The sequence below is a fragment of the Lepidothrix coronata genome, unplaced genomic scaffold (genome assembly GCF_001604755.1).
Source record: "Lepidothrix coronata isolate B3197 unplaced genomic scaffold, Lepidothrix_coronata-1.0 Scaffold313, whole genome shotgun sequence".
In the NCBI taxonomy this organism is placed as follows: domain Eukaryota; kingdom Metazoa; phylum Chordata; class Aves; order Passeriformes; family Pipridae; genus Lepidothrix; species Lepidothrix coronata.
The window spans coordinates 403,677-537,541 of record NW_016690493.1 but is presented as its reverse complement, the minus strand read 5'-3'; the positions used below and the strand labels follow the sequence as shown (position 1 = coordinate 537,541).

At 41.4% G+C, this 133,865-nt stretch overlaps 2 protein-coding genes and 1 long non-coding RNA gene across 4 annotated transcripts; 2 read left to right on the top strand and 1 right to left on the bottom strand.

Moving 5' to 3' along the window:
• Window positions 1-13,031: 13,031 nt before the first annotated feature.
• Window positions 13,032-36,286, top strand: MSH2 (mutS homolog 2). The gene is made up of 11 exons (XM_017837837.1): window positions 13,032-13,048; window positions 13,701-13,900; window positions 18,952-19,061; window positions 21,252-21,375; window positions 22,418-22,568; window positions 25,476-25,573; window positions 26,681-26,926; window positions 28,401-28,605; window positions 28,977-29,224; window positions 33,283-33,455; window positions 35,874-36,286. Exons 1-11 carry the CDS (start codon window positions 13,032-13,034, stop codon window positions 36,045-36,047), a joined length of 1,746 nt encoding a protein of 581 aa, XP_017693326.1. The 3' UTR covers window positions 36,048-36,286.
• Window positions 36,287-55,037: 18,751 nt separating this feature from the next.
• On the bottom strand, window positions 55,038-83,195 carry KCNK12 (potassium two pore domain channel subfamily K member 12). 2 transcript variants are annotated; one of them, XR_001878502.1, is made up of 4 exons: window positions 82,844-83,195; window positions 64,219-65,110; window positions 58,557-60,720; window positions 55,038-55,058 (listed from the first exon to the last, which is right to left on the bottom strand). XR_001878502.1 is itself a non-coding variant. In XM_017837867.1 (3 exons), the coding sequence occupies exons 1-3, from the start codon at window positions 83,193-83,195 to the stop codon at window positions 60,684-60,686; spliced, it is 1,281 nt and encodes a 426-aa protein (XP_017693356.1). In that variant the 3' UTR covers window positions 58,068-60,683. The 2 variants fall into 2 exon arrangements, 1 of the variants encoding a protein (XP_017693356.1); XM_017837867.1 differs by lacking the exon at window positions 55,038-55,058 and having other exon boundaries at window positions 58,068-60,720.
• Window positions 82,989-90,143, top strand: LOC108508778. The gene is made up of 3 exons (XR_001878503.1): window positions 82,989-83,087; window positions 89,313-89,493; window positions 89,758-90,143. It is a non-coding gene; the product is annotated as an uncharacterized LOC108508778 (long non-coding RNA).
• Window positions 90,144-133,865: the final 43,722 nt, after the last annotated feature.

The following is a 133,865-nucleotide window of genomic DNA, read 5'->3' as shown; positions in this document are numbered from 1 at the left end:
CAAGGGAACAAGAAACATAACCAAAGGCCCTGGCTCTCTTGGAGGACTCAAGTCAGCCCCAGCACCTTCTGGGGTGGAATGTGATACTTGGATCTTTGCACAGGCTGGCAGAGTCGGCTGAGCTCTGGGAGGGGTCAGCAGTGCCCTGGCAGGAGTCAAGGGCGACCCTCCACTGGGCTCCACTGGTAAGAACAGCTCAAGGAACCTGATTGTTCACATCTGCTTGGAAGCTGTGAGGCCGCATCTGGAGTAGTGTATCCAGTGTAGGGCTTTGCAGGACAGGATAGACAAAAGGAACAGGTCCAGCAGAGAGCCACTGAGCAGGTCCGTGAGCTGCTGCCCGTGTGGTGAGTGGGGAGAGGCTGAGGGAGCTGGGTTTGTAGTCTGGTGAGGAGAAGACTAAGGGGCAGCTCTAACTGCTTGTTTCAGCTGCTGAGAGAGTGGGAGTCAGAGAGAAGGCAAAGCCAGGTGCTTCTTGCAAAGGCACAGCAAAACCATGAGACAAAACAGGCACCAACTTCACCAGAGGACTCTCCAAGCTGAATAGAAAGAAAAAAAGTCTCCCCCATGAGGATGGTCAGTCTCTCTCAGAGAGATGAAGGTATCTCTGTTCTTGTTCAGTGTTCAATTGAAATTAGACTTGTTTTGAGCAAGGGCTGGACCTATAGGCCTTGAGTTCAAGGGTAAATTGTTCTGCGATAGGTCTTCACTGCTTTTGTGTTCCTTTCTAACCTGCAGTTGTCCCTGCAAAGCATGGTAGACAGGCTTTGTTGCTTTTTTCATTGTGGTTAGCAGCTCTGGAAAGACCTTCAGTACTTTTCTGAGTACAGGTCAGTACTTCTCCACAGCACAGACTGATTTCAGGCAGCTGAATTAGTATGTTGTGGCCTGTGTCCTCAGTAAGGGAGGGGAAAATGTGACCAGCCTGGAGGTTTGTCTAAATGACCTGATTCAAATGCATTTTAGATGCTCAGAGTGCTCCTAATGCCTTTAAAGAAGCTTCTGAAATACAGGTTGAATCTGAACCACTTGGAAGACAGAAGTATGATTTCTTATTGTCATGGAGATCGTGATGCAATAAATACTTCGCATAAAAGAAGTTGTCATTCCAGTGACATGAAAATGGTGTTGGCTTCCAGTAAGCCTCTAGAAATGTTAGAAAAATGTCACCTTTGTCATTCCAAAAGTTATCATCGCTAAGTTCCCTACAGAAATATTTGGAACTTGAAGCTCCGTGCTTCTTTAACCCTCTCCCCTCCTTTCACCTGTGTTTACTATTTTCAAAACTACCAGTTTTTCTGTGTTTTCTTTGGGTCTACTTGTGAAACTGAGGTTGACATTGAGTGCTGTCTAGAGACATTAAACAAAAGCTCTACTAGTCAGGCACGTGTCACACAGGCCATGTCTTTAGGAAGGAACTTCCATGAAAATGCCAGGCACTTGAAACCTTTTAAAAAGCTTAGATTCTTGTGTTGCAAAAGACTTATTTTTAGTTTTCTTGTCTGACAAGCTGAAAAAAAGACTCCTTTCATGACACCTTCAGGTGTGGGAAAGACAAGGTTGGTGTTTGTATTCTGTACATTGACCAAATAATTTGTCTTCTAGGTCAGGGATCAGCAATCAGTGTTGCAAATCAGCAAATTACAGGTGGCGTTCAGTGGTGCAGCACTGGAGCAGGTAGTCATAGTATCTTCTAGTCTCGCCCACTTCTTCCTGACAAGTCCTCACTTGGTGCAAAATGAATAGAAGGATTAAGCTTTTAGTCAGTGTCTTTTGCATCTGAATTTTGAGGCTCAACAGAAATGAAAATTAAAATTTGATTGAAATGTCAAATTGGTTTTCGGACTTTTAAGACATAATCAAATTGCTATTTATTTAGGGAAATGTGAATCTGTAGCTGCCATACTGTTCTTTGTCTCTCAGCCTGCCATTAGAGGTGGATGGCATTTACTGCCATTGTTAACTTTTGCTTAGAATCTGTGTTTAGGTGTTCAGGACTGTATGAAAACTTTTACTGTGTACAGGTGCAAAGCTCTCAGGTTGGTAACAGTGTCCTTGGTAGTCACTATTTTGAACACTGTATACAGGAAAATGGTATATTCTCTGTGAAAGAACAGTGGACACATTATTGTTTCTGCTCTATTTAATTTATATGCAAAAACAGTAGGAAGGTGGATCTTAGGACACTGCAGTGGAAGCTCTTGGCAAGATAATTTTGTCTTGACTTGCAATTTAATTTCATTTCTCATGTATGAATCTTGTAGAAGTCTTTAATGTTTTGTTGACATACAGTTTTGAGTTTCTTCTATACAGAATAAATGCAAATGAAGAAATATTTGGGTTTTTACGGCTAAGAAATAGAACTTGTTCAGTATGCTCTCAGTCTGCACAAGATTAAAGAAATGCACAGGTTAGCAATTCAAAAGAGTATTAGTGTTGATGGAGTAGTGTAATAAACTTAACCTCTTAATTTTAATAGTGTATGGCAACTTGTAAGGAATAAAGCACAAAAAAATAATAATAGAAACACCTTTCCTCAGCTGTCTCTAGTCTTTGAAGGGCATGCAGTAATATAGTTTTATCATGGGATTCGAAAATGCCATTTTTAATTAAAAGGGAAAACTGGCAGAAAACCTCTGCAGCTTTAGGCAGTAGGCTGAGAAGAAGCCCCTGCTGCTTTTCATCCTGGGTTTCTCTGGAAGGTTTTGGGTGGAGCAATTTCTCTATATGGAGCTTACAAACGTGCCTATGACTGTGTAGTACTTGATGGGTTCTTGCTCTGTTGTCTTCATTGTTCTTTGTTATCATATAAGAAACGGAGGTTTATTAATAATTCTTAAAAGATGGGCATTTGTTTTCTAGAAGCCTAAATACTGTGTTGATTGAATGACAATGTTCAAAAAAAGAAAAACTGGTTGTTCTTGTCTTTATTCAAATTAGGATCTTTTTACCCTCATGTCCTTGACACTTGCTCACACCAGCTGTTCTGTATGTAGGTTTCTTTGGTCTTCAGTGGTCAAGATTTGGTGTGAAGGTTTTTTTATTTGTTTTTGACTCCTATGCACCGTGCAGCAGCCTGTGGTACCGAGTTGTTTTGTAGATGGCTGACTGTCTGTAAGCACTTCAAATCAAAAGGTGCAGTCATACACCCCTGAGTGTGGATTGACACCAGTTCCCTTGTTATTAACACTGGCACTGGTGTTCCTGTAGCCGCCTCATTTATCTTTTGATGGGGAGTTTATCATTCTTAAATAATCAAGGATATCATGCTGTATAGCATCTAATACAATAAAACCAGGCAGTTGCCAAAAGGGGCAATCTGTACCTCCTACTAGCTTTTTTTTTGGTCTCATATCTTCAGATTAATTTGATTTGGCTTGTTCATGTGATGAAAACTAATCCATGAAAAAGTGAGGGAAGTTGTCATCTAAAATTAATCCTTTTGCTCCTCTGCATCTGGTCCATGACCTGCTATCATCATAAACATGAGAAGATTAACATCTTCTTAAGTGCAGGTCAACTAATACCAAAAGCTTGTTGTTCAGATTTAATAATCTGACTTGTAAGTGTTTGCTTTCTCTTGGTATTTTGACTTTTTAGAGCCTATGCTAATTAATTTATGTTGCAAGTTGGATTACCAAACTTGCTACAGGAGGATAGAATGGATATCTGCCTATCCTTGGACTGGAAAAGTGTCTGAATCTGTGAAATAGAGCTGTGCACTGGCATTGCTTAATAAACCTGCTGCTTTCCTGACAAATTCGCTCTGAAGATGCTATTTGACTATTTTTAGCTCCTACAGAAAGCAGACTATGAAAATTTTATGGAAAATAACGTATGCATGGAAATAAATAAATAAAATCTTTGCTAACATTGGAAAGACAAAAAACATGTCTCTGACAAGTTTTTGGGTGATACTTGGAGAACCTTGGTGTATGAGTTGTCCTCTTTTCACTTCTGTCTGTGCAGTTCCTTGAGGACAGGAGACTGTTTAGTCCAGCAGGATTGTGATGGGTTTTTGAAATTGGAAAGGATTTGCTGTGTAAAACATCTTGTATTCAAAATTCAACTTTGCTGATGGATCTTCTGGTTTTTTTTCTTGTATAAACATGCATGTATTAAAGGTTGGTAACACTTTGGCATTCTGTGCAGTATTCCCCCTCTGTATTGCTGAGAAACACAGCCTGTGAAGGGACAGATCTGTGTTGGTACCATCAGGAGCACTGCCAGCCTTGCCCCATAAATGAAGGGAAAGTGATTCCTTTCTGCTTCTCTTACTTTTTGTTGTAGGGAATTTGTGTGCATGCCTCAAGAGTCCTGCAGTTCCTCACTTTGACGTGTGTCCTGGATATAGGGGGCAAAGTGAAGCTCTGCTTGTTGTGTGATGCTGCTTTATTTGCATGTTCTTCAGCATGATGTCAGATACTCCTTTTCTTCAGAGTCTAAAAATACTGCTGTTGCATCAGTCTGCTTCAGTAGCAAGGTCTTAATTCCATCAAGTGGTACCTTGCTGGCAAGAATTAGACCAAAGATTTTGTTTTTCTGCTGAAGAATTGTTTTCTTCTTTGCCTTGCCTCATCTCCTTGGTTTAGCAAGTGTTTAAACGCTCATGCAACAATAATGAATTATTGTTAACTTATTTCAGCATACATAAGTATCTTGGGAGGAAAAAAACCCCAGTGTTACATTGGAGTTCACTGGTTTTCCTGACAATCCTGTTTTATATTTTTAATCTGAGTTTATTAGCTTGCCTCACAGTCGATTCATACAGCTTCCAAAGCTTTGCTTGGTTATCACAGAAAATAGTTACTTTGTGCCTGATACCCCTGTGATAATCTCAGGGCTTTAATGTACTATCTCTGAGCTTTGACATAATACTCAAATGGTACATTCAAGAATTCATGTAGGGTGGGAAAAAGTCTGTTGCTTCTTTAATAAATATTAATTTTATGTTGTGTGAGTATAACTGTTGTAGAGGAGTGTGAACTCTTGATTATTTGGAAGAATGCATTTATTTGAGTTAAAAATTTGTCTTTAAATGAACTATCCTGAGGTTAGAAGTATCTAGTATTGTTGGTTTGGGGACTAATTAGGAAAACTAGAAAAGGCAGGAGACTGATATTTGGATGTGGCTTTCTCTTATATTGCTTAATCTTTCAGGTTAAACAGCAGGGAGCCTGATCTGTCCAGCTGCTTAGTAGCATGCTCTGTGTACCCAGAGCTCTGGAAAGTGTGTGCAATTTGATTTCTGTGGCTCTCCTAGAGTCTAAAGCTGCTCTTCAAATCTTGGGCTCTGTGTTGCAAGGGATTACTTCAATAGAGCTGCAAAAGCAGTCATTGTATTTATGGTCGCTTCAACTTGTATTTGAGATTAAAAGACAATAGTAGTGGCTTCAATTTGAAGAGGTACCCTGTTATAGTGGAGTGAAAACCAATTTTTAATGCTTAATACATCCTGAGGGCATCAGATGTGCCTTGAGATCCCTTGATTTAGTTAATTTAAAACTTGAGGGAGAAAGTATGGCAGGTAGAAGAACAATGGGCAGCACTATTATCTCACACTTTTCATGGTGACAGTACCGGTTTCTGTCATCTTAGAAGTGTTGGTGGAACTGTGGCTTGAGGGCATATTTTCTTAGACATCTTGAGACAACATCAGGATACAACTGGGCTTGTCCACAGCTGTCAGGGCCACCCCAGGGCAAGGTGGTTCAGGGGAGCCAGAGGTGGAAAGCAAACACAGCCACAGCAAATGAAGATGTGTGTTTAAGGAGGGGACTGCAACTGGGAGCATCACCCTCAGTGTTAACCTGAGGTGTCCACAGTTCCCTTTTCCAGACTACCATCTTTTCTTCCTCCGTGCTCCGTGGCTTGCCTGTGTAAAGAGCAGGACAGCTTTCAAGCTCTACCACTGAGCCAGGTCTCTATGACTGTTTTGTTCCTGCAGGGAAGAAGTTTTGAAACTGTTTGGGTTTAGAACTGTGAATCATTGCAAAATCTTTTTAGAAGCTAGGGAGGTCATCAGAGTACAGGGATTGCTATAATCTTACTGGGATGACAGCATTGTCTTTGGAAGAACACAGACATTACAGGTAAACTGTGACATGCATCACTGTGGGGCTCTTTGTTCCTGGTTTGCTGTTGCTGTTAATGTATTATACAATTTCTTTTCATTGTTAGGAGCCTGTAATTTCCCATCCCTCACATAAAACAGTAATGCACTTTAAATTCTGCATGGAGGATGTATGTGCACTGTTGTACTTCACTGTCATCTTCAAAGTTTTGTTATGTAGGCAAGGTATATCTTTTAGTTTAGGGGTTTTTTTGTTGTTTTTAGGTTGTAACAAGTTTTCAGGGAGGGAAGCTGTGAAGTGATTGGATAACAAAGAGGCATTTATAGCATGTTAACTGAGGAAACAAAACCAACTTTTTGCTAGCATGCCAGGAAGAAACAATAACAGGTCACACGATTTGGGCAAGAGCAGGTGGGAAACAAGAACAACTTGAGCCATTTAGCATGGAGGGGAATAGCATGAATGTGCAGGCTCCTCTTTTGGCAGACAGAGTAGGGAGAAGCCTTCCTTACTGGGGCACAAGCCTCTATCCCAAGCTTGTTGGAATTGCCTGTGCTGTCTGCTTCTGAACTATGGGCACTTGTGCATACAAATTTGGGAGAGCTGAAAGAGATCTTGGGACACTCGCTCAGATGTCAGATTTTGGACCCTAATGATATTTTAGGGCCAAATTGGTACAATTTTATTAGAACAACAGGAAGATTTTGACCCCTTGTTTGGGACGTTCTGTCTTGTATGTAAGAAGTACTGGAGAGGTGTGTATACAACTCAGCCAGAGAGCAACGTTCTCAGAAGCCTGGATTCAAGTCTTGTGTTGTCGAAGTGCTGGAAGAACTGGTGCCTATGGTGAGCCCCCTGCAAGGCTGTTCCTGTGGCTTGGGTAAAAGTTGCTACCAGCTGGATGCTCACTGCCAGAAACCAGGGCAACTTCTCTCTATGCAGTTTCCAGTGTGAGCTGAGTGGGGATTGAGCAGATCACTGATCCTAAGCCTATGGTGTATGAGTAAAATAAAATGGCTTTTGATGGTATTAGTCTCTCTAAAGCTGCTGGTTCCTCATTCCTCAGGTTTTGTGTTATTTCAAATTGTTTACAGAGATTGCTCCAGTTTCATAAAAAAAGTCTTTTGTGCCTAACTTAGCACTTCGAAAAGCACGTGTGTGTTGCCTAAATATTTTGCATTGTTACTTCTTTGTGCTCGTCTGAGAAACTTGGAATGTTATTTTTATAAATGCATGCAGCAGCTCTGATTGTATTGGGCAAAATGACTCAGGATGGTCAGTGTGATTTTTATGCTGCTAAGATGTGAGCTGGACTAAAGCACTTCTCTGTATCAGGCTTCAGAGATCTGATTTAGGTTCCCATGTGCCCATCTTAGGTGTCTGTCAATACTTCAAAGGCCTGTAAAGCACACTGAGGTTCTCTGGCATGAAAAGAGAGCTTTGCAAATTTAAGGTGATATCTACTGCTTACCTGAGGCAATGAACTGGACTTTGGCTGATTTTTGTGAGAGAGATGATTGTCTAGGGAATGACTAGGTCATCAGGAGAAGTTTATAAAGGGGGCTTAGGATAGTGCCTTGCTTTTTTCTGGCTGGAAAACACAAATGCTGTTATTAATCAACTACAGCAACTTGCTCTGGTGTGGACTTCCTCCAGGGTGTCAAAATCCCAAATGCTTTGTGTGGAAAAGAAAACCCAATTAGAACAGGTAAGATGGTGTTTTATATGTTTAGGTTAAGTATGTCCAGGGAGGATTTGCCTTGGCTACATTGGATTAAGAAGAGATCTGGGTTTGAAAGAAATCCAAAGGAAAACAAAGTGGTGGTACATAAAGTGTTTTTCCACTTTCCTTTGTATAAAGAAAATATGAAATTAAACATGCACAACTGTGCATATTCTGAAACTTGTGGTGAGATGAAAGGCTCAGTATATCTTAAAGCACTCCTTAATATGTTACTTTTGTAAGTGGTGTTTCTCAATTAAAATTTGCTATAATCAAGTTGAACAGGAAAGTTTATCTTAATCTGCCGTCAAGAAACCCTTTAGCAGGCAGAGAATACAAATATGCACTCTTCAGAAGATGCAGCTGTTACATAGGGGAGTTACAAACTTTAAAATCTTCTTAAAAGTCAGCTTTCTCCTGTAAAAGAGTACATTCTTAATTTGATTTCAGTGTTAACAATTTTTTTTCCTTGTGTCACGTGGAGTTTTTAGTTAGTACGTTTTTTTCCCCATGAAAACATCTACGAGTATTTGGGATTTTAAGTCACTACCCCTGTAGTAGTAATTAAATATATATTACACATTATTAAATATATATTACTGATTTTTTATGGATCCAAGTTTCATGAAATGATAAAAAAACCTCAGAGTCCTTTTTCTGAGCAGAGGTGCTTGAGGGAAGTGTTCTTCCTCCTGCATGTACAGAGAGGCATGGAACTACCCAGGGTTTTGCAGGATGGTGGTAGAGGAGAAGTTTACATCTTAGATGCTTTATAAATGAGTGTATTGTACAGCTTATTGATTTGTTAGATTTTCTTTTTTGTGCTGGCTGATCCTGCTCAGGCATTAAAAATATTCTGTTCATTCAAACTGGTCTTTTATTTTCATATCTTAGTTTAGTTATTGTTTCTGCAAACTGACTTCTTTTCATCCTTCTATGAAATCTGTATACAAATCAGTCTTGATTAATGTTTCCCTATTAACTTAAACTTCTATATCTAGCTCTGTAAAAGTCTAGAAATATAATTAAGCCCTCCTGACAGTCTCTGTGTTGAGGCAGTATTGACTGCAATAATCTTAAAATGGTGATGAAAAATACTGCATAGCTGTAGCAAAAGAAGAAGGAATCTCTTCCAATGTCAAATGTGATGTCAGCCTCGGTGGAACAGAAGCATTGTGTTGAGACTTGGGAAAGTGTGTGACATTTATTAGATTGAAAACAGATTTTTGTTGTCTTTTTTTCAGTGTAGTGCATTAGTCTTTTGTCAATAGTAGGTTCAAGAGATGACTCTTAGTAACAGTAAAACTGGGGAAAGGTGAAATGCTTTCAGTTGGATTCCAGTATATCCAGCAGACCCTTGGAGATAGGTGGGGTTTTTTTCTCTCTCTGTCTCTCAGAGCACACTAAGCCTAATGTTACTTATTATTGCACAGAGTTCAAAGCTGATAAACAGCTGTGGTTTTGCATAGCAGGAATAAAAGGTAGTTACAATTTCCAAGTTCAAGAAAAGCACTTGTGTTGATTTTCAGTTGTATTAGTGGAACTTTTGTTTACTGTTTTTGTGGTTTAGTTTGCAAACTTAAATAACTCTCTTGAAACAAAGATTTCATTTATGTTCTAATGTGGTTTCACTACTTATAGTTTTTTCTATTGTCTTGACTGTGCTGCCTTAGATCTGTGGTGGAAAGTTTTGCCCTATTTTCCTTTCCCTTTTGGTTGTGTGGCAGAAACAAGTTATCCAGTGTTGTCAGCTGTTGTTTGATTACACTTTCTTGGATTCTTTTGTTTGTTTCTTTTTGTGTTTTCTTTTTTTTTTTTTCTCACTTGAGCTTTATATTAAAAACAAACTGTCATTTGATTTCATTATTACTTATGAGCATTATTCATGGCTTATGGTTGCATTACCTTGATGTTACCCTTTCTGTTCAGCAACCTTGTATGTGTTCTTACCAACAGGAAATTGTTATGCAAAATGTGGCGTGAACACAAACCTGTCAGACATATCTTAGTGGTTGGCAACTGTAAGGGGGAAGATAGAACAGTGCTAGTAAGGTCATGAAATGTTAGTCTAATTATCATGGTTTTGGCAGAGGAAAATTGTTCATGCCGATCTGAGACTTCTTTGAACTTGTCATTGTGGTGGACAAAAGAGGAGGGGGAAAAAAATAAATTAGAGCTTTTAAAATGCCTTTGACAAGTCCTTTTCCAAGAGGCTGTTGAACAAGCTGAGGGAGTCATGTGATGAAAGTGAAGGGTCTGTTTGTGCAAAAGGCACAAGCAAGAAAAAAAAGTCTAAATCCTGATAGAGACAAGCTCAAGAGTCCAGAAGATACTCTTTAATGATCATTATAACAGCTGTTCTGACACTTTTATAGGTGACACAAGTAAGGACCAAACTTTTAATGAAGACCAAACCAGGCCAACTGATTGGAGGGAACAGGAATGGTTTGGATTTTAATGAGAAAAAGTATAAACCAGTGTGTATAGAAAGAATGAACATATTCTGGTTGTGTCTTACAGAGGTTTACATGGATTCAGGAAGGGTGTTGGGCATCTCTGTGTCAGATTGAAGGCAAGTCTCTGTGCAGTTGGGTTTTAAAGATAAGGTACAGTGGCATTATAGAAACTGTTGCTACTGGTCTTTTCCCAGTGCAACATTTAGCAAGTTCCAAGAAATGATTCTATGTATATATATCCATACTCCAGTATTACTGATTGTGTAAAGACCTCTTGGAAGAGAAGCTAAGCGCTCTGGCTTTAAGCATAAGCTGTCAGAGGGCAAGATAGGATCTGATGTTGATGGTGAACTTGAATTTTGCACATTCTTGCATGTGTGAGATTGGCCTTCAAAATCAGAAAAAAAAAAAGTTTTTATACTGGAAAATTTAATGTTGAAATTGTGGAGTAGTCTGTAGTCTAAGCAGGTTGGATAAAACACCGAACTCTGGTTTCCTACTGCAGGCAAGAATAGTATTTTTCTAGATTAAAATTTACTTTTTTAGTGGAAAAACACTCCTAATGTGTCTTGCTTTCTTCCTAGTACTTTTTTTAAGTGATGAAAGGTTGTTTTAAACCAGAAATTTGTGGAGTTTTGCGGGTAATAGAACTTGAAGGTGTTTGCAACTAGTTCCTCTTTATGGATTGATATGTGGTGGTATTGTGATAATTGAGAAGTGATAAATATGCTTACAAATCTTAAATATTACCTGAGAAGTGAGAGCATGTAACACCAGGATAGTACAGCCTCTTGTGTGTTTGCCGTGACTGTCACTGCTAAAGACCAAGGAAGGCAACAATAACACATGGGTCTGCTTTGTGGAGAAGTTTTCAGTGAATCCCATTTTGTTTTTCCCAAAGGAATTGTTTCCAGATTACATGGCTAAAAATGACTAAAAATGACCAAGTTCCTTAGTTTCTGTGAGGAGGTACAAGTTGGCAGGATGGTTCCTTCTCTAATCCCTTGGGGACGTTAGGAAGACATCCGGTTAGTGGGCTTATATTTAGGCTGTTAAGCAGTTGTATCGGGTGTCTTTGGTTTGGTTGGGGTTTTGTTTTGTTTTTGTTTTTGTTTAATATTTAAAAGAAATCTGGTCTTTCGGGTTGCTGGTGGTGCCTTAGAGAAGACAGTTTGTGATGTGAGTCGTAAGTCAGGTCTGCTTGGTAAAATGTAGGGATTTGTCATAAACACGGCAATGTATCTGCTGTGACAAGATCACATAACTCTTATTATTCCTCCAAACCTTCTTGACAGAAGCCTGAAAGCTAGAAATTGTGCTCAGAAACACCAACAGGGATTAGAATTGAAAATTACTTGGCTTTTATCATGTTTCTTTTACAAATCTTCTGCATTCTTGCAGTAGGTATCCTATGTATATTCTTGTCTACTTATCACACGCTCTGTGTACATGCTGAAACTTGAATTCATCTTTTGGAAGGAAAGCACTATTATGTGTTAGTAATGTTGATCTCTGTATTTATTAGGGCAGTAGTTGAATGGGTAAATGTAGAGGTAGGATTCTTCTCTCATCTTTTTAATTGATTTTGTTTGGTGTAATACAGAAGGTTCATGAAGTGCTGGGGGTAGAATACTTTCTGCAACAGAAGGACATCCTTTTTGAATTTTTTATATACAGATGTGTACCACTGCCTGTCCAGGGGGTCTCTGTCTCTTGTGTTGCCTTAGCCAAAGCCTTGCTTTCTTGAGTGAGCCTTTGCTAATTACCTGAGGCAGTGTACCATGTTAACCCCTGTATACTGTTGCCAGCAACTGGCACTCTCTGCAGAACACTGCATAGTGTAATGTAGAGATTACTGCTTTCAAAATGACAAAAAAAATGTCATTTCCAATGCAGTTTGCAAGTGCAAATGTTACTGTAATTGAGACGAACACATTTTTCTGCCAGTAAGCAAACCAGGAGGAATAATATGGTGAAAGCTGTCCTTTCTTTGCTTACATGTCTCTACATGAAATTAACTTCCCTGCTGAAGCCAAGATATTGATAGATGACATGTTAATGTGATTAACCAGTAATGAGTACAGTATATAATGTGTGGAGGTCTCTGAAGGAGGCAGAGCTCTTCCTTCCTATTCTGAAAGTATGACCGAAGAAGACTGGCCTCTCCAGAACAAACAATATCTGACTTCTTTGTTTAACTGCAAATGCAAAATATGTAGAGATGATGCAAAAAAACCAAAACAAGAAATGTATGAAAGTCAGTTATATTCTAGTGAAGAAATACAATTTAATGCTCTGTCACTTCTTGTTGAGATTTACACTTGCTTTCAGCAGTGAAAGAATATTTATTTCACTATAAAAAAAAACCACATAAAAAACCCCAGCCAAACAAAAAAACACCAACAAAAATAGCCAACCCAAAATGTCAGGGAGCTGCAGTAAGGGAAGGCAAGCTGGGAGTCAGTGGTGACAACAAGGCTGGCAGACAGTACAGACGTTGATAAGAATGCAGTCCCCCAATACCTGCCATGAGACAAACAGTAGTTTGGAAGTAGTTGGCATGGATTTACAAAGGGAAGATCATGCCTGGCTAACCCAATAGCCTTCTACAACAAATTGAGGTGGTTGGATAAGGGAAGAACAGTGAATGTTGCTTATCATGATTTCAGCTGTCACTGTCTCCCATTACATCTGATTAAGTATGGACTAGGCAAGTAGACTGTGTGGTGGACTGAAAACCAGCTGAGCTGCCAGACTCAAAGGAGGGTGATTAGGGGCATGAAGTCCACTTGGAGGTCAGTCACTAGTTGTGTGTTCCAGGGGTCAATACTGGCGCTATCCTTGGCAATACCCGGAATGTGACTGGGCACTCTCCCGGGCAGTTGACTTTAGCTGTGACCCTACTTTGAGCAGAGGTTGGAGTAGTCAGTGTCCAGAGGTGCCTTCCAACCTTGAGGACTCTGATTCTGTGGTGCAGGGTTGCACAGCTGCACAGTGTAAATGTTGGCCTTGACCACAGGAAGCTAAACTCTGCCAAGAGTGAGGTTTTTTTCGTAGTTAATGCCTCTTTTTTCATAGACTACTGGAAGACTTCTTTTATGGTTCAGGGAAAGGATTGATCTCAGAGTTGATTCTGAGGGTTAACATACCTAATTGAATAGATGTTGGCATTTGTGCTCAAAACAGTTTCCCTTCAATGCTGTTCATTAGAAACTCCAACTTTTCAAAACTACCGAAGCCTGACATAGGCTAAATATCCTTGCTTTCTCAGCTCATGGGTTGTCTTAGTTTCATTTGGTTTTTTTAAATCAGGCAAGTTGGCCAATGGATACAGCCATAGGGAAAGTACAGATAAGAGCTGCCAGATAAGTGTTTTCATTCTCATTGGTGTCATAAAAGAATTATGTATTATGCCATGCTAATCATTGTTATGAACTTCTTACTTAGGTTGAATTTGGTTGAAGCGTTTGTGCTGGATCCAGAACTACGTCAGTGCCTTCAAGAAGATCTCTTACGTCGCTTTCCAGACCTCAACCGGATGGCAAAGAAATTTCAGAGACAAGCAGCAAACTTACAGGACTGTTACCGAATGTACCAGGCTATTAATCAAGTGCCTAATGTTGTAGAAGCACTAGAAAAACATGAAGGTAATACTACCCCCATCTGTTTTCAGTGTTTCGTAGTATACGGATGATGCAAAGAAAGAGTGTGTAGATTTCAAAAAATGACTTTTTTTCCCGTGTTCTTTTGCTGCAGGGATAAAGCTTAAACACATTTGAATTTGAAATGAGCTGAAATTCTGAAATGCCAGTCAGATACTTAATAATATACATAGCCAAATCCTTACATGAATAAGTGTTCCAATTAGTGTGTACCTGAAATACTAGAACTTGAATACTTGAATACTTGGGTGGTGGTGTGGTAATCTTTGATCTGGATGTGTCTCTAAGAATTTCTGACCAATTGTGTGTCATTATGATCTTACAAAAAAGATAACATTCATACGATATTGTTGTCTTCCTTTTGAAGACATTTTGCACTTTGGGTTGTAATTAAACACAAAAAAAATCAGTTTAAGCATTATTAGTATAATTGGAGTGGCTTTTTTTTTTAAATCATAGTGCTGTATTTGATACGAGTAATGTGGCAGAGTTTTGTCTGATCTTCATTAGTAGGAAGAGCAGTACTGTGACAGGCAATTCTAGAAAACATAAACGCTGCTATTTCTTTTTCTTTTCTGTGTGTAGCCAAGAAAATGCAGGATAAGATCAGCATAATGAAGGGATGATTCAATTTAGCAATAGCAGTCCCAACCTGCCAGAAAGCATATTTTTGTAGAAGCCCATTAATTTGTTTGAAAATCTCTGTGCATAAAGCAAGCACCAAGGCCTTAAAGAGAACTGTTATTTGAAATAGTATGGTTGCAAAAATTTCTCTCCTGTATTTGAGTAGGCAATAAAGCTACCCAGTGTCTTATACTTTTCTGTACTATAGTTTTATGACTTCAGGTAATGAAACTTATCTTCTAAAATATTAATCTTAAAATAAATTAATTTTTAGTTGCTGGCTGTGTTATTTCCAAAAGCAGTTAAAATCTGAAGCTGAGAAGGAACTGGCAGATACAACTTTTTTGTTTGCTTTTGTTCTTAAAGAGCTGTGCCACTCTTTAGCTGCCTCAGTCATGTCCCTTTGGCTTTTCCAAACAGGCTCTGCTTGTTTTAGCCTTGACATGGAGCTCTTGGATTCCCATCTTAAACTGAGGTATTAGGTCAGAATGCTGGCTTCCTGTCCTTATTTCTTTTTCTATTAGTTGTCATTTGGATCAACAGAGTTTCTCTGTCATCACATTGGGGTAGGAAAACAATTCCATTTTTAGAAGTTTTGAGGAACAAGCTGTGTAAGGCAAACTGCTAAGCTCACCATATGGAAAAATTAATAGACTGCAAAAGGTTCTTGCTGTTCTACATGTGAATCAGTTGGCCTTAGTAGGGCAATCACCAGCAGTATATCAAAGATAATTTAAAATAGGCGACGTGTTATTTTTATTTTTCTGTTTAAACTACATGAATGGTCTGGTAATTTTGAATGTATGTGACTGATTCAGAGTGGATCTGATAATTTTTCTGTTTGTGACTGTACAAACTGTTTTAACTCATCGAGGGATGGGAAACCAGAAAGATTTTTGACCATTCTGAGCATCTGCCAGTTTCTGAACTTCTTATCTCATGAATGGCTATGGGGAGATGGAGCAACTATACCATGAAGTGATCAGCAGTGATTGCCTTTCCCTCAGTGCAAAGCATTGCTTAATTGAGATCCTTGTTTTTATAGATGGTGAAACCTGAGGAGGGAGCTAATGAGTGAAGGTGACTTCTTCTGTTTTAGACATAAGAAATCAGCATAAGATGGGAAAGGACTCTGAGTCATCAAATCATTTTGCTATGGCTGGCAAAAGGGAGCAGCAGTTCATTACTCAAATTACTGGGGCATAAAATGTTGGTACTTAAAAGATTTTTGTCTTCAAGAAGCTACTGAAACATCTTCCTTCCTATCTCAAATGGACACTCTTTATCTTAAGGCTGTAAATATGCAGGACACAGAAATTGGATGCTGGGTTTCAGACGTATTTTTACCATTCTGTATACAATGACTTGAATCCCCCCTCCTCTGCTTTTGGAAATACCTTTTATTGCCTGTTTCAGTACTGTTCTTTCCAAGACTGTTGCACTGGTGTATTATAACCATTTTGTGATCAAAACTGGGCTTTTTCCCCTCCTTTCTCATATCCAGCTGATTATTCCCTTACTCATAGTGGAAACACATTTATATATCAGTGTCATCTTACTCCATGTTAAATTCTACTTCATTTCTATTAGCCCAGTTTTTAAGGTCAGTTAGTGCTGATCTATTTCTGATTCATCTTATTCCAATATAATCTACTGGTATCTTCCATATTGTATATTTTAGTGGCTTTTATAAGCAGCCTTCTTCTGTGCAATAATATAAATTCACACATCTTTTAAAAATAAATGCTTGTCTAAGCCCTGGAGGGACTGTATTGCTGATGTCCTTTCAGCTCTTTCATCCTTTGCAAGTGGGTGATGTCCCCTTTATCTGCCTCCTGATCATTTCATGAATCATAGACCTTGCACCTTAACATCTCCTGTGACACCTTGCTGAATGCTTTAGAACAGCCCAAATTAGGTCTGCAGATTTGCCTTTGTTTTAGGCATTCAGTATCTCAGAGAGATGTTGCATTATATGGGTATGATCTACCTCTAGTAAACTGTACTATATTTTATCCCAGTTTCCATTGTTCTTTTCCTTTTATCCCAGTTTCAATTATGATATCAAAATGGCTGGTTCACTTAGTCATGAGATTTGTCTGTATTCCCTGGGTATGTCAGTTTGTTGCCAGACTAACTGTGTTTCAAGTCTGAAGGTTAGTGCTTGATTTTAATTTCTATACAACACTTTTAAACCATATTAATAGTCACGTTTTTAATGTGTGTAATAAACACTTCTCTGTGCTTCAGTAAGTAAATTATGGTTTAAATTAAAAACTGTACCTGGGAACAGATAGGCTCTGTGATCAGTATGCATCTGTGCTTTTGACTGTACAAAGGTTCATTAGTCTTTCTCTCAATGGTTAGCTTACATGCTGATAATGTTGAGTAGGTGCAAAAGTGGTTTTTTTTTACTATGCATCTTTTCTATGAGTTTATGAATGCACGTGCAAGACATGTTGAGTTTCATTTAGAATTTTTCAATGGCGTTTCTTGCTCATGTTCTCTTAAAGACGGGTGTTATGCTTATAAGAAAGGCGTACCCATATAGCTTTTAAAAAGCCTCAGTATTTACTAACTCCACTATTTTACTTCCTTCAAATGCTGGATACTGAGTTTCAAGTTGGACTGAAAGTGTAAATAAATTTTGCAATGTATCAGTTCTAACCATCTAATAAATATGTATAAATACATTGGTATTTTATTTACTTAATACATTAATATATTTTAATCTTTGAATGTGATATTGTTCTGTGGTGTCTGAAGATGTATTCTTCAATCTTAAATAATGAAATTATATAATGAAACTTCCCTACTTAACTTACTCCTTTCACTAAAAGAAATTCTACTTCAGGTTCAAGCACAATCATTTTTCATTAATTCAGGAATACTGAAGATCATTTCATGGTGTGTGCCATGTACTCTGTCAGCTGGAGCACTGGAAACTGCTAAGTCCACTCTGAAGAGTAGATGTGAAGGTTTTCTGCTCTTCAGTCTCTTCCTTCTTCGCTTACTCCTTTTATTTTCTAGGTGTCTTCTTACTGGAGGCGAAGAAAATACTGAATGAGACCAAGCAAGAGATTTGGAATAAAAAACAAACTGTACTTTATTTCATCTCTCTCTTAATTTTTAAGATTTTAATCAGCAGAAAACTCCATTTTTACAAGTTAAATAATCTCTCAATAATATATAATTTTTTTCTCCAGTAATAGAGACTAATCAGTTTAGAGCTTTAACTTTAAAAGCTTGAGGGAGTGGGGAAGCAAAAAGGCATGGGAGGAAAAGGAATCAAACCAAACTTTTTCTTTCTACTTGAATTACACAGCTGAGAGAGAAGAGAGATTCCCTTGGGTAATCATGTCCTCACTGTGTGACTTCTATAAATTTGTATGGAAATTTTTCTTATGAAAGATTAGGACTTTTTTCCCTAGTCTGGTGAGAAATTGAGAGGCTGTGGAATAGCCAAAGCTCAATTCTGTATTTCTCTGTTAATGTGCAAAGCCTTGCCTGCAAACATTAGAGGCAAATACCATAATTCTGTACATAATCCTATGACTCTAAGCTCCTAGTATTGGATTCAGTTTGAGACATTTTCTGTAAATCACATAGTCAATAATGCTAATCTTTCTGTGATTAAATCATAACTTGAAGTGGCTGCAAAGGTGTAAACATTTATTTCCTGTCAGAATGTTTTCAGAGCTGGCTGCTGGATGTAGGTACTTTATTTGTAGGCCTGAAGAAAATACTTCTTTCACAAAATTGGCAATATTTGTGCATGTTAACTGTAAACTGCTTTTGGTGACTTCCAGCCAATATGTCACTTAGTGGCAGAGAGTATCTGTGCTAACAAAATACCTTGGAAGAGACTAATTTAATTTTGATAACTTCCCGTTTAGTGGAAACATCAGTGACTATACAAAGATCTGGGTTTTTTGTGGAAAACAAAATCAAATAACATCAAACACCTCAATTTCTATTTGTCTGTATTGTAATCTACCAAATATTCCCAAGTTTTGGTAATTTTGTCTTAGGAAAAGTTAAAAACTGAGTGTGGATGATAAGACCTACACTTTTTACTAAAGCCATTTCAGCTTTTTGTGTGCAAGAATTGGTAATATCGAGACAGCAGGTTTACTTTCAAAGTGTTGTTTGTCTGAAGTCTTACTCATAGTAGAAGGGAACGAATACAACCAGTTATGAACAAAGATGACAGAATAGGTACAAACTCGATCAGAATGTAGGTGGGATAATGCCAATTTAGGAAAAGGTACACGTGTTTCAGTGAAATAATCACAACCCATCTTAGTAAAAATCAACGAGCTATGTAGTTGTGTTGTTTACCTTGGATAAGTGAATTCTGGTAAATTTGTGGGGTTTTGTGAATGATAATTTTTCTTGTTTGTTCTTAACAGGAGCTCACCAGATGTTGTTGTTGGCAGTGTTTATAACACCCCTTAATGATATCTACTCTGACTTCTCAAAATTTCTGGAGATGATAGAGACAACATTGGATATGGAGAAGGTACGGGCTGGTGTGTGGGAGGGGTTTACTTGGCAATTAAAGTTTCTTATTGAACTTTGCAATCTGCTCTACACTCACTAAATTTAATTGATCTTCTATATTAAGCAGTTAGTGATAATTTATCTGTGGAATATATGAAGACTGTTATTAGTATAGCAGTTGAATATCAACAGGATATTCACCTGCTATCTGAAATTATCTAGCCAATAAGAAAAGACTGTATACATGGATGCTGTGGACCTGAAACTATTTTTTCAAAACCTCATCAGTATTGAAAGTGGAGAAGTGATTTTGTCATTTCTCTGCTTCTTTGTATTTTTAAAGTTACTGTGATATGTCTCATATCTAGAATGTAGCCAGAATATATTTATTACATATTTTTTTGCTTCTAAGAAGTTCATTAGACTTGGTGCTATTTAGTGGGATTAAGTCTTCATAACTAACGGTTTGCCTCTCTGAAAAATTATTGCCTTAGGCTTAAAGACTGACTTTACTTTTCTCCCATTATATTTGTTAGAGAACTGATAAGATGGATTTTGAAATGGACCTACTTGGTTAGAAATGTATTTAATGTTCCTCTCAGCAGGGTCTTTCAGTAATTTTGGTAAACTTGGGAAGTCTTTTAAGATTGCCATAAGTGTCAGTCTCAGTTGACTCTGGAAGTATGAAATCTCTCTAACCTCGTTCCAGACGTTGTGCAAGGGCAAGGTGTCGAACTTGTGGAAACTGCAGTGGCTTTAAAATTTTGAACACGTGTACTTTTCTCCAAAGGCAGAAGCACCGCATTTTATCTCTTTCTATTGTGTTATGCATCCATCAGCTGCCTTCTACTGTTTATGGAAAGACTGTTTGATTGACATGTTGCTGTAATTTGTGATATATGGTAATGAAGAAATTTATAGCTTTATACTAGTTACAGACCATCTGTTGATGCGGTTCGTGTGCCCTGGGACTCTGTTTTCTTTAACTAACAGCTGTTCTAAGCCTTCACCCTTCATAGTCCAGCTCTTTAAACTTCTTTTCAGGTTCTACTTTAAAAATGTTTTGTTGTCCTAAACAGAATAACAAGTCAGTTATTTTTAATCAAGTACCATAGAATCTGTTATGTTGGATTTGATTTTTCCTCCCCATCAAGATACTGGAAAATAGCTATAGATAAGCCAACACTGGTTTTACCAGGAGAATAACCCTTGTCTATATGAATGTTAAAACTTGCACTTTGACTTGAAATTCCCCCTAGATTTTTAGGGAGTTCAAACAAAACCAGCTCTATTCTGAGTGCAATTGAAGGATAGGTTGTCATAGCAACTAAATTATGTCAATAATCCATTCTAATATAAAAAGAAACATCTGAGTTCAAAAAGCGTGGGATGTGGTTATTCATTTACCTAGCTGTAATAAAAGTTGAGAAACTGTCACTTCCATTCCTGTCTTTCACAGAATCATAAGAGGCCTTTGAAAAACCCTCTATTACAACCTCCTCCTCAACTTGGGGCAGCTTCAGTGTTTGTTGGTGCTTTCAGTATACAGCCACCTGGCAGTGGAAGCATGGGGAAGAGAGAGAAAAAAGATGAAATACAACTTATTTAATCTGGGCCTCTGAAAATGTTAAGCTTAGAAGGAACTGTGTATGCTTTTCAACTCAAGAGCTGAGTTGAAATTGGGGAGGACTTTTGGTGATATTAAGTAGGTTCCTTCTATAACCTTTTGAATCTCCTTTGGGCAGGAATTACTGTTTCAGAAACTTCCGTTTCCAAAGGCTTCTTGTTCTGAAATGCCCCATCCTTTTACACTCTGTCTGGATTAGCTGCAGAAGTCCAGGCTAGCATACAGATTGTGTACATAACAATTTCATTTCCCCTGACTTCTCTTTTTTCTCTGCCTACTGCTCAGTTACTTGTTTGTGAATAAATAGGCAAGCAACTTCATTTCAGCAGAAAGGAGTCTGTTAAGTTGGTGTATTTTGATTGTATAAAGTATATTATTTGAGAAAATGAGTGTTTGAGGTGTATTTGTTTTGCAGTTGAATCAGACACCAACTATCATAAATAACATTGCATTACAAAATTATACGTGTTTTAAAAATTGAATAAATGATTAAGTGAATTCATTTCACTGTTTATGATCAGGGAGGTAATTTTTTTTTATTGCCTCTGTTCATGTGAATTTTTTCTTGTTATTTTTCCCTAGGTGGAGAATCATGAATTTCTTGTCAAGTCTTCTTTTGATCCTAATTTAACAGAATTAAGTGAGAAGATGAATGAACTGGAAGAGCAAATGCAGTCCTTGTTAAAGACTGCAGCCAAAGAACTAGGTAGGGTTTGGAACTGCCTTTGATTCTTACCTCCTTTGTAAAATGTTTTGCGATCAAGTGATGAAAACTGGTACAGAGGAGTTAAGGTATGTTTGTATTATTTTGTTGTGACTTTAGTTGTTGCAGTACAATCTGTTGAAAATAGAGTAATTTTTGGTTTAGAACTTGGCCTTTATTTTTTTTCGAAGACAGCATTCCGAAGCATTTCAGAAATTATCAAGCGTGTTGCAATGTACTGCAGAATTCATTTTGTAGAACTGTAACGCATCAAACTCTTGGCTAAGTCTAGTTCTGTTTTACATCCTTTGAGGACATGCATTGAAACTTTTCCCCCCCTCCTCTGTGCATTCTCCTGAGTGTCCATTCAGGACATGCTAGTTTTCTTTTTATGGTTCTTTGCAAAATGTAATGTATAAGCAAATGAGACATTTAAAGAATTGATTACCCTATGCAAAAAGTTCCATGTGCATCTGATGAATCAGGCATTCAAAGAGCAACTTAAAAAAACAAAAGCCACCAACTTTTAATGCAAATGTGGCAAGGAAAACTGGCAACACCATTTTAGGTTACACCTTTAATGGCTTGCATATTTTTTGTAGTCTTGGTACTTTTTTTAGTGTAAACAAGATACCTGGATGAAAAGAAGGAAAGAAAAGATCGTGTAGGGATGAGATGAGAAATCTCACCAGCAGAAGTATGTGTTAGTAGAAGGATCACAAGAGTACAGGTGCTGTGCTTGCAGCAGCAATGCAGAATGTCCTTGCAATTTGCTATGAACGTTTTTCACTTTTCTGGAGAATTCATAGCAATACAGTAATTGTGAGCCTGATTTGAATATGCAGTTTGAGAGCATATCAGTGTCAGAGCAGAGAATGTATCAGTGTGCTCCTATTAGGTCTGGATATTTCTCATACCTGTACGGAATCAAAGCAAGTCTGCTGAATTGGCTTATGGAAACTGGGGAATAGTGAGCAGAAATAGGACAGGCTGCTGGATTTGTGATAATACAGTTGCTTTCTTTTTCTTTCTTTTCATCCAAAAGGTTTGGAAGCTGGCAAAAGTATCAAACTGGAGACAAATTCACAGTTTGGACATCACTTTCGAATAACTTGCAAGGAGGAAAAAGTTCTCCGCAACAATTCAAAATATGCAATACTTGATACACAGAAGAATGGTGTGAAATTCACCAACAGGTATAAGGTCATCTTGGTGCTTTTTCAAGCCTATTGTGAAGTAATAGGATTGTTCCTTTTTAATTATACCGATGAACTGGTTTCCCTGCATCTTGAATGGCTGAATTTTCATGTTTTTAATTGGCTCACAGATTGAAATATTGAGCAAGACTGGCATGAAGGAAGAATAGTCATACAGTTTATGTTAAAAGCTGCATTCCCCATTGCCAACTGTTAGCTATTTTTGGTCCTTTGACTTGGGCTAATTCCTCCGTTTTAGCTGCAGCAAGTAGCATAATTGCAGTCACTCTGAAGTGTTTATACAGACACTTTTACAAGCTGCAGTAGGGAAAGAGCTATTTATGTTTATCACCAAATATGACATGGAGCAATTTTGTTGGTGATTACCTTTTCTTTGTTCCAAGTCATGCTCTAATTTCTGTTAGTCCTATGTATTGAACATCAATTCAGTGCCTCTTTTGATTAAGCTATTTAAAAATTCCAGTCTTCAGGCTGATGCTGTTTCAGTGTCTCCTTGTCTGGACAGCAGTTCTGTCACAGGTCAGCTGAGCAAAAAGTCTATTTTTTCTTTTTTAGCTCTTTTAGAGCATTCTAGAAGGAGCGAAGACTACATTGGTCATCTAATGTCTCTGTTCTTCAGTGTTTTTACTCAGAGCAAACTAAAGTAGAAAGTTAGATATGCAGAATTGAGTGATAATCTCTTAGCTCTCCCTCAAAGCACATCCACCTTGGAAATTAGATCCTATCTGCAAGTTAGATGATGTAGCCCAAGGCCTTGCCCAGGGGCCCATCCTTCAGGCATCCTTCACAGCCTAGCAGGGCACAAGTTCCAGTGCTGAATCACTCTTCGTGAAAACTTTTCTGATCTGATCTAATGAGAATTTTCCTTTCAGAAACTCGAGGTCTTAGTATCTCATCCTTTTGTTGTGCACCTCCAAGAAGAGTCTGGTGCCTCTTCCCTCTGGGCTGACTTCAGATTCTTAGCCTGGGCAGGCATCTCTGTCAGCCTGTCCTTGTGTGCCATGTGCTCCAGCTCTGTATCTTTGTGGTGACCATCTGCTCCAGGTTTGATCTGTCTCACAGGGAAGAAGAAAACAGAGACAGCTCTGCATATATGGTCTCACAAGTGCTGAATAGAGGGGAAGAATTACTTCCTTCAACATGCTGGGTCCACTCTTGCTAATGCAGCCAGCATGGGCTTGGCCTTCTCTGCCTCAAGGCACACTGCTGCCTTGTGTTCAGCTTCTTGTCCATTGGGTCCCCCAAGTATTTTATGATTTTTTTTTATTGTTTGGACTACAGTCTCTACTGTTACATGAAGTTATTTCATCCCAGGTGCAGGACTTTACGTTTGCCTTTGCTGAAATTGTTGTCCACCTATTTTTCAAGTCTGTAGGTATCCCAGTGAATGGCAGCCGTGTCCTCCCACGTACTGACAGCTCTCCTTCCTGTGGTATTGTTCACAGTCTTTGAGAGTTTATTCAGCCCCATCATTCAGGTTGTTAATCAAAGCATAAATAGTATCAGCCTCGGTATCAACCCTAAGAAATGCCTCTGATAATCAGCCACTAATTGGACTTCAGCCTTCTGACAAACCTGTCAATGGCAGGTTCCAGACAAAACTAATTTTTAAGTCTCCTGCATGTGCTACCTGGAAGGGTAAAAGCAGCAGAATTTAATATATCATGCAGTCTGTTTCAGACAAACCCTGCTTGTACTGCTCTATGTATAACTGGTCCTGCTGGAATTAGCAGGAGAGAAGGGAGTTTACTGAGAGAGAGATCTTGATTGACAAACAAGTATGAGGAGCACTGCCTACAGGGGAAGGTTGGTTTCAAGACAGGGCTATTACCAGTAGTGACTGTTTTCTGTTAATCACTCACTTTCATAGTAATAAATCCTTTGCTTTGAAAAGGAGGGCAAACATATTGGTTCACACCAACCAATGTGTTGGTGTATTTCACACCAATTTACTTAAATGAACAAAGTGTAAGCCTTAATTGCATTTTGTTTTAACATTTACTCAGAGGATATTTTTTAAAAACATCCCTGAAATTTAAAACAGCCTTTTCTGCTTCTAAATATATTATGAATCTAAATGTATGATGAAGTTAGGCTTTTCTGTAACTGAGAAGATGGTACTTAGAACCTGTTCTGTGTCATCTGTTACTTTCCCTTAGGGAAGCAGCCCATGCATCACTAATAAAACAGATTTCTCTGTGCTTACTTGAGTTATAGTTGCTTCTGTTGGTGGTGCTAGAAGCACAAGGCTGACTTCTGCTTATAGTGTGGGTACACTACTCGAGTGTGTTTCTTATTCAGTCTTGCAGACTATGTTCCTTGTTTGAGAGATGAGCTTGAGAAAACTAAAGACTTGTTTAAACTCTTGATTTCAGCTTGCCTTATTTTGAAGACTTGAACCTGTTCTTAGTGACAGTAGTTCACTGAGGTTTTTACTAAATGAAATAAGTCAATGCCTTCAGCTCTGATAAGCCTGCTGTAGGACTCTGGGCTAATTACACAGTTGCTTAGCAGCAATTCTTCTCTACCAGTTCTATAATGTGCCACATCCCATAGCAAAATGGCCAGAAATTCAGCTTTAAGCGATAGTCCTTATCACATGGAGTGTCTATAACAAACAACTACTGGAAGATTTTGAAGAATCATGTGTTGATGCTAGAATTGGTGGTTTGGCCCTTGTGGGTGTTCTTCAACTTGGAATTAATATTGCAGATATCCTGGTGTGAACGAATTGTAGATTAGTTGCTTTGTGGTCCTTGTGCTGAACCTTGCTCTTAAGACAGGTGGGAACAACTGGTATTGGCTCATAGATGAGGAGCCAGAAGTTTGGCATTGCAGGTGAAGACAGAACACCACAGGTTCTAAATATTATTGTTTTTTTCACAGCAAACTGAGCTCTGTCAATGAAGAATATAAAAGGAACAGAGAAGAGTATGAAGAGGCTCAGGATGCAATTGTTAAGGAAATCATTAGCATTGCTTCAGGTGAAAATGCCAGTTTTGATGGGTATCACAGTCTGGAATGCTGGGAGGACTTGCAGTTACTTTGAGAGCCTTCTGTAGAGGCTCTCATTCCCCACAGAATTACCATGAAAAGTGAGGTGTGGCTTTCAGACAGTTGTTGGAAGATTGAAATATGTTGTCTTCTGTGGCCAGACCCTTTCCTGGCATTGCTACAAATAGGCAGTGATGAGGTGTGTGCAAATGCTAATCCCATGGAAGGGACAAAAATAAGCCCATAAAGGCCACATCTATCCTTCACCTACCTCCCTGACTCTGGGCACCTTCAACCAAATGGCAGAAATGGTAAAGGACAACAGAGAACTGAGGGAGTGGGACCCGAGGTCTGTGAAGAACGTTGGTATGCAATATAAGATCAAGTTAGTCATTGCTTAAATGGTGCAATAAAAATATCCTTGTTTTCATAAATATTTGCCATATATTTTGCTCCAAGATTGCCTGCTGACAGAGCATTCTTTAGTATTCTTCACCAAAAGCAGAAGAGACATTGGGGAATTTGGGCTGTAGACTCCTGTACCTCATCCCTTTCACTGGAGAAAACCAAACACCAAAACTTAGAACTGTTACTGGGGATGCTGGGCCATCTAGTCTGGTTCTCTGGTATCACAGGCACTGTATCTCATAGACCTCTCCCTCCCATCATTCACATAAACATAGATGGTTGCTGTGCCTGAAGTGTCTGTGCTGTGTCTCTTTGCTCACCTGAGCATCAGAATGCAGTGTGTTATGGAGGAAAGAAAGGTACTGGATTTCCAGCCATCTGCCACTGCGAGTGTTTGCCTCCTGTACTAGGATAAGCTGTTTCTCACTGTCTGGGTGTTGAGGGAAAATAGTCAACATGGCCTCAACTCTCCCCTGTCTTAGTCTGAAGAAGTACCCTTAGTATTCAAGGCATGGGAACTTTAGGATTACATCTTGGACTCTCCCAGAAGGTGACTGCCACCATGAACAAAATTGTTAATGCAGATGAACTAATTTTATGGGCTCACTACAGGCTTTAAGACACCTCTTCAGCAAGGGCAAAAAAATTGCTAACAGTATTGAATTTGTGTATCTCCCTAATCAAAACAGGTTATGCAGAGCCAATGCAGATGATGAACGACGTGATAGCTCAGTTAGATGTGATTGTCAGTTTTGCTCACGTGTCCAACGGAGCACCGGTGCCGTATGTCCGTCCTGTCATTCTGGAAAAGGGACAGGGGAGGATTGTGCTGAAAGGTGCAAGGCATCCTTGCCTCGAAATGCAGGATGAGGTGGCTTTCATCCCCAATGACGTTACATTCGAGAAAGGCAAGCAGATGTTCCACATTATTACTGGTAAATACTTCTGTTCTCTTTTTCTGTTGTTATTTACTTTATAAATGTCTCGAGTATTTCCAATAATGATTTTTTTAAAAAAAACCTAACCAACAATAAGCAAAACAAACCAGCAATTTAATAGAACTCTGTCAAAACAATTTCTCTAATCAACAAACAGCTAGTAAAGTACTTTTCTTTCTGAATGGGGAATAAGATTTAGCTCTGTAAAAGAAGAGAGCGTGTTGGTAAGCTACTGTTGTTTATTATATTAAAAAGAAGAAAGTGTCCATAATATTCTTGTGAAATGTTACCTTTGATTATGGATATTCTACATGTTTCTGCACATACAGGCATATTTCTCATCATCCAAACTAATATTAATGGATTTGGTTATTGTGATTGTAGTTATGGTGCACTCTTTGTAGAAGGCGATCACTAATTTCGAAAGAGTCATTCATGAAGAGAGAGGCTGCTAGGACAGTAGAAAAGAAGAATTTAGTCCTTCTTTAATGTTTTCTTTGCCTTAGTGAATGTAACTCCACAAACCAGGCAACCTCAGGAGCTGGAGAACCTGAAACTGCTAGGTGATTTGGAAAATTCCACTGGGTATCAATTGTACTGTAGCCACATAGGCATCTTTTGTAGGCAAGATTTTAAGCAGCCTCTTCATTAGTGTTTTCTTTGTTAAGTATTAAGGTTGATTTTAAATGCAAAACATGTTTCAATGACGGTACTATTTTTTACCCTTTTCTCTGGTGTAATTAAGATAATTTTACTACGCAGGAAAACATTTTTAGTGTTTATAGATTTAATTGAATCTTAATTTCCATCCATATGTCCTTGACATACATTCTGAGTAGCAAAGATCTGAAATTAGAGAATGATTAACGAACACTTCTAAGATAATCAAAAAGCAAAACTAAAAATCTGAAAAAATTCATGGTAAGACACTTGTTTTTCTGGTTAGCAAAAGCATAAAACTGGTTTTAATGATCATTTTCTGGAAAATAATTTTTATTTCATTTATACTTCATTACAATTAACTTATTAATATCTGGGTTTGCTGATTTTAAATCACCCATTAGCTTGTACCCACTCTATATCTAAGCTGTTTCATTTTTACAGGGAAATTTTAATTGTTTTTTGAGGTGAAAACAAATTAATATTATTCTTGAGCAGCAATACTGATGACTTTAAAGGTTTAGGTATATTTTAGATGACTGCCTTTACTTCTGAAAAGTCCTAAAACTTATGCTCTCTGATCACTTTTCTTTTTGAAAAAGCACAGTGAGTAAGATGAACAAACCAGCCTTGTTAGTACTGGAGCCACTTGTTGCACCTGTTAGACAAGTTTGCTACTTTTTCCTGGCAAGAGAGTTATAAGTTTAAACATTCTTTGTTTTAATTTAGAGCCTGTTCTCCTCTAAAAGAACTGTTGAATTGTAAAAAGTTGATGGTTTTTTAATTATTTTTTGCAAAATTTCTTCTCTAGGCCCTAACATGGGGGGAAAATCAACCTACATCCGGCAGACAGGAGTGATTGTTCTTATGGCCCAAATTGGGTGTTTTGTTCCGTGTGACTCTGCAGAAATAACCATTGTGGATTGTATCCTGGCTCGGGTGGGAGCAGGAGACAGTCAGCTGAAAGGCGTGTCTACTTTCATGGCTGAAATGCTGGAAACTGCTTCAATCCTTAGGCAAGTCCTGTGCTTATTTGGTTGTGTTGGTTGGGGCTGATGGGGAAGGACATGCTCTAAGAAACATGCACTGATGTTTTTGTGTGGAAGAACCTCAGTGGAGGATCTCAAGGCCTTTTTATCTGGTTCCTAAGTTCTTGAAGTTGCCTTTGTTTATTTCAGCGGTCAATACAGAGCTGCTACCGGGAGGCCAAAGTCTGAACAGGACAAAGGAACTAATTTGGAATGATCTGTGTGACACTGTGTTTGCACTTTATTTGTATGTTGTTATGTAAATAGGAAAGATCTTTTGCTTCTTCATAACTTGTGATACTCCAATATCCTGAACTCATGCTGTTGTCAAGCATTATAAAATGCTCTTGTGTTTTTAGGACAGCATCTGAGAACTCCCTGATAATTATTGATGAGCTGGGAAGAGGAACTTCTACCTACGATGGCTTTGGCTTAGCATGGGCTATCTCAGAATACATTGCTACCAAAATCTGTGCTTTCACTATGTTTGCTACACATTTTCATGAACTGACAGCTCTTGCTGACGAAGTGCCAACAGTAAATAACCTACATGTTACTGCTCTGACCACTGATGACACACTGACGATGCTTTATCGTGTCAAGGAAGGTAAGACTGTGTATATGGTGAATCAGGGTAAACTTCATTTTGCCCTGAGAGAGGAAAAAGTCTTAATGGGGGGAATAAATTAATGTCATACTTCAGGCTTTGGGTTTATAATAGACACATTCTTCTCTGTCCATAGAGAGTGTGTATGGCAGGAGCTCTGACCATGTGTGAACACAGTTGGTGATGATGTTGATGATTATTTGTTAAGACTTCTAGGTTATTTCTGCCACTCAAGTTGGTGCTTTTGAGTCACTCCCTTTTCCTTTTTTAAGGACCAGAGGGAATGGTTCCAAAAGGTTATTTTCTGTTTTCTTAAATCAGCCATTTTAACGTGCTGGTCGGAAATACTTATGTTCCTTAAACTGTTCTTTTAAAAGAAATGAGTGCAACTTTTATGTACTGGCAATTTTTAATAATGTCTATTTCATTGTGATAAGATTTAGTCTTATGTTGCCCAATTTATGCAGTAGTTTGATGTAGGAAAAATCATATGGTTTATTTTTAGCAAATGGCATCATAGTGAAACAACAAGTAGCCTGTTTTGTTAGTGTAAAATCAGTTAGATGTATTTAATTAAAGCCTTTAGTGGATCCAGTTATTCCTTCAGTGTTAAATTAAACAATTTTTTATTAGGCATAAATTTAATCTGTTCACTGCAGAAAGCAGTTCCTCCTGCTTCTCTATATCCCCAATCATTTCTTGTTCCTTTCACCAGGAGCCTGTATTTATGCTACATAAAGGAGAGCTGTGTAACTGTGGCTTGCAAGGTGTGCTCGTTTATGGCCTTCTAATTTAGTTGTCAACCCTACAGTGATTTTTTTATTGTTCTCGTTAGAGCATTTCAGTCAGGTTGGCAACCTCTGGACTGATATTTTGATTTAAAATGTGGGCAGAGTACTGTAAGTCTATATTCTCACTTAAAAATACCTCTTAATTTTCCTTTTCTGAGTTCCACAATGAAGGAATGAGTTAGATGACTCTCAAATAGGTAGAACATGGCTCCTGTAGAGCACTCTGGCTAGACTGGATCTGATCAACAGCTTACCTTGTGGAGTGGTTTTGTCTCAAAAAAGGAATAATTATTCGAGGAGTTAGGCTGTTAACTTTACTAGAAGAATTACTCAGTATCATCCATCTTTGTTAAGGGTAAGGAGCTAATCCATGTCTCATCTCAAATCCTGGAGACTGACATTTACTTATCTCTTTTTTGTTAAGGATTTAATCTTAGTGGTACGATTGCTGTACTACATTCCTCATTTTAAAAGCTGTTTTGTTATGCTGACATATCAAACACTTGCTTTTGCTTACCTTGTTCATCCTAATAACTCTGCTATTTGTGAACAGTGCATGTTGAGTATGTATTATCTTGGCACTCTCTCCACTGTTTCCTCATTTTTGTAGCCAGTTTAGGACTTTTCAGTTCATTCCTTCTGGCATATATTGTTCTGAAATGTAATTAGTATGCTGCCCAGCTATCAAATTTTACTGAGATGCTTTTAAAGATATTTTTTATAATCTTCACAGGCTATCACCATACTATTAAATGCCCTTAGATAATTGGTAAATGTGGTTTTATATCCTGCTCTGAGCCTCCCTGGAGTGGTACCATGCAAGTTTTGCTCCTATGACATTACTAATTCACTATTTCTTACTCATTTCTTCTGGTTTTAAATCCATGAAATTACTTCATTTCTTGCCCTTTGATTACATGTATGACCATTTCTAATTTGGTATTCCCCTCTGGGTATAATCTTCCAGTTAGATTTTGGATACTTTTCTCTAAGATGAGGATACTGCTCTGAACAAGGGGAATCACAGCAGGACCAGAAGTACTGCTCTCCTCTGGTTTTACTGAGAGTCTGCTTACAGCTGGGTAGATCAGCTCTGGCTGCCACAGCCTTGTTTCTTTTAACCCTGAGTCCTTGCCTTTTGGGATTTTTATTCCTTAGAAATGCTCTTGGTTCATGCACTTTTCCAGGCTTCTGAGTATTGGTCCAGAGTGCTGCGGTCCTGGCACCCAGCCTTGCCCATGGAGAGGCAGTGTCTGTGGTTCTTCCCGAGTGTGCTGTTTCCCATCTTCTGCAGCATATGTTGAGCTCCTTCCACCAAGTGATGGTTCAGAGCCCTCTGAATGCGTTGCTCAAATCAGTGCTTAGAAGATGATTTAGTGTGGCATGGGAACTGAAGAAAAATATAGTAATAAGCTGCTGCAAGCACACATTGAAACTATGAGTGGTTTTGGTGCAGCGGGAGCTGGTGATGTACATTATCTTCAAACAAGCCTTCTTTATTTAGATGCCTTATTTTGAGCACGTTGGTTGGGGAGGGAATTAATATACACTGTATCAAAACCTTCTACCTTCTACATCCTTTGGAATAGCAACTCTTACGATAAAATCCCCTAATACTCCCCAGATAGTTGGGTGAATTTTCTTTCTTCAACCCACTCCTTTCGTTTTTTATACCTGTATTAATGCAACTATTCTGGTCCTGATAAAAATTCTAGAAGCCCAGTTTCATATTTTTCTTGAATCATCTTTGCCGCTTTTAGTCATACCCACCTTTTCTCTGTACGTGCAATGTCTTTCCATTCCATCCATTTTCTTGGAAGTGCTATTGAGTGTAGAGGCACAGTAGTTTGTATCTATCTACTATCTATCTATGTATCTATCTATGTATCTATCTATCTATCTATCTATCTATTTATCTATCTATCTACAGAAGAGATACAACGTTATGAAGTCTTCATCTTAAAATACCTGGTCTAAAATTGGATTTCTCTCACATAAGTTTTTGCATTTAGTGTTGTGCTCTTTCCCTTTTGGAAGTGTTAAGTTGCTCTGACAAGGATGTGAGTAGAGGCAGCTTGGATACAGCTGTGTTTTGAAACAAATAACAGGTTTCATGTCATTTGAAATGCATAACTAAATCTGAAGTGTGTGACAAGGAACTTTTTATGCAGTATGTTCAACCCTATCTTCATGCTTCAAGAGTGTGAGAAGATCTCTGAAAGAGGAGACACAGAAGGTACTGTTCTCCAGGCCTCTGCTCAGGATTCTCTGAGTGAGAACCAACTTAGCTTTGTGTCTGGGAAAGTGTGTGTTTTTAGTGTAAAATCAAAGAGACTAGTTTCTGCTTAAAAATGTTAGTCTCCTTTTGAGAAGTTTAAGAGATTACCAGGTTAATAAAACAGAAAAAAATCTAAATGCTAAGTTTTCCTTTACCTCTTCTTTGGATACTCAGTATTTAATAGATGATTAGTTAACTGTCATTTTGCATGTGTAATTCATTTATTCATAACTCTTGGCTGGAGACCAGAATTAAAAGGATGTAGTAATATTTGTGGGATGCCAAATGGAATTATGATAATGTAAACTAATGAAGTTGACAGATTTTGAAAATTGTTTTATGTAACCGTGTATAATTTAGATATTTTGAGCAATTATGAGAACTTTTCTTTCTCAACCAAGTGTTATAAACCATGTATTAATTAAAATAAGTGTAAACTTAAAGTTGAAAGGTTTTGATATAATTAGAGGGGACTCCTGGAGACTGAGGAGTTATGTGCTACAGATGCAAAGGAGAAAAGGGATGTTTGAGAATGCAACATTTTTAATATTTATGCATACACACACATATATTTATATAAATAACTAATTTATATTATATAAGTGTGAGAGATATATATTAAAAAAGAGGCAAATTACTATATACTGCAGACTGTGCTGAAGTGCTTTAATAAAAATCATTATTCAATGTCATTCAAGTAGTAGAGGGAAATTCTTTCTGCCTGAAGAATTTTCCATTTCTTCCTGAAGCACTTTGGAGCTCTGCAATTACTGCTCTAAGAGAGCTTAATTAAATAAGAGCATATTCTTTAGTCTGTGTTATCAGGTTTAGTTCAAAAGGTAAATCAGAAAGTGTTGGGGAGAACCAAATGATGATACACACTTAATTCTTCAGAACAGAGAACTATTACAAGCTTGTTCATATAATTTCTATGTAGCCATATTATCTTTTGAGCACTGTTAACTCTTGGGTTATTTCTCTGCATCCAGGTTTTTGTGACCAGAGTTTTGGAATACATGTAGCAGAGTTGGCAGCTTTCCCAAAACACGTGATAGAAAGTGCAAGAGCGAAAGCCTTGGAGCTGGAGGAGTTTCAGAACATTGGCAAGTCCAAGGACTCTGAAGGAGAACCATCAGCCAAGAAACCCTACAGAGAGAGAGAGGTTTGCTATCAGAAATGTTTTTTAAAAGTTTTTTTGCTGGAATAGCTCAAGCAAAATAGTTTGAGGATTCAGATTCCCCCAGCACTTGAGGATAATTACCTTTAATACATTTTTCCATAACAAAATGTTTTAGCTATGAGGTTTATAAGAATTGAAGAGATGTTCAGGGATAGTGGGTTTTGATTTAGATTCATTTCAACTTAACATAGGCAAGAATTTTATCTGAAGACGTAGTCGTGAGGTTGAAACTCATTTTTTTTCTTAAAGAATAGTGATCACCAGTTAGTATGATTGGTGAACAACTGGGGTCATACAAGGGACCATGTCTCTGCCTGACCTTTGGAGTTTTATTTATGCTGTGAACCAAGCCAGAATTTTGTGTTCATCACTTTTGTTGACTATTTAGTTTGTTTGCAAAGTTTCTTGGGACTTAAGACAAAGCTTTTATTATAATTGTGTAGATTATTCTTAGCTCCACAGTTGGATTGCACCTGGTTTTGCTCCCCCTTATTTGAGAGCTCATTAGTGCCAATTTCTTAAAGCTCAATGTGTTCAGATCTGTTCACATCACAGAAAAGCTGAGTACACAGCTTTCTCCTTTGTGCCTCTCTGTGTCCCATCAGTACTAAGACATCTCACAAGCTGATCATATCAAAGGACCTGGAATGTCTGATTTACAGATGTTATGAAGTTCTTCCCATTTCACATGAGAGAATTTTAGCTTGGCTTTCTCTACTCAACCTGGAAGTAAAATCTTCTTGGCTTTGCACAGTCTTTGAGCACAGGTTGAGGAAACCCACATCTCATCGTAGATCTGATCATGTCTACATTGTATAATACAATTGTATAATGTTGAGTGAACTGTTTTTTCTCCCTTTGCCTTCTTTTTAAAGAAGCTTCATTAGCAGGCAGTGTGAAAGAAAACAAGGGCTTGCAGGAAGCTTTCTCAGGATATCCTGTGTCATCTTGTTGCTGGATTAAGAATCCTTCCAGTGACATCTGTGGCAGCCTTCTAGGAAATCCATGTGCTGCCTTATGGCTTGCATTGGTTTTCACCAGTGCAGGTCCTCCTTGCTGTGTGCATAGAAATATGCTTATAGATCTTAGTTCTGTGTCCCAGCAGTCGATCTGAAACTTCACAGCCTTGCACCTCATTTATCTCTTCCTGGCAATCTTGGTAATACTCCAGTGTATGGAAGCCTTGAAGTGTTAGTCCATATCCAAAGCACTTTCTACATTTAAAAAGCCTTTGCTTTAGACAGAGGCTGTTATCTGTTACTTTATTTTCAATTTCGGAGGTCAACTGCATTTGTTCCTGACTCAGTAAGTGGATCTGATGTTGTAGATGAATGATCTCTGTTTTGTTGTACTTTTACTGCCAGGAGATTTTCTTTCCAACTACCTCAGTTGCTCCACTATTACCTTTCCTTTGTCAGCGTGCTAGATGTCATGGTGAAGAAATTTTCAGATTAGTTGGACCTGGCTGCACGGTCATACGTTGATGTAAATTAAATTGACACAGCAAACACTTGTGACAAATACAGCATCATGTTTTATTCTTGGATATTTCAGTAATACATAATATTTCATAAACTCTCTAGGCAATAGAATGGCAGAGCTTTAGATGTCTCACCCAGGCAATTTATCTGCCTTGGTTGACATCACATTTAGAGGGAAAAGTGTGCTATTACATTTCTGAGTGCTTTGGAGACTTGTGCACTGAAAACTGCATTAGCCTTAAATGATAGGGGAAAATTAAGAAAACCTTTTAGTAGAATTCTAAAATACAGAGGACTGGACAAAATTCTGTATTATGGGCAAATTGTTTCCAATACAGGGATTCTGAATACTGTTCACTGAAATGTTTGTTCTTGCTATTCAAGTCAGATTGTTTAGAAGTTCCACTTCGCCTGTTTGTATAAAAGCATATGCATAAAGCTTAATTATCATCTGTTCTCCTTGGTGACGGCCACTCTCCAGTTGCTTGGTTACAATTTGTTCTTTCCTTTTGCATATTGAAACATTGCTTTTGATTTACAGTCCCCCCTAAAAGTAACTAGTTTGGGTAATATGGCCATTCTTATGCTGTTGTTGCTGGCAATCCTCACCTCATGTGGCTGCACACTGGGATTAAATTTGGAACATATATAGGACATCTCAATGTTAAGTATTGTACTTCTGCTGATCAACTGATGCTTTTTGCTCAGGGATTGAAAGGGGAAAGAACTCCTGATGCCAGTATAACTGGATTGTTCTGGTGTTGAAAACTTGATAGCAAGTGCAAAAATAACTGTTTTTTGCCTGCACCGAGTTTCTCCTGATGAACAGTGCTTTGTATCTTTAGGGAATTTGCAAAAATCCTGCTTGCAATCTAAACATTCTTTCTGTTTTCTTTTACTTCTCTTCCCTCCATTTCAGGAAGGTGAAAAGATAATTCAGGATTTTCTTTGTCAAGTGAAAGCATTGCCCCTGACAGACATGTCAGAAGAAGACATCAAAATCAAGCTGAAACAGCTGAGAAATGATGTGCTGGCAAAGAACAACAGTTTTGTGAATGAAATAATTTCTCGAATGAAAGTTACATCATTATAGGTGTGAGAACAGCATACAGCTCTTGAAGCCTATTTTGCATTGAAAGAACTATAATTTTCTTGTCTTGTAGCTTTTATACTTTATGATACTTGTACTGATTTATGTAGGCATTTTTTTTCTTGGATTGTAATTATTTTGTAAAAAATTCTGAGCACATTATGTGCCAGATTCCTGCTTTAGTTGTGACCACTGTACTCTTCTAGAAGTTTTCAATAAAGTGCTTTTTCATATTGAGAGAATTATTGGCGGCACAAACAGAATGCGTAGCATTTTACCAGAAGTGTGCTAGAAAGTGTAACAGTTGAGGTGGTATACAGCTACCACAGCCTTAAAAAACAACAGTGCATACACAGAATTTTTGACCCATACCATGATTCTTTTCTGTGGGATGCAATTATATTAATTAATTCATCGAAGATTTAGTAAGGCTATGTTAGTGCTCCATTAGAAAAAAAACCCATCTAATCTAAGTGTGCCCAGGTGGCCAAGAAGGCCAATGGCATCCTGGCTTGTGTCAGAAATAGTTTGGCCAGCAGGACCAGGGCAGTGATTGTCCCCCTGTACTTGGCACTGGTGAGGCCGCACCTCGAATCCTGCATCCAGTTCTGGGCCCCTCACTACAAGAAGGACATTGAGGTGCTGGAGCAGGTCCAGAGAAGGGCAACAGAGCTGGTGAAGGGTCTGGAGCACAAGTCTTATGAGGAACAACTGACGGAGCTGGAGGTATTTAACCTGGAGAGAAGGAGGCTCATGGGGGGACCTTATTGCTCTCTACAGCTCCCTGAAAGAAGGGTGTAGTAAGGTGGGGGCTGGTCTCTTCTCTCAGGACAAAAAGAAACAGCCTCAGGGTACTTAAAAGATGTGTAGACTTAGGGACATGGTTTAGTAGTGGGCTTGGCAGTGCTGGGTTAATGGTTGGACTTGATGACCTTACAAGTCTTTTCCAACCAAATGTTTCTATGGTTTTCCAGAAATCTTTTACATGTGTCCTTGCACAGAGCTGAGGAGGGGTGGGATGGATAGGATTTTTTTTTTGTTTTCTCTGTGGATGGTAATGCTTGACTCACATATACTGTGGGCCTGCTCTTTATGCCTGAGTGGTGATAAGTCTTGCATATTTTGGTGGGTTTGTAATGAAAGCAGAGGCTGGAGTGAAGTTACAGTTTAACTGGAACTTGTGAGTTGGTCGTGATTTGTGAGGTCTGTCTACAAGGTAAGAATGCATTGATTTTTATCTGATGTACTTCTCTCATTGAGACAGTTTGAAAGCATGCTGGTAACAAGTTTATTTTCTCCTTGAAATTTAGCATTTTAAATTGTAGCTCAAGAGCACTACCTATATTTAAAACTGTCAGTGTTGAAAGACTAATGGGAAAAGGTGTTTATCGCATGAGATGATAGGAATAAAATCATGCTGAGGATGCTGGGCACACTTGCGGTGTTCAGAGATTGCATCAGTGGGTGTGTGCTGAGGACAGCAGCGCTGCTGTTAAAGCTGTGTTGGATTAATATGTTGCAGTGGTCTGCATTTAAACATTCCAACAATAGTCATAGAAGAGGTGTGGTGTTCAACTTACTGTTGGATAATACTTGTTTGAAGTTAGGCTAGAACTGGGACATATTAGATCTCCTTAGATCGCCAGAAGAACTAAAGGCTTGTTTGAGAGGTTTGAATGCTGCATAACACCTTTTTGGTCTTAAAATTAAAATGCCTTCTACTTAAAAAGACAAAAATAGACTTGCACTTACAAACAGCACAGTTGATGCATGGTCTGGAAAAGTGTGCGAATGGAAAAATCTGTTACATAAAGTAATGAAAAATATAGCTGGGTTTGCAATTTGATTGGTTCAGGCACAAGCTATCCAAAAATACAGCATTATACATAAAATAGACAATGAGAATCAATTTAGAGGATCAAATACTGCAGTGACACACTGCAATTTGTGTTGGATCAAGTGGCTTTAACCGTTGCTAGAAACAAGCATTTCTTGTGAGCGATTGGAATGGCTGGTACTTACAGCCTCATCCTGCATGTGCTGAGATCCCTGTGGTCTGATCAGAGATGCCCCTTGCTCAGTGCCCTGTCCATAACTGTGGGACAGGCATAAAACTGTCACTGGTTACCTCTTCTAGGAACTTCTCTGTTTTCCCCTTGACCCTGTGTGAGCCTTCAGTGTCTACAGCACTCTTAGCCAAGGAGTTGGTTGGAAAAGACTTCTAAGATCATCAAGTCCAAATGTTGGCCCTCACTGAGCTCCCACTTGCAATAGGGACCACTTCTGTGCTTTGAACCTGACTCCCAGTTTTATTCAGTCCCTCTTGTTTGTGTTCTTTGTGTCACCTCTTTCCGCTCTGGACACGGTGCATCAGTTCAGCAGGTGCAGTATGCTGAGGAAAGGCTGCTTTTATTTTTGTATTGCAATTGGAGGCTGATAGAACTGTTCCTGAGTAACCAGATTTGCCCATCTGAGGGTGAGAGCAGTACCTGTGTGTTACTTGGGAGTGATGGGGTACCCTGACTGGACCAGCTCCGTGCAGCACCTTCCCCTCTGTGCTTCAGAAAGGGAGTTGTGTATCTGCAGCAAAAATGATTCAGTTTTTCTCGTGCCCTTCAGCACTCAGAAGGAAGAAGTGTAAAAGTTAATGGGATTTTAAAACTAATCTTTTGAACTGTTTTCTCTTCTACACTACACTTCCCCCTCCCTCTGAGTGTACTGCTGCTGCCGGATATAGGCAAGAGGAGATCAGGCAGGGTTAAGTCTCCATATGTCAGTGCTGCTTTCAAACTGGGTTACAGGTAGTGTGATTTCATGTGAGCAGGCGGATGGCTATTTTTGCTAGTTCCAATTTAGCTTTTTGTTCAGAAAAATACCTATGAGACAGGAGCAATTCCAGAACTTGTCTGCTTATTACAGAGTTGTGCCAAGGATTCAGAGACTATCAAAGCTTCAAAACAAAGTTATGTGGCTATTGAGGAGCAGTGAGGCCACGTACTCTCAGCCTTGAATAAAAATGCAAGTTTCTCTTTGCTCATTCACTTGAAAAAGCTTGTCCCTGAATGCTTGCTGCAGGCAAGTGGTGTTTTTAGACTGTACCACTCCTGTTCATCTAGAAAAGCCTTTATAAAGAGAACTGCATTAGGTGGGGTAAAACAAAAGAGGGCACATGAACAAACACTGAAGGAATTATTTTCCTTTGATTGTTTTACCACCCTTTTAGTGATCAGGAATTCAAAGTTCAACCAGATTGGGTGCAGGAACACCTGGTAGCCAGCCTGATGAGAAAGTGCTGGGTTTACCTCTTGGGTTATGCAGGTGAGATGGCAGTCAGCAGGCTCCAGTAAGGACTGGGGGACTTGGAGATCAAGCTCACAAATCCAGGGAAGGCAGCCTGCTGGCTCTGGACTTGGCTGTGCCTGTTCTAACTTGCAGCTATGTGCGTTCATCTCAAGTAATAATGCAGTCACTAAAAGGCTCTTTGTCTCTTTCCTCCACTGGAGCTGAGGTGGTTTTGGAATCCGAAATGGCAGGAACATGACTGAGATGAGTCCTTGCCCACTGGCAGCTGCACTGGCACTGGTTTAAGGAGACTTTAATCCTCAGAGAAAGCTTAGGATACCTGCTGGTGAGAAGTGGGTCCGTTAGTGGCCTGGCTTTGTTAAGCGTAATGACTTTGCACTAGCTCTTAGTAGATGTAGCTGGTCTGGGTTGATAACCACTCTAAGTGACTGGGAGTGCTCATGGTCCAACTTTTCTGGATTTAGGGAAGCCTGTGCAAGAGCTCATTGCTGTGCTGGAGGAGATGCTGCCTTTGCAGCTCAGCTGAGGTCTGAGATTGTGTGAGAAGTTTCATCTTGTTTGGTGTGAGATTAGGGTGACAGTTTAAACTGGTTTTAATGGCATTTGATGAGTTTTCAAACACACGACAAACACATAGGCTGAGCAATTTCTATGAATACAAAAGTGTGACAATTGGCCTTACTATTCTGCAGTGTGGCAGATTTATTTGAAAAATCGAGGAAGAGCAGTTGCGGCTTTGCATCCGAAGTAGAGTGAGGTTGTGCATTGAATGTTTTGCATCTTGCTGACCTGGGAACAAGGAAAACAAGTGGCCTCAGGAGCCTGAAGCCTTAAAAGATAGTGGAAGAGGGTGCTGTCATTTCTGTGAAATGGCTGCAGATGAAACTTGCCTCTTGATGCTGCCTGTTTGCTGAAAAAGCCTTTTTTGCAGTTGTGTCTCAGATATTCCTGTTCCTCTCCCAGCCTTGCAGCTGCCTTTCCCAGCCTGTTGCTTTTGCTCTCCCTGTGCCTGCCAGGCTCCTGCACTGTTCCCATACACAGAGGAGCACCTTGCAGTGCTACTTTTATGTGTGTGTGTCTCTCTCAGCTGTCAGCAATGCTTTTTACCCTTTTGCATGGGGTGGGACAGGGGTAGATATATCCCTGCACGTCCTGCTTTGCCAGTCAAATTGAGAGGGACCAAACTCTGCTGTTGAAGAGGGAAGTGACAATTTCTAATCATTCTCAGTGGCAGCTGGGACTTACCCTCCTGACATGGTGTCCAGCAGCAGTGCCTGTAGCTAAGGGAAACAATACTGTAAAGCAGATGGCAGGTTGTGTTTGCTCCAGCAGCTGCAGGGAGTAGCACTTCCCGAGAGGTGAGAAATGTATTTGCCTTTTCACCACTGTGGAAAAAGGTGCCTTGGCACCTGGTTTGAGCTACTGGATGCTTGTGGCAGTTTCCGTAAGGGTGTAATCGTTCTGTCTTCATAGGGACGGTTGGAAAGCTGAAAACAGCTGTGCTGAATAACATGAGCCGAGGGAAAAGCTGAGAGTAAATAGCCTGTGCTTATGAGAACATTCCCCCTGCTGATCCACCTGGTCCTGCTGCACGCATCAAAGTCGTTGTTTGTCAGGGCAGTGCACTCTCATGAGGGGCAGCTTCAGTATGCTCTTTTTCCAAAAATTAGGCAACTGTTCCTACATGGGTTGCTGTGGGCTCTGGCAGCAGGCCTGACTGCCCTGGCAAACAGCAGACCTTTAGCTTGTTCAGGGAGGGCTGTGGCAGGTCACACTGGCAGCCTGGTCCCATCTCCAACCTGCTGCTGGATCATGCAGTGCAGGGAGGCAGGAATCTGGTCAGCACTCCTGAAGTGTCTTTGCCAGCCTGAAGTTGCTGGTTTATGCCCTGAGGAACATGAAAATTTTTCGTGTTGAGATTTTGAAGTATAATCTTGTTTTCTACTTTTCTACTCATCTTGTTTTCTACTTGTGTCTTTGTGCATAGAAGTGGCACCAAACTTCAGGACAGTATCCACCGCCATGGACTTTAGACTAGAGGTTGTCAGTCTTTTCAGCATGCCCGCCGGTTCCCCTTGCGTGGCCATTCCCACACCACTGTGATGCTTCTGACAGCAGGCAGTCCAAGCTTTTAAACCTCTCTGCATCCTCCTGACCCCATCCAGAGCTGGCTGGGGACCTGCTCTCCCTACACAGGTGCATCCAGGCTGGTGCTGTAGGGACCCAGACTGAGCCCAGTGTACCGGGCCACGTTCTGTACCTGCTCTCCAGGGTCTTTGACTTCAACAAAAAATGCTCCACAAAGGATCAGAAATGTAGCTGTCAGAATACGGTCCCAAGCCTTGCAAGGAATGACAACCTGGGTTACCATGGTGCAAGCCTTGTGGGTTTTAGGTGATTGTGGGAAATGCCGTCCAGAAGCAATTCTCTTCTGCCTGGATATTTTCAGTAATTTTTTCTAATGGTTCTGCTGTAGGTTGTTGCTGACCTTCATGTCCCTTCCTTGCTTCTCAGGGTCTCAATGTAATGGCAAGTAGTTTTCCTTATGCTTTGATGTGCTAATGAAGAAGGTAAAAATAAACAGTAAGCTTCATATCAATGTTCAACACCAAAATTACCAGCAAGATGATTCTGACGCTCATTTTAGTGCAGATAATTTGGCTGTAGTCTTTTGTTCACCATGACCTGGAAAGGCAGCGTAGGAGTTTTGATTTCTATACCTAGCAATTGCTCCTCTTTTCACCTTGGGCGGTAATAGATTTTTCAAGCTTTTGCTCTCTTTCCGCTTGCAGCCGGTCATCTTTCATATCTTCATTCTGCTGTGACATTTATCATTCAATTCAGGGATGCTGGGATGCAGTGCAGCAATTCACTCGCACATTAATAGCAATCAATGACATTAAAAGGTAAAAAAAAGCCTGCTTACTTTGTGCCTGTGCTATATAACAGGATGTGTATTCAAGTGCCAAAGGCTAGTGATGTAGGTGTGGGAGAACAAGGAGGTGCATGTGAGTTGTGTGAGATGCTCCCTCTCTGTGTGGATGTACATCCGCACTGAAACTCAAGTAGCCCCCAGGGTTTAAAACCAAAACTAAACCAGCTTCCTAAACCTGCCAGCTGTGCCTGTCGAAAGTGCCATTTTCACACAAGTCCCAACCTTGACTTGGCAGCTTTGCCGCAAGGGGTGCCAGTCTCCCAGGGTGCCAGATGTTGGCACACCATCAGCAAGGGTGAGAGGGCTTGGGAGGGGGGTTCAGTAGGTGTCTTGATACCCCAACCAGGAATCAAAACACCTACTTCTACCTCCTTCCGTGCAGTGAGCACCAGAAATGCCAACGCGGTTACTTCATCCAGGCTACTGTGACAGTAGCCTGAGCACCGCAAAACCAAACAACTGGAACAGATGGCATAGCATAGCCTGGCTGTGAGGCAGCTTTGCACTTCTCCATGCTGGCATGAAAGACTGAGATGGCAAGAGTGACTGCAACAGCTGGGAGCAGCTACCTGGGGTAGCTCTGATAGTGCTGAGTCCATAGCGTTGCCTCCTTTGGCCCAATTTGAGTGCACCCTGGTTGCTGGACCTGGTAGAAGCCCTGGTCCCCAGCACAGGTTGTCCCTTCTCTGAAAGTGTTCTGGAAGATGCTATTTCAGCAGTCCTTTGGCCACTGCCATTTTCTTCTGGTTATTCCCTTCAATTTAAATAAAGTCATCTGAGACCAAAAATGCCTGTTTGAGGTTTCCCCAGAAAATGAGTAGCACTTGCTAAGCAGGCAGTGGACCACCATGACTGTGAAACACTTGCATGGCTGGGTAGCTTGCTTAAAATATTTGGTCTTCTGAGGAGGAAGTGTGCCCTCCCCAAACACTGATGATGCTGAAGGCAATGGGTGGCCCATGCTCTGCAGCTCCCGTGGGACCCCAGCTGAGGCCTGCCCATCCCACTGCAGCAGAGCCCACTCACAGTTCAGTAACACAGCAGATGGAGCAGAGCTAAACTGGTTCTAGCAAACCTGAGTCTTATTCCTAGTCATCTGACATACAGTTTCACCTACAGTAGCATTTTAATGGCTTTTTTTTTTTTTGACTCCAGGAAGGAAATCAATTTCCAAAAGGGAAGTCTTGAAAAAGCCCCTCTTTCTGTGGTGCTGGGGCTGAATTTCAAGCATGATATGTTATGATACGACACTGGTTATGAGAAAACCGCAGTGCTGTTTATCTTTCTGCTGTAGAGAGACACAGGATTAATTCTCTGTAATCTCTCTTGTAAGAGATGTGCTCATTCAGTGTGAATTAGAGGAGCTGCATGAAGTAAATGCTTTTTCTTTGCCCTGAGATTAGACTGGCTGTTGATTTGGCCCATGAATCCACACTAATGCTGTTGTGCTCTTAGTAGTTCTCAATGGTTTAATGTCTCTCATGAGTGTAGTTTGTAGATAAAAGTGTAATTTTCTTACTGGAAAACTTTAGAAGCTGATGAGTATCTTACCCATTAGTATTGCAAAGTTCAGTTTTACTGGTTTTTTTTAAGAATGAGAACTGGTCTCCATCAGTGAGTATATGCTCATTCATCCTGTGCACATGAGAGGAAATAAAACCATCCAAAGACTTCGCTGCACCTCCCACGCATCCTGAGTAATGCACTTCTTAGGATCTTTCTTTTCCTATTTCCCTTATCAGAGGACATCAGGTAAGACATCAAGGCTGCTTTAAGATATTTTATGTGAACAAGAAGTTTTTTTGGGGAGTATGGTAACCAGTGCAGTAATCTGACATTTGCAGATAATGCCTGAAAAGTGGCACATGAAGGGTGCCTGGTACGAACTCCAAGAGCTGCTGTGCCTGCTCTGGGCCAGTCCCATTATGAGGTCTTTATCCAAATGGGGAAATTTAGTCTGGAAAATGGTTTGCAACACATCTGGTCTATAAGGAACAGGCAACCATTAATGCATTTCACAGGGCGCTCAAAGAAACCTCCATACCCATCAGTCAGGGTGGTTTTGGAAAACCTTCCCATGGTCACAGGAGTCAAGTGCCTTGTCTGCCTTTGTGATGGTGTTGGATACCTTTGGTTGCTGAAGCAAGGGATGCTCTTCTTTGCCTTTCATGCACTTAAGTGTATCCCAAAACACAGTGTCCTGCTTTGCACTGTATCATGCACATGTGCAAATGGACAATGTAAATTCCTCTGGTTTTAGTACTGTAGAATTGGATAGGGAAACAGGGAGGAAGAAGGAGCCTGTCCCAGAGGAGCATTGATGTAAACTGCAGTGGTACAAATGGAGAACAATAGGGTTTTCACTTCAGATACCACAGTCTGCTTGATTTTGCTGTTATGTGAGTTAGTGACAAAACTTGCATCGATTTGAATAGAGCAGGACGAGGTCACTGTGAGTCTGGGTGATGTTTCAATTCTCACTTCCTCGGGTAGTGAAAACAAAAGCCCTGAGCCCTTTGAAGCTGAGTGGGGTCCTAAACCTGAGGGCTGTGGTGTGGGGCTGCAGCACCCCTGTCCAACTCTGGCTGCAGAGGACCAGTGTGTGGTCAGCACAGAGACCACCACTGAAAGCATCTCGATTAGACATCAGTCTTTAATTAGTCACCGGGAGAGCTGCTGTATACCAGACCCGTTTGTATTCACTGCGCTCTCATCTCTGTTTCTCCCAGACTTTGTGACTATCACCTGTCTTCTCCATCTCATCGTTACCTGTCTCTCTTCATCTTCCCTTCCCCTCTGTAGTGACAGCACAGATATTGGTTGGGAACAGAGGCTGGTGATGAGGGAAGCACGTGCTAAGGAGGGAGTCAGTCCTCTGTGGGAGAGGGACAGACTGCGATTTTTGGATGCCCTTCACATGCTGCTCTAAAAAGGCCACACAAACAAACAAACAGAAGCTGTTTGCACTCAGAAATAGTCCAGTTTCTCCTTTTACAAAAATATATACACTAGCAAAGTCTTTCAATTCCAGCTATGGAGGAAAGTGGCTGCAAAGATTGATGCCCTTGAACGTGTGAAGGCAGAACACCTTCAGGACTCTAATGGCAGAAAGTTTGATACAATCAGGTTGTGTTGTGCCTGCTGAAAATTCAGCTTTCTAGAAATGCAATCAAGGAAAATTTAAGCTTGAGATAATGTTTGAAATAGGCAACCTGAAGGCTGTGTTAATACACAGGGGTTAGCCCGTTCCTCAAATGCCTTTGCATTCTCCCAGTGGGTGAGGTAGAGAGGAAAGCTGGCAGGAAACCTTTGGTATTTTAGGAAACTTGCATGGCCTGTTAAAATCACTTTTATAATCACCTGTTAAGATGTAACAGTAATATCAGCATGGCAGTATGTTGTGTGCTTATGTAAGTTCATATAAATGCCTTCTCATGTTTAGCTCATGACCAAAAGTTAGGAAACACTTAGAAAAGTTAATATATGTTTAAATATATAAAAATTAATATAGAGATAAGAATGTAATAAATTAATGTTTCTAGGGACAGCTTTCTGAAACAAATAATTTTTCCCCCCGTTTTTTTGCACCCTTTGTTAGGCCATGTTAAAAACATCCACGAGAGCAGACAAGTTGTGATGAGGAGGATGTGAGACCCTATGGCAGAGCATGAGCTCAGCTGTGGTAAAGCCCGGGCTGGGCTCTGCTTGTGGCAGTTTCAGAGAGACCAGCTAGAAACCAGCCTAACAGAAATAAAAGTTCTCAGCTTCAAGGTACCCCAAAAGTCAGCAGATCCTATTTTAAAGTGGACTGAGCAGCCAAAAATGGTTGCTGGAAAAACTGTTCAGAAAGATGTTGGGTTTTATCCAGTTCGAAGTGGAAAAGTACATGAATGTGGACAGGCATCCTTGCTGATGTCCTGAAAGGAAACAGGCTCTTTGCTTCCCTCCCGAAGCAGAACCAGTCACTGCTGTGGGTGGCAACACCTTAAATAAAATCATTTTGGTGTCACCCTCACCTCGTCACTCAGTACCTCTCTGGGGAGAGCAGCAGATGTTCTAACCTGTATTTTTAGTGTTTTGCAACTCTGTGCACTGTCCAGATGGAAATTCCCATCAATAATATATTGGGATTTGAATGACTAAATTTGCTCAGCAGTGGGGGATAAAAATCCACATGGGGGCCTATCACTTCCCTCTCCCTGAGGTGATTCCACAGACTGTGGTATTTAACTGCAGCAGGGAAAACCTTTGTGGTTTGAATTGAACACCACACTACTCAAAAGGCAAATGTTTGTACTCAGAGTCTTTCCTCACAGTCTCAACATGCACCTTGCAGGTGTTTTAATAGCGTCCACAACCAGTTTCCTCCCTGCATGACAAATGCTGACTGATAGCTCTCACACTCCCAGAGCTGCCTCATGGTCATATTAAACACCAAAGGGGTACACTAGAGATACATTGGAGGTTACAGGGCTGATGTTAATAACACCTAGCTGCAGTTTCTAGAGTTTTAAAAGATTTTAGAGCAAAGATGACTGACAGTGCTGAATGATGCAGTGAACATGAACATATCCTCTCCTGACTATATGGAGTGCTACTGGTGCTGACTTGAGCATATCAAAGTCAGCTCTGGTGCTGAGAAACCTTTTTCTTGACCCTGGACATCTGTGAGTACCAGCAGTGTCTTGGAATGATTTGCTTTTTGGAGGTTGCTACTCTTCTGACAGGTTGTGCAGACCCTCTATGTCATGGCATCAGATTTTCATCAGAAGTGGAGATGTGGGGATCGTTCCCACTGCTGAGCCAAAGGGCTGAAGAGCAAAGAGGAAATGTACAAGAAGAATAGGATGAGAGGAAATGGCATCAAGTTACACCAGAGGAGGTTTAAATTGGATATTAGGAAATATTTTTTCATTAAAAGGGTTGTCAAGTATTGGAACAATATTGGAACCACGTCCCGACCAGGGAAGTGGTTGAGTCACCATCCCTGTTGGCATTCAAAAGCGATGTAGATGTGGCACTCAGTGACATCCTTGAGTGGTGGGCTAGGCAGTGCTGAGTTAAGGCTTGGACTTGGTGATCTCAAAAAGGTCTTTTCTAACCTTAATGATTCTGTGAATCTATGATTCTATGAAAGAGTTGCTGCAAGCAGCAGTGTCACCCTGAACACCAGGCTCCTGCCAACCCACTATCCCTCCTCTCGTCCTGTCGGGCAAAGACAATTTCTTTAAAACCCTTTAATAAAATTACATTCTTTAAAAAAATAGCTTTTGAATCTCCTCTGCTGGAGTTGTTTTGTATTTATTTGCTTGAAGGGCATCCAGGAGGGCTTCTTTGGGCACCACTGCCAAACCATCTTCTGCTTGCAAATGGGATGGATGCTGGCAGTACTCTGGATGCTGCACCAGGGCTGACAGTGGAGCTGAGTGTTGCTGTGGCTGGTCTGTAAAACCCTTGGGCTTCTCAGCCCCAAGAGCCGTGCCTGGGGCCTGTGGCACTGCAGGTGATGCAGGGGCTCAGGAGCCACCTTGCCAGGGAGGCGTGGGCACGGTGGTGGCACCTGTTCCCCTGCTCGGAGTCCTGAGGTGGCCTGCAGGTCTGACCGAATTGAGAGAAAGGAAGGTGAGAGATGGCTAAAACATACCTGCTGATGCACCAAGACCCCCCATGGTGTTTCCATCCCTCTCTATGGATCTGTGCAGAAACAGCCCTGGGAGAAGGGTCTGCTGGACAGCCCTCGAATGCAGCCCAAATTCCCCCAGAGGCACCTGGGTCTCCCCCCACTTGGCTTAAGGGAGTCTAAATATCAGGACCTGCACTGGTGTGTGTATGATGCCAGGGATCCCACGCATTGCAGTGCACAGGGAGTTATCCCCCACCTGCATTAGCTGCTGCCTCTGCCTGTGTAAAGTCCTATTTTCTGCTGTGGAGATGCACAGAGTGTGTATGAGCCCTCTCTGATGGTATGTGCTGGCTGCAGCCATCATCAGCATCTCTACAGAAAAGCAAGCAAAAGCACCTGTGATATGAGGCAGGATTTTGCACTGGCTATTTTTCCACTTGTGTTGGAAAATAAACTGATGTGCTCTAGCAAGAAAGTGCTTATGATATTTCCAGCAGAGTCTGTGGCTCCATATTTCTCTGTTGGCTCTGCTCTTTTGTCAAAAAAGAGTGAACAATCCCTCACAGTTGTTTTCGCTTGCACTTTTGAGGTGATATTTTTACAGCAATGCAATGTAGGTCAAAATGCATTCAGGTTGAGAAGTGATAAAAAAACTTCTAAAAAGTTAGCTCATTGACTTTTTAACACTTAGATATAAAGCAAAAAATAAAGTAATTTTTAGGATAGCTTTTAAAATTGCTGAGAGATGCAGCTGTCTTTTCACTGGCAGTTTCAGAACCTAGAGCTATGCTTTTTTTAGACTACTTTCATAAATGGATATTTTGTTACAATACCACCCAGATGAGCTGCTTTCTGACTCCTGCTTCCTAATTCTGATACCTGCATGATGGGATGATTTCTTCCCATCAGCTTTTTACATGGCAACATCTGCTTTCAGTTATTTTATTTGCCTTTAATAATAATACTCTCAGTGCTGTAGCCTGATGTCTGATTTTACCACCTCCGAGTGCACAAGGGAGCTGGTTTAGTGAAAAATTCAGAAACTGCAGAATACTCTCCTTTTCTGTTGGAGCCAAGGTGCTCAAGATTTGTGGGGTTGGGACCCTGAGCATCTTCAGGAGAAACCACATAGAAAAATGTGCTGCCTACAACACTGGTCTGGGGCTCAAGGGTCTGCTGTTGATTCCTGTACTGGTCTCTCATGTTGTGATGGACAAGTCCTTGACTCTGTAGTGTCTGAGGCTCTGTGTATAGAATCACAGAATTGTTTAGGCTAGGAAAGACTTGAGACCATCAAATAATGTATATGAGATGACGATGCCAAAAACTTCTCATTCAGAGGCTTGTGGATAAGCTTACAGCTGGTCATGAGATGCTTGGAAATCACCAGCAGTAGAGAAACCAGCAACAGAAGGGAGCAAAGATGGAGTATCTGATTCATCCACAGGCTTCTCGTTATTGAGGGTTTAGAAAAAAGGTAATTGCACTTCAGATGGAAACAGTGACTAAAAAATTATTCTTGATGGTTCACTTTTTTCACTAAAGGGCTGTGGATACAGCTTCTAACTGCCTATAACGATTTTTAATATAAGGTAATTTCTGCTTAAATGAACTTGCAGATCTCAAGGATAATGCTAACGTTTATCATCATCTATTGGATCTACATAGGGCTATATCACCTCTTCAGTAATAACACAGATGATGCTCATGAGAGGTTGTGTAATTGTACCTGCATTTTGGAAGATGAAGGATAAAAATAAATCTTGGTATAAATCAAGATTTTACTTGTCGTCATGAAGAGCCAAGAGTAAAGATTCAACATGATTATATGGGTATGAACAGTCTCATCCAGTATTGACTTGTTCGTTTTCGATTGCTGGTGGTTTTTACCATCAGATTTCAGTAATGAGTGTTTCTCTCCCTGTATAATTCAGATGAATGGGTTTGATTTTGCATTGCAAATGCAGTTGATGTAATGAGACAGGGAGTTGTTGCAGCTCCTGGCACGGACATGTCTCTGGCCAAGAGTGCAGGAGAAGAATTCAGACCCTGTCTGACCAGGCAGGAGTGAGCTGGGGAGAGCCCAAGGCATGTGGATAGAGCAAAGGGACCCCTTCCTGTTATCCCAGAGGAGTCCTCCTGGGTTTGGTCCCTCCATTGATTTCATCACTGATTTTGCTATATCATGAAGCTGCAGTAGTGTGTTAGGCTCAACAGTTTTTCTTTCCTGGACATGACAGGTTAGTAGAAATTCCTCCCTGGGAAGATACTATCAAATTCCCATATATTTCCTAATGAAAGAGCAGAAACCTGGAGTCACTTGTCGCATACAGTTTCTCCAGGAAGGGGTAGGGATGGCCATTGGTCTGCGGCTCAGCAAGGGTGGAGGGTTTATCTTATTAGGAGACAGAAGAGCTGAGGAACAGCACAGAACTGGTCTATCAGTATCCAACTGCCTCTAGTGCACATGCCTGCCCGCAGTGTAATACATGGTAGGAGATAAACCATACTGAAAGCAAAGAGGCGCAACTAGGTGGCCACTCTTAGCACAGCAAACCCAAGCACATTAGTTATGGATGCACTAGATCCATTCATTTCTCTGGTTTACCAGGAGCATAAGAAGGGAGAGTATTTTACAGTATTTTGCCAACTGATTGACATTTAGGCGATGACGGATATATGGGCATAAAACTTTGCCCAACACACACCACCCGCAGCTGTCGAGGTGAGGAAGGGGGGCTTCCTCTCCTAGTTCTGCAAATATGCTTAAAGGGAAAGTGTCCCCAGTCGTTTGCCACTGCTCCAGGGCTGAATCACTCAGGAAACCATCTCTCTTGATGTTGACATGATCTGTGTGTTAGCGGTAAAAAGAAGTTTTCATGCAGGGGACTGCACAGGAAAAAAGATTTCCCTGCAAGCCCATCTGTCCCAAGGCATGCAAATATGTTGCTCCAGCTTCTGCTGGCCAAGGTTACAATAAAACAAAATAACACTGTGAGGGAAAGCAGTTTGTAACTCTGAGGAGGTGAGTCTCGAGGCCAACTCCTCTCGATTTTGGTGACTCCTAACATCTTTTTATGAGGGTCTCTCTCACGTGCTCACTTGTCCATTTGAGGACACAGCAGATGACCTCTCTCCCGGAGAGGGACCTTAAGTCTGTGCAAGATCTCATGGGCTGCAGGAGGACCAGCAGGCTCCAAGCCAATGCAGTGGTATTGCTGTGACACTCAAATGCCAATAAATTCCAAAATAAAGGGTTTGATCACAGCATTAAAAACTTCCCACATGAACCATTTTGAATGACTGGAGGGTGACAATCTAAATATAAATCTTAATTTTTTTTTTTAAACACTGGTTTGAGGCACAGAAATACAGCTTCGGTTGACTTTCAAGAGGAGTCTGTGGGAACATCTGACAGCAAAATTAAGTTATATGTTTCTTGTGGGAGTTTGTTTCCTACAAAAACTGCAAACCCCTCGTTTCCCTGGCACTTAGATTTTTAAAACTGTAATCCTAACAGGATATGAACTGTTTTCAATTACCCCCAGTGATGGTATTTCATCCTCCAAAGGAATCACCTGGGGAGTGGAGGGGAACAGGGACATTTAGTGCCAACATGAGGGTGTGATTTATTTTTAGAACCTGTGTGGTGATCAGCTCAGCCAAGGAAGTTTTGTCACTGATTTCAGCAGGTCACGAGTTCACACATAGCTTTTGAATTAGTTTGGGAGAATAAAACAGTGGGAAGGAAACGGAAGATCTGGAAACAGACAGAGGAATAAATGGGGTAAGAGACCAATTAAACTGGATAAAAGCAAAGAGACAAACAGAGGGCATGGTGAGGGCTTTAATGACTTCTATAGCACATTTCAAGGGTATTTCAGGTGAAACCTTTTTTGGATCACTCATTTAAATAGCGTCATTTCCACCAAAATAACTGGTTACATGACCAGGGTGAGGTGGATTTTAACCTTTATGTAATCTTCCTACATAAATGTAATACTTGCACAAAATGTACTTTTAGGATACGGTATAAAGAGAATCACAGAGTCATAGAAACAGTTAGGTTGGAAAAGACCTGAGATCATCAAGTCCAACTTTTGACCAATCACCACCTTGCCAACTAGACCATGGCAATAAGTGCCACATCCAGTAATTTCTTGAACACCTCCAAAGATGGTGACTCCACCACCTCTCTGGGCAGTCCATTCCAATGTTTAACAACCCTTTCTGTGAAGAAATTCCTCCTGATGTCCAGTCTGAACTTCCCCTGGCACAACATGAGGTTATGTCCTCTCAGGCTGTTGGTGGTTGCCTGGGAGAAGAGGCCAACCTGCACCTGGCTTCAACCTCCTTTCAGGGAGTGGTAGAGAGTGATAAGGTCACCCCTGAGTCTTCTGTACTCCAGGCTAAACAACCCCAGCTCCTTCAGCCTCTTCTCATAGGACTTACCCTCTAGACCCTTCGCCAGCTTTGTTGCCACCAGCTTCTGGGCTTGCTCCAGCACCTCCAAGGTGTCACAGTGTGTTCCTTTGTGTGTGATCAGATGCCCACTGGAGATGGAAGGACAATGAAACTCAGTCCCAGGAAAACCCAGCAACAGTCAACTCAGTGAAGTTTGTAGCTTGGTGGCTGGAACCACTGAAAAACCTAATACATGATTAAACCCCAAGTCCCACTGCACGGGGTCTAATGAATCACCTGTAACTGCCTCACCATGTACACACCAGCCCTTGTGCAGGGCCCTGTCCAGCACACTCGCTTCTCTCCAAATTAAGACCACACCTTTTGTCACATCTCAGGTGGGAGCAGGATGGAGGTGTCAGAAATGCACATGTACCCACTGTGGGGTATGCTGGAAAAGAGGGAAGCCAGTGTGGCACAGTGGTGACATGGTGGCAGACAGCCTGAAGAATCAGCCAGCACCAGTACATGCATGTGATAAAATCCCAAAGACACATTTGGGAATTTGAGGCAGCCCCATCATCTCAGTAAACACCTAGTAATGTAGCATAATGTAAACGTAAACATAAACACAAATATAAATGCAGCCATTAAGAGAGGGCTGAATTCTCCTTGCAATAAATTGGAGTAACAGCTATTTTTACCCTCCTGCCTCTGGAGAGGGTTTTGGGAGGCCTGTAGGCAGACATATGTTCTGGCTGGGTACTGGCAGCCTCCTGCTACACAGCAAGGCTGGATGCTTTCTCAGTGGCCTTTTGCTTACACCAGGATGAGGCCCTCGAAAGATCTTGAGAGCAATTGTTGGAGCTGCTGGTACTGCTCATCCAGGTGAGTTTCCTCTTCCCCTCAATTTCTTTGCTGCCTTCTCGGAGAGCAGAGCTCAGTGCCTCTTGTTTTCCCATCAGGAAACGAGCTGAGGTAGTGGTGGTTCCTTGTGGTTCCCCAGGAAAGGATACATTTGCAAACCAGTAAGGTACCAGAACAGTAACATCAAAATGGAGAGGTGTAGAAAGTGTAATTGTTACTTAAAAAAAAAAAAAAAGTATTTGTGGAAAATATGAGTATTTACCAAATTAGTAGAATTTTTCCCCCATACCCTATAATGGAGAACTTTATGGTTGGAATTCTGAAGAAATTAAAATATTCCAAAATCTTAACTTCTTTGAACATGGGAGGTCCTGAATAAATCCCAGAGGAATTGGAGTCCCAGCACAGCGTTTTTGGGGACACCTAACATCAGTGGAATCAGTGCTAGACAGCCAACATCTTCCCTTTCCCCTTTGCTGCTGGGCCCAGCATAACTTCTGGTGGCTGCAACTCTTCAGCCCTTATCCTTTCTGCCAGGGAAATAAGTTGTGTGTGTTTTGGCAAGAAAGGCTGTCAAACCAGCCCCTGCAGGTTGTGTGACTGGCTGGGGTGTCCCAGCAGCAGCAGGCACAGCAGGTGCCCTCCAGAGCATGTGCCCAGCAGCAGCACTCTCCAGGGCTTGTTTTTATTAGCTGAGGAACTGGGGACAGCAACAGGGGCTTTAGCTGGGTTTACAAACCAGAAAGGTTTGCACTTTGGGTCTATGTTATCTAGCAGGATTAGCAAGCCTCAGCGTTTGGTGCAGTGACATTTCTCTGTTTGTTGTGTGATTGATCTTGTAAGGGCCTTTCTAGTCAATACCAAAATTTCCAGGATTTATCTTAATACCTTGGACAGATGGATCCTATTGATTTGAATGGAAGCTGTGGAGAGGGGATATATCATGAGTTCCTTATAACTGTTTACAGAGCAAACAATTTCCATCTGCTCTCTCCTTTATTGTAAAGCAAAGGCAAAATTTAACTCAGCTGCAAAATTTAACAGGTGACCGTCCTGTACATTAGAAGCACGTCACATCGGTTATTATCCTGCCTGGCTCTGTTTGACCACACACAGTTTAGTCAGCATCTGTGGAGTTCTGGGGTCTCCCCTTATGGCTCTGAGGTCTCCAGGCCATACATTTACAAGGGAATCTCTCAGCCAGGAGGGGCTTCTGCCTTACCTCCTACTCTCCATGCTCAGAAAAAAACCAGTACTCACATACACATCCCAGGCAACATTTTTTTTTCTCCTGTTTATTTCAAAAGTCTTTGTAATAACTTAATTGCAACATTCCAAATGTCACCTGGAATTTGACATCCTCCCAGATGTACAGAATTCATACTCGACCATGTATCACAGCATTAAAACACACAGTAAGGTTCCCCAAACACCATCAGTGGGTTCTTCCACAGTGTCATTAACCACCAGCTCTAAGAATCCTTCCCCAGCCCCTCTGCACTGCTTTGCAATGTGGCTGCACATCAGCTGTCTCTGCCTCCTAGGTCTATAACCATGCTTCTGTGAATGAAGGGGTGCCAAGCCCAAAATACCCATTTTTGTTTGCAAATTGTATATAATGTACCAGTAGAAATGTGATCTGTATCTAATTGGCTTTGTATATGGTTTTTACTCCTCTTCATTCAAAGATCTTATAGCGGAAAAATCCTGAGCTGACATAAAAAATGGGACTGATTCATCAAGAGCACTCACAATTACGGTATGTATTGGAGGCAAAGTTTCTGTCAACCCAGAATTAAAGCATTTTAAAAATTGCCACTTGTTTAAACAGATTTCAGTCTTGAAATTTATTCCAGTTTAATGTTCTGCCAGGAAGCATCATCTGAAAGAGAGTAAAAATCTATGTTTTCTAATCACTAATTTACAGGAACTTATGCTTCTTCATTTTACCACTTGACTTGATAAACACAACTGAAATTGTGCTGGAAAAATGCATCTATCTCCTTTTGACTTCTAGCAGGCATTTAAAAGTCATTACATCTGTTTAATTGGGCTATTTATTACCTGCAATTCAACTAAGTTACTCCAGATTCAGGCAACAGCAGCACTTGCTTCTTAGAGCATATCATTTCTTTTGGCTTATTTAGGTAATCTCTGTATAGTTCAACTCTTTGGGAGAATGTTGAGTGATGCTGGGCACTGGAACCTGCTGCAACTGTTTCTGGCTGGCAAGATGTTATTTTTTCTGACCAATGCTCAGCTGAAATTCCTTTTGGTTGTTACAAATGTCTCTGGCTAACACCCATATGCAACAGTGGCAGTAAAAAGCAAGTGTAAGATTTGCTGCCATCCTCTTATTTCAGTACCAGTGATGAGAAATGTCCCTAACAGTGTAAAAACAGCAGCAGAAACTGGTTCAGCAAGTGCTGCAGCTGTTTGCAGGGCAACGTCCAGCACCCCAACCACCCAGCTGATGCTCTCCTGAACCCAAGCTTCTCCCACTGCTGGAGAAGCGTCAGGCTGCTGTGGACAGTGGCAGCTCTGCTCACAGCTTTTGCATGTGAGATCCTTACCACCTCATTTAGGATTATTTTGCTTTTCTGGTATGTTGGTATTGGGTGTTTGGTTTTTTTGTTTTGAGTTTTTTGTTTCTTTTTTTTTTTTTTTTTNTTTTTTTTTTTTTTTTTTGAAAAGCCATGACCACCTGAAGGTCAGCTGTCAAATGGACTGAGTTATCAGTGCAGGAAAATTGAAAATCATGACATCTTGTGTGTAGGCTGTGAATAATGGGCAACACTCTTTTGATCATTAAAATAGAAAATTATCTATTTTCCAACGTTTTTAGTCCATTAGGAAGGCAGGGATATGAGCACACTGCTGATGATTTGCACTGGTCTCCTGGCAGTACAATCACAGGGTCTGGCAGTGGGATGGATCCCACACCAGGGGAAACTTGGCCAGAGGACGCAGCTGTGGATTGCCATGACATTCAACTCCTCTCCAAAAATGACAGACACCTCGAGGCAGATCCATTTTCTACTGGGGACTGGACCACTATTCATGGTCTCTGGACCATGGACATGTTTAAATCTGTGGACAGAGGCAACTCCACCCCTGAGTGCTATGCAGACCAAGGCATGGCCTCAAATACGTTTTGCTTTCATACAGATGAAGAAAATATAAGCCTTGCCTGCCCTGGTGCTGGCAGAAACCCAGGCTTTTCCCCAAGGTACAGGTGCATTGAGCATTGGAAAAGAATGCTATTGTAATTTTGTGGTGCATGCCTGAGCTTTGGGGCCCAATTGTATATTTTAGCACCTTACTTTCTGTTCAGAGCACCACTTCTTCTGTTGTTTCACTATACTTGTAGGATGGCAAGACAATTTTCCCTTTTTTTTACTGATAAAGATCTCTTAGCAGATATAACCAGCCCTTGGTAATTGATTCATCTTGCAATATTTATATATGCTGTCATCCTATGAAAGTCTAAACAAATCTATCCATTTTATGAGGAAAGTAGATCACAGGAGGATTACTGCTTTGCCGATGCAGAGGGGGAATGTAAAATGAGTTGATAACTGCACCTGCGTCCCAAACACTCCAGTTCCAGGAAGAAACCAGGGTTCAAAGGTGGCCAGAAACAGTCTAGCACAGGCTATACACACAGCACTTCGCTGTGCTTCTCAAGAGAGGCTCAATACAACGTCAGTCTTCTTTTTCCCTTTTTTCTTTTTGCCTTTCCCTGTATTTTTGTATGTTGGTAATTCAAACAGCACAGCTGCTGTCCCTGATTCAAGGGCAGGGGCAGGCAGGTGTGTGCGTTGCCTAAAGACAGGGACTGTCCTTAAGAGCAGCAGCAGACTGGGGTGATGGCAAACACCTCCTGAGGCACAACAAAAGGGACTGCCAGCACCACCCAGCCAAGCCGCTTTAACCACCCCAGTGCCAACTCCCAGCCACCAAACCAACCTACAAAGGAACATCTTTGAGTACCAAGAGTCAGTACATTGCCCTTGATGCTGTAGCTGTGTACTCGAGGTCTTTTTGATAAAAGTGGTTAGCAGCAAGTAGAACCCCGTGATTTACATTTCTTTGCCTGAACTGGAATTACATTAGCATGCCCTTGGTTTGCAATTGCCACACAGGTACAAATATTTAAGGTTTTGAAGGTTTATACATGCAATTCTGTTTGCAGCAGTCAGACAGGCTCGGTTTTAATCCCTTTAGAAGCTCTATTCATAGGAATTAATGTACAGCACAGGGCATTTTCCAAATGGGATTTACATACTTCTGACTAAGAATTTGAAAAAAATTAGATAAAATGGGCAAATGAAACAGGAAAGTCTTTTTACATAAAACTTAATCTTTAGCATATTTCACTGGATTTCTGTTGGTAGGAAAAATATTGTTTACTAATTTCAACCATGATACGCAATTTATACTCAGGATTTAGATTTTACAAAACAATTTTTAAAAGAAAAATATTCATAAGAGTGACTAATTTTGGTGTGATTGGGAACATCTGCTGGATATTTTGCTGGTGTCAATATTTCATCTATTTGTAATTAATACAAAAAGAAAAGAGATACCAACCAGAAAACAGCACAGAACTGATCACTGTTTTATAATTCAATGTAGAAGTGAGCAAATACCAAAACCAGTGAAATAAACTGCAGAAGTAAAACTACTGAGGCTTGTAATAGGAAACAGTAATGCCAGCTCAGTTAAAGATACCTACCAAGCTGTGTTCTTTTAAAAAGAAATAAAATAAACAGGAATGTTTTTTGAGCATGTATCTTGAGACTTGAATAACTGAAATCAGTTGGAACTTTGGAACTAATATTTTTGCAGAGTACCCAACAAGGTAGGATTCCAGTGAGCTAAAAATGTGTTTGTATAAGTAGAATAATACTTTTTATTTTTGTAAATAAACAATGTTTACACACACAATCCCTCCCCACCTCCAACAATCTGCAAACCATTTTCAGATGTGCTTTCAGATACTGAGGTTTTAAAATAAAATTGGAACTGAATTATTGCACTGCCTGTGCAGTCTATTGATGTTACCACAAGCAAAAATTTTCTGGACATAATTTTACTTGCATGGAATAGGAAATTATACCCATTGAGAAAACTTGGCTGTTTGATTTGCAGAGTCAGAAATAGCAGTAATTTTTTCTCATTGTTTATTGTATGTTATAAAAGCATTACTTTTGCATTGACTCACTGGCTTCAAAAAGTACTGTTACATCTTGCCAAGTATAAAAGGAATACGGGAACACCTTCGTATTTCTTAAGACTGTTTGATAAAGCACCACCTGCTGGAAAGCCCAATCCTGAAAACACATGGGATGATGATGTTACACAATTTTAAACCTACCTGCATCCCATGCTGAGTCTGGGCTTGGGAGCTGTCTGAGACACACCTGGATCTGACTTTAGACCTCTTTTTGGCTATGCAAACTTTAGGGCAATTGCATTTTCTTTTTGATGGTTTAAAGTCTTATTCTAATTACAGGGTGGATGTTACCTATTTAATAAACAAAAAGAGAAAGAAAAAAGGCATGTGTCTTTATTGGTAGCCACAGACTGTGGCTGTGTAAACTGAAGTAGTCCTTCCTCAGTGCTGTTGCTGTACAACATATTTATCATGCATAATGAACCGCTTACTGTGTATGTACTAATATGCATATCCTTTGTGGAATCTCAGTGGAATTGTCCATTATTTTCTACAATGTAGTTTCTGTTTCCCTAGCATTCATGAAAGCAGAATTTGAGCTCAAATATGGACATATTCACACACACAAAAAGAAATTGCATATCGGTTGTACAATGAGCAATGCACAGTTCATTAGTTATTTTGTGTGAGACAAGTATTAATTTGCCCTAATTGAAGTTATTATGTAACATAGCATTTATTGTATTATTTAAATATAGCATTGCAAATGTGTATTGATTTGGAAAGGCACATTAGTAATCCAATTAGAGCAGAAGCCATACCCATAGATTTGCTAGCGATCAGCAAAATACGGTTTTGTTTAATTAGCTCCGAACATTCATTGCAATGATTTGTCACTGAATATTTTTCAATTTAAAGGCTGGAAAAATACTAAGAAGTGACAACAATCTCATTGCTACAGCTAATTTTCATATAATTATAAATTCATCCCACATAGGCAATCAGGTTTATACCGTGCCTACATACCTGGCTATATGACCTCCACTACTGCTATAAGTCTGTCTTTCAGTAGCAAGCTAAGACATGACTGAAATATGGGTGAATGGTCATAATATACCCAAATTTTCACCCGCAGAAAGCTGGGGAAGAGAAAAGACTCAGGGCCAGGGCTGAAGCAGTGCTGGGACACCATGGTCACAGAGAGCTTTGGTGTGATTCTTACATCTCTCCTGTCTTCCACCAGTAATTCTGGTTGCAATCAGAGCTCCTAATTGGGCTGCCAACTAGCATGTACATAGCAAAGAGGCACAAATACCCATCTTGCATTTTCAGTTGTGCCTCCTGCTGCATGGCCCCAACCACTGCCTAAAGAACATTTATATGTCTTGCTAGCAGTAATGGGAGTTACTTGTGCAATGCTTCTTCTGCAGGGAGACAGGCAAACTGCAGCCTCGTCCTCCAGAAACTTCCATGTGCGGCTGAGGTCACTGAGATTACTTCTCTGAACATCTATATGGTCTGAAGGACGTCCTTCCTTATTGCAAGCAAATAAAAAGCGATCTAAATTTTTTGCACAAAATGAGAACTGTGCTTTGGAGATGGGAAGAAACCAAAGAGAAACAGATGACATCTCAGTGTGACTCCAAACTTTGTCCAAGACACAAACAGGGAAGACAAACCCCAAGAAGTGAATGTAGTGACTTGCCACATGCTACAGATTTCCCAAGAAACTATTCCTTGTAATTGTTCTGCCCTGAGCTCAAGGGGAAAGAGAAGATGCTGCTTGGTCATTGTCCCTCATTAATTTTCACCTAAATTTTAATTTTCATCTGCAAGGTATTAGCACATGTGCGAGGTGAACTCGGTATCTCCTTTGTCTGACCAGCTCACACCTGTGCCATCATTGGTCTCACTAAGGGCTGGCTCACAGAGAAGTCCCAAGTCCTGTAGCTTTCTGCTGCTCCTGAATGCTCTTTCCTGGGCTCAGGCAGCAAAAGACTAATCTGGGGCATGGGGTCTGAGCTCAGGTCTGCACTGCCTGTACAACTTCTCAGCAGGCAACTGGGATGTCTTGGTCTGTGCCAGCTAGGAGTCACTGCTGCTGTTCTGCAGGGGGGGCTGAGGGGGTTGTATCAGGGAAGATGAACTTTTAAATCCTAAGTTAATTGCATTCTTTCAAGGCTATCCAAAAATAAAACCTAGGGAAAAAAGAAACATTTCAAGAATGTAATACAACTCCCAAATTACCTGAAAAGAAAGTGCAATCTAGTGCAGTGTGCTTTCACTGTCCCACTCTGTTCCTTCAGTTTCCTTCTGATTTCTTGTGCTTCAGCCTGTGTCCAGGTATTGCTGGTATCTGCTTTGTCTGTGAAAACGAAATACCAGGAGGAATTGCACTTGGTGCAATTGGTGCATGTTTAGGGGTTAATTCACAAAAGGAGCAGGTTGCCCCAGGGAATCCCGAGCTGGACCATGCACAATCAAAGAGGAGTTAGGTGCCCATGTCTGGCAAGTTTAAAGAGGAATTGTCATTAAGAAAATGCTAAAGGAAGAGCACAAGGGACTACGATTGACTGATCTCAGATCTCCTATGTCCTCTTGGCTCAGGTACTCATGCACAAAGGTGATGGGTGCCCAGGTAGTGTTAGCAGGCTAAAGAGTAGAGACTTGGAGCTTGGTTTTCATGCATCCTTGAAAAATACTTCGGCCACTGAATATGAGGGAACTGTAAGGCCACCCTTTGTCAGATGCTTCCCAGTGAGACCCAGCTCAGTAACTTTGCTCTGACCCTCTCATAAACTGGCTTTGCTGAGCCAGATGGGGATTTTTACAGGGCTTAGATACAAACTGGGGGTCCCTGTGGTTGAGCTGTATCAGCTTCTAGGGATATGTGCACTGCAAGAAATAGGGGCATTGGTAAACAACTGGGCATGCACTTTATATGCCTCTGAGGCTAAGGAGAAGCAGAATGGAGTGTATCAAGGATCTTGGGAATAAATAAACATTAGACCTAAGTGCATAGAGCAGCAATCAGATGCTCAAATCCCTTGAGAAGCCCAGCTGTAGGACCTGGTCCAACTTCCCCTGGGGTCAACAGGAACTGCAAAGGGTCCTGCAAAGGCACCACTGTAAACGATGGTACCAAACAGACTCAGAAACATTTAAATCATGTTACAACAGACTGCCTTTGCCTAAATGCAGAAAAAGTACAGAGGAGGTATGTACAATTTCATATTACATCACTGTATTTCCCAAGCAGGAATAGGTAGTTTGACAACAATTTACAAACATTTAAACAGGACCCTAATTATGGTTATATTTATCCTTTAAAAACAACTTACTGAAAAACCCCCCACCTTAATTTGCAAATTTTTCCCCACAGAGTTCTTCAGCTCACAGAATGTTAATGAATTTGAACATGGTTTTATGAGCAAAATAACAAATTCTCCTGTGGCTTGGGGTCCTATCTATTCAAACTCCTTAGTCCTTTGGGACAGAGCCCATCTGCCTTGATTTATACAACACTTCACAGAGTGGGGCTCCTTCTAATGAGTAATAGTCCTCATGATGGCAAATGTACCAAGATACAACCCTGAGAGTCTAGCTGCAGAAAGAGAGCAGGGTCTCATTCACACTTTTAATTAACGAACACATAAACCATCACAGTTATTTACCTATGGGGTAATCCCAAGGGAAAATAACAAATTTTCATTCTTTCAGTTCCCTGCCTCTGCTGTTTCCAAAGATGTCCCCGGCATCTCTGGAAGGTGCCTCCCTGAAATGGGTCTTTCAACTTCTGCAGCCAGTCTTTGAGTCTTCTCCAGACCCTGACCTGCCCCTACACAGCCTGCTTAAATTTATCCTTCAGTGGGCTTCAAGTTAGGATCACCAAACACTTTGAACTCTTCCTGCTTCAAAGAGCAGGAGTGCACAGACAGGAAGGCACTCTGACGCGTGGACCTTGGGGAGTCTCGCTACCATCAAGAAAGCTCCTGCCTCTTGAATGTGGACTCTACTATACCACATAATCTTAAGTGTGAGTCTGTGTCAGGTAGAAAGAGAACACAATCATCACTGCCTGTTTCTGGCCAAATGCATCTTGACAAAAGCTGTGACTATGTTTAGAGTGTGATACAGATCCATGTGTGATGGTTTATCTGCTGCTCTGATTCCTTTTCGTCAGGAAAAAGATACAATCATTGCCATACTTCAGCTGGCAGGCTCAAGTGTGCAAAACCTCAAATTAAAAGTTAGTTTTCCAAGGTTAAATTCCAAAACATTTTGCACCACTACAAATTTAAAGGAAAGCAAAAATGATGGCTACTCCAAACCCAGGCAAAGCAAAGTAAAGTAAGTAAACAACAGAGTAAAATATCTATATGAAACTTCATGGAAATATTTTCAATCATTTCTAATATTCCCAGTTTGTTTTCATCAGCTTCTTTAATTTATTCAGTGACCAATCTAGTTACTCATGGTCTTGCCTACAACTTCAAAAGAAGTTTCCAAGAGCAGGTCACTGTGGCTCAGAATATAAACTCAAGTTTTGTTTCTTGCCTGGAATCAGCAGAAGCCTTTTAATTAACTTCACAGCATAGTAGAGAGAATTTAGAGAAATGATCCAGAGCTGTGCATGTATTTCAAAAGAGATTTGCAGCAATTCCTCTGCACCCATTTGTTATGCTAAACTAGACACTCCAGACCAGGTTTGCTTCTGGTTTTTCAGTGGTTTGGGCTAGTGCAGATTAAATATGGCTTAAGATGGTAGCAACAGCCAAAGGCCAATTTATGACTTCACATCAGCATTCTGGGGGAAGTCAGCTTTCAGGGGGAACTCCAAAGTAGTGCTCTTCTGTATAACCTACACAGTCAGATTTGTGGGAAACAAGTACAGGGCTGGAGCCCTCAAAAAACTGCAAGGAAATCATTTGCATGAATCTCTGCAACAATATTGCAGAAGCAAAAGATGAAAATTTAGGACAACAGAGAGCCTGCGTTCATTTTAGTGACTTATTTTAATGTGAAAGTAATGAAATAAGCATTTCAGTGGTGATGCAAACATTTGATACCAGAGGTGCATACTGGCTTCTCTTGCATTACATGAAGTCAGTACTGAAGATGACAATTGCCTGTTTCCAGTTATTCAGTAGGCAGGAATAGTTTTGCACACTTTGATACGGTCCTTGATAACCCCCTGACTTTTATGAGTTAGGTGGCAGGCAGTCTTTCAGACATGACTGGCTAAAACCCATAATTTGTATGAGGGGAATCCAGCCCATTCAATCCTCTGCTGTTGAAGTCAGTAGGGTTATTGAAGGGAAGCACAATCACACTAGAGGTGGTGTGGCAGCCGTCACCTACATGTATGTTACATACAGGCCTGCTGTGAGGAATTGCTGAAGAGCATCAAGCACAAAGCTCAGGGCCAGATCTAGACTTCAACAAACTGTGAGATACTGGTTTAATCAAACCTTACCAACCCCATGTTTGAATATGGAGCCAAACTTGCCCACAACGTATTTTAACACAGAGTTTGGGTTTAGGCTCTGTTCTGAAGAACAGGCTGGTATTGACACCATCCTAACCATGCACACCATCCTTCTGTAACTGCATCAGATTCTGCATCAAAGACATCCAAGTCTCTTCCAAAAGACCCTCAGGGGAAAATTGTAACATAATGATAAATATCTCAATGCATATTAGAGAAAACTTATAAAACCCCCAGAGACTAAAATGCTGAACGCCCAATGAATACCAAGGCTGTGTCTGAATTTAAAACTTTCCAGTAGCTTACAATGATAATTCCAGCCTAGTCACCATTTCATTTTTATTAGAGAAACAAAAGGAATTTCAAAAACTCTACCTAGAATCACTCGTTTCTGCCAAGCGGTTGTTCATGATGGCTAGAGCACCCACCCCTGCAGAGAAACCGTTTTGTCTCGTATTGATACAAACATTCCTCGGGTAGCCGTTGGCCGTCTCGGACAACTGCTTTTGCAAAATGGCCAGGGAGACTTTATTGGATGCCGTGAGCTCCCTCATGGAGATCATCTCTCCAGAGAGCCTCCTCCCCTCGGTGTCACTGTCGTACTGTCCATCAGTGTCCACTGAGATGTTTTGTCGACGCAGGCGGGCTCCGGGGGTGATGGCGTTGCGACGGCTGAGGCGGGTACTTGATTTATGGCACTTTGGGCAACATCTGCATTCGAATTTCTTCAACACCCAGTTCAAAACTTGCTTGATTACAATTGAAATGACATTAAAAAGAGAGTATATGCAACATACCCCCATAAATATAAATACAAAGTTTCCGAATCTGTATAATCCCTGATTTTGGTATGCAGCGTTCTGGCTGCTTACCAAATCTCCAAAGCCGATGGTGCTGAATGTGACAAAGCAATAGTACAAGGAATCAACGTAGTTCCATCCTTCCACCGCCGTGTACATTGCGGAGGCGCAGCAGGAAAGGGTAATAGCAAATATTCCCAGAATTAGCAACACGTGGTAAACGGATGGCTTCCAGCCCACGAGGCTGCCCACCCCAGACATAGCTGGCCCCCTTCGGAAGTTGGGAGGTAGGAGACCACTTCTTCGCAGCTGTCTCTCGTGGCACGCCTTCATGATAAATGCCAGGAGGGAGATAATGCGCTCCAAGAAGAGGTTGAAGAAAAGGATAGTCCCAGCACACCCAAAAAGGCCATAAATGATGAGGAATACCTTTCCAGCCACAGTTGCGGGTGTGGTCATTCCAAAACCTGTGGTGTGGAGATAAATGGGTAATGTTAATGACATAGGTTTTCATGTGTAAGCTCAGGATATGTGTAATTTAAGAAGGGTCTCATCTCACTGGACAAAAGGAGTGCTATCTCTAAATCAGCTCAGGCCAACATAAAACTGAGTTCTGTAAAGAGCAAAGAAGGCACCAGAAAGCTCAACAAGATGACTAAAACCTGAAAGCAAGAAAAAAATCCTTGCGCATATGAACAGCAGTGTATTAACAGAGCAACACCAGTCTGTAAACGCAGGTGGAAGGATCACCGAGCCCAAACCTCTTCAAGGTGGGATGAGGCGAAGAGACCACTTCACTGCTCTCGTATGTGCCAGCCCTGCATGACCTGATGGAAAGTTTAAGCTTGCTGTTCACAAGTTGTAACCCAGTGTAACACTTCTGTTATAGAGGTCCAATTATATAATTCCTGCTGAGAAGAGGCAAGTTTTCAGGCTGTATAACTCACCTCCCATATATCGAATATTGTTTTAAACGTAACAGCATTTTAAAGTCTTATCCCAATCCCAACTGCAACTAGACCACCTGGTATCATCACAGAGGGAAGGAAAAGCCATCACACTAGAGAGCTGCCTGGCAGACTGGGAGCATTAGGAACTCTCAGACTGATAATTACACCAGGGAAAAACACTGCTGCGAAATTAAATAGAAAAATCAGAGTATAAACACTCGGGGAAGATGCAGCAACAATATTAATTCACCTCTTCTTTTTAAGAATTACTTACTGTAATATTACTTATTATTATGACATTACTCATACGCATAATTTTATGAACAAGCAGTAATATCTTGTAGCTACAGATGGTTAAATAACAGCAAAAGTGATCTTAAATTTGCATGCAAATAAATACAGTAAGTTCACTCCATGTTATTTGCTGATAGCAGTTGTATTATGGAAATGATTTACATATATTTCACATACTATCTCAGGAAGATGCTTCTGAAACTCAATTCTGCAGGTATTGCCCTTGTTCTACTACTCTTCCCTGTAAGAACACTTGGTGGTTGAGTCAAAAAGCACACTGACAGGATCGAGGTGACTGCTCATCTCCCATGAATAAGTAACTGCATGTAATCTAAACTAATGGTTTGTAAAAAATCCACATGCTGAAATTATTGTTCCACAAAAATACTGAGCAAGTAACATATTCAAGGAGGTAAATACCAATATCAGACCACATAAACAAAAGGAGCTGCTTCTAGCATAGAGCACAATGACGTAATTATAGATCATAATGAAATCATTAAATCCAGTTTATTACCATGATGCACCTTCAAACAGCAACAGGAAAATATTTCCTATATATAATGAATTGAGATTGCTGCTTGAAATCTACTGGTTCATTTTTGCAATGGCTGTATTTTTCTGGGTAGTTTACCTGTGCTCCCTTCCTACTTCACTGACAGAGAATTTCACATTGGTCGATAAAAAACATAAATGCTCATGACAAGTAAACTTGGATATATCCTTTCAATAACATGAAGGTGCACGGTGAAAAAGGTGGTCCTACTTTCACAAGAGATTTGACATGCTTGGAAACAGCTGTGTGCCAGCAATTCAGACTATACTGCGTAATTTGAGTTACTTGGTCTAGTGGAAGGTGTCTCTGCCCATAGCAGGGGTGTTGTGAATAGATGCTCTTTCAAGTCCCTTCCAACCCAAACCATTCTATTATTCTATGATTAGTACCTTCACAGTAAAAGGAGTATTTTCTGTAAAAGTCAGTGAAAAACTTGCACAGTATTACCAGAAAATATCACCAAAGAGGTAATTATATTTTGTTTTCTGGACCTACCATATCTCCACTTCGTAGTGTTAAAAAAGACCACCTGCCTTGGGGTCCCAGGTTTAACGTGGGTCATTGGGAAGCTCTTCCTAGTTCCTTCTCCTCTGTGGGGTAGACCTGTTCTTTGGATTGGGCTGGCTGCTAGCAGGAGCCGTCTCCTTTAATGATGAATAGTCCCTGGCCCTCAGAAGAAGCTGGGGAGCCTGCTGCGGTTGCCAGCTAGAGATACACAGCCAGCTTGTTATGGAAAAGGCATCTGTTCGCCTCTGCCTTGTCAGCAAAGCATTTAAACATGTGCTTCACAGCAAGCATGTGAACATCACCATCAAAATAAATGGGTTTATTGTCCCACATATGGCTAGACACATTTATTAATTAGGGAAAAAAAAAAGAGGTAGTGACAGTTTGGATCAAGTTGTAAATGTGCTGAAGCTTTTCAGTATTTTCAGTGATCATTCATGAGAGGTGTTGAATTTTTATACTCCTGATGTTTTGAGATTTTCTGAAGCATAATGTCACCAAAATTCAGTATGTAGCTGTGCAAGGTGAAAGGACCCACCACAGCAACGAGAGTGCTAAGAAACAGGTGAGACCAGGAAAACACAGAATCATAGAATCATTTAGGTTGGAAAAGACCTTTAAGATCATTGAGTCCAACTGTTAGCCCAGCACTGCCAAGCCCACCACTAAAACACGTCCCTCATGAAACTTCAGGTCAACAGCTGGCTGAGGGAAGTGCACTCACATACTCTTCACACAGGGTCTTCCTTTGCCAGCTGTGTTTGTCCCTTTGGCACCACCTGGACCACGAGGGGGTTAGTCTTGGTCTGTTCTGTACACCACCTCTGAGCTCAGCTCAAGGCTAAGGTACATCATGATGCCTGGATGAAACAAATTAATCCAGAACTGCCTGTGCCTCTGAGACAGTACAAGGAAAAAAGCGCAACGGTGCTTTACATTTTTCATGGCCCTGAGACGTATTATACAGGTACCTTGGGGTTGACTTTGTGTGGCTCAGATGCAATATTTCAACCTCCCTCATGCTAATTCTGCCTCACTCTGATTCACCAGTTCAAATATAAGCTCTATGGCAGCAATAATTTCATGTGTTTGATACTTCTCCTCCCCAAACCGAATCAGTAGAGATGAGTTGATAAAAACTCTCTTCAGCAGCCTCTCATGAGTAAGTGCTGGCAATAAATAAGACCCTCATCCTGACTTGTTTAACAGGTTCTGTGGTTACAATTCTGCTCTTCTGGAGTTTAAATTACTTAACCTGGTGATGGATTCAAGAGGTAGTACAGCTGGGCAAACTCGTGACATGCTTCCTGTTGTTCTTGCTCTCTTTTACCTATTTTCTTACCTATTTTACCTATTTTCTTATGGGTAAAAGAGATAGTTGATGCCAGAAGATAAAAAAGAATAGCAGCTTTAGTAACTATGAGCTCTTCTTTCAGGTCAATTGCTTTGTCTTACTATAGTTTGAGATTAAAAAGGTTGACAGTTTTCCAGTAAAGATGTATTTATCCAGAGATGGAATAAAGTTTTAGTCACCTCAAGAACTACGCAAAAAAAAGTCTTCCAGCCTTTACCATGGCATAATGTGTCCCTGCCTCTCTCAGGCACTCCAGTTCTTCTTATGCAGGTGTCCTGCTATGGGACTTCACTCACACAGCAAGTCAGCACACCAAAACAATAATTTTACATCCTAGAGTGAAACAGCACAGATCATCAGTGTAGCATCATCTCTACATAAATATAATGTAGCTACATTTAAAGGAATAAAAGAAACTAAAATGGCTGAATACACCTTTTTAAACAAATGATTCCTCAGAAATAAACAATAACAAGAACAACCATAACCAGAATTCTGCTTCCAGAGGGAAAGAAGTTCTTGCAACACAAAGACTAAGTTCTTGCAGGATTGGTCCCCAAGAGATGGGGGTTACAGAACACAGACAGAGAAACAAAGAGCAAGGAATTTTGTTTCACGTCTGTTCCATGCTTGCTTTACTTCACAGCTTTCCAACAGTCCTGGTTGGTCTTTATTGACTAACATGTAGGAACTAACATCAAGGAAGAAAACATCCTATTCTGAATTCCAAGTTTGGGTTCTGGTGCTTCCTTCAACCCTTTTCCACCTGTTGGCATTTCATTACTATTTCTCCTGAGAATCATACCTGTATATTTCACAACTGCCTCTCATCTATTCTATAGCTCCTCACCACCTAACATTCAGAAACAGTTGCCTTGGATACAGGGTCACAGCTGAGAGCTGACAAAACTGCTGTATCCAGTGCTTTTACCAAAGGAATGAGACTACTACAAGTCAGTTCTTCCACCTGGCTTTGCATTTTCAGACTACAAATTAAAAACTCACTTTCCCTTTAACATTCTTTCTCAGCCCGCTTTACTAAAATACTGTAAATCTTTTTAGAGCTTTTCCATTGCAAATCCTTTAATATCAAAGTTGCTCTAAAAATTCCATTTGATCTTATTTAGATTACTGTCTGGAAACAGCTCCTGAACAGTAGCAGTCTGCCTAGCACTTCACCAATTAAGACCTTTTAAGTTGGACCTATGCGATGTCTGAAGACATGAGGTACAACTGCAGTTTTTAGAGCTGGCCTAACCTGTATCATACACAAGCTCATAGTCCTTGGTGACCCATGTACTGAGCAGATATTCCATGGAGAAAATGCTGAGTGACTACGCAATTAAAAACTGAGTCCCATAAACATTCTACCTATTGATTGACCCATTCACCCATCCACCCTTGGTCATACCCATACACCAACTCAACATGAATAAGCAGGCAGTTTCTGGAATTTCCTAACTTTCTAAAAGTTATTTTAGAGACATTCCTTTAACATGCAGAACAGACTTGTTCCCAAAGCCTACAGTGAATATGTGGTCAGAATTCCTGTAAATTTCCTGTGTGAACCAGAGTGACCTAAACCAAGTGCGGGGTTTTTGGGGTTTGTTTGTTTTCCTAACTGAATGTTCAGTATATAAAAAAGTGCATACATACACCCAGAAACTTTAGGAAAAGATGCCCAGTCTATTCAGTGACCTGAAACACCACCATGATAAACTTAATGAATGTAGTTAAAACCCACCCAGGTCTCTGCTGTTGCTCCTTGTTTCATCTCCATCTGTGAAATATTAGTGAGGTGTTTGAGATAACTGCTACTAAAAAGGAGCAACGCTGGCAGAACAGAACCAGGAGATGATTAATTGAACATTAAGGAGTTTAAAGGAGCTGCAGGCAATTATTAAAGGCTTTCCACAGCACCAGTTTTATTCTGTTTACACACAGTTGTGATCAGGTTATTGGTTATCCACAGCACTGCAATGCGTAACATCAGTGAACACCAGAATCAATCACCCTCAGCATTTCTCTTCTGGACGTGATTTAAACCACAGGCTAAAAGGTCACGGCTACAATATTCATTCCTCTTTAAAGTACACTGGTTTTAAAAAGGGTTAATAGAATTGTAAGCCTAAAATAACCCAAGTTTCCTTGGGAAAAAAAAAGTTATTAAATTTGCAATGATGGCATTCAGTAACTGAAAGGTGAAGTTAATAAAATAGTTGTTAGTTACCAGGTGCACGTGAAAGGTATGAAAAGAGACTAAGAGGTAACAATATTTTTCTGTAGAAATGAATGACAAAGATGAACCTAAAATTATTCCCAGCTGCAGCTTGGGTGAGGACAAGAGACAGGGCTGGGCAGGCACACATGCCCTGGGCTGGGAGGCAGAAGAGCAACTGCATCAGGGCAGAGGTGCTGGGACTCCCCAGCTTCTCTGGCAACCTGTGATTTCCACATGTGGGCAAGGGGCTTGAACTCCCATGGGCATCCATGGAGGGCAGTAGGATGTTATGAGAGGCTGCCTCGAGGGAACAATGCAAGAGGTTCCTGCAACAGAGAATGGTGTAATGAAAGGGGCTGTAGAGGTAAGCAGAGCTGCTGGTGGCTGTGGTCCTGGGATTGAACAGAGCAGTCATGTGCTCTGGAGAGGAAATTTTGGAGGAGAGGTGGTGATGAAGGACCTCCTCTGCTAGAAAGGCAACAGGGCCAGCAACCGGAGGATAAGAAGCTGCAAGGGAATCTGCCTCATGAAATCCCCTCAAGATGGGAATGTGAAGCTCGACTCCAGACACAGAGTATTTACATGCAGAGGTGCTGCTGTGTGGGGCTGACACCTGGCCATGTCAGCGGGCAGGTGAAGAGGGGACCCCATGCCTCAGGAGAAGCTGTCTTGGGTGACAGAGTGGGAGCAACATTTTTAGGGTGAAGGATATGCTGGCCCTGAGAGGAGTATCACCTTGATGGGGTCTAAGGCTTTGGGGGTGCCCCCTGAAATACCTTAGAGAAGGAGAGAGGACTAACCTCCTTCAAAACCTGGCTGCTCCTGAACGTTTTTCTCCTCCCTGCAGCAGGTTTCTCAAGGGTGTTTTTCTATGCTGAAGCATTCTAGTTGAGCATTCCAAGAAAGACCTCAGTTTCTAGTGGGTACTCAGCAGGCACATTTGTCAGCTCAAGTGGCCTAACCTTTGTAAATTTGAGTGATAAATGACCCTTAAAAAGATAAGCACTGGGGCTTCAGCTTCGCCAGCAGCAGCAGTACTCTTGATCTTTTCATTCAACACAAGTAGGCAAGCCTTTTCCCTCAGTGGTACTGCATGTGCCTTTTCTGTGTACAGCACGTGAAGAAAGTGCATACCCAAAGACTAACTAAACAAGTCCACCCTTGCTCACTACTTAATGCCACTATCCTAAAGAGATAGCCCAGTAAATACATAAGGAGGTCTGGCCAAGCTTCTTTGGCACAGAACCAAGCCCAGGAAGAAGCAGAAGTGTCCCTAAATCAGTTTTATGGTTCCCTGGCTGGGGCTGGCTGCTCCTTTATATACCTTGTACAAGCAAATGGGGACTGACTTGTGCCAAGTCACCAGTGTTGCCAGCTGAGCAGCAGCTCTGGCCCGTGGTCTTGCTAAGCAGTAGCCCCTGAAGAGGGAACACATGGGAAGAGTCACGAGGCTCAAAATCTTTGACAAGCTTATGTTCAGGTTTTTTAGCTAATCCATCCTACTGCAGCAGAACATGGTTTCTAATGAGGGAGAGGGGACCTCTCCTAAAAGGAGATGATAGAGAATGAAGCTCAGGGAAGAATGAAAATCAGAAGTATGAATTCAAAATAGACAGAGAAAAAGAAAGTCGATTCTTGCTGATTTGACTGTATAGAGATGGAGGTGACCTGTGGTGTGACAATATTCCTTTTCTATCATCATATTGTTCACAAACAAACTGTCTTTCAATACTTAGGGTTTCATTGTTCTTATAAATAATATAATCTCCTTCTCTGCTAAATTCTTGGGGCTAGTCTCTGGTTTACAGTCATAAAAATCAAGACTGAAATTAGTTTCTTCATTATATGCTTTCTTGGACAAATCTTAAGCAAGATGATGCTAAATCCCCTCTTGTTTTGTCAGTTACTCTACCCCTTGGCACAGCTGGATTACTCTAATGGCTCGTTAAGACAGAGAGAATAGGGGTTAGTGTTGCCTAAATTAGTGCTAAACCACCTCCCAAAGGAAAATGGGATGAGAGCAGGGTGTTCTTGCAGCCTGTCTCTTTGTGAATTAATCTAAACTAGTCCAGAGCCGCTTCTTGTGGCTACCTCCACACTGGATGATTGCAGGGTCCTTACTCTGGTTTGTTTTCTTTCCTTATCCTAACAGCTGGGGAAACCCACTTTGCTATAATCTTTTCTGAAATGGTGGTAGTGTTAATAATGGAAAAATAAGCCCACATGCCCCTTGGTTACTTAAGTACATTATATTACTGTGGAAAACGTCTCCGTTATCTCCCCTAGAAGATAAGGGTCTTCAAACTCTTGCATTAACAGCTGTTGGGGAGGTGTCCAACCTCTGCTGCTCACATTCCAGGCTGTGGGCAGAAGCACCTGCCTCAGCTTACTGCACTGCCAAACCTCAGCTAAAACACAGAGGTTTCTGAGACACCATGAGACAGAAGAAACACACCTGAATTTAGAGTAACTATTTCAAAAAAATCTGCAGAAAGCAAAAGAACGATTACCCAGAAATACACAAAGTGTGTCTCAGTAACCACGGATATACATGGAGGTATAGCTCATGGACCCCAACAGTCACCAATTCCTTTCCTCTCTTGAGATGTGACCAATATCTGAAGCCATACATTCCCACCTCCTCTGACCTTCCTTTAGTCTCCATGTTCCAGGTTAACAAAAAAAAGCAGAATTCTCCTGCAATTGTAATTTTTCGTCTTTTAAAGCTGCTTCCATTCTTATTTTCCTATGGTTGTCGAGAATGTTTTTCATGTGGATAATCACGTATCTAAGCAACACCCTAAAAAAAAAAAAGCTTATGCCCTGTCATTTCAAACAGTGTTTCAAACATAAGCATTCACACCTGCTTTTGCTGTTTATTGAAACTTGCAGTTGCATTTCAGATGTCTGTGTAGACCTGAGGTTGAGCAATTTTTTTTTTTTCTGAGCTGCAAGGGAAAAAGAATAATGGCATTCAAATTTTGTTATGTTCTTGAGACATTATTGGCTTCGAAAGAATATTTGCACATGTACTGTCACTTCACTGCCAGTACATCTCACAATACTTCTTGTTTCAGGCTAAGAAACAGCATTATCTGAATTTCACAAGTGATCCTGGGCGTATGTCGTACTTCCCCACGTAAGAAGTCTCATAAAACAAGATGTCACTCTTAGGCTTTTTGAGCCTTACAGATGGGAAAGGCTGTTTCATGGTTACATTGCTGGCTTACCTTTTGAGAGGATTAAACAATAGACTTGTAGCATATTTTTCTTCTGCCAGTGGTGTTAGTGTAGGTAGGTGTTGAGAGAACATCTGTTTCTTGATAGCTGTGTCATCTCTTCTGCTTTATAAAGAGTTAGGCTATAAATATGGACTGGTGGGATAGAAAGACTCTAAACGTGAAAACATCTTCTCCACTGTTTGGCTGGTTTCTTTTTTTTCAAATCTCTCTACAAAAATCTACCTGGACTTGTTAATGGTTTAAACATGCCTTCATGAGCCCCTTATTTTAAAAAGTTCCAGCTGAAAGTAAAGAAGCAAACTGTCAAGTATCTTTTTGCTTGGGCAGCTCTTCTAATTCACTCATGAAGGCACGAAGATTTTAAGTAACTTTAACAGAAATACAGTGTTGCAGAAATACAGGGTGGCAGGACTGTTGACTAACCAGTTACTTCCCATTTTCTACTTCTGCATTAACTCTTCCTTCCTTAGTATGCATTTCCCTTGACTACTTTTTAATTTAACGATACTGAACAACTTTGCCACATTACCAGGGTAATTTTGAGCTTTCGATTTTATCTGAGATTTCCCTGGTCCTCACAGCTCTGCCAATAGCCCTTTTTGTAAATCAAATCATTTTATCAAACAGCTTATTTCTACATCTCCCATGAAAATCACAATTTGAATTTAAGACCTTTACACTGCAGTCATTTCCCCCCACTTCCACGAGTCTTAAAGCAAACTTGACTCCATGCACATTGAGTGTGAGTGACACTGTATTTTTTGTTTGGCCTCAGAAAACAAATATATTGTTTGCACAATGCTCAGGCAGAATATTCAATAACGAATAACTGAAAGATTTCATCTGTTTTTAACAGAAATTTACTGGATTAGTTTCTCACCCAGTTCTCACATGGGCAAATTTGCCCTCGTTGCAGTTTCTGCCATGATTAAATTTGCCTGTGTTAGACTTGAGAATGAAAGGGAAACATATGGCCAATCACTTCTGATGGGGAAGAAGCTGGAGTGGTACAAGCTCAGAAAGGTTAAAATCCATTGAGAAATTACTGTGAGGCTACAACTGTTATCAAGGTAGTACTGCTTTTTTCATCCACTTACTACGGATTTTTAAACACGAGCAATAGCAGTGTCTCACTCATAATAAGAAATCCCATATGTTAACATCAAACCATTCAATTTCTTATCTTATTCCACTCCAAAGCTTTAATTACTTGAAAAGGCTGCTAATGCTTTGCCTCATCTAATGCAATTAGATTTAATTTTCATTCTACCTCTCATTTGATTCATGAGGGATTGCACCGAAACCTTCCAATGTCTAGGTGTGCCAGCCAGTGCCATCAACAGACCCACCGAGCTCGGGAAGATGTATCGTACACAGTAATAACGAGTGCTGGCAACAGCAGACCTACATTTGTTTTAGAAACCTAGTGTGCCAATAAAATGAGTAAAGCAGGATTTCCTAAAGCTCTGTAGACTGGTCTACTATCGACTTCAGCAGATGTAGGCTATTGAGGAGATATTTGATTTGCCTGGATTGCTATGCAACTGCCCCTTGGATTATAGTTCTGTTTGCTACTAAAGCGTTTCTATTCATGGGAGGTTTTTATTGTCACTTCCAAGATTTACTGTGCTTGGGAGGACTTTCACATTTCAAATGTTCACCAGCATGAACCCTAATCTTTGCCCTAAACAGTCTTCTCTCAAAATGCCCTCAGATATGCACTTGGTGCTGACACACTACAAAAACTGTCTCTTTTGATAAAGGTAAGCAAGGCTCACGCAGATCATGGTCACAGGTTATGTTTCCAACAATATCAAGCTCTCTTCACTCTAAAAATTGCAGATGAAATGTTCCAAGTTGTTTTTTTGTTGCTCTAACCCTGGTGGTATCATGGCAAGAGGTAAAATTCTCATTCACTTCAATTGCTGCAAAGATACAGTAACAACTGCATTCATTAAAATAAAGAAATGACACTGTATTTTCCAGCATAACACCAGGAGTGGGTATTGTTACATGACGTTAATTGCCAACAGAACTATCCTATAATTGCTTTCCCCTTCTCTCCACAATGAAGAGCAATTAAAGTTTGCATAAAAACAAGACAGTGTGCTGGCAAAGATGACCCATCGGTACAAGTGAGAAAAAATGATGAGGTGTGTATGATCTGTGTCAAACTGAAGACAATCAGAGAAGAAAGAAATAGACCAAAAAAGAAATGGAGATCAATAGCAGGATTAACACGAGGGAAGAGGGACAGGAGTGATGAGGAACAGAAAGAAACTGTAAAGCTTTACTTTTGACTTCTTTGGTAGCTATTAACATGAAAGACTGCAAGGACATCAAACAAATATTCAAAAGTTAATCAAGAAAACAAATCACCAGTACACAGTGGCATACTAATTGTGGGGGAGGCAGCAGAAGCTGTAGAAATTAAGAGTACCTGAGACAGGCAGGTGAGCGGGGAGTGTTAGATAAGCTGTAAGAGAAAGAAAGGGGGAATATCCCCAGAACTGCAAAGCTGGGGGAAGAGTCTAGGGACTGGCCAGGCTCCACAGGAACACAGCCCATAGGGTTTCAAGCAGGATTTGGATTTATGAGCCTGCAGCAAACAGAGCAGCTGATAAGCCTGGTAATTATGATCCCTCACTGCTATTACAGGCACTATAACTGGTTTACAGGGAGGTTGCTCAGTAATAAGAGACGGACTGGCTGGAGCCTTGTGAGTCACCTCCATGGATGGAGAGCTGTCAAAGTGGTGTTTTGGCACACCAATGTTTGGTTTGCAGTCACATCACAAGCTCTTGTTAATGCATAGGGAACTAAAATACAGGTATTTGCTACCCAGAAGACTGAAGGTCAAATGGAATGTTCTGCTAAGCAGGAGGTATCTGCTCACTAAGCAGACACTGCTCCTTCAACTACCTGAGCTAGAGGGACCCTGAAGGCTGCACAAATGGAGAATTCACGATTACAAACTCCAATTGGTCTTCATTTTGAACCTGAACCAGCACATAGTAAATCAGTATAAAATTTCCCCTGACTTCTGAGATGCTGGACCATATCTCATGTGATGCTGGGCAAATTCTTTATTCCCTGGTGTTATAGACAGGCTTTGTGTTTCGGGTGGCTGCTCTGAGATGCTGTGGTGTTTGACATTCAGCTGGAGACCCCAGGTTTCAGTGTTCCAGCTGAGCACCTCAAACTCCATGGGCACAACAAAAAGAAGTACGATTTGGTTGGCTGTCCTCGACTTAACTTCTCCAGCAGTAAACCAACAACTAGATCTCCACTGCACTGACGTTAGTGTTTTAAAACATTTGGTTTCATAGCTAGGGTTTAATATTTAAGAAATCTCTGAATCTGTTAAGAGTAAGTAATTTAAGATAAAGTGCTCCGTAGAAATTACTCAGTTTAGATGACCAAAGCACAGTAATAGCTTCATTTTCTGTTACTGGCATAACCCTACAAGGGCAGACAAATCCTAAGCAGTACTGAGACTGATATAATATTTTCACATTATTTTTTCTTTTAAAAAGGGCATTATTTAAAGTACTGGGGTTTCTCCCTCCTGCCTTCTAGAATAAAACCCCCACAAATTTATGATCAAAATTATTTCATCGAGACCCTACAGTGGGGACACCTCAAGTTACCTGTGTAATTACATGGAGGTACTCCAAGTAAAGCTTTCTGTTTTTGCTCTCAAGGACAAGAAGGCAAGCTGTGTTTTAGATTACCTTCCTGCTCAGAGCACACAACCTATGCCCACATACTAATGAAATGCCTATCTGGTACCCAAAGAAGTTAATACTCCTATGCAGCTATGGCAAGTAGAAAATATTGCTACAGTGCCAGGTGTTCCTCTGAGGAAAATCACTGTAGGATCACTTCTCTCCACAGAAGTATGCTGACCATTCACCTGCTGCCCTCTGAGCCTCTTGCTCTCTGTTCCTTATCGAGACTGCCCAAGTGAGAAAATAACTTCCAGAAATCCACCAGCACATTGATTAAAACATGACACGCATCAAAGGAATCAGATCTGCCTGAAACACACTCTCATGCTGGCTGCAGAATGTATATAGGATGGCAAGGACAAATAACCTGACACTGCAGCTTAATGATATTGCTTGCTCTTCCAGTTGCTTTCTCATTTGGTTTTGTTTGATTATTTCTTAACTTTAGGAAGGTCAACTCTGGAGGCAACTCCCCCTTAATCTGAAGCCTCCCCAAAGCTGCCTGTACAAGCCTCAGGGAATCGCAGAGCAGTAACACTGATGCTGATCAGGTTTACATTCTGGTTTGGATGTCGCCTTTTGGATGCATTGGCTGTATAGACAGTGAGACTGCATTCACGGAGAGCAGAGAGCCAGAACCTCCCGTGGCTATGGCTCAAGTTCATATCCTGAAATACAGCAATGAAGAAGACAGGGCAAATATTCTTCCCCCTTAAAACCTTCAGATCGTCTCAATTATTTGTGAAATTTCTTGCCAAATTATCCTATGAAGTGCCTGCTCTTGCAGGCTCACTCCCTGGCTCCTAGCAGTGCAGTCCAACAGCTGACCATTTGCTTGCTGAGCTGTCCAACTGTATTTTGCACATCACTTCCATTTAATTATCACCTCCAGAACAACTGGACCACCAGATTTCTTCACAAGACTACGCCAGAGGATATTTTAGACTTGAGTGGTTATGGTGCTTACATTGTGGAGCACAAGCAGAAATAACATGCTGACTATGATAGATCCCTACAGAGGACCCAGAGAGAAGAAGCTCCAAACCAGCTGACATCCTAAGCAAGCAGAGAACAGCTCCCAGAAGCCAGTGAGATGGAAGAAAACACCGAACATTGCGTCTCTCATTTAAGGTAAGAGCAGAAGGTACCCCTTCCCTTTGTGTGGAGCTGTCAGTCCACCAGAATATTGAGTCATTTAACAGGATACCTCAGGGACAAGGAAAGGATGAACAGTCTTGCTCACTCCTACACACTGTGCCCTGAACACCTGTAGCCTTCACACAGTTTTACAGAGAGAGGATCCTTTTATCTTTTCTTCCTGGGGCCCCTCTCAAGCACATGTAACCCAGACATGTTCCATCCCAAAACAGTCCGCCCACAGTAATGGTCCTTTATAAAATATTATATTGAAAAATCACTTTTACAAATTGAAGTACCTCTTTCAACCTCATTTTTTAATGTCTGGTATGGATTTCCATAAATCAATTATATCACTGGATTTATGAAACATGTTCTTATACATAAGAAGCTTAAAATCCAAATTTGATAAGTCTGTGTCTCAATATGTTTTACTAGTGAGGCACCCAAGGTTTATTCTAACATTTAAGAGAAGAAAAAAATCTTGGTATAGAGTCTAGAGTCATGGACTGAAGTCAGAAATCCAGAGCTTCAGGCATTCCAGAGCTGCCTGATGTGCTAGGCAGAATGAATCTGTGCTCCTAGAATATGGGGAAAGCTATGACTGATTATGCTGCAACATTTTACCAGGAAGAAAACTGGTCTGACTTATGCTTTTGCTTTCAGTCTTTAACAAAGTGTTCGGAACTATCGATGGTTTGCATTTGGAGAAGGAAAGAAAAAACTCAACTGAAAAACAAAGTCTACTGTCACTTAGACCAAAGAATCAAGAATAAATTTCACCTAGCTGCTCCTTAAAGAAATCAGAACAATAATAGCTGCCTACAAAAACACTACCTTTTGGAGTGCAAAATAATGACTGAATAGATAGTGTAATCTGACAGCAAACAACCAGAAATTAGACTGAATAATTTTCTTACATAGCTCTGAAAAATCAAGATATGTCTAATGAAAATAGACTCATCATTTCATTATTCAAGCTACCAACAATGCAATAGTAGAAAAATGAATGCCCAGATTGCTATCAAGAGGGTGTTTTATGGGCTGTAAGCCACTTGCTTTGTGGGTTATTCAGCAAAATGCTTTAATATTAGACTTATCATTTCATTTTAACTCTCATTTCTTAAAGATCCTACTATCATGTTTTTCACCCAGAGGATTTGACTGCATCCCTGTGTAATTAGGGAAATGCAGAACTGCAGCCAAGGAAGCACCTAACGACGGGGTGCTGCTCAGCTCTGCAAAGGCTCTGCTCAAGGAGGGTGGATGGAGCAGTTTTCTCCAAGCCTGGCTATGCCTAACCCTTGTTCACACAAGGATGAAGAACTGGAGTCTCTCTCCCTCTGTTCAGCTTACACAAACCCCAGGAAAACTTGCAGCCCTGTCCCTGTGTGACTATACTGATGTCTACGTATGAAAGATTTAGTAGTTTTATTAAAACTGTCGAAAGCAGAGTGAGGGCTTTAAAAGACACAGTGAGATACCTGTAAGCTGGAATCCTCTACAGATAAGAACCTGAGCAACCTGCAGGTGCTTTACCCTTGACAGACACTGCATATACTTGCTGTTTGTCAAGCAGTGAGTAAGAAAGCTTTCCAACACGGCGCTAGGATAGTAGCGTGTTTAGCTGGAGCAATAAAGTTGTTTTGACACACTTAACTGATGAAGTTGTTGAGGAAGGCAAGCTGTTTTGACTCTGGATGTCTGGTAGTTCTTGGTGAGGTTGAGTAAAGACACAGTTCTTGTCAATTAAGCATGACACGAAAGCAAGTCAAATTGCTCTGAACCAGGACAATGTGGTGTGTGAGCTGACAGTGGAATTAAAGGTATTCCAGGTGGGTAGGTACATAAATGAGCTGTCTGGGAAGGGAAAAATGGACCACGAAAGAATGACTCCGGAGCTGCTCCCTCAGGTGACATTCTGATGCCTACCATTTGGTTTCTCCCTGATGGGACCATGAGCCAGACAGCTTTGGGCACATTTGACTAAGAGTACAGTTTTGGGTTTTAGTTGGACAACTAGTTAATTCGCTGGATTTTTTTGCTTTTGCTGGGCAGAGCTGCCAATAATAACTGAATAAACTGTGTGGTGGAAGAAACCTTGCCCACGGAGAGGCAGTCAAGCTCACCATGGGCTTTGTCCCTCTATGAGCTGCAGCACCTTGAAGAGGCATGCAAGGAGAAGGACTGAGGTAGCAGTTCCTCTTCATCTGCAGGAACTGTACCTGTACCTGATAAAAGCTATTCCAGGATGGAGTGCAACATCCTTGAGGGGTAGGAGACACTGCTCCTGCTGGGCTGTACAGCTTGGCACCCCCAGCACAGCAGCTCTGCCATGGCCTTCGCTGTGCCCAAAGGCAGGACTTGGCTTCACTTTGAGCTACCTTCTGCTGCATCTCCGCACCCAAAGCAAAGCCTTGTTCCACAGCAGGTTCTCTGAACTCACACAAAGTCCTGTAAGTAATCCAGGAGTAAGCACTAGCAGGTAGAATGCCAAGAGAAGGTACTGCTTGGGGAGTCCTTGTCATAACCTGGCCTTTGTTGTAGCTCAAAAAACAGTCTTCAGTCTCCACCTCCCATGTGAGATATGGGGGTATTTTTGGCTATAACGACAGAGCAGTGCCCTGGCGCCCTCAGTTGTGCTACACGAATATGAGAAACACAATTCTTGGTTCAGCCATTTACAGCGGTCAAGAGCGGCAAACCCCTTTGCTGATATCCTCATTCCCTCTGCCCTGGTACAAATGACTGCAGATGGGGCAATGGAGATGCAAACAAATGCAAATGAGAGAAACATTTTACATTTCAATAACCTCAGGGAGGAGAAGGCAGGGTTGGTGGGGAAGTGATGTGTTTACACATCACCTGAAAACTTCTGTTTGCTACAGCAGGTGTAAGGAAAGAGTGGGTTTGTTAAATACACGGACTTTTTTGTCCATTCATTCAGGTCAGTCAAAATGATCTTTTTTAAATGTATGTTCCAGTGATGAAGAAGGCCTAATGCTTAATTAAAATGGTTTTCTAGGGACTGGACTATTGAACATACTTGCAAAGCAAAAGTTAACTGAACTATTCAATGCAAAAAGTAACTACCTGACAGCACTGCTGTAGTCACCATCACGACTCTATTATACAGATTAGTCACTATTGACAAAATATTTTCGAACCTAATGAATGTAAGTGCAATAATGAGCTGTGCGTTTCTGCCTCTCTAATAAAGGGGAAACACGACATTTATGCTCAGAAGCCCCAAGACAATTGGCTTGTTACAATACTTAAAATCTGTCACAGTTAAGATCAGTTGGATTCTGTGTCCACAGGGATAGGATTTCTCAAGCAATAGCCCGAGACCAGCAGATAGCCACGGCTTTACTTTGGCTAAATCTCCGATACAATTGTTCTTAATTGTGCTTTTAGAGTAAGAAATTTTAGAATAAACCCCAGTAATTTTATAGTAAAAAAATATCGTCCCACCAAAACTCACCATTTGCTTACAAAGTGCTGCTCTTCCTGAACACCTATGGGATATTAACAACTGCAGCCAGCTGTGACCAGCGATACACGGAGAACGTGTATTATGCTACAGCTGGAAGACATACAGATTGTGTCTTTAGTCACATACACAACTTTGCCAACAGTTAAAGCCGGTACCAAGTTCAGCGGCCAGGCACCGCGAACGCCCGGCTCTCACTCAGCATCTCCATCAGCCCGCTGCTTTCGGGGCCCTGCGCCGCCTCTCCCGGTACCGAGCCACTCTCCCGGCAGGCGCATCCCGGCGCGGTGGGGGCGCGGGCAGCGCTGCTCGGGGATCCGCCAGCCCTGCTCGCTCCTTCGGGCCGACTGTAAGAAACCCAGCCGCCGGCAGCAGAAGTTTAATGAGTAGGGACGGGACCCCCGACGCCGCCGGCCCGGGCACCGACGGCCGGCGGTCCTGCGAACCCGCGGGAGCCGGAGCGCTGCGGGGCGGGAGAAGCGCCGGTCCCCGGCTCCGCGCAGCGGGGCGGGCGGTGCGACCGCGACTCGCCGGGCTGGGAGGTGAGCGGGGGGACACAGGGAGCCGGACGCCCCTCTACTGCGAGGCCCCCGGTTGTCACAGCAACGCGGCAGCGCCTCTCCCCAAACTTTGGTCGCTATAACGACCGGGCCGCGGCCGCGGCATCCCCCGGGCGGGCGGTTCTGCGCCGCGGGGCCGTCGGGGCGGCGCTCACCTATGGTGGAGACGACGGTGCCCACGAAGTAGAAGGCGCCGGGGAAGTCCCAGCGGGGCCGCAGGGCGTCGACGCGGATGCCCGCGGCCATAGCCGCCTCGTAGCTCCGCAGGAAGGCGCGCAGCTCCGGCAGGCTGATGTTGAAGATGCGGCTGAAGTTGTGCAGGGTCCGGTTCCAGCGGAGCTGCGCCGCCGCCTCCGACGGGCTCTCGAGGGCCGAGAAGACGGTGGCGCCGGCGCTCAGGTACGCCGCGATGAGGGCGGCCAGCAGCAGGAACCGCCCGTTGTCCTCGTTGAGGGGCGCCAGGCGCCGCCGGCGGCAGGAGCCCGCCGCCCCCCGCGGGGGCATCATCCGGTGCGCGGCGCGGCGGGCGCGGCGGGCGGCGGGCGGCCCCCGGCGGGGGGCGCGGGCATGGGGCGGCGCCGCGCGGAGCCCGGAGCGGCGGCGGCGGCTTCGCTGCAGGGGCCGCGGCTCTGAGTCATCCCCCGGCGGGGCTGCCCGCCCGGCTGGCGGCGGCGCCCCGGGGCCGCTGGGCTCGCCCGCCCGCCCTCAGCCCGACGCCCCGCGGCCCCGGGGCCGGGGGCTGCTGCGGCGCGGGCTCGGCGGCGCGCCCCGGTCGGCTCGCTCTGGCCATGCGGGGCGGCGGCGGCGGCGGCCCCGCCGCGGGGGAGACGCCGCGGGGAGGCGGAGGCGGAGGCTCCGCGCGGCGCCCGGTCGACGGCGGGCGGAGGGCGGGAGCGTGCGGCGCGTCCCCCGGGGAGCCGCATCCCCGGCGGGAAGGCTCCCCCAGCTCCGCCGCCGGTGCCGCCCGCCCGGGCCGGGCCGCCCGAGCCGCCGGTGCCGCGCCCCCGGGGCGCCGCCGCGCCCGGGCCGGGGGAGGGATGGGGCGGGACGGGGACGCCCTGCCCGGCCCGGCCCAGCCCTGCCCGCCGCTCCCCAGTTCTCCGCTGCCACCGCGGCCCCGGCCGGTGGCCGCCCCCCCGGGCGCGCCCGGGAAGCAGGGACACGGGAAACGCGGCCGCTCCCTCGCTGTGTGTGCGATGCGCCTTTGCCGCTGCGGGGGTTGTTTGGCTTTGAAAACATTTCTCTCCTGCCCCGTGCCAAGAGAGGTGTTTTTAACGGAGTTGGTGCCGGTCGGTGGAGCGCTAATTAATTAATTTTAGTCATTTCTGGGTGCGTGAATCGTTGTTTCTGATCTGACTCCAGATTTTGGGCTGCACAAAATTGGACCCAAGAAAATGATAAATTTTGGGTTCGGTGCCAAATGCCCATTCAATCTTAGCCACTGTATGAAAGGTGGCTTCCTCCGTTCCTCCCCCCCACCCCCCCATTCTGGTGTATTCTGTCTTCGCTGTTTGCCTTGGAATAAACACTGTAGCCTTTCTTATCTATTACGCTGCAGTAAGAACTGCAGTCCTTCCCTGGTAGACTTGAAGTAAATAATTACATTCGTATTTTTTAAATAAAACGAGAATTCACACTGATAAAATATTGCAAAGAGATGGGAGTGATGCCAGTCCTGCAAACGTGTGTGTAGGGGATGATAACACGTGTAGGAAAGATCTGGGCTTGGAGGAGCAAATCCTCCCCACGATTTACAGTTGCCAGTGTCAGTCTCACCGCAACGGGAGCTTGTGTCCTGGTTTATGTTTTTTTATAGCCTAAGTTCTATTTTTTTAATACAGGAAAATATTTGCTGTCTCTAGGTAGCTACTTGATGTGTTTTAGAAAAGGGCTATTTGCCATCACTAGGACTTCTCCATAGCTGTTCTTCACACATTTATTTCTTATTTTGGATCTGAGAGATTATGCTTGGCCATGAAATTTCACATTACTGGCAGTTATCTCTTGGCCACATCTGTAGTGGGAGAATTTCCTCCTTTTCTAGCAGACCGTTTATACTTGTCAGGTCAAGAAAATAGCTTGTGTTTACAACTATGCTTCCTAGGAAAAGGCCACTGATAAAATGCGAATACTTAGTTTACAAAGTACTCAAGTATCATATTTGATAGCCACTAGCATGTTTAAACTTTGGGTTTTGCCACTATTGCTTTTGTGCTAGAGCATTTTTTTCAGTAGAAGTGAAAGTGTTTAGAAGTATCAAAGAAGATTTCCATCTTCTGTTGTGCTCAAGGCAACCAATACCACATGCAACTCTTAAGAAAAAAAGTGTCTCCCATTTCAAAGTGTCAGTTGTGTCCCATTATAAATACTAAAACTAAGTAAAAATAAAATAATTAAACCAATAAATCACAAACCCAGTAGCTGTGAGAAGTAATAGTAGATCTCAAGGGCAAAAGAAGCAGAAAAAAAACCTGGCAAAGTATATCTGAACTAATCAAAAGCCCATTGAAATGAGTGGAAAGTCTCTCATGGATCATCAAGGGCTTAATGTAATAGGTCAGATATGGACCATTTAATGACAATGTCTATAGTTAGAAATAATTTCCACTCTGGTAATCCAGGAATGATTACATGCAATCCACTGTGCTAGATTATGTAAAACTAAGCTAATTTACCTGAACATGCAGGAATTTTGTTGCTGTAGATGGATATTGGGCTTTGTATTCCTGGTACTTTTGTGTTTGCAGGGGAAATGAGACTGGTTGGTTGGTTGGGATTTTTTTGTTGTTGTTCTTTTATGTTTTTTTCTGTTGGAAACATTGAAAAAGGAGAGCCCAGTTTTCTGGAGTCCTCAGCAATTTCACCTACTGTGAAAGGTCAGTGATGTTTTTAGTGAGAAGCCAGTTAGCAAAGTTTGTGTAACTCGTATTCTCATCATGCTGTTCATTGTCCCTTCTTGGGGGATGGCAGGGCCATAGATGGGGATGAAAAGTTGTCTGTTTCCTTAGGTGACAGGGCTGAGTCTTTTCCAAGCAGTTGAAGCCCGACTGACTCTGTGGTGGCCTCTCTGGAGATATCCCGCATGGGAAAGGATGATGCTGGTGGGATGCTGATTAGCTTGAGGAATCACATAATAGATAGGAAACCATACCAGTAACTTTCCATGAAGAAAAAAAAAACTAAGCTGAAGCAGCAAGGAATGTGGTTTAGCTGCTTCAGCATGGACAAGACAATATTTCAAGCATCACCGAATCATGGTTTCTAAGAATTCTAGCTGTTGACAGATTTTCAAAATGTTTTGACAACTCATTTCACTAAGATTTTTTTACTTGGAGTCTTGAAAATTTGTCACCATTTTGCAAAAATACTTCAGATTTTTTTGGTTATAAAGGTAGGGAAAAAAAGTCTATTTTTTTGCATTAAAGTCCCACAGAAAATGTATGGTCCTTTCCAAAGTAACTAACTCCTGGAAAAGCTTCATTAGCTGTACACAAATCCCCCAGAGCTGCAGGACTGTGGCTTAAAAGAAGGTCATGGTTTGGGTTGCTCTGATCCAATACCAGGATTTGTTTGAGGAAACATCCTGAAGCTGCTGCTGCATCCCTACTTGGGCAACTCTCTTAAAGGCAGTTATATGGTTAAATGAATGATGTTTTTATAAATTTTCTTGATTAATTGAATCAAATCTCGAGGGATTTGGTGAAAACATCACTGTGTTTAAAACCATTTGCCTAGGATTTTTTTAAAAGCTGATGGTCAACTGTAAATTGGGTTTTATGCTCAAATTGAACCCCTGCACTGTGGGCATATTGTATAGATGGCACCAACCATTTTGTTTGTCAGGAGGCCAGTGTTTGTGAAAGGGATTATTTTAATAATCCAAAAGTGATGTTTACATTATTATCTCAGTTGATTAGAGTGAAGCTTATGCAAAGAAATGAGATGCATTCATTAAATGTTTAATTAAACTGTTGTCTGAAAATAGGTTGGAATATTAAACATCCCCCCTCATTATTAAAGAATAAAATTTAATATGGTATTTTAAATCTGTAACAGCCCAGTTACTGCTATTCCTTTCAAGGGAATAGTTATCTTTTTTTTTTTTTGTGTGTGGGTAGAATCCTTAAATACTCAACCACGGTTTGACTAAGTGATTTTACAAGCAACCACATTTTTTGACTTCAGGGATACCAAGACCTCCACAGTTGTATTCTCGATTCCAAGACAAGCTTTTGCACATACACGTCCCCACTGACTTTGAAGCAAATATCTGCTGAGAAACAAATATCAAGTACATAATTTAGGAGCTTTTTACCACTATATTGCCATGGAAGTGTCTCAAGTATTTACTTGGAAGTGTCTCAGGCAGTTGGAATGTGAACATGCCATACAGTCCCTGACCTGAAATGTACAGCTTGTTTGGAGTAGCTGGACGTACTTTCTACCTTGACAGTGACCAAATAGATTTGTAACTGTTACTGCTGGAATTGATGTGCAGCTGTTCTTATGTTGCTCTTTATACAGCTCAGTATCGGCTGTATAAAGTAGTTTCTGTCTGTAATATGTGCCAAAGAAATTACTTTTCAATGAGTGGCCTTATGGTTAGCCTGGGTGCTCAACAAACTTCGTGGGCAATGAGATTGCCCTCTTCTTCAGTTGTACCTCCTGCTGGATTTAGGAGACAGTCTCTTTGGTATTACTCTGTAATTAAAAGAAATGGAAGAGGTAGTTGGTAGTCTATGCAATCAGGGCCTGGGTAGCATTGTGAGCAAGGGTTTCAGTCACAATCCATAATAGAAGTGAATATGCCTATTTTTTAAAGTAGAAGCCTGGATACTTTGGGATAGAGGGTGAGACCTTCCCGGTACTTTACTTAGGTACAGATTGGGACAGTGAAAAATATACTAACTGCAAAGTATTAGGGGGAGAATGTGTGTTTCCATGGAGCCTTAGATGTTACTAATGTCTCCTCACCCTCTCAGGGCACTTTGGTAGATTTTGAAGCAAAAGACCAGCGTTGTGACCCAAATGGCTTTTTATATTCTCGTGTCTCCCCTCTGAATTAGGGTGACCTTTCGGGGAGGGGAAAGAGAAAAAGGCAGGCTTGTAACTGGTCTTGAAGCCATGAGTTACCTTTTGCAGACAGATGGGTTGAAAACCAAGACATCTTATGGATTGACATGCAGGTGGTCCATCTGGAGTCTTGGGATGAAACTGTTGTCAGGTAGCTGGGCTGTGTAAGCCCTAGTTGCTCTGTCAGTAAACACTCTGTCTTTCATGAGAGCAGAGCTGAAGAAGCTGATGAGATGAACTTGAGAATCCTTTGGGAACCATATCTTGTACTCCCAATCTCAAAATCAAGTCAGGGTCAGAGGTAGGAGTTAGCCATGTGCAGGTTTTGATTTGCTAGTTCTCGCTGCCAGGGGATGCTAAGCTGTGTCAAAACAGGAGTACTGTTAACCAAATAGGTGGGTTTTTTACTAGGAGAATGTTTCTGCATGTTTAAGAGAAACAGAAAGCATTTGCTGTTTAAATCAGAGATTTCTGCATTCTTCCTGCTAATTTATGAATAGTTATGCAATGTCTTTTTTTTTTTTTTTATTTTTCCTGAGGCCCAGTCATCTAACTACACTTTCTCACTTTCACTACTCTCACTCAGAGAATGATCTAATAAGCACTGGCAATTACATTCAATTTAAATGTGATGAATAGCCAATTTTCAAAGGCCTGATGCCGTATAATGCTCTGAGCATCCTGATCACATTAATATGTTCTCACTTGTCTTTAATGTCAACGGAAGCTGGAGGCACCCTGCATCTTGTGCAGGTAGTTCTGTATTCAGATGACTTCTTTTCCTCCCAATCTTTGGTGGTATGAAATTTTGTATTTTATGGGAAAACCTTCCACTCTGGTGGCTTATGCTCTTTCTGCATTAGTTGTGCTTATTTGTTTTCTATTCTTGCTCTGTGCGGGAAAATCTCAGTCAGTGTTTTGGCATGCAAAGGATTTTTAATACATTTTAATAATGGAAAGCTACCGTTCTACAGCTGAGGGTGATGCAGCTCTGTAATATTCCTGAGACCCTACGAAGGATAATTTCCGAATGCAGACCTCACTGTTGAGTTTGTGTAGACTATAAGGCAACAAACCAGTTACCTTCTTGGGTTTTTTGGATCTCACCTTGGTCAGCATAACAGGAACCTGGCCTTTCAGAAAACATCAGCATTCTTCAGCTCTCCAAGCGAACAGCTGAATTCTTGAAAGGACTGAATGACCAGTTAGGCATTTCTGCAACATGTCATTTCTCTTGACAAGAATTTGGAGGAAAGAGGACAAGCTCTTTGTAAACCTTTCTGTTGAGGTGAGAGAGGTGGCCCCTGTGTTCTGTAGCTGAGGTTTAGAGTGCAGAGGGGAGGGATGGATGGACAGATGCATGGATGGATGGGTGTAGAAACCTATGAAATGGGATTGGTGCAGCTCCTGAGAAATCTGCATCCTCCAAGTCCATGCATGCCTGTGTACCGATGAGCTGCAGGGAGCTTGCCAGGAAGGGAATTAATTTTAGAGTGTGATTTGGAAAATGATTCAGTTTAAAAATTGCTATTTTTGATGGGCTACTTTCAGCTGGGATCCAGTCCTCAGCATGTTCCCAGAAGTACTTGCCTTGCTGCAGCAGAGCGTGGTGAAGAGTGGAGGAGGAATGTCTGTCTGGGAGCCCGGAATCCTGAATCTCGTGATGCTACTGAGACAACAATGATGGGAATGAGTCCTCCTTACATTTCATGTCCCTTCCTGCATTTGACAGGTGAGTGCTTTAACGTAGTTGGTTTGATGGACATGGCAAAGGTAACTTTCCCACTCTCCCTAGGGGTTCACTATGCTCAAGGGAAGGTGCAGGCATGTGGATCTGGAGATGGGGCTGCTGGGCAGACAAAGTTGCAAGACAGGCAAGTCTATATATCCTGTATATATAAAAGCCAAGGACAGCTTGAGAAATTGTCAGAAAAAGTCGTGAAATGGCAAACAACTTTATCATGCCATCTGAAGATATACTGTATGTGTTTTACAGACCCTGGGGCTACAGTTCCTAGAAATCTCTCCAGCCAGTGGCATTGAAATGAAACCTGCTAAGCTGACACTCACTCCATCAGGATGAGGCTTTACAGAAGTTCAGGACAGGCAGCCTTTGATCACAGCACTGAAGAAAATATTGGCAATCCCTTTGACCTGCCAGATTTGTTTTCTAGAATGAGAAGCTTCAGAGAGCGATCCTTGCTGATTACACCTGTCAGTTATCAACAGACAGGTCAAAATGTCCCTTCCTCCCTGGATTTGTCCCTCTTCTTTTTTTCAGGTGCGTGCTGGCTGATGGTCCTCTGAGACCATTTACCCTGCTAAGCTTTTCCTAAGCAGGTTCCACTTGTGACTAGGCAACTTCATACAATTTGGTTTGTTCTCGAGGACGTGTGAAGTCAAAACATGTGGCTGAACACTGTGCTCTGATTCTCATGCAGGTATCAGGACTGCTGATATTTTTTGGGAGCATTAGCATTCATCACATTAGCATTAGCATTCATCACACATTTATTGGTATCTGACCCAAGGCTCCTGGCAGTGACTGGCTGGTGTGTTTCCTGGGCCGTGGTTCAGATGAAACATATGTGTGAGTGTGTGCATGTGTGTGCATGCAGATAATTTCCCTTGCATTAAGAAAAAAAGTGACCCTACAGTTGGTTGATCATCAGTGTATCCATCCAATGTATGGCAACTTGTGTTGAGTGACCAACTTTACACAAGGTCTCATTTTCACTCCCTCCTCTCTCTTTTGTTGAGCATTGCTAAGAAGTGGAAGCATGGATCATTTTCTGAGTTGCTTTCCTGCTCCTGTTCACCTTCTGACATGCAGCAGGTGAGTAGCCCAGTGGCAGGCTGTATGGGAAGGCTCTGAGATCCAGCAAGAAGGTTCCCGAGGCAGCAAAGGGGTGCCAGTCCCTCTCTGGTTCACTTTGCACACAGCAGAGAGTGTTGACTGTTCCACTGTGTTAGAGGGGAAGAAATGATGGTAAAAGGGTGCATAACATTGTGCTGCTTAATTATTATTTATTTTGGGGGGAATATTTGTGTGTGAAGTGACATTATGGTACATTCTATATCTAAGAATCAGGCACATACAAGGAAATCAACATCATCTTTAGAGCAAATTCTAAGCTTCTCCTAGGAAGCAGAAGGTGAAGAGAATGTGATGGTGAGGAGGGCTCCCTTTTGCAGCTGTCCATTCTTGCTTCTAATGTGGTGAGCAAATAGGGGAATGTATCAAGCTTTAAAAAAAAAGTAAATTCTAGTTTGCTATGTAGAGGGTTTTAAAGGACCTTTCTTTACAGATTAAGGTTTTCTGTTATTTATAGCCACATAAAAGATGTTTCATCTGTAATACCAATACATTCTTTGTGCATGTTATGAAAGAAAGACAACTGCTGTGCCACTGAGCATGCAAAAATGTGCCAGGGAAAACACTCAGGACCAGAGCCATTTTCATCTCTAGTCTTCTTAGCCTGGAAATGAAGTTCAGCCTCCCATTTTCCTATTTTTTGAGATGGCCACTGGCCATATGCACCTAGGCACTAGAGGGAAACAGAATGAAGAAGTTTGGCAGCATTTTGCAGTCATTTCACAAATGAGCAGTCAAAGTGGTGGAAAGGGAAAGCGATTAAACTTCTTGAAGGAGATTTAATCCACTGTAGGTATACTGTGACCAGTGCTGTCACTTTGGTTTGACACTGGGGTATAATTAAGCCCTTAACAAGCACTTATCTGGTAAAAACTGATGAAAATTCATCAGTTGAAACAGAAATAAAAATGCACAATGAAGAACATACAATATTGAAACCAAGCTACATGGTGTACTTCAGATAAGTAAGAGCTTAGGTAAGGAATGAAGTGAACATAAAAGAATAGTGGGATGAGAAATGCCTAAGAGTGGACACTTCAGAAGTGGAGTAAATAATGGTATCTCTGAGAGCACACGGTGCCCGAGAGATCACCTCTGTAGCTCTGCATCTGTGAGAAGTGCGGGAGGTATGGATGGAGAATAGAAAGGTTTCTGAAAGCTTTCTTTAAAAAGGTTTCTGAAAGCTCAGGCTTAGAATCTTCTCTGAATATTTCCTCCCAGCTGCACAATCTCCTTGCTGGCCCTTCAGGTTTGTTGACTTCCAGTTATGTGAGATAGTCAGCGTGGTCTGGCACAGAGGTTGGAAGGTTTTCAAGCACTGCTTGCCAAACTGTATTTTAATTTTCTAAATCAGAAGTTCAGTGTGCTAATAGATGTTTTGGAGATGTGAGATCTTGTTCCTTGTGAAAGAAAGCTGCCACTGGGCAGCTGAGTGTCGTGTTCCCCCGGTAGGCAGGGGCTGCTGGGTTTCCTTGGACTCTCAGCTATATCTCAAGACAGAGCCATTCTCATTTTGCCATGACTCTGTATCAGGTTCAGCCCCTGTACCTTCTGATTGCACCATGCTGTCAGCTCCTGACTCCTGGTCTAACAGCCAGGTCGTCTGATTCAGACTTAGAAAGCATGGGGGTTTCTCACCGGTTATAAGCTGATTTATTGCAACAACTCGACCCACTAATTTCTCTTCCAATTGCCTTGCTTACCCTTCTGACCTTGGTCCTGTTTCTCTCCTTAGGCTGAGAAATATTCCAGAATAGAATGTCTTTTATTTTAATACGTTGTCACAACTGCGTTGGAGATGCAATGAAATCATGGCAAGCTTCCCACCATCCACGAAGGAAATAAAAGAGAATCCTGCTGGTGTGAGAACCATTGTACTGGGGAGATCTTGCCATGCTGATAATGATAGAAGAATAAAATGCTCTGCTGTGAAAAAGATACATTCTAGCAAGCAGTCTTCATTGCTGTCCAAATGCCAGCATGGCTTATTATTTTCTAATGAAATGAAATATATTTGTGCTCTCTGAAGTTGACTGTGTTGATTTAATTTGTTTTATGATCAAGATTCTAAATTTCATATCTTTTATGTTTTATAAGTAGTGAGCAGGGATTTAGCTGCATGAGGCATATTAATATCAATACAGTTAACTCCCCATGCACTTCTTTAAAGACTATTTTATACATAACAACATGGAATTTCACCTCTATATTTCTCCTAGTCTCTGCAGGAAAAAACAGTGATAGCTAATCTGAAGGCAAGCACACATTTTATTATTGCTCTCAGAGCAGTAAGCATTTTTTAGTACTCTGAATTTTTCCTGCTGACAAGCAGGCAGTGTGTAACATAGAAATCAAATAGCTGCTTTTTTTTGTGGTCAAACTGCGGAAAGCAACAGAATGATCTCAGGCAAGAAATCACAGATTATTCTTTATTTTTTGTGATTTCAGTGTGCTGTCTTTAGAGTTTTTTCTTATAGAACTGGAATGCACTAAGTTATGGAGATACTTCTCCAGTGTTAAGTATTATTAGAAAAGGAATATTCACTTTTCTAGAGGAAATATTCTGTATCTGCTTCCTTCCTCATGAGTAAAAATGATCCAAATACCCTTGAGAATGGGAACTGGGGGGAAAAAAAAGGCATGCTTTCAAAGCAAAAGATGTTAATTTTATTCTTTCCTTGTCCTTACGACCCATGTTTCTGACTTTCATCCCAACCATTAAATTTGTCTCTCTGTACTAAAACACAAATGTCACATCTTAAACATTTGTCCATCCAGGAGAATGGAACAATCTGGGGATGATCCTAGATGATTTTAAGTATTTTCAAGAAGAAGGAAAAGTCTCTCAGCATCACCTGAAGACTGTTGGTGGATCTTGGTCATAACGAGATGTTCTGTTTGAGCTCAGCCTGGTGAGAACTCTTGCCAGAACAGAGTCTGTGCTGTGGGAGAAACCAGCTGGCTGGACCCACAGCACAGTGTGCACTTTGTAGGGTGTTATCTGTGGGATCACACTCGTATCGTGCTTACCCTCAAGTAAGGAAGCATTACATTTGTCAGAGTTAGGCTTCCTAAAATTTGCCTTTCCTGATCTGACTTGTGATTCAGATAAACAAAATTCAGGTTATTCCAGTGGTACTTCACAAGGGTTGGACTCGTGATGGCCCAGTCACAATTTTCACCTGGTTTGGGACTGCAAAACACTCCTTTTGCTCTGAACTGAGTACATTCCATTTGGCAAGCATGGAGTGTCTCTGAAGCTGTGAGTTTCTGGTCAGGAAGAAGATGGTGCACTGAACCGGTCAATGGTACTGTTGTGTATTAATCCCATTAAGCAAATACTCTCATCTATGATCAAGTGCTGAAGTTTTAAGGGGCCATTGCAATAAAACAGAATGTAAATCATCGCCTTAACACAGTATGTAGAAGCTTGTGCCATGGGATTCAGCCTAACAACAAAGTAAATCTATGAATCATCTGGAAATGACTGAGGAGATGAGTGCCTGGATTTTATCAGTTGAGTATTAAATAATCATGTGCTGTCACTGTATGTGCCCAAGTCTCTCTCTCTCTCACACACACACACTGGAAGTGCATAGCTGATGGAGATGCAGCTCAAGAGTTCATTATTTGGCAGTTGTAGGACTTATGAATCCTGAGGACTGCCTGATCTTAAGATACTTCTTCTAGGCTTCATCATATTTACAGAATCACAGAACTGGTCAGGTTGGAAGGGATCACAGTGGGTCATCTCGTCCAACCTCCCTGCTCAAGCAGGGTCATCCCAGAGCACATGGCACAGGATTGTGTCCAGGTGGTTCTTGAATATCTCCAGTGAGGGAGACTCCACAACCTCTCCAGGCAACGTCTTCCAGGTCACTTGCACAGTAAAGAAGTTCCTCTTCATGTTCAGGTAGACCAATCATTAAGACAGAAATTCCCATTGTATAGCACAACAGCTGCTGCAGATTAACTCCCATGACCACCTTTTCAACCTTTCTAGGAAAGCACTTTGAATTTTGTACTTCCAAATGCTTACAGCTCATTCTATCAGAACAAGACAAAAAAGGGAGAAAAGGCCCGGCCTTGGGACTGGTGTCAATACATGAATCAGAGGGATGAAGATCAGGGAAAGAAAAGGTATGTTTAAGCTACAGAATAATATTGGCCCAAAAGCAAATGAGTGTGTACTGCCTATGAATACACTGAGAGTCAATATTTGAGAATGTTCCTAGCTGTTGAAGTAATCAAGTTTTTAAGCGGTGTTCCAGTAGGAGGAATGAGAGCAAAAAGCTGCACTTCCTGTGAGGTGGAGTCTGAAGTGTATTATGTAAAGTGATGTCTGCAATAGTGAAAAACTGAATTTAATGGCAAAAGGGCCCCAAAACATCATCAGATATTTCAAGTTGGATAACATACAGACCTTAGTCATATGTGATATCTCTTCCTGATCACTGCTAAAATGGGTGTCGTGTTTCTACCCTCTTTTCATGGCAATATTGACTTTCAGGAGTCAAATAACTACTGTAAGCTGGCTGGGGAATGCATTTAGGAAGAAAGGCTAGGGCTGATTTTGCTAGAATATCCTTATCAGTGGAAGCAAAAAGAAAAAAGTTACATCTGTTTTATGTTACTAACATGAAAGCTCCTCAAGGTATCCGTCATTCAGAACCCAGCAGGAATTTTCCAACTGAGGAGGAGAAAGAAAAATGTTTACTAAAAGACAGATTGCAAACATCAAGCTGCCTGTTCTGTAATTGATCTTTTACACTGAGAATATCCAGAAGATCTATACTTATGGTTAGACTGTTATTTGGAAAGCCAGTAAAATACATTCTGCTGAGAACTGCTTCATATTAAGCCTGCAACCTAGGGATCTTTTAAAACACAGCAATTGCCTTGGATGTTCATTTCAAGCCAGACACTGCTCTGTACATTTAAAGCAGTAATTTATCTTTTGGACCCAGAGGAGGTTTGGGGTTTTTTTCCCTTGCTTGATTAAGAAGCATAAAAATATGACAAAGGAGAAAAAAGGGCTATTAGATAGGTTTTTGTTAGATGTCACACTCTTAACTCCTTCCTGAACGAAGAGAGGCAAAAAAAAAAAAAAGGCACCTCTGTACTCAGAGGTCTGGAAGGTAGGTGCAAATGTTCTTGGGTAGGGAAGCTGTCAAATTCAGTCCATGGGGCTGCACCTAGCTCAGTGAAACATGATGGGAAAGCCCAGAAATGGGGCAATGATGGTCACATGCCTTAGTTGTTGGCTGAACAACCATATTGTCATTTTTAGGAGATGCACTTCTACACTTTGTCATGTTGACCTTTAGTTTCTTATCACTGCAGATTGATCTCCTCTTGTGTGCTCTTTTCCCAGCCTCTTTAATCAGCATTTTCTTGATGAGAAGATGACTAGTAATTAGAAGATTAATTTCTACTAGGCAGAAACTCAAGTCTTTATCAATCATCCCTTCAATTGCTGCTGCTAAGAGATGCAGACATGGAAAAGAGATTTAATATTTACTGCCATGCTTTCTGCCTTGTAACATGAAATTACATCCACATCTCCTAGGCTCCTGTCTAGTACTTATGCACAAACTTGTTGTCTTCTATGCAGCAGCAAAGAAAGTAAAGAGGATGAACAACCCTGTGGTATCTGAGCACTTGCTGCATTCGCCTTTTCCGTTGCTTCCATAAGGCTGGAATCCTCTTCAGCAAAGCACCTTTCACGATCATTTCCCAACAGAGGCGTGATAGCTATAAGCTATCTCCTTGTCTCTGATATTAAATTCCCTGATATTAATGGATTATGACCTTCAGCATCGTCAATATTGTTGAGAACAATATTGTGACACTGGAAACTCAATCAAACCTCACCTTTTACATTAAATGTTACAGGGTTTCTACCTTAGCAGTCTGAAAGGAAGCAATTATCCTGGATTCATGAAAACATCTCAAATATAAAGGACACCAAGTAATGATTGTTTTCCCTTCACCCCTAAGAAAGCAGATAATTAGAAAAGAAAATAAATAAAGACCCTGGTGAAAGAGAAAGGTATATAGGTGGGGGCCACAGGTCCTTCATAAGAAATTCTGCCTGCTTGCATCTGCACAGTGCACTTGCAGTTCAGCAGTTTCTCAAAGGCAAGTGGGTTGCCTTCACAGCAGTTTTTGATGCATCTTTTGGGGGACCCGAGGCTAAGAATTGCCCAGCTGTAATTTGCAATTCTACTTGCTGCCTGTTTCCATACATGCAATAAAAATTCCTGTACCCTCTTATTTTTGAGCATAGCTGGCTAAAGGCAAGGATCCCCAGGGAAATCTAAAGCAAAATCGTGTTCCTGTTTTATGATGACAGTTAACTTTGAATTTAAAAACAAATAAAAAATTCCTAACTTAGCCCAAAATGATGCTGGCTTTTTGAAAATTTCAGAGTTGAATAACTGGAATTTTGATATCATCCCGTATGTGTTTATGAAGCAATAATGTCCCAAATGGCTAGTGATGCAGTGCTTTCTCAGTCCTGCTGAATAAATCTATTTTAAACGTTGATTCCCAGTAAAAGAGTTTGAAAAGCTACTCTCGCTATTGGCTTTATTTGCAACAGTAAAAGTCTGCCAATTTCAGGCTTCATCCCGAAAACACTGGGAGCTCAGTCCCTTATCCTGCAAAGCCTTTCATTGCAGGCTTAATTTTGAAACACATGAACAGTTCCTAGTGACATCTGCAGAGTAAGTCATCTTCAACAGCTTCAGTTAAGCACACCATCCCCCTGGACCAGAGTGATTTGTTTGTATGTTATTCAGAGCACAGCACTGTAAAAACAATGTTCACCAATAGAAGGTATCTGAGGAGTTGTGAAGGTATCTGTGGTGCTCCATGGAAGGGAGTGGGGCAGGGGAGCGGGGACCAACTATAGTGAGCAATGGCATTTTGGAAGAACAGGAGGCTTGTCTTCAGGCATTAAAACTCATACTTTTCTTCATCCCAAAGATTTGGTTAGCTGGAAGTTTATCTTGTTCTGGGAGTGTGTTCAGGCCAAACACCATGTCAGACTCCCACAGGCTTTGTGGTTTTCTGCTTGTTTCAGAGGTTTCAGTTCCCCTACAGACTTCTGCCCAGTGAAGGAAATGCTGCTGAGGCAGAGGATGGAATGACACAGTATTGTTCGGCCCTCAGAGATGTAAATGGGTGCTGGTGAAGGAGGATCTGCTACAGCCTAAAACCTGGCACAGATATTGCTTCACTGCACTGAGTGCCTTTAATCTGATGGAGCCTTCTTTATTCAAATGGCATCACTCTCAACTGACATCAGGAGTGAAAATCTTGAATAGAAATATATCTGTCTGTAATTGTAATCAGATTTTACAAACTTACCCTCTCTACTACTTTGGCCATGCAGTGATTCCTTTCATGTTTGTTTGGGAAGAAAGCCTGGTAGGTCATCGCCTGTGGGCATGAATTGTTCTGTAGGAAGGAAGATCTTATGAGGGCAGGTGCGCAGGAGACAAATGGATGGTACGGCCTTGCGTTGACAGAAGCCGTTACTGGCATGGAAGAAGTTTAATTTCAATCTCACTATAAAACATGAAGCCAATAGCTTTGTGGATAGTGAAACTCATACTGAACATACTCATCCAAGCCTAAGGAACATGAAGATGGCTCTGACTCAGGTGGGTTGAAGGCAGGTCAAGGTGAAACCATCTTGTTCACAGCAGATGAAGCAATGCTGACAGTGCACGAGTAGATGGAGAGCTTGTTTCGGGCCAGTGAATGTGGTGCTGTGCATGAGATGTCCTCTGTCTGTAGGAACAAAACAAGGGACAGTGGAGTGAAAATGGGCTTGTGTAGCATAAGCCTTAAAGTTCAGGAGCTCAAAATGTGGAATGTTCACCAAGACTGTTCTGTAATAACCTAAAATGTGATGAGGCTTTTTGTTCTGTTTTGTTGTGTTTTGTTTTATGAGAGCTTGCTGCTGCTTTTAGTGGCCTTCCAGAGATAAGCTCTCGGCTAATGTGGAATACATTTACAGTGCTAGTGTATGAAGTGCATTCTGATGGAACAGTCTTTCTGCATTTTCAGTTTCTGCTTTTGCCTCGGTTTGAATAAATGGGAAGGAAATAGTTAATAATTAAACTTAGCAGATAATACTGTTTACAGCTATTGAACACATTAAAAATGGTTTTCTGTGCTTGGCACCTTTATGCCTTCGAGGATTCTGCTTGTGTACAGAAAAAAACTCATTTTGTTCCCAGCTACAGGCAGTGACACAGGAGTCCCGGGTTCTTCCAAACTCTTGTTTTGAAATCTTACTTCTGTTCTTTCTCAGACTGCTTGTTCCAACCCAGGGTCATTAGACTGAAAAGACATCCTTAACCTGAGTGCATGGAAAGCAAGGTCAAGGTCTATCAGTTAAATAAACTGGTATAACCAACTGAATACTGTCAGGGGAGAATTAGTCACAGAACCTTACCTGGAATTTTGTACTGCTTTTGCCATTTCAGACAGTTGGCCACTTCAGTCCCTAATACCCAAAATACCACCTTTGGCTCAAGTATTTTTAATGCAGGGTTTTTCCTCCTGCATTCTGTAAGGTACTTGTGAACTGTCAGAACAAGCAAAAAAGTGTAAAATGCTTCTTTGGATTAAGTCAAAGTGATAATTTTGAAAGACACACTGAGAAAGGGATTGTTCTTGGAAGACATCAGGTACCCTCTCATAAGGTGTTGCACCTCATTATCGTTAGAGGTACAGGAAGAGCTTGATGGGATGCAGGACCAGGCATGGGGCTGGTTGTGGAATTTGCCATTTCTTCCCCCTTCAGACTTTTGACATGAACCAGAAGAACCTTTGTTTTAAAAATAGCTCCAGTGATCATCTGAATCATCATCATGGACACTGAGGCAGATTATTTGCTGTCCCGAACCTTATCCTGACAACTTCTTTTCAAATCTATGGAAAATATTATTACTGCCCTTTTTGTTTTTTTCCCCCAGGGAAAGGAGTGCTCCCAACAGAGAATAGCAAAATAATTTCATTGAGTTTTATCGTTCTTTGCCATGGGAATCTCAGCTGCTGAATCGTTAATTTGTAACGAAATGCAAACTAGATTGTCGTGATCAGGGAATCTTGCCCCATAATACTTCTTTGAATTGAGGATTTAATGTGTATAAATTACAACAGTTTTGATCAGTGCACTATATATTTTTATTACTGTGAATGAGCTCTAGAGACATTATTTATGAGGAATCAAGTGAGATTTTATGGTGGGAATCTTAAGGGGACTTAATTAACTAAAAGCAGCTCCACCAAAATCAGCAAAATGATGTGACAGTAGGAGGGATCAGAGCTTTCTCCTCAGTCTTTACTGAGCTCATCTAACTTCTTTTACTACCTGATAATTAACAGAAGACTAATGACTGCTGAATGTCTGCCTCTTACATCAAGTCCTAAGATATGGTCTGGTTTTTACGCTTAATGGAAAAACCAAGGTATCTCGGTACCTGAGAACACAACATGGAGTTGTTGCGCCGCTATTGTTTTTTTTTTTTCAGAAATACTAACAGAAATTCTTACCTGCCTGGGACGTATCTGGTCATCTAAGAATTCCCCTTAGTTTAGGAAATATTTTAAGGGCAAAAGACTTGTGTCTTGTGGTCAATAGACTTCTCAAGAAGAAGAAGAAACAAGAATAAACACGTTCCTAATGAATAATACCTGCTTTAGAGGAAAGAATTTCTTGGTAAACATTGAAAGTGCAACTAAACAACTAGATTGGCTTCAGCTGAGTTGTAAACTGTCCTGCTTGTACATAACATGGGAAATAAAACTGGGAATTTTATTTGACATAGCTATAGAGGGGACCAAGAAAATAGCCCTTACTGAGTGAAAACTGCCTTTTGTGCACTGTAGAAAGTAGAAGGTCCCAGTGTAACGAGAGCATTAGAATGTCATGTCACTGATTCTGCAAAATTGTTTTGAGCAGCTACAGGATTTTGCTCGAGATTGCTTGCAGAATTAAGTGAAAACACTCTTCCTGACCAATGTGCAGTATAAAAGTCACATGGTTTTCTCTCATCTCATAGGACTGGAAGTTCAGAATCTTAGTAAAATCTTTTTTTTTTCTTGATTTAGAGCATTACTCTTAGCCCTAAGGAAGATGGATACTTAAACACCATTTGCACAGCTTTGTGAAAGAAGATATACTGCCTGCTATAGGAACCTAGATCCTAAAAATGTCAACATGCAGCTGGCAGAAAAGGTGAGCAAACACCCCAATGGTTTAATACAGCAATGAAATGTTAAAGTTGTCTGGATAAAAGCTCTGTTCTATCTGACTCAATTAATGGAGGCATTGTCGCTTAGGACCAGAGGGAATAGTCTGACCATCAGGTGAAAGTAGAATTTAATCCAATTATTTTTCTGGGGAGCCCAAGACATTATGTCTGACTCAAGCATGCCTTTTGGAAAGACTGCAGTAAGTTGCAGTGATTAATCACACTTCAAGTTTAAAAACGTACATCCATTTTCTAATTCGGATTTGCCTGGCTCTGGTTTCCAGACATTAGTTCTTGTTTCATACTTACTATTTGAGTTCTTATATGGGACTTACTATTTGTTCTTTGTGAAAGTGTTTCTAATGCAGGCATTTTTTGGTTTTCTTTTTGAATGTGACTGCGTATTTAGAGTAGTCCCCAGCCTACTTCATCTAAATCTCATGCTGGGGTCCTCCATACTGTGACTGTTCTTTCTTAGAGTGGAGCCCTTCTCAAATTCAGTCTAGACCTGTGGCTAAGAAATAAATAGAGTAAGCAAGGTAAAATACAGAGAGGAAATGGAATAGACAGGAAGAGATGTCAGAAGCATGAAATCCTTGTTTCTGGCTGATGCCCTGTCTGAATGCTTGCCAGGCTGTATGCAGCAAAGCTGGGTCACAGGCAGGACTTCACACCTCAGACTACAGCAGAGTTTTCAGAAAGAAGCAGAGGGGCCGCCAGGGACTGTAAAGAAAGCATGGAATATCTTTAGAAAATTCTCTGGGCAACCCTGTTTTCCAGGTGCAAAATTATTCCTGTGTTTTGCCTCCTTCCTCCTCATCAAGAAAGGGAGTGAAAGATGAATTACCTGAAGGAATGGCATGAAGCTGTGTCAGGGGAGTTTAAGGTCAGATATTAGGAAAAGCTTCTTCCCCCAGAGGGTGGTTGGGCACTAGAACAGGCTCCCCAGGAAAGTGGTCACAGCACCAAGCCTGAGAGAGTTTAAGAAGCATTTGGACAACACTCTCAGGCACATGGTGTGATTTCTGGGGCTGTCCTGTGCAGGATCAGGAGCTGGACTTTGATCCTAGTGGGTCCCTTACAACTCAGAATATTCTATGATTCTATGAATTTCAGTATTACAGCATCTGCCAGTGATTTGCATCCTGGTTAAAAAAAAGTGGCAGGTACAATAATGCATTCTGGCTCTGTCAAATACTGGAAGTTAAAAAAAAAAGGGATATATAAATCACATTGCAACCATGAAAAACTCATTTTATAAATAAGGAAACAGTGGAGAAGAAGGGAAACTGTTAGATGCCTTGCTGTCCAATATATAAATTGCTACATGTAAGACATTGAACTGCAAGAAGGAATAAAAGACACTGAAAAATGAAGGAGAAAGCCAAGAGACGGCCTAAGGACACAGACTGGCAAACCGGTCTCAGCTTACATGGTGTCTGAAGCCATTCAGAAATGGAAAGGAAAATTGTTGTTAAAGAGCATCTGTTGAGAGGTACAGCAGCAAAAGTGGCTGTGGACCTCTGCTTGCAGCAGTTTCCTGGAGGGAATCGTGGGTGACCCTCTTCCTACTGCATGTGTGACCATGGTTACAGACCTGCAGGAACTCTGTGCACTTGGAAACTGCCTCTCTGTCAAGTTCTGCTGAGAGAGGGGAGCTCTGTGTGGCTCTGTTTAAGCAGAATGCCTGATTGCAGTTCTAGGGGGGTTGTGTGAACCTTTAAGGGACCTTCAGCTGGAATTCATGTTGGTTATGTTTTGGATGCTAATGACCTATCTAAACCTGTCTGGTTTGCACAAAGTTCACAGTAGGCGCCTTTTCTCACCACTGCCATCCCTGTGCCCTGTGTCTGTATTTCTCTTGCAGAGCATTGGGCTAGGGCAAAGGAGAACTCTTCACAGGAAAGCCTCTGAAATTCAAAAATGGAAACAAAGTGGGTTTCCCATTTTTTCACTCTTAGAAATACCTGAAGTGACATAGAGGGGTGTCAGGCTGTTCTGGCAGGTTTCTTTAGGTGCTCAGGGTGAGGGGCTCTGAGAGCCCCACCTTAGACCCAGCTCTCTGCCTATGATGCAAAACCAAGGTGGTGGTGGGCTCAGTGTGGCAGCACAGAGGCAGCTCTGGGGTGCCCATCTCCAAGCTGGTGTCTGGAACTCCACTCCACAGAGCTGCCCCCCTGGGAATGTTATTTTCGGTCAAGGTGGCTACGTGTGCTCCGGGCCTCAGCCTGCACCACTTTGCAGAGCTGCTCTGTGCAGGGTGGATGAAGTAGGTTGGGTCATGGCTTGGGGGGCACCTCTGAAGGGCAGTCCGTGGTGGGGAGGCATGTTCCTGGTCCACAACTCTGAACAGCTATTAATAGGAGATACTTCCGCCTCCTTGATGGACATAATGTGTTCATAGAGATTTTAGTGCTTCAGGGAAATGTCTCAAGAAGGAGAACAGAAGAGAAATTTGCTGTTAGCACCTTCTCAGCCCTGTAGCTTTTTTTTTTCAAGGTTAAAAAATAATTTGGAAAGTAAACTTGGTTTCTATTTCGGGCCCTCCTCCTCTGTCCCTTCTTCCTTCTGAGCCATCTTCCCTGAAAAAAAAATAAAATATCACCATGCAACTGAAAGAGGACAGTCCTGGTGAAGGAGCTGGGAATTAATCTTGTTGCTGAAATGAAGAATGAAAAAGTTCTTCAAAACTTTGTCTTTTATTTATAAAATACAAGACTTGTGATTGAATTCTTCTCCCTTTCTTATTAATCTTTGCCATCTTCAGACATTCAAGAAGTGTAAGTCACCCCTCTCCCAGATCCATTGAGAGGAAAAAAAAGGTTTCCTGTTTCTACCACCTTTTGCTGAGTATTGTAGGACTGGATTTTATGGATGTTTTTCCGAAACATAAAAAAAAAATTTAAATGTACTTAGAAAATGAAATAGAACCTTAAGAGGAATATCAGCTCTTACTACATTTGTGATAAAACTTTACGATTTAGCTCCTAGGTATAGTGTAAGAAAAAGGAAGCCCATGTATCTTTACTTAGTGGATGTGCCCTTCAGGAGTAAGGAGCCATTGGTAACACTTGCTTCGAATATGCTCCCAGAGGTTGCCTACTGCCACACACCTGCATCCAATGGATATGGCAGGACATAGGGTCTCATAGCTTGGCAATGGCACTTGTGTAACTCCAGGATTTGTTGAAGTACCCTTGACACTTTAGGGTACTGATTGCAAGCCTCTCCCAGCCTCACTTGATGAATGATAGACAGATGGACAGAAAGAGCGAAAGATGACACAGTAGGGAAAGCAGCTTGGCTGCCATTAATCAGTGGTGAACATCAACTCACACAAAAAAGGTGAAAAATTTTGTTTCTGTTCAACAAGCCTATGGCTAGGATATGCAGAGCTTTGATTAAAATGTGTTGGGAGAGTCAGGTGTGTGTTTTGGATCCCAAGACGTGGGAATTGGATGCTAGCAGTTGTACCGAGAGGGGAAAGGCTTCCCAGGCTCCCAGTGGCATGCCAGGATTGTAGATAGCTGGGTATGAATTTATTCCTCTCTTTGAGCATCCTGAAAAAACAATTTCTATAGCTTTATTAAATGGACCTGAATGTGAAAGAGGGTGCCATATATGTGTATATTACAAATAATATTAATGTAGGTGTGTTACAGTAAATTTCTAATACTTTTTCCTTTCATTCTCTTTTTTTCCCTTGGCTCTTGTCTAACATATTTTTGAGGTGGTGCCGCTGAATCACCTTTAGAGGGAATGAAGGACTATTTGGTGTGTTTCCTTTCAAGATAACACTGTTTCTTGCAGGTGTGGTGGGTGTGATGGGCCACTGAGGTCTTGCCAAGAACCTGTGGAGAGCTGAACCCGTGTTTGCCTTGGAATTCTCCCACGCTTTAGAAAAGGCTCAATGCTGTCAGGAGTCTCTGTGAAAGATATTGTTTGAATTTGTCATAGTGAGAGACTGCCTCTGCAGCTGCAGAGGAAATAAACATTTAAAAAACTAATTTAAGGCAGTAAAAATGTGCCATTTAGTGCAACTAAAGCTATGTGTATGCAGACAGTAGGGGTCAGCTGTGACCCTCCAACCGCAGTCCTGAAGCTGTGACCCTCTGCAGCTCTGTTCCCAATGGATGCTTTACTCCATCTGCAAATGCTGTTTGGATGCTGTGGCTTGAAATTACTCTGTATCTGCTTATTTCAGTATATATGAACCTGAGTAGGGCCTCAGACCTGGGTATTTCAATGTCAAGAAATCTTCTCAATAGCCAAAGATTTCCTTCTGAAATTTGATCTATTTGTCTCTATTTTTTACCTTCTTTTCTTTCTCACCCAAACCTACCCCAAATAATACCACATTTTTAAAATTTACATCCTAGACTATTTAGAATTCTTTGTGAGTAGTTACCATGTTCCCTCATACTGCTGTTAACTTGTCCAGCTGATGTGCATATAGTCTTGTGAGGACAATTTGTAAGAAGGATTGCTTCTCTGCTATACTTGAAGCTGGGTTTGGTACACCCCCACCTCCCCAGTATGTTTCAGTCTTTACTCATTTTTGGAATTTTCTTGCTGATCTTTAAGTCATTGGTAGAGATGATAGGAAGTGGGAGATATAACCCTCTTAATGCCACTGTTACAAATCCGTGTGCTGTAGGTAACTAAGACTATCTATGTATCAGCCTCAAGGTGAAGGTAATAAATCTTGCTCACCCTCGGGCCACTTTGCCAAGTGGCTGATTAAAAGCAGTCTTCACAGAAATTGTTCTCTCTGCAAGTGGCCCGTAAAACCCCAGACATATTCCCCTTTTCTTAGTTACTCCAGTACCTTCAGTAGAAGAAAGCTGTCAGTTCTCTGAGAAGACTTGAATATCCCACTTCTAAACTTCTTGCGCTACTCTTCACTCCTGGTCACTATACCCTGCAGGTATTCAGTTCTACTCAACACCTGGGCTGCAGAAGACCTGGAATTAATATGATTTTTTCTCAGTGCCATTTGGCTGCATGTTTCTGTCTGCAGACAGAGTTTCTGAAGAAGGTATGTCCTGTCTCAGGAGCAAAAGCTGGAGCAAGCAACAAGGCTGCCAGCAAAAGTACTGTATGGAGACAGATGGATGGCTGACTGGCAGTGTGGGGGAGGCAAAGGGGTATTTGGGTGGGGAAGGAAGGTAAGGAAACAGAGAAGAGGCATTAACTGCAAAAGTAGGATGGAAACAAAGGAGATAAAACACTGCTTAAGAAATTGTGTGATTTTGAAAATCCATTATTTTGCTGTCAAGTGAATTACAGAGGAGAAAGGGAGATTATTCATTAGATGCATCATAGACACAGGACATAAAGGATTAGAAATGCTGTTTGAGCCATAAAACTTTTACCAAGCAGGGAAAGAGTAATGATCTTGGTTTCATTGTGCTGTTTTCAGGCTGACAAGGTTCTAATTTTGTTCCCAAAATAAAGTTATGAACCAAATAGAAAGGGCTCTTAAATCGTGTGTGTTTGCTTCTGTGATGGTGTTGGCTGTGCATAAGACAGTTTGATAACTATATGCCAGATGTGTAGAGAAGCCTTGTGCTTCACAGGAGCCCAAACAATCCTCAGAATAAATGCAGATAAAGTTTCTTCCTATCGATTAGCTTTCTGTCTGTTTTTATTTGCTTCTGCAGCATCCTCTGTTAGTGTAGGATGAACACACTGTGACTTGCCAGAATTGGCAGTGACCACAGCTTCTCGTGGGAAGAGGGCTGTGTTTGGTGTGTCTGTATTGGGTCTGTCTCCTTCAGCCCAGAGTCATGAAATGCTGCTCAGAAAAGAGTCCCGTCTGCCTCTCACCCACATTCTTCTGAGTCACAGGTGTACATAATCATCCAGGGGCGATCAGCTGGGCTCTGGGGGAAGTGCTGCCTTTCACACAATTGTCAAACCCAGTAAAAGCAGGTGAAGGACCCATGTCAAGCTGGAGAATTGATCTGACAGAGGAATACCAGTGGCCTGACTTAGGACAGAGTTAATTTTATTCTTAGTAGCTGGTATGGTGCTGTCTTGGATTTAGGATGAGAATAATGTTGAAAACATGTTGATGTTTTAGTTGTTACTCGTTTGCTACATAGGGACTGGCTGAGCACTGCTCAGCAGGTGGTGAGCAATTGTGTTGTGAATCACTTGGTTTACTTGGGTTTTATTCCTCTCTTTCTTTCTGTTATATACCTTTTCATCATCATCATTATTGTTGTTGTTATTATTATTGTATTTTATTTCAATTATTAAACTGTTTTAATCCCAACCCCCAGGCTAAGTTTTCCAGTTCTCCTCCCTATCCCACCAGGCCAGGGTGGATGGAGTGAGCAAGCAGCTGCGTGGTACTTATTTGCCATCTGGGGTTAAACCATGACAGCCAGGCACTTCAATTCTATTGCTTCATATTTATTATGACTTGGACGGTCCCTTGATTGGCTGTGGGGGCAACTTTAAAATTAAATTGTAGAGCATTTAGTTCATCAGAACAGCAAGTACTGCTTTTTTACAACACTCAGAACTAGGTAGCTGGTGAGGAATCTAATAAATACACTCAAATCCCTTCTGCAAGCAAAATTCAAAACTTGGAGGAGCACTTTAACTGTCCAAGGTCACAGCAACCAAAAGCATTTTACATTCAGAGCTCACAGGAAGGCGATATTACAATGCAGTGACCTGCACTTTTTTGAGTCATTCACTCTTTTGAATCACTCTTATGTGATTCACACAGGCTGGGTGAAAATGCAGACCTGATTTGCTAGCGACTCTCTCTTCTGCCTTCTACTTTTCTCTTCCACCTTCTATTTCTGTCCCTTCAATTGCTTAACAGTATATTTATCTCGATTTCCACACTGAAGTTAACAGAGGGAAGGATATTAACTACACAATCAACATATAAAGGTTGTGACACATGAATGAAGCACCAAAAAGATAATGAGATCTTACAAAAAAGTTATTCTGATTTATAGGCACTGGAGAGTCACATTTTCATATGCTCTAAGCAATTCAAAGTCTGGAAATGTACTCAAAAGAAATTTCACAAAGATAGCTTGTGCTTACTCAACAGTGCTTTCATAATGTTCATGTCTTTCTCATGAGTTCCAAATTATGACAACCTTAATTAAGGCAGAAAAATTTGTTAGCAGTTCCTAAGTGTATTATCTTCTTCTTTGGGCTGTGCTGTACAATTAAATTAATTTCTTAGACCGTATTTCTCAAAATTATCTGTTTCTTCCTGTAGCATATTCCGGTTCTTGTCAGCAAGTCTTGTCAGCAAATGAAGTAAGTTCTTTCTCACCAGCTTCTTTTTCTTTTCCTTTTTTTTTCCTTTTTAGAGCATAAAAGCAAAATATGAAATATATATTTCTAAAGTTGAGCCATAAGGAACTTCAGCAGATCCTTTCTTCATCCCAAAAGTTCCTCTTTATCTGAGTATGTTAACATTTACTCTTTAAGCAGGTCCCTCTCTTCATGCCGAGCCTCCTCTTCTCTACCTTAACTATTATTTTTTTCATGAAGCTCTTCATCAAACACACAAGATAAGGAGTTGTGCATCATGTTTTGGGGAAAAAACCCACACCAATCTCTTCTCTAGGAAAGAGATCACCTTTATCTTTAGTAATTTTATTCTATACTTCATCCCTCTTTCCTTTGTGTCTAAGTTTGTGCTTATTCTTGTATTCCAACTTTGTTCTCAATATTCCTTATTGTTAAAGTCCAATTAATTAAACGTCTTTCTCAGTCCATTCTTTCCACTATCTTAAATATGGATAATCCAGGGAAAGGTCACCAGCTTCAACTGCTCTTTTAATAAAGAACGGAGCTGTAAAACAAAGCCCAGATAAAGTCAAACCAAACCTGGAAGGGTTGAGCTGGAAAGCAAGAATTGTTTGACTGTGCCTAACAGAACTACAAAAGTGCTTAATTTAGCTGTGAAAACAAAACTGAAAGGATTATTGGCAAGGACTTGATGACAGAAAATACTGTTGATAGTATTGATCGTACTTGGCACTTTCTTTCTCGAGAAAATGCTTTACAAACACTAACTAATTACCAAAATACAGTATACTTCACACTCTGTGGATCTCTTCTAGTACAGTTTTTAAGCTTTGCTGCTTCTGTGACAGCTGGCCGAAGACTAACCAAAGTATGGCAAAGTTTGTTCTGGTGGAGAAATGGACCTGTTTGAATCTGGTGACTAATCTTGGTGTATGCTGATATACACTGCTTTATCAAACAGCAGTCAGCACTTATTAATGGAGATGCATTTGTTCTTGTCTAATTGGACATTAAATAGGGATAAAACTTCATATTCGCTCCTAGTCCTTGGGTGAAAGGGCTGTGGAGGAGAAAGAAAGGTGTTGGCAGCAAGCCATGGAAGTTCACGTGTTGCCAGATTTGCTTGGGTCTTGGGGTTTTTTTAAGATAAGATCTCTTTGGGATGCTGTCCTTTATTGCATATTGATAGAGGCAACTAGAGGAGCCATCTAAAGTTGAACCACTGTTTCAAACCACAACAGGAGGACTAGGAGTGTTACTGTCTCTGCAGTCTTCACTCTTTCATCAAATGAGTCTCTACAGTGGAGATCATGAGACTGGCCTGCAGAAGAGTTATATACAATTCCAGTTATTAATAGTAAATACTACTAATAAAATAGCTATTACCTTCGCCTACAGTCAGAGCTGTCCTGCATCCCTGATATGAAGCCCCTCAAGATTTGAGTCCCTTTGAGATTTTTTTTCTTAGTTCTTAATCAGTAGTTATAGCTGGACAGTTATGATTAAGCAATGGCATTGTGAACCTTGTATGCTTGGCAAATCTTTCGTTTTAAGGAAAAGGGAAGACAATCCCAAGATGAATGGGCTGTCTGGATGAGAGCCACCAGAATGAAGTCAGCAGAACTGAACAGTAACTGGGGGAAAAGTAATTACAGCAGTGGGAGATCATGACCACCTACTCAAAATAGACCCCTGACACAAATGGAGGGAAGAACTGCACCTTGGATTGATTAGCATGAGAAGCAAGAGATAGAACTAACAAATAGGGATTTGAGTTCTGATTAATAAAGAAGTTATGTAATCTGTAAGCAATGAATGCTGATGCCTTTGTTTGTTAAAATGTATAACTATGTAAAGTTCTGTTGATCAAGGAGCCAGCCTCTTGTGGGTTACCACCCAGCTGCCTACTTTGCATGAAGGAGAATAAAATATAGAATAAAAACCAGAAATACCTTGCCTTGGTGTGTGAATTGATGTTGCACACCAGGTAATGAGCCTACAATTGGGACGAGGTAGCTAAAAGCTGAGGAAGTCTCACTTTTAGTTTCTGTCTCCATCTCTCATACTCATTGTAGAGTACAGCAGTATTTTGTGTTAAAAAAACAGTGGCCAGTGCTTTATGATACATAAATCACCAAGCTTTCTAGGATACAAAATCCTTGGTAGCACGTAGACTGTCCTTATCATGCTCTCATGCATGAGGGACAACTGAATTATTTTACTTTCACCACCGGTGTCTATCTCCAGCTTTTCTCTCTTTGCCACTCCCAGAGATCTGAAATGAAAAGAGGGATGTATTTGTAAGTCACAACATCAATTTTCTTTGCATTAATAAGTAAACTCGACCTTTCATTTCAGGTTGAAGAAAATGGCTCTGCAGCCCCACCGCAGCATGATCTTGCCCTGCTGTTGTACCAGGTACAGAGTCAGCAGTGACACTGCCCTGGTGCCATAGTAGGAACCACAACCTCTTTGTTCTTTCAGCACCGAACACCTCAAAAGCCTCTAAAATCTTGTGGTTTTAATGGACACTATGAGAGGAGTAAAAGCAAGAGTTTTGTCTGGTACAACTCTTTTCCATAGCTATTGTAACTGATTCCTGTTTACTGCATCACAGCTCCTGCATCATCCCTGCAAAGCCAAAAAAACAGGAATGAGGTGTGGGACCTCAAACCAACTTGATTGCACCTCAACCTGTGCCAGGTGGAACAGTGTCACTGAGGGAAGGGAGAAGAAACCAATCCCATTTTGGGTAGAAGTCTGCCCAAATGCCGGCTGCAGTCCAAGTTAGTACTTTTGTTTTCCAGGCTCTAACAAACACCATCTGTATGCAGTCACTGCTGGACTCTCACCTGCACTGTCACAAATGGTGAACACATGATGAACACATGCCTAACCATGATTTTGGCTTGAGAGGGAGCCTACAGGAATTGTAGCTCATGGCTCCTGCCTCTGGCAGTTTGAGGGCAATGTGAGAATCCAAGTACAAAACATCAGGCACAGCTGATACTGACACTGTGCCTCAGTTGTCACAACCCATTCATTTTCAAGCATTTTTTATTTAGTGTATTTTATTAAAAGCAGAAGGTGATTAGCTCCAGATGGTGTTACTCAGTTTTAAATGTCCCTTCAAAGGTAAGAGCTGCTTCCCTATGCATGGTTTTCCAAGTTCCACTACAAGCTGAAGTAAAACAGAAAGGTGTGGAGAAGGGCAACCTAATGAATGGCATCACAGTCAGGAGAAATTAAACAGGCTACGGCTCCTCGGCATCAGTAAGGTCAATAAGATGGGGAAGGTTTATTTGCTGATCCTCATAGAGCAGTGTCACAAGGCACCCCACAAAACTGCTGGGTGGCAGATTTAAAATTAAAATAATGAAGTATTGCTTCATATGGTTCATAATTCAACTGCGGAACTCATTGCCACCGGCCACTGGAGACCCATCATTCAAATGGCTTCAAGCAGAAATTAGCTCATTCAGGGAAGAGAGGTCTGCCAGGGCCCGTCAGCGACAGAGGTGTTCACACACAGACGTGCTCAGGAGCCCCAGAGCTGTGCTTTGGTGGAAGTATTGCTGTACGTGCTCCTGATTCTTATTCCAGCCCCTAAAGCGCTTGCCATCAACCACTACCAAAGGGATCTTTGGTCTGATCCAGTGCAGCTGTTACTATGCAAGAATTCCTCAGACAAAGTCAGGAAGGTAATATTAAGCCCTACGTGTCCCTGTGAAAATAATCGGCCTACATTACATGTGGGGAGTAGGGCTGGGTGTTGCAAGAATATGGGAACTGAGATAAAGCACCGAATGAGCCTGCTCCAAACTACATATCAGCATAAGAAGGCACTAAGGGCTTCCTTGGTCTCAGTCTTGTGATTCTGAGTGTGGCAAATGGCTCTTAAAATAACAATGGAGGATGTTGACTTTCATCAAAGGGAAAGACTGAAAAGGCCAAAAGTCTGGTATTTTCAAGATGAGCTGTAGATGCCTTAGGTGGGCACCTCAGGGGTCATGCTGTCCATCCCACTGATGTTCTGACCATATCCCTTAACAGCTTCTGTCACCAAACCTGGTGATGGAGGACCAGTTGTTTTCAGATGAGAAGAGAGATGACTTCCCATAGTTCTAGAGATGACATGGAACACTTTGTTTTGTAATGGACAACTGTTTCTTAGGATCCATCACAACCACGGCTGTTGAAAATAAATGCAGAAGAACAATGTTGCCAGAAGGTTTCCAGAACCTTAGTGACTCCCTTGTGTTTTGCAACCCAGTGTACTCATTTCAGAAAGGCAGGATGGCTTGGTGGTAGTTCCATCAGCAAAGCCTTTAACACCTTTTCTTGCCGCAAGAGGCGTTTGTATAATTATCATCCAATTAATAATAATATCATGGTCCTTTTGTTACTATTCTACCTGTTCTCTTTACTATTACCATAGTAAGAGTATGGGCAGGACTTCTCCATATGAAAGGAAGGAATGTGAATTTTCTTTTGTTGAGAATATGTGTGGGCTGTGAGGTAGGAGATTAGGATCCTGATTTTTCTACTGTTACACATTGCATGGTGTTGTCACTCACAGGGTTGGTGCAAAGTAGCTGTATGATCCTAGAACAGGAAAATGTATTTTATAATAATTATGAATAACAGAGGAAAAAAACAAGTGTCTTTTAATGTAGGACAATAGAAATACATCAAGTATTTATAATGATCCCTCTAATCTGAACAGGACCTGAATTTTATATTTTGGAAGAGAGGGAGTGATCAGACATACTTCCAGTGCAGCTGCCGACAATGCTCTTTTGTAGCTGATTATCTAACTGTGATTCAGGACAGTGGATTCTGCCTTTTCAGTTTTGCACAGTCCATTTGTTTCCAAACTACTTAGGTTTTCAACAGTATTTAAAGTGGTAGAAATCATGCCAGAGGGTAATATCTCTGCAGTCTTATCCAGGTGTATATTTGGTAGCATTGGTGTCTGCCCCAGGTACCAGAGTAGTGGTGAGAGCTCCTGCCTGAGAGCTGGGAAACCAGGATACAGCTGGCTCCTCAGTTTGCTGCCAAGGTGCAGTTCATTTCTGTTGCTAAAACCTCTCTTGCATGCAGGAAAAGCAATTCCCATTTATTATGCTATAGGGAAAAATACCATCTGGAGAGTCTGTGTAGCCTTGTGGTTTTGAGGTTTTTGTTTGGGTTGCCCTGGGAATACTGCAGTCTTTGGGTTGAAAAAGAAACCGATGGCCCCACTGCATTTTTTTAGGTGGCAGACCCCTGGGCTATGTGATTTATATATGATTTGAAAATCCTGGGATTGGGGTACGCGTGGACTGAGCTACTGTGTTTCTTCTCTGTGTTCTGGGTGTAGCTGGCAACTAGACCATAGTCAGGATGACCTGCGGCTGCTCTTCCTTTACCTCTGCAGAAAAAGTTTTCTAATGATGCTCAAGTCCTGCTTACTCAGCATCTGATTTTTACACATTTTTTTTTCAGGATAAATAACAACATTCTCCAACCAGTTGGCCTCATCCTCCCTCCTGGCCTTGAAAATCTGTGAATCTGAAACAAAGAGGATGAAGAAGGATTTCTGCTTGTCTCAGGAAAACCCTTTTATTTTTCAGTGTTAATATTTCTAATTTACATTTACTGCTTTCCAAGCTTGGGGGTTTAAAAATGATGTGGAACTGCAACTATGAACCCTCCCTTCCCATATATTGGGACAAGCAGCTATTTATAGCCTTTGATTTGCACTTGGAGGAAGAACCATAAATATTCCTCACTTCAGCAGGAAAACGGTTTGAGCAATATAAAAAAAGAGTGCATAGGAATGGCATAGGACTCAGGCTGTGTTGATTATGCTGTTTCAGCTAAGATTTATCTATTAGGGGTTTTTGAGACTGGTACAGTCTTATCTTCATTTAAAGATAGCACAGCCCTTTGGAGCCAGTTGTTAGGACTTACATCATTAACAGAATGGTGTGCAATAGATGCTCTGTGAAAACAACTCAATTCCTTGGCTTTATGCTCCTGCATATTTTAGGAAGAGACCAGAGCCTAAAATCACTGATGTGAAAATTTGCATTGTATGACTATGTCTTTGGGGGACATGATAATCATTTGTGATACCACCTTTTAGCGAGTCATCTGTAATGAGGAAAGAGGGAGAAGGGCTGTAATTGTTCTGTGTGTTTGTTTAAGGATTCTTCAAATATGTACTTGATAAAATACAATCTCTCATGATCATGTGTAACTTTACAGTGTTAAAAATAACTATCAGAATACATCTTTCAATAGCTTTTACAGTTTTTTTTATTTTAACATACCTGGCTAGGAGTTTCATAAGTGGCTTGTTGATGTTGTGGTTTTGATGGCTCCAAGGGGAATGTGAAAGAGCTCTTCCCTGGTCAGAATTTCTCAAGACATTATTTATTCATATAATGAACCTATTCTCGGTATTTCTATTGCACGCAGTTTCCAGTGGAAATAAATGTTCTTCATTCCAGTCAACCGAAATGCAAACAGTATTTTAAATTAAATATAGTTACTAATTTTAAAAGGTTACTCTTCTCTTTTTATTAGTGCTATTAATTTCCTCAATCGTCTTTCGTGTTGAGGTCTCACTAAAATGAAAAGCAGTGTAACCCAAACAGTCAGAGCTGTGGCTAATAGTGGAAAGGAGGAGTCTGGCAGATGTGGCTCCTGGGTCCTAAGCATTGCCACTTATCCCATGTGTATCCTCCGGGCTGTGCGTAGTCTCTGACCAGAGAGGTGCCTAGTCCTGCAACTCAGAGCCTGCTGTTGCAGAGGCATACCCAGTCCTCTGTGGATCTTCTCGTCATCTCAAAATATTTTTTGCACTTTTGCACTGCTTGTTTTTGGCAGTGATGTACATCAGCTCTCTTGGTTTTTTACGGATTTCTACTCTGAGCTACATGGACTGCAAAATGCTTTGGGATTCCAAACCAAACAGAGACCCAAACCCTGTCTGATTCTCCTCATCCCTGTACCCCCGGGCACAATTAACTCCTGGGAAATGCCAAGGAGCTTTAAGTAAGGATGGGAAGCCTATACAGGTTGAAATAAGACCCCAGGCAGCTAAACATTTTTTTTAATTGCAAACAGTCATAGCAATTATGGTATAAAAATCAATGTTATGAACTGTCAATTATGGATTGCATTAGCTCTGCTCTGCCACAACCTTGCTCCTCTTCACCACACAAATCTTCTGAAACTGCAAGGGAACAAACATTTCTTACCAAGCCTGAGAGCCTTCTGCTGTTAATCTGAATATATTTGGATATCTCAGTGAATCTGCCAACACCCATTAGAGTCACCATTAACAGGCCATGATGGGATTTGAGCTAAGTAGTACAATTTACAAAATCATTTGGAGTACAAAAACTTTTGGGAGCAGCTGAGTGATGAAACCATACTCAGGGGACATGAGTTTTTCTAGAATGCTGACTGGCTGTAGAGCAGGAAGGCAGATTGAAAGACAAGCAATCAGTCTAGCTCACACCCTGATTAATGAAAAAGGAACACTTGGGCTTGTGAAAAACAAAGGGGCAGCCTGAGGTGTTTTGAACCTTCTCAACATGCAGGAGGGGCAGAGGAAGGCACAAGGGAAGACAACCAGTCATCAGTCTATCACTCAGTACTGCTTTAACTACTAAGGAGACAGAAGAATGGGGAAAACAGCTCTCTAGTGCAAAGTCAGAGCATGTCAGATTTACCCCTGTTTCCACTTCCCTCTCCAAGTGCTGCCTCACACTGAGTGATGCTTTGAATGCCCATATGCCCACTGATGATTTAGAATCCGTATTTGCATGAAGGGATTTTAATTAAGGTCCTCTGTGGCTTCACACACAAACTTACTGCTCCCTTACAGACGGTACCCATCAGCATCGTGTCTTTTGGCCACTGTGGGATTATTGTACCCAGATCAGCTGTAGTGTACAATGTTAATTTGGTGTTTTAGCAACAGCCAGAAGCTCAGTTTCAGCTGCCCATGTGCCTCACATTATTCTGTTCATGCACTTTAGGGTGGGAGAGCCAACCCCTGAGACAGGAGGCTACAGCAGAGGGTCTTGGCCAGCCAGCCCAACCGAGCACAGGGCTGTCAGAGGAGCTTCTGGAGCTGGTGCTTCTGTAGGTAGATCTCCTGCCAAACCCCAAGTCCAGGTGTCAAGAACACACCAGTTACTCATCTCTCTCAAATTCACATTCACTTGGGTTTGAATCTCAAACCAGTGGCCAAGTCTGACTTTTGCTTTTTTTAATCCCGTTTCTAGGTATGTGCAGAACTGCGTTTTGGATTAAGCCAGTGTTATCTCATATTGGGAACAGATTGGAGTGCCTCTGATATTTGCTACAGGGGTGTCACACTGCCACTAAGCAGTGGGCTTTCCCGGGAGCTGGGCTGGGCTGGTGTTTGTGCATCACTCTGGCTGTGGAAGCAGAAGAAAATTCATAATTTGTTTCATTCAGCTGAAGCAGTTCCTTATCTGAAGTTGCCCAGCCATGATATAAGCTCAGAAAGCATGTCTGCCTGAAATGGAAGGACCACAAAGGGAACAAGGAGAGAAGGTAACAAGGCAGAAGGTCAATGGTTTCATACCCTGTTAAAAAGAGAGAGAGAGCAGGGTTTGTGTCAGTGGTGGAACTAGCTCATGATGGTTAAGAGGGCTCACAGAGGTGGTGGTGTGGCACAGAGCTGCTTTTGAGTGATGTGTAGTTGTGTGGAAAGAGATAGAGAAGCCCTCTGCTTGTAATTCAGTGTCCCTCTGATGCTGCAGTCAGACCCTGGGCCAGGCAGGAGAAGGTACCTGTCAGGGTGATAAACATTCTGTGCTGAGCCAACTGTACTGTGACTTCAGCAGACTGTTCTTCAAGAGAATTGCCAATCACCTATGTTACTTCAGTGCAGGAGATCCAGACCTGCAGGCTTTGTCTGCATTATTAATCCTCTCTCAGGAAGAGCCCGACTTGGAGGATGGCCCTGGCCGCAGCCTTTAGGGCTGAGGTGCTCCTCGAGCAAGGGTGGAAAAGCAGCTACACAGGTCTTGGGGGCACAGTTCTACAAAGGTTTTCCCTTGGCTTCTCTGCTTCAAATCATACAAGGACTAAAACATTGGTTTCCTGAGCCTAAGCCTCAGCAGTATTTCTGTTTAAAAAGTAAGAGTGGAAGGGAGCTCTTTTCTCACATATTTTGAGGCTGTTCCTTTGAGGTGTCAAAGAAAAGAGAAACAGTTAGGGAAAGGTAAACAAGAGATGGTTCTTTTTTAAAGAAAGTGGTTAAATGTAAGGCACAGAAGTACTCTTTATTAAAAGGAATTAATTAATTCCTTGATCACCTAATAATCAATATGATTCTGTCTACAAGCTCTCATTTGGTGTGTTTTAAGGCGAGAAGAGTTTCTATTTTTGAAAATCTTTGTTTGCCAAGACTTAGAGCTGTACAGACAAATCCATTGCACTTCACCTCGCCAGGATTTATAGCTGCAGTCAGCCTTCAGAGGAATAGACATCTAAGCCTTCAGCAGGTGTGCAGCAACCAGGAAACAATACTGCATAAAATCCAGAGAGGAGGTGACATGATATTTCCCCTGGGATCCTTGTAAAAATGACACGGAAAAGACAAGTCGTGTTTACAGATTGTGTTGTGAGCGCTGCAGAAAATGTATAAGCCAAACCAGGAAATAATCTTGGAAATGACAAGCCTCGTTGGAGGTTAACGCTTACTGAGCTGTGGGAACTGGTCCCAGTGGTACGTTATTAGCCAGCCTGTAACAAATGTGCTTTCCATGAACTTACATGCCAAAGGCTAACCATCAGCGTGGCACTTCTGAGTTGTGGGTGTACAGTGTCCTGAGCTGTGCTGAAGCTGGAGGAGCCAACAGCTGTAGACACCTAATGGAAGAGCTGCTCCATAGCTGTTAGCTGTGCATCACACCTGCAGGCCAGCTCAGCCCTTCCATTCCACTGATCCGCCTGAAGCACATGATTAGCTCAAGAAGAAAGAGAAGGAAAAACCATTTAAAAAAATTGTCCAGTGGTGAACTCCAGCTCTCAGCATTAAGTTCTCCAAAACAAAATAGATGCAACAAATAAAAGCATCAGGGCAGAACATACATGTTGTCTAATTTCCTAGTGTGCCATTGACAATTGCCAGAAGCATCTATTTTTTTAGCTATGTGTCTGAATTGCATGTTCCAAATGGATAGTTTAGTCCTTGGGTTACACAAGTACATATTTTCTCTATTAAAATGTCTTGTTGACTAGTTGGATGCCAAATAAAAGTAGTCTAGAAATGTATGCACCTGAGCCAGCTGACAGTCTGAATAGTTTCTCTGAGCTGGATACTGTAGGTGGCACTAGTGGTGTAGCTGATATTAAATTATGCTGCGATTATCCCCTTTTGGCTGAAGGGGTAGCTTTTTGATTGAGGTAGAGGAGTTTGCAACTATCTGTAGGGCTGTCATGTGATAAGTTTTATTTGTTTTAACTTCACTAATAACTCTACTGTCACTGGAGTGATTTCAAAAAGCCCTTCCCAGAAAGCTGTGATTGACACATCTCTTACATCCAGGCAAAATGCAGAGGTATATTTGATATATGGGAGCCATCATCTGCAGTCTGTGTTGAGTGAATAGAGCCAAACATATTTGCTTGAGCTGCAGAAATGTCTCACTAAAATAATTAGTTTCGCCATGAACAGGAGTTGAAGATTATTTTGTAATCTGATGCAAGATCAGTCAGTAGTGTTGCAATTGAAAGAGTTCGCTGAGATGAATAACATTTTGAATTTACTGTTGTGATGTACCTGCCTGACTGCTTGGCTGCTGTAAATAAACACAACTCCAATGACACTACTGGAAGTATATGGATGAATGCCAACTAGAGATCCAGCCCATTATCAGACTATAAAATTCTCTTTATGAAAGTATTTTACTGGGCAAGGAGTCCAAATGTATATATAAGTTTCTTAATTAAAACAGATGGCAGGAGGCCATAAATTTTAGCACTGTATAACGCAGACAGGTAACGAGGACACATTTATCAACATTGCAGTGAATCACAGGGACATAAAAGGAAGCTCAGAGAAATGTGCTACCCCATAAAAGCAACAGGACGGACTCACAGCTCCGTGGCTTTAATATTCGGAATGTGTTCTTCTTTTTATATACCTATATGTAAATTCCTGTGTTTGCTGCTCCAGTAGCACCAGTGCTGTGGCGGGGCTATAGAGCAGGCAGTAACGTGTACAGCATATCTTAAATGGGTGAGTTTGATCAAGCATTTCTGTTAAATAGCAAGAGAGAGGAAATCTGCCATGAAATCCAGAGGAATTGAGCTTGAGTTGCTACAAGTAGATTGAGTGTGTTTATGTCTCAGCTCCCTTTATTTCCCAGTTCCTCAACTGTTTGAAGACTGTTGAAGTAGGTAAATGTTTAATCTCACTTTGCTCCTCTGTGTTTCCCAGCACAGAAGGCACAAGCGATCCGTTCTCACACACACTCTCTTTGCACATTGCAATCAGTTTGCTAGATAAAATATTAATACTTCTGAATATACCCAAGGCACACATGTAGGATTTCTTTTTGCTTCTGAATTTTAATATGTTTAATTTTCAGTGCTCAAGTGCCACAGCAGACTAATGGGCTGGGAAGGTCCAATCTTATGCTGATGTCTGGAGTAGTTGTAGCATGGAGGGTAACAGCCTGAGCTTTGCCAAGCTGCCATGGCTCTTCCCTGGCACATGTGGTGGCAGCAAATTCATTTCTCCTAGCTGTGCTGTTCTTCATGCTCTGCTACTCCAGTCTGTGTCAGCCATGCAGTGGATTTAGCAGCAGAAATAAACTCAGATCAGTCCATACATTTTACACAGGGTAAATGTAGCACCACTCTGGCAACAGCAAACATCCCTTGAGAAATTATACCTTCATCCTCTGTCCCATCAGCCAACCTGCCATGGATCAGAATTGTTATGTAAAAAGACCATGTGATATCTCTTTTTATTTTATCCTTTTTAAGTGGTAAGTTTGTTGTGTGGTTGTGTGAACTACTGAGCTCTGGATAATGAAGGGGAACGATAATGTAGGGAAGTGGTTGACTTTGACATTGTATATAGAGTTCTTTGACTTTTTGGTGGGTTGATCTTTTTGTTACTGTGTATTAATATTTTTTTTTGCTGATAAATGATTTCTCTTTCTTCTATTTATTTTTTTAAATTTTTGATGTGTTAGCCTGCTCTTCTTATTAACACCGCATACATATTTTCTTGTACATCCATTGAGGGAACAGAAGAAGTGCTCAGAAATCTTGTACATGACCTTGGGTTGTTCTCTAGAATCATGTGCTGTCACAGTGTGATGCCCTCCAGCAAAACATTGACTTTTTAATTATTATTATAATAATTCCTTTCAGTTGCAGCTGGCAGACTTTGGGATGCCAGTTTCTGTACCTAACAGAAACTGAGACCAAGTCTGGCTGCTCTCCAGCAGAGCTTGTTCAGTGCTACTGAGAGCTGAGTCCAAATCATTCCAGCCGAATTTGAGATAGCAGCAAAAAAAAAGACAGAATTTTATTTCCTAGCTCAATATGATGCAATCAACGCTATGAATTCCTTGTCAAAATAACATGCATATTGACACCTATGAGCACAGCCTTCCAAAGTACTTGATAGCTCATGAAAAAATTGTGCGTATTTCTGAGGAAGCATAATTACCTTAATTGCTTTTAGAATTCAGATGGTATGTCATTGTCATGATTTCCTACTTCCTATTTCTTTCTCTGTCTTACATCTATTGATGGTTTGTCACTTAGTCAGATAACTTTTTAGCAGCTAGCTTGGAAAAATTTGGTTTAAATTGGTGCTTGATTGCCCTCTCTTCTGTTTGTGTCAGAGGTGAAAATCTGAGATTCACACATTTCTCCTTGGAGAGCTGCTGGGAAACAAGTAAATATTGTTGCTGAAATTCGTCAGCTTCTGAAATGACAGCAAATCCATTTCCATATCAGGGCCAAATGCAGCCACTAGTGAGATTATCCCAGGGGAAAGTATTTGCTCTCCTAGCGGTGCTGGGATGGGAGTTGGAAGGAGCAGGGACTGCAGCTTGCTTGTGGTGGGGACCCAACTCATGTGAGAATTTTGAACCCCTTGCCCTGTTGTCCCCATCACAGATGCCTTACACTGAGATTAGAAACTCTGCAGAGTGGTCACTTTGTTGTCACTGGCATCCATCAGGAGGCCCTGAGCTATGAGAGCTGCAGCCATGCTGGGCTAGAAGTAATACTGGTGATTATTGAATCAGTTTGCCTCATTCTTTGGAGTAACTTAAACTTCAGACCTGCTGGGTTAAATTCTGCTTTCAGTTAAACCAGTGATCTGTGACTAAAGAAAACAGCCCTTGAGGTTTTTACAGAGGTGAAACAAATGGTCCCTAGTTGGAACGCTGCAGCCGCAGGAGGCAAGGACGTTCTAGGCATTGTCTTAATGAAAAGATCTTTCATATGTATAGTTAAGTATAGTATATGCTATGATAGCTATATACCTTATATAAGGATAGAAGAACATTTTGCATGTCACATGTCACGAGTGCAAAAAATGCTGACGAACCTCAGCAGCAATTCACAAGAGAGCAATATCTTTGTCCTCCAAAAACCCCAAACAGCAGTGGCAGTGGGCAGTGGGGAAGGACACTTAGCTCCTATTTCTGGTTCCGATGCTGCAACAATGTTCAGTGTCACCAAATATTGCCATCCCTCTGACTGTCTTTAGCTGTGGTTGTGACATGCAGCTGCTCTGCTGGATGCACTGACTGTGTTCAGCTTGAATGCTGCCCGAGGGGCAGGGTCTCATGCTGGCTCCCTTTCTCTTGGAGCCTGGAAGGCTCACAGGCAGCACAAGCATTTTCACAGAATCACAGAACATTCTCAGTTGGAAGGGACCCACAAGGATCACCAAGTCTGACTCCTGGCCCTGCACAGAACCCTCCCCAAGAGTCACACCATGTGTCTGAGACTACTGTTCAAACGTTTCTTGAACTCTGTCAGCCTTGGTGCTGTGACCACTTCCCTGGGAGCCTTTTCCAGTACCCAACCACCCTCTGGGGGAAGAACCTTTTTCTAACACCCAACCTAATCCTTCCCTGGCACAACTTCAGGCCATTCCCTTGGGTCCTGTCACTGGTCACCACAGATAAGAGATCAGTGCCTGCCCCTCCTCTTCCCCTCACAAGGAAGTTGGAACTGCAATGAGGTCTCCCCTCAGTCTCCTCCAAGTTGAGCAGACCAAGTGATTTCAGCGGCTCCTCATACGACTTCCCCTCAAGGCCCTTCACCACACTCATTGCCCTCCTTTCGATGTTCTCCAATGGCTTAATATCCCTCTTATATTGCAGTGCCCAAAACTGCACACAAGGTGGGGCCACCTCAGTGCAGGGCAGAGCGGGACAATCCCCTCCCTCGACCGGCTGACGATGCTTTGCCTGATGCCCCCCAGGACACGGTTGGCCCTCCTGGCTGCCAGGGCACTACTGACTCATATTCAACTTGCCATCAACCAGGACCCCCAGGTCCCTTTCCATGGCACTGCTGTCCAGCATCTCATTCCCCAGTCTGTATGTACATCCAGGGTTGTCCCATCCCAGGCGCAGAATCCGGCACTTTCTTCTGTTGAACTTCATATGGTTGGTGATTGCCCAGTCCTCTAATTTGCCCAGGTGTCTCTGAAGGGCCTCCCTTCCTTCAGGGAGTCAACAGCTCCTCCCAGTTTTGTGTCATCTGCAAACTTGCTTAGTATCCCTTCCAGTCCTGTGTCCAAGTCATTTATAAAGATGTTGAAGAGAACAGGCCCAAGACCTGTGGAACCCCACTAGTGACAGGTCACCAGTCTGATGTCGTCTTTCAGATGTTTTTCAATACTTCCCAGAATAATCTTCTTCATAACCTTACCAGGGGCTGAAGTGAGACTGACAGGCCTGTAGTTTTTGCGGCCACAAGATAAGAAAAAATTTGTTTTCACTCAGACAATAAATTGTAACTTTGTCTTTCAATCAGGTGTTGAAAGTAGTGCCAGAAGTCAGAATTGGGATGGCTCAGCATTCTTTTGGGAGTAAAAATTCTAATCAAGTTCTATCAACCTGCTGACCCTCACAAAATTTAGCATTTAATGGTGTTTTTCTTGTGCAGGTGTCAACTGGTGCCTCTCCTTACCAACTGACAATGAAAAAAAGAGACAAGCAAGTCCTTTCTAAAAAAGTTTGGCTTGGGGCTGAATCCCTGTTGCACATCTAGTCCAGCGTCTAAAACTTTGAGAAGAAACTATGGCAAAGGGGCACATGGATGCTGATGCAACAGCAGGCAGGAGCATGCTGTCAGCTATCCCATTCATTCCCAGGGAGAGCCTGGGAGCTTTTCCTCTTGCAGATCTGCTGCCTGTTGTCACAACAGGTAAGTTTGAGGTCACAATAGGCTTTCCATGTCTGGAGTAAAAATGGGATTCCAAAAGGAATAGGCTCACACTTTAAAAATATTTTCATAGATTTTTTTTTAATTTAGTCTATCCATTCTCGAGAATTTGAACAGCTCATATTTGGTTCATGTCCTTTGTCCGTGAAGATTACAGTCATCTGAAAAAATTACTGTGTGACTTTTGTGATCAAGCCAAATGAAGCAACCCAGCTCAAATTTGGAACACTGGATATTAAGTTTGCAGTGTAACTCTAACGCTAATAGCAAATGTGTCCAAGCCAATGTATCGAACAGAGCTCCTGTTTAGGAGTGCTGACATCTGAATGATGGCATGACATTAACAAAAATATTGAAAAAATCCCAACAAAATCTGATCTTTTTTGTAAAAAATTTCTTTGCCTCTAATAATGCTACATATTATTCTGATGTGAAAAATTTCATGTACAACAGCTTAGTGATATCTTTCAGTTACATTGCTACTTCTGGATTGTGCATACATAGGAACTTGGAAATAAAAGGGGGGCTCAACCACAGCAGAAGTTTTAATTGCTCAAGTAAAGGGTAAATGGGCAGTGTTGGGAAGCAGGTCCAACTTCCATCAAGATTTTCTGTGCTACAGAAACTGAGAAAGATTCTGGATGTGTAATGGAAAAGCATTGTTAAAAACTATTCTGTGCTGTTTATTATTCCCCATTACAGTGCGACTTTAATGGATAATGGTAATCTGAGAGGGTATTGTATTCTGGGCGTGCTAGCTACTGCAGAGGGATTAGCCAAGACCTGTTTGCAAAAGTGACACTTCTGTGATATTCAAATCTGTCTGTGATATTTATATGCTAAGAGCCTGAGCTTTTGTGAAGTGCTAATATGCTTCTATATTTATGGAGGGTTTCTCCATTGAGACTGTGAGTCTACATAGTCTTCTGCAGGTGGACAGAAATGCCCCACACCCACAGGAAGAGCAGCTAAAACTCAGTGCCTTCCCAGAATCTTTATTGAGAGGTAGGGGTATGGCAGTGCAGGCTTGGCGCTGCGTTAATAAGGCTGCAAGGTTTCTGCTCCATTTGGAGTGCAGGAAAAATGCACTCAGCCTTGGATGCATGCAGCTGGGCAGGTGGAACCTCTCGGAATTCTTTTGCATAATGGGATGGACAATCTCATCCCTGTTTTAGCACTTTTGCAAACCTATTTGCAAAGTCCTCCCTTGGACTGCTTTGGGCATCCTCTTCATCTATTTGCAAAACTGATGACTGGCACTGGAGCGAGTTCAGAGAAGATCTGCTAAGATGATGAAGGGAAATGAATGAAAATGCACCACACAGGAAAAGATAAAAAGTGTGGTTTGCTTAGTCTAGCAGAACAGACCTGACTGCTATCTGTGAACACACCAGGTAAACAAACATCTTCATTCAGAAGAAAGTAATCCCAAGAGTAAGTTGCAGAGACATCATCAGCCAGCAGAGATGGAGAAAGTTGAGAGGGCTCAAACCCCTTTTGGGAAGTGTACTGTGTTTTCCCACTCAGTGAAGAGCAGATGGGAGAAATAAAGTTTTTCAGTCAGTTGGAGAAGCCACAGAACTTTATCACTCTTGGCTGCAGATTTTATCTCCTGATGCATTTTGTCTCTAGACGTTATATGCCACTAAGATAAGCAGGGTTTTATAATCAGCAGCTAACTCAATAAACACCTTTTCCTCCTACAGGGACAAGTCCTGGAGCTCTTTCAGTCCTCAGGGCTGCAGCAGGATTTTTTGCATTCCTGTCGTGATCCTGCTGGGAAGCATTTGTCATGTGGAGTCCCACCACTGCTTGTTCAAAGCCAAGTCCAAAAGCCTTCTGGGAATGAAGTGACCAGAAGGCAGCACTCTCCCTGGCATCTTCCCCAAGCAGATAGCAGCTTCTAGATGCCCATGGGAGGGACCAGGAACTTCCAGTCCTTGTGTGCTTGTCCTAAATATGCGCAATTAGGTAAAGTTAGGTAGGTGTGGGAAGGGTTATCACCAGAAAAGCTGCTGTGTGGGTGGAATAGGGAATGGACCACGAGCTGGTGCTGTTGAAATGTCTCAGATGAAACTGCAAATGGTGATTTGCTGTGCTACTTATCTTGATACACTTGTATGAAGGGAAAATTACATTCCCCAGTAAAACCACTGGTTTTGTAGCTTGACAGGGTGCAGCACTCTACACTGACAGATGTATCCAAGGGCTTTTTCTGTCAGCTGTTAGGATGAACCCTTCAATGCCATGTGCTGCATGAAGACTACTGAATAAATTCCTACCATAGAAACACAATGCAATTTCCATGTGACAACAAATGTGATTTATGATGGAAGAAGAATGGAATACATTCTCTTTCACTGCCATTTGAAAACTTGAAATCAAGCCTTTTCCTAAGGATTCTGCAACTAAACATTACTCAGAAGGTTTTTAAGGACTATGTTGCAGTGTTTTAAAATTACTTCAATGGCAATAAAAGTGCCCATGAATGACATCTTAAATGATTCCTTGGGAATAAGAAAAACTACAACAGGAAGAAAGCTCAGGATTCATCAGAAAACTTGTAGAATGCTGCAACAGAAAAGTATTTTGCTTTCAAGATCTGCCCCCACCTCCCCTCATCAAAGTAAAATTAAGTTAATCTAAGACCATGGTCTTTGTTCCTAGTAGGTAGCCAAGACAGAAAGGGTGAAGGTTAAAAATGGTCTGTGGAATTAGACAGTGTTGTATAAGTACATAAAAAGTATCTGGGATAGTCTTGAATTAAGTACAGTAGTGCTATGATCATATTCTGGCTGATTCAATGTAGGAGTCTCCATAATCATCTTCCCTTCTGTCCTGGAGCCACCTTCCAGTTCCTCCCAAAGCAGATGCGGTGGCAACACAAATGGCAAATGACCTCTGACAGTAGTATTGCAATAATGATAATAATAAGGCAGTACTAATGCAGGTTCTTCTGTGTCAATTTAATAGGGATGCTTTGCCTAATGGTTAATCAGCTAAAGATGACTGGCAAAAGCTTATGACTCAGGAAGAATCAACCAGCTTACAGAGGAGAAATTAATGCCTTGTGCCTGATAAAATGGTCCAGTGGCAATGCTGTTCAGCTGGAAGGCACTGCAGGTTTCAAATTTGTTCTGGCACTTCTGTTGTTTGCCAAGAAGATGATAAAGTATTTTGGTCACATGCTTAATTTTGTGAAGTTGCCAAGGTGAGCAGCAGTGCTGCCCTGCCATTTCACAGCTAATCTGCTAGAAAATTGTAGTGCTATGCCCAGAAGTAAGTGGTGCTTGGAGTGGATCTGTGGTTGTACGAGACACGATGCTGGACCCTGTAGGGTCACGTAATGTGGAGGAAACCTCACATGCATGAGGGTGTGTGAAGAGAATACTGACCTGGTGTCGAGATGGTTCGAGATGATTGCACTAAAATTTTGCTAAATTGCTGCAATATCAAGTTTGGCAACTTTTTATGGTGTTGTTCTCAGGCTGTCTAATTGACAAAGTATGTAAAGGCAATATAAGGAAAGTGAAAACAATTTGATAAGGAACAGGAAGATTGCTCTAGCTGTGTTTCAAGCAAGATTTGAGTCTAGAGGGTGCACAATTCCTAGCTCAGTTCCTTGGTAGACTTTAGCCCACTAACCTTTCATTATTCACTTCACTTCGTTATCCAGAGTATACAATAAAAAAGGCAGTTTGCAATGTTACCCAAATTAACTCTTAATTCAGAGTAAGGGCAGAAGAAATTCCAATTCTGTGAGGTCTTACACAAATATACTAAGGAAATGACAGCAGGAGATACTCTCAATATGGCTGTTTCTCTAAGGCATTGTTGTCACTGATAATTTTATTACACTAAGAAATAAATCACCTCCTTTACAGTTAATAAAATTTGGGATGCAAGTCTTTATCTCTGCTATGTCACTCCAAGAGTGGAATGGGTCTGCAAATGGGGTATAACATTACCTGTTGCTCTTTAGTCTTTATATACATATTGGATTGATCAATGTATCTTTCTAAAAAAATTAAAACATATGAGCCTGTGAATGTAAATATTAAGCTTGCCCTAAGATGTGGGCAATTGGTGGGTGTTGACTATTTAGAAGTTCCAAACAGATATTATGGATATTCTGGAAATATGAGCTGTTTATAACCTTTAAAAATTATTTCTAATCTATTGAATGTATAGTTCTTGAACATCACTATTATCTAAAAAGGAGGAAGATCTTCAGTTTTTCCCTTTCCATCGTAGTTGTACAAGCCAGGCATGTTCTTCCTATTGTCACAGCCTGCAAACACACTGTTCCTTCATCTCTTCGCTGACTGAAGGTTTCACCTAATTTTGACCTTACACCCTTTGTGGCTATAACTCCACATCATTTTTAGCATCGCTTTTGCTGACACAGATACCCAATGGAAATGTTTCTTTTCATTCTGTAATTCTTCTGCCCTCAATGATCTCTATCTGTGAAGGAAATTGGGCTTTTATTTCTGTGTTTCCGTGGGAGCTGAGGTGAAGACTATCTTCAGCAAATCATCCTAACAGCTTATTATTTCTATTCCTCCTACATGATCTCTCTGCTTATATAACTTTGTAAGGGATGCGTTTCAAGCCAGTACAGTCAGTGTGCCCAACAGTGACACTTTTCCTTGCCTTTACATGACCAAGGTGGGGTTGAGACCACCAAGGGCAGCACTGGCACTGTGGGGCTCATGAGCACAAACAGGAAGTGGCTGGGAAAGAGTACAAGTGGCCGGGAAGAAAAACGGGTGTCTCCAGAGGGAGAAGCATGGCAGCACCCCCTGATTGCCAACAGGATGATCCTTAATTAGCCATGAGACAAGAAGATTCAAGCCAAGATACCATTATGAATGTTGGTGTTCAATGAATCTACTCAATTTTTTTTAATTCCCCCTTCTCTCAAAATTTTCGAAATTGGAGGACAACAGCATAAACCACTTACAATATTTCCGCTCTTTCTTTTCTAACATTTCCAAAGGATCTTTGAAGTTGTTCCCATGAAGATGTGAATACACTCAGAAGTACTTGATAACAGAGCCAGATACTGACCTTTGTGCCTCTGCCTTGGCACCAACATGACTTTACTGCTCTGAGTTGGCCTCAATGAGAGCCAAGTGCAAGTACAGGCACAAGAATAACACAGAGGTGAGAAAAGATAAGACAAACTGTAAGATAGATGAATATGCCTCTGGTGGTATCACCAATCACTTCAGCTTCTCACCCCTGGCGTTTGCAAAGACTCCATCCAAAACACCAGGCATGTTCGTAGCCTTGTAAATCATTACTGTACATGGGATTTTAGGTGTAAAAATGTAGACTGAGCAAAACCAGCATGTTTTTCTCTCTGCAGCATTCCCAGTTCCTAGCTGGCAGGGCTATTTGTCATGCATTGGCAATGTCTACCCGCGTTTCCAGAGCAATTCTACAGTCAGTAAGGTTTCCCTTCTCTATCAAACTTACCTCTCATCTCAAAGTTGCTTCAATAGAGTCCTCTCGCCTCTGCTGAATTCTGCACTGCTCTTCTGAAAGAGCAATGCCCACATTTTGTCCCCTCCATCTGTATTAACTCTCACGTCAGTGTCATGCCAGCAGAGGCAGAACTGGAGCTCAAATCTGATATTTGCGTTAGACACAGACCCAGACTTAGTATATACAAAAGGATCCATTTCATTGAAGCATATTCCTTTTAAGGAAGACAGTAATCAATTTGTATTTCAGTTGGAAAACTCTTTCAAGTTATAGGTTCGTCAGCTGTTAATTCCAAGTCAAATAAACCTTGAGAAAGTCATGGTTTATTTTAGTAATCAGAAATAGTGTATTGCCCAGAGGAAAATGGATTAAATAATAATCAGAAAAAAACCCCAGGAACTTGTACTAAAGAATCAGTAGCAAGAATGGATTTTTTACCTTTTTCAATTAATCATGTGATTTTTGTAGAAAAAAAAATCACATTTTGCTCCCCTTGAGCTGGGAGCTCATTAATAAAAGGTCTTTCAGAGAATGACTAAGCAAGAAAAGAGTTGAAAATGAAACTGGCTGGGTGATTAGGGTCAATTCACACATCATGTTTCAGGATGTGGACAGTATCCTAAAATGAAGTGGTGAGACTTAGAATCACAGAATTCCAGAATCCCAAAATGGTTCAGGTTGAAAGGAACCTTAAAGATCATCTAGTTCCAATCCCCCTACCATGGGCAAGGACACCTTTCTCTGGAACAGGTTGCTCAGAGCTCCATCCAACCTGGCCTTGAACACACCCAGGGATGGGGCATCCACAACTTCTCTGGGCAACCTGTTCCAGTGCCTCACCATCCTCATAGGGAAGAATTTCTTCCTAATATTTAATTTAAACCTACCCTCTTTCAGTTTGAAGCTGTTCTTCCTTGTTCTGTCAACACAGGCCCTTGTAAATAGTTTCTCTCCATCTTTCTTGTAGGTTCCCTTCAGGTACTGGAAGGCCACAATTAGGTCACCCCAAAACCCTTTTCTATTCCAGGCTGAGCAAACCCAGTTCTCTCAGTCTTTTGTCATCGAAGAGGTGCTCCTATGGTTTCCCCACTCAAAGGCAACATCCTTCAGAAAAATGTTCACACTTTAAGAGTTTACTCCCATGTTTAAAACAATTTTGGTTAATGGAGGGTTTTGCAAGTCATCAGTAAAGCCTTTTGAGTAACTTCATCAAAAATGAGTAAAGCTGCTTTTGCAATAGGTTGAAAATGCCAAAACCATCAGTGCTTTTCCAAGGGAAAAATAGAGTCAACGTAGCATGGACTTCTTTCTGCTCCTGCCAAGAGGTGTTATTAAGTGCCATCAATAGAGATAATGGCACCAGCCACTGATACCAGATGTACTGAAGCAGCAATAGTATCTTGTGGAGTATCACTGCTATGATAAACACAATAGTCTATAGATATGAATGACACACTTTTGATCAGTGCCTTTCATTAGAACAACTGGGTCAAAGCAGAAAATGCTGTGAACACTGCCTTGATGGAACATTTATAACAAATCACTGAAATTCACCCTGTATCCCAGCACTAGTAGTGCTGACATGAAATATTTGGCAGATGTGCAAACTCCATAGTATTGCCCTGGAAGTTGCTAGCTTTTTCTTAACACCTTGTCCTACCTTTTTCCAATCCCCCACTTGCTTTCACAAAAAAAAAAGGGACCTAGTGTGCTTCCTGTTGCTGCTCCTGCCTGTCCAAATATTTCCTTCCCTGGTGCAGGAAGGAGTTCATACAGCAGCTCTTTTGAGAAGGTACAGAAGACATGAGAAGGAAGTGCCTCTTCATTCCCTATTCCATCCAGAAGAGCAATATAATAATTTAAAAAAATCGATAGAAAGTACACACTCTAAAAAAATACCCCTGGTACTTCTTCAGAACTATAGAAGAAAGCTAAAGAGAGGATGGAAAGATATTGAAGAGCAACAAAGAAACTGGAAGAGAGAAGCAATAGGAATGCTGACTGACAGCAACTTCTCTGTCATTCATAATATATAACAAAACTAGTGTTTCCTTGTGCTTCTGGTTATGGCTCTGTTAATAGATGAAGACATTTGGAAAAATTTATATTCAGCCCTGGCAGTCAGTGTCTTTTAAATAATCTAGTCTGCTTCCATTCCTTTAAATAAACTTGCATTATTCATAGATATAACACCAATCTCATGACTTAAGTGCTATCATATACTGGAATTAAATCATAATAATTTAGTTCTGGGGGGTTGTGGTTTAGTTGAGACTTGAAAGGACTTGGTAATGCTTGCCTTTATCACCTCCCAGCAGTACCAAAATACACCTGGGCATGGAGCCACCATAGTTAAAAAAAACAACAGCTAGCACAAGATTTTGCTGCATAAGCTACTATGAGTTCCTCATTAAACCGTCTACCACAGAATATTTTATATATCTTCTATATCTTTGAAATCATCACTGACCCAGCTCTAAATGCTTAAAGCATCACCTGAAGGATCATCACCAAGCTTGATCACTTCATTTCTCAGGCACAGCAGATAATTTCTCTGCAAGTACAGAACTCACTGGTAAAGAATCAAACATTTCCTTGGAGACTGCTCCATGGGTGCAGAACAGATTGGTGCAAAAGCTAAGAACCATCTGAAATTCAGTATGCTCTATTCAGAAAGCAAGGTGTTCTTCAAGGGGATTTTTTCCTAACAAAAACAAACACCACAGCCAAAAACATATCCATGTAATGTATTGCTGATGAAAACACAGAGTGTGCATTTTTAAGGAAGGCAGTAACTACATACACTGCACTGAAGGGCTTAGTTATTGCTAATTATTATCAGTGGCATAAAAAGCCAAAGTGAAATAAAATGGGTGACAAACAAACTTTTCATATTTGTCCTTGTTTTACCCCTCAGAACTCCTCTATTGTGTAGATGTGGAAAAGGGAATGTCTCTGATGCTTCTCATGTTTATTCGGTGAATTAAATACACTGTATTTAGTACACACATAATTTCCCTTTACATTTTTTTAAACCATTTCACCCCTAAGCTATGGATGCTGTTGACACTGCATCCAGCTAGAGAAATGGGACCCTAATTAAACAAGCTGGTACTTCAGGAGAGACTCCCTCATTGTTGGAGTGCCACACAAAACCTAGCTCATGCACAACTTTGTATTTCTACACAAAATGTAGTTCATGGTAGTATTGGCATATGCATTTTTTTGTGAAGAATAAGAAAGTGTTTCTTCTTTCTTACAGGCCTTTCTAATGATAATTTTGCAACTGCTTTCCCTGTTTTATTGGAACAGTGAAAATTCTGAAGTAGTTTCAAGCAATAGTCAGCACACTTCTATTACAGTGTTGTAATTATGATATACTATATAATATTTTTACAGCATTTCAAGATAAGGAGTTTCTTTTTTTTTTTTTTTTTTCCCCGAATTCATTATTGCTTTCATTGGAAAAGTGCCTCAGCATTATTTAATTTCTCAGCTTTTAAGCTTCTCCCAGAGCTGCACTGAAGTTCTCTGCATTAAAAATAAAAAATGGCAAGGGAAGAAACACAGCTTTCAGGGCTCGCTCTGACATCAGCAGTCAAAGCAGCAGGCAGATATCTGACATTTCTCTTCAGACAGGGAGAGCTACTGTGTTTTTATGGGCATAACGAGTGAGATACGAATTGGGACCACAACTTCTAATTGCTTTTCGTAAACCACACTTTGATGTGTGCTCAGCCTGTGTCACGGCTGGAAGATTTCTTTGTGGTTATGGCAGGTTACAAGGGCCAGAAAAAAAGTAGCAAAATTTTGTTAGGAAAGGAGCTTGTATGTTTTGCTATGTTAGCTTTGGAGACATGCTTTCATGTTACCTCCTAATTACACAAAACTTTGTTGCATGTTAATTGTAACTACTTTTTGTTACCTAATATCTTACTTAATTGTAACTACTCTTTGTTACCTAATATGTCACTTAACTAGCTATTATATATTTGTATTAATATTCTTGTGCCTTCTTCTTATCAGCCCACTTTGTTTTAAACAGGAAACATTTCATATGGTGAGGAACTAAAATAATTCCTCAGTGTGAAGATCCTTAATGACTTGGCTGTGTGGCATGAAATGGAAAAAGAATAACATTTCAGCGTGATTTTTACAGAAAAAAAAATGGTGATTTGATGAAACCTAAGTGTTTCTGGGCAAACACATTCATTGTAGCCAGAGCTTTCTGCAGAGTGTAAAAACATTCTCTCCCTGGGTTGCCCAACTTCTCTGCTGCTATGGGGAAAGGCTGGCAGCCACCCTGGTTTCCTGCAAAGCCCCTACCTGGTTTTGAATAATTTAGTTACTGAAAACATCCCTGTTTCCTTAGAAATCACGCAGGGCATGTTATTTTTATTCTGTGTATTGTACCATTGCAATAAATATGGACCTTTATTCCATCTTAGAATGACTTCCTTTAATTATTTCTGCTGCTCTCACCAATATAAGTGATACATGAGGCTGACTTATACGTGCAGAAGGGAGCTAAGAAATGGTGTATAGTTTCTCTGTCAGCCTGGGACATTAGTCTTTGCTCATGTCAGCATCAACAGAACTGCTTGCTCAGAGTGAGCAAGCCAGGGAGCTGATGACAAATCTCTCTGGATATGCCTAGCCTCAGAATTAAGCTTCCCTTCTGAGGCATACTAAAAAAAGCATCACCAC

What these genes read in the sequence shown, in the direction of transcription:
- MSH2 (XM_017837837.1), top strand. An exon ending in CAACATTGGATATGGAGAAG is followed by an intron (nt 19,062 to 21,251) that starts GTACGGGCTGGT and finishes ATTTTTCCCTAG; the next exon opens with GTGGAGAATCATGAATTTCT. An exon ending in GCTTTATCGTGTCAAGGAAG is followed by an intron (nt 29,225 to 33,282) that starts GTAAGACTGTGT and finishes CTCTGCATCCAG; the next exon opens with GTTTTTGTGACCAGAGTTTT.
- KCNK12 (XM_017837867.1), bottom strand. Translation starts at nt 83,195, where the DNA reads ATGATGCCCCCGCGGGGGGCGGCGGGCTCCTGCCGCCGGCGGCGCCTG. An exon ending in CACCGTCGTCTCCACCATAG is followed by an intron (nt 65,111 to 82,843) that starts GTGAGCGCCGCC and finishes TCCACACCACAG; the next exon opens with GTTTTGGAATGACCACACCC. An exon ending in GCAGAAACGAGTGATTCTAG is followed by an intron (nt 60,721 to 64,218) that starts GTAGAGTTTTTG and finishes TCGTTTTCACAG; the next exon opens with ACAAAGCAGATACCAGCAAT.